A 142,866-nucleotide genomic window follows, 5' to 3' on the forward strand; every position below is an offset into this window, starting at 1 on the left:
GAGAGAGGAGAGCAAGGCAAGAGGGGGCAGCGACAGTGTCCAGAGACGGAAGCAGAGAAGAGTCCCCAAGAACCAGCAGTGAGTGCATCCTTGAGACGAGGACAGGGAGTGGTTTGGGTCAGGATGGTGGGGCCCTTGGAGGCCGCCAGAGTCCACTCCTGGGCTGGAAATGTGGGGAAGAAGGGGCCGGGGGCTGGGGCTGGAAGGGTGTGTTGGCGCTGGGCACCTTGGATGCCCGCGAGGAACTGGAGGACTCAGAGTAGATGCAGACACCCCCCCCCAGGCAGGCCCTGCCCCACCCAGGGACCCTGCCCAGCACCCGTGTTACATCATCCTTTTGAGGAAGTGTAACACATACAAAAAGACAAAAGCACAAATTGTAAATGTTGAGCCTGATGAATGTTCACAAACTGAAACACTTGTAAAACCAGCACCCAGATGAAGAAACAGAGCTGGCCCAGGAGTCCCCAGCCCCCTCATGCCCATCCGCGGACCCTCCCTCACCAAGCACAACCACTATCTTGACTTCTAACAGCATAGATGCATTTTACCTGCTCGAGACCTTCATATAAATGGAATCATCCAGAATGTTCTCGCTTCCCGCTTCAGGTGCTGAACGGTGTGTTTGTGAGCTTCACCCACGCTGTGGGGCTGGTGGGTCCCCATCTCCTTTGCAGTGCAGAACTCCAGGATGTGAAGGTGTTCCAACGTGTTTCTCCACTCTACCGTGGCTGGTTATCCCAGGGTGTGTCAACTCGCCTGCACCTCCGTTTACAAGTTCATGGTGTAAGGCTAGTCCTCCAACATCTCCTGACTCAAGGGCAACAGAGAATTCCCCGGGAATTAGGGAGGTGCTGCCTGGTGGTACTCTGAGTTGTAGAAAACTTAGAGGGCTCCAGAGCCAGGTGAGCCTGGAGGATCTGAGACAGTGCCTAAGACGTGTCTAAGATAAACAGAATGGAGATGCTGGGTCATAGAAATGCTGTTTGGTTTTAGAGATGCTGCCAAGTGGCGTTCTAAAGCGGTGGCACCAATGTATGCTCCCAGCAGCAGGGTGTCTCGCCATTCTGCTGGATGTGTGGTGGTACCTCGCTGTGGTTTTAATTTGCATTTCCCCGATGGTTAATAAGGTTGAATGCCTGTTCATGCGTTTACAAGCTATTTGGACATCCTCTCTTGTGAAGTGCCTGTTCAAATCCCTTTTCCTATTGCTTTGTAGTATGTCTTATATTTTTTAGACAAGAGTCCTTTGCCAGATGTATGTATTGGAATATCTTCTCCCATGTGTGCCTTACTTTTCCTCTCTATATAATGTCTTTTGAGTAATAGAAGTTTCTAACTTTAATGTAGCCCAGTGTTCTAGTTTGCTAATGCTGCCAGAATGCAACACACCAGAGATGGACTGGCGTTTATAAAAGGGGGTTTATTTGGTTACACAGTTACAGTCTTAAGGCCATAAAGTGTCCAAAGTAACATATCAGCAATAGGGTACCTTCACTGGAGGATGGCCAATGGCGTCCAGAAAACCTCTGTTAGCTGGGAAGGCACGTGGCTGGCATCTTCTCCAAAGTTCTGGTCTCAAAATAGCTCCCACCCAGAACGTTCCTCTCTAGGCTGCAGTTCCTCAAAAATGTCACTCGTAGTTGCACTTGAGGTATTTGTCCCCTCTTAGCGTCTCCAGAGCAAGGACTGCTTTCACTGGCAGTCTTCAAAATGTCTCTCATCTGCAGCTCCTGTGCTTTCTTCAAAGTGTCCCTCTTGGCTGTAGCTCCTCTGCAAAACACCACTCACAGCTGCACTGTGTTCCCTCTGCCTATCAGCTCATTTATATGTCTCCACTGATCAAGGCCCCCCCTGAATGGGTGGGGCCATGCCTCCATGGAATTATCTCATCAGAGTTATCACCTACAGTTGGGTGGGGTGCATTTCCATGCAAATCTAATCAGCACCAAAACATCTGCCCCACAAGACTGCATCAAAGAATAATGGCATTTGGAGGGACATAATACATTCAAACTGGCACACCAGTCTTTCACTTTTTAGTAGTTAGTGCTTTTCTTAAAGAGAAGTGGTGGGTTTATAGAATAATCAGGCATAAAATATAAGATTCCCACAGTTAGTGCTTTTTACATCCTGTTTAAGAAAATGGATCTATTCCCTCCTGAGTCTTCCAGCAGATTTGTTGTTTTACCGTCCCACGTTCATTCACCATCCATCTGGAACTGGCTTTGGGGTACAGTGTAAAGTGGAGATTGTGATAGATTGAATCAAGTCCCCCACAAAGACATGCTCAAGTCCTAACCCCAGACCTGGGGGGGTGAACTCATTTGCAAATCAGATTTTAAAGATATTAAGGACAAACTGAATCGAGGTGGGCCTTAATCCAATATGACTGGAGACATTAAAGGCAGAGGAAATTGGACACTGTGGTAGTAGAAGCCAGAGGAAGAGACGGAAGACAGATGGCCTTGAGAAGGAGGCAGAGAGTTGGTTATGGGTTGCCGGCAGCCAGCACCAACACTGCAGGCTTCCGAGAAAGCCTGAGCCTGCCAACACCTTGACTTGGGACTTCCAGCTTCTAAAACTGTGGGGCAATATATTCCTGCTATTTCAGCCATCCAGTTTGTAAGGTATTTGTCATTCCGGTCCTGGTAGACCAAGGCGGAGATGAACTGTTGTGTTTTTTGATGACAGATACTCAATTGTTCCAGCACCGTTTATGGGAAGATCTCCAAGTTTGTTCTTCTTCTTGTTCATTTCTGAAGTTTTAGAAGGGGATTAGAATGTACCGGAAATTCCAGGGTTGGAAAAGTGAGGTGGGGGAAGGGTAGCCAGGCACGTGCACATGTCTAGGAGTCTTCTTGAGCAGCAGCCAGGTTCCCGTCAGAGCCTATCAAGATTTACGAAAAAGGGGGGCAAAAATCCTCTGGGACTCTGGGATTGCATCAAATCTACAGATCAATACTATGGATCAATTTGGAGAAAATTATCATCTTATGTTCCAATTCATAGACATATTATATGCCTCCATTAATTTATGTCCTTAAAATTTTCTCCCAGTAATGTTTTGCAGTTTTCTGCATAGAAATTGTGTGCAACATTCATTAGATTTATTTTTAGGTATTTGATTTTTATACAACTATAAATTCCATTTTCTGATTGTTGCTGGTATATAGAAATATAATTAGTGTTTTATATTGCATTTGTATCCAGTGACTTTGCTAAAATCACTTTACAACTTTAAGCTTACCTGTAGTTTTTCGATTTTCTACATACCCAATAATCTCCTATGTTAATGACAGCTTTATTCCTTCCTTTCCTCTCTTCACACCTATTTATTTGTTTTTCTTGCTTTATTGCACTGGCTAGGACCTCCAGTTCAGCGTTGTGTAGACTGCCAAGTGTTGACAATCTTTCTTATTCCCAATCTCAGTGGAAAAATATTCAATATTTCACCATTTAGCATGATGGTAGTTGGAGGTGGTTTGTTTTGGGGGGATATTGATTGGTTGTGTTTGTTTGTTTTTTGGTACAGCACTATCAAATTAGAAAGTTCCATTCTGTTTCTAGTTTGCTAAGAGTTTTTTGTTTGTGTGAATCATGAAAGTGTTTTCTGCATCTACTGAGAAAATCCTATGGTTTTTCTGTCTTCTTTGTTAATGTAGGGATTTATTCTGATTGGTTTTTGGTTGGTTACCCAACCTTAGTAATCATTTGTTTCCACTGGAGTGTTCAAGTTCTGGTTCAATTCCACTAAAATGACCCCATGGGCCATGTGCTTGGACAACAGGAGGTAAACTCCCTCTGATGTGGAGCTGTAGTCACCCCCTCCCCTCATACACAGGAGAGACTCACCCCCCACCCCCACCCCACCCCCCAAAACCAGGGCTTCCTTTCCTGTGAGACCCACGTCAGACACAGAGTCCCACATCTTGGCAACCAGCCTCCCAGTGCGCGAGTGCGCGGGCCCCTGCGACCCCGGACGGACCCTCACCCAGCAGATCCCAATGTTGCGAGGGTAACAGGATGGGGAGAGTCAAACCAGCTGGTCGAGGCCCCGGACCCCGCCACCCGCGGTGCCCAGGACTCTGGGGGCCTGAATGCGGCCCCCGCCCCCAGCCGGTGAGCGGCTCCGTTAAGAGAACCGGCCGCCGGCAGCGTCTCTGGGGCGCCGAGAATGCGGGATCCGACGGGAGGGCAGGGGCTGGCGCTTCGTGGGCGGCCTCCCCCTCCGCCTCGCCACGGCGCGTCCACCAGGGTCGTCCCACTCCTGCCCCAGCTTCGGGAACCCCTCGCCCGCCCAGCCCGGCTCCCGCCTTGGTGCTCCGCCCCTAGCCCCCGCCCCACCCCGTCCGCCCCGCGGCCGTCGGAGCCTCTGGCGGGGGAAGGACCCGGCGCCCGGAGCGGCCTCATCCACATGCAGGGGACGGCGCGGCGCGGCGGCCGCCAGGAAGGGACAAAGGCTGTTCCGCCGCCGGTCGCACCGTGCCAGGCTCGCCCCGCCCGCCGCCCTGGTGGCCCCGACGCGGCCCCTGTGTCTACCCCGCCGGCCGGGGCTTCCAGGAGGGGGCAGCCTCCCCCGGGCCCCGCACGCCCGGCCCCCTCCGCGGCGTCGAGGGCCACCGCCTTCCTTTCGGGGTCTCCGGGGCAGTCGAAGGGGCTTGGCCTTGAGCCCGCGAACAGGAACCGCGCTCAGCCGTCTGCAGTGGAGACCTCGCTCCAGAGGCAGCCCGGAGCCCGGCAGCTGGGAGGTGGGCGCGGGCCAGGGGGCCGGGAAGAGGGGCTCGGCAGGACCCGGGTCAGGACTCCCACACGGCCCTGGGTCCCCTCCGGGGGCGGGGGGCGGGCCTCTGGCGACCTCTGACGGCGGGTCCCGGGCGCAGCCTCCACCCCTCCCAGAGCTGTGCTCGCTCCTGTCTCACCGCCAGGAGGTCAAGGAGGCATCGGAAAGGGTTAGCCCCCCGCCCGGCCACTTGCTCTGTGATCTGCCTTACTTATGTCTGGGCCTCAGCTTCCATTTGTAGAATGGACCCAACGGCCCCCCACACACACACGCGCGCACACACACACACACACACACACACACGCACACACACACTCCTTGAGGGCAGGGACCTTCCTGCCTGAGCGCAGCTGCCCGCCCCCACCTCCGCCCCTCCAATGGATGGAGCTCGGGCCGCGGAGCCCCTTCCTCCGCTCAGCTAGGAAGTCCTCCCCAGGTCTGCCCCGAGTCCTCTCCCCCCCTCCCCCGCGGGGGCCGGGCTGGGTGGGGTGGGGGCGTTCCCTTTAAGGGCGGTGGGGGAGGGGGCTGCCGGCCGGCCTTCCTTCCGCCCCTCCCGGGCCCCCGCCGCCCCGGGCCCGGGTCCCGGGCCGCGCGCCAGCGCATGCGCCCGCCTGTGGGCGCTGTCCGGGCTGCGAGGGCTGCGAGGGCCGCGGCGCGCACGGACAGACAGACGGCCCGACCGACTGGCGGCCAGTGGGGCAGAAGGGACAGCGCAGGGAGCGGGGACGCGGCGGGACAGAGACATGGCCGGCCACACGCAGCAGCCGAGCGGGCGCGGGAACCCTGGCCCTGCGCCCTCGCCCTCCACCGGTCCCGGTCCTGGCCCCGGCGCCTCGGAGCGGGTGGCGCTCAAGAAGGAGATCGGGCTGGTGAGCGCCTGCACCATCATCATCGGTGAGCGGCGCCTGAGGCGGGCGGTATTTGGGGCGTAGGGCCGAAGACTGGGGGCGCAAGTCGCTGGGGACAAGGGGTGCCCCCTCTCCGGGCTCTGCCTTCCCGGCTGCGACAGTGGCGGGCAGACGCAGGGTGCACCTCCGTGCAGCATCTCCTCTGGAGGTCCACACAGCGTCTCACAGCTTCCTGTTCCCACTTCCCCAGGCCTCCCCAATTTTTGCCCCTCAGGGAGGTTGGGGTTCCATTCACCACGGGAATCCTCACCTTGCCTTTACTTCTCTATGAGGCTTTGGTAAAACAATTGTCCTCAGTGTTCTCATCTATGAAATGGGGCAATGATCCGGGCCCTGCCTTGAGAGCAGGAGTCTTGCAAGGGTCTGGCTGGGCTGGGAGGTCCTAACTGAGGCCCCGAGGTTCTGGGCCGTGGCACAAGCTGAGCCCCTGTGTGCAGGGCCAGGTGACCTATTCTTCAAAAGCAAGAAGGACTGTGGGTGGACTGGACAGGTAGAGCCAGCCTAGAGGAAAATGGGTTCAGAGCAGGGTCTGGCCGCAGGACCCAGAGACAGGGTGCTGGTGGAAAGCAGTGACAGGCTGCCAGAAAGGGGGTGGCACACAAGCCTGCTGAGGGCCAGCAGCCACCTGGGCTGGGATCCCGGCACCGGCATCCTCTGACCCTCTGGCCCCAGCTTCCATCTGTGAATGGGTCTGTGTGTCACATCTCCACATGGGAGTTCTGGGCAGGCAGAGGGCTCTCTGGGCAGGGGACAGCAAAAGTGGTGCTTGGCTTTTTCCGCCTTGGTCCCAAGTCATGAACTCAGAACTGGGCTAACCCAGGCCTGTTCTGTCCCCTGTGTCCCAGGAGGCACAGAATGGGGGGATGAATGGCAGAGGCCTTGACTGCCTGCAACCTCCTGCCTGTCTAGTCTTCCCTGGCACCAGCTGGTGGGAGCTGTGCATCCACCACCCACCCACCCTCATGCCCCTGAAGATGGAGAAAACTGGGGGGCTCAGGACAGCAGAAACGGGTCTTGTCTTCCTCCTCTCTTCCCCCATTACTGGGAGGTCCTGGCGAGGGCTGGGTCTGACCACCCCTGTACTCACACCCTGCATTGCCCTTGAACTCAGACTCCGGGCGGGTAGCTCCACTGTCTCACCTACTTGCCCCGATATGGTATCTCCCAGGAGCTGGTCCTGAGCTGGCCCTGGGGGCCCCTGCCTGGCTGTCTTCCTGGGATTTGGCCAAGGTCGGGTTGGAGGTTTGCCCCGGCCCCCACCTTCCCAGGAAGGGAAACCCATACTGGCCATGGCTGGGCCAAGTGTGGGGCCACGCAGGTGCTCCCTCTCATATCCATCATCCTCAGGTCAGGGGAGGCTGCCAAGCCCGTCTGTCTCCCTGAATGAATGAATGAATGAATGATGGCGGCAGAAGGGGGTAGTCTAGCTCCACCACCATGCCCCTTCCCAGGGTGGGCCTTACAGCTCTCCCACCTTTCGGTCCAATGCTGAGCTGGGAGACCAAGGCATGGGGTGGGGACGACTTGGCCAAGGGTGGTGGATCCAGGCCCAGAACCCCAGTGATCTGAGCCCCAGCCCAGGGCACAGAGTGGAGGTCTAGCACCCCGGCTGGGGGAGCTTCAGAGGATTACAGCAGGGCAGGAGCAGGACTGGGCAAGAGACAAGGGGAGGCGCGGCCTGAGCTAGGAGATGGGGCCCAACCCCCTCTCCATCCACTGATGGTGGGGGGTGCGTTTTCTCCACCCTCCTGCCCTACGTGGGCCCAGCTCCTCTACCCCACCATCCTGGGGACCTGATCAAGGCCAAAGCATCATTTTAGCTTGAGAAGTCTTCAGAGCTTTACTTCCTGTGCCAATTCTTGCTTTGTTAACAATTAGTGACTGTGGTACCTCCAGAGTTGCCAAACAAACCCTCCCAGAAGATCCCCTCATGCCCTCACCTTCCATCCGTCCCCTGCTCCACCCAGGCTGAGGAGTGGGGCTTTCGGGGACGGTTTGCTATGGAAGGGCCATGGGCAGGAGTGAGACGCCACCTAAAACGTGTTCAGGGCAGCACCCTATGGCCACAGCAAGGAGGGGAGGAGTCCAGGCCGGAGGGAATGGAGCGAGCTGGGGCAGGAGCGGCCAGGACCACACTCACATCCAGTAGCTGCTCACAAAACACTTCTTACTGCACTTGGCAAACATGTTCTTTCTCTATCTCCTCCGAGTCTCGTGCCCACCTTGCTACAAGCGGTGGGCCCGGGATTTAGAACCAGTTTTGGACCCGGGTCTCAACGACCCCCCAGTTCAGGGCCCTCCTTCCCGCTGCCCTAGTGCTGGACGGAGCTGGCCAGATTCAGGGTCCTGGAGGGGCATGGGTGGGGGCTCAGCTGGGTTTCCCAAGTTTCCCACCCCTCTGCAGACGGGGAGCAGACCGGTGGGCAGGAAAGTGCCCCTCCCCCAGCCCCACCCACCCGGGGCTGTGCACCCAGGGGCTCTGGTCCTGCCTTGGGGTTCTCGGCCAGCTCCCTCACCCAGGCCACACCCAAGGAGACAACCTGCCAGGTCCCGGCCGAGCGGGCTCACAGCTGGGTCTGCTCTCCCTTCCTCCACTCTCTCCATGTGACTCAAGTCTCAGCCCATTCAGGTGTTTGTGGCTCAGTGCAAGGAGGTGTTGGGACCCGGGGGTCTCCCTAGATCCAACACCCCCTCCTCCCACCCCTGTCGGGTCCCTGTCTGTGTCCTCTGACGGAGGTGGCTGGGCGCACCGAGGACGGACCCTGTCGAATGCCAGCCCCTCCTCACTGCGATCCTGGGAGCCATAATCCCACATAGGGGTTCCTCTGGGCCTCAGCCCAGCCCCGAATGACAGAGGAGAACACTGATGCTCTGGGGCAGCCACAGCGACGAGGATGTTGGGTGGAGGGGAGCACGTCACTTATCCATGCAGTAAATATTTACCGAGCTTTTACAACGTTCCCGGCGCTCCTGTCGGCGCCGGAGACCCAACGGGGAACCAGACAGATGCAGTCCGTGTTCTGACAATCCAGGATGGGAGTCAAACAGCAAACAAGAAAAGCCAGCCAAGCATACGGAAAGCTGGGTAACGATAAGTGCAAACGAGAGAAAAGCAGGACTCAGATGAGGGGTGTTGGGTAGGAAGGGAGGCAGGGAGTGGGATGGGGTCCTGAGAAGGCGAGGCCTTACGGACCGCAGGGAGAACTTGGCCTTCCCCTTTTGTGAGCTGCGAGCCCTGGCGGGTTTTGCGCAGGGAGGGCTGGCATGTGGCTTTAATGGGCTCCCTCTGGAGAAGAGGCTGTGCGAGCAAGGGTGGAAGCAAGAAGCCCCATCAGGAGCGCGCTGCAGCCTCCTGGGCAAGAGACGATGGTGGCCTGGAGCCGGGTGCTGCTCGTGGAGGTGCTGAGGGGAGGCTCAACTCTGGAAGGTGGAGCCAAAGGATTTGCCGATGGACTAGACGTGGGGTGCGGCAGAAGGAGAGACGTCGGAGTGACACAAGGTTTGGGCCGGAGCATCTGGGAGGACCATTTGTTGATTAGGGGAAGACAGGGAGAGGAGCAGTTTTGGGGAAAGGAGAGTAGAAGTCAGGAAGTCAATTTCAAACCCAGTAAGTCTGAGGTGGCTATTTGTTGAGTTGTTAGTTGGAAACCCGGGTTTCATTTAGCCGAGAGGCCCGTGCTAGGGATGTGCATTTGGAAGTTGCCAGCAGATGGATTGTTTTTCCAGGCAGGGAACTGGACGAGGTCTCCAAGGGAGTGAGTGTAAAAAGAAAAGAGAAGCCACCGCAGGACTGAGCCCTGGGCACCCAATGTTAGGAAGTCAGGAGAGAGAAGGAACCAGCAAGGGAGTTAGAGAAGGGGCAGCCAGCGAGGTCAGAGGAAGATGGGGGTGGTGGCTCCAGGAGGGACAAGGAGGGGACAGCAGCTGCCATATGCTGCCGAGGGGTCGGGTGATTTGAGGGCTTTGGAGTCAGCAACGTGGAGCTCATCAGGGACCCTGACGAGACAGCCTGGAGACGGGGCACAGGCAGGGCAGGTGGACGGGCTCTTCTGGGGCAACCCAGGCTCCGCAGGCCGAGCGAGCCGGGCAGAGAGGCCACCACACGCGGCTCCTCCCTTCTCTCAAAGGAAAAGTGGATTAGGCCTGAGGTGCCAGACCTGGACATGTCCCCACTCACCTCCCTGGGGTCCTGCCAAGGCCTCGGCAGGCACATCTGTCCTCCCAGATGCTCGTGGCGAGGACACTCATGCATGGGGGACAGGCAGCTCACTGGGTCATCCAGGGTGCTGGGCAGGACCCTTCCGGGGCAGGGCTGCAGCTGCTGACCCCAGGGTGTCAGGTCCCACGGGGGTTAGGATGGCAGTGAGGGCAGGTGTCCTGCAGTCAGACAGGGCTGCCTCAGGTGTCCCCAAGGTGGATGATGATAGCAAGACCCCTGGGTCCTTCCTGGGGTCTCTGGAGTGCCATGGACAGAAGAACTGCAGCACTGGGGTCCTCCCTGGTCCCCAGGTAAGAAGGCTTGGAAAGGTGAAGCATCTTGTCCTAAGCTGCCCACACTGGCAGTTCTGGGATTTGAACCCATATCTGGGAGTTCTCAGCCAGGAAGCACCCCAGCCCAGGGCCCCAGGGTCCTTGGGGCCTGCCCATGGGAATTGGGGGCTCCTTCTCAGAGGCCTCATGGGTCATATCCTAAGAGGGAGGTGCAGGGACTCATTCCCCAGAGCAAGGGAAGGAGGCCTGACCCGTGGCCAGTCTCTGTTCTCATCAGGCCGGTGTGAGAGAAGGATGCCCCGTGGTGGCCCTGCTCACGGGAAGAGGCAGGGGTAGGTGAGGCTCACGAGGCCAGCCAGGCCCCATGGATCCTCTGTCCCTTTGGGGAGCTCAATCACAGACTCCTCCAAATCAAGGAATTGCCCCCTGGCCTCCTCCAGGCACCGTGGGAGTGGCGTGGGGTCCAGGTGATAGAGGCCAAGGCTGGAAGTCAAGGAGGGCCTCCTGGGGGAGGTGCTGCTTCCGGGAAGCCAGCGAGCTGGGGAGAGGCCTGCCAAGTGGGGGATTGGGGGCCCTGAGCAGACCACTTCTCCTCGGGCCACAAGCCAATGTCAGGGTTGGGCCAGGCCTCTGCTGCCCCTCAGCCCAGTGGCCCTACCTGGCAGATGGGGAAACTGAGGCCCGGAAGGGCAGCACTGGCCTGGGATCACACAGCCAGTTCCCGAATGGGTTTTTGGGGTGAGGGGTGGTACCTGGCAGCCTGGCCGGACAAGACCTCCTTGCCCCTGTCCAAATGTGACTGCCCACCCCCTCCCACACGCCGCGGGTGGGTGGCTCGTTCCGCCGACGCGACCTCCACAGTCCACCCCCACGACCTCCGTGGTCCACCGCCGCCTCCCAGAAGTAGGTCAGTGCGCACCGCAGCAGCCTCTGGGGAACAATGGCCCTTTCTTCGTTCCTCTGCGGAGCCGGGTAAGCCCCATCAGGCCAAACATCTTAATGTGATAAAAAACCACCCAGCGCGGGCCGCGGGAAGAGGGGCGGGCAGGAGGAGACTGCGGGGAAGCCTGCCGGTGAGGGGGGCTCACAACCTCAACACCTGCCCTGGGGCCACGGCCCCCTGAGCACCTGCGGGGACCCCGGAGCCACGGCCCCATTTGGCGGACAGGAATGCCGAGGCCTCAGGACCCGCATCTCTCCCGCCTGCGGTCAGACGCCCCCCTGGGCACTGAGCAGTGCCTCCCACCCATCCCACGTCCCCCTGAGATCCTGCCCCCCAAGTGCTGGGCGTGTCTCCTGCTGGCTCCATCTCAACATGTGGATCCGATTGAGCCTGGGCCTGACTCCAGCACCACTGCTGGGAGCAGCTGGGCAGGCACCCCGAGGGTCCCTCCCCCACGTTTCCTGTGAGCCTGCCAGCGCTGGAGGCCCCATCCCTGCCCGTCCCCTCCACGTTCTCGCGCTCTGCAGCCCACCCAAGCCCACTGCCCCCGTTGCTCCTTGCAGAGCCCCCCGTGCCCCACCCCACGCCAAGAGCAGCCAGCAGCCAGAGATGGGTTTTCTGCCACCGTCAAACACGACCCTGGGGCAGAGCTGGAGGCTGTCCAGGCCCAGAGGAAGAAGCACCCGAGGACCCGAGAGATGCCAGCACTGTCCCCAAACACGTGTTTCTTTGAGCCGTTTGGGGAGAAGCCCTGACTGTAGCCTGAGGCCACCTGCCCAAAGCAGTCCTGCCCCCCCAGCTCCAGAGCCCAGCGTCCGAGTCTCTAGCCAGTGGGTAGGGGGGTAGCCATGAGACCCTTTTAGACCCTGGGGCTGCTGGATGGGGCTTCCTAAGAGCGTTACCCTTGAGGCCAGGCCGGGCTGAGTCACATAGAGCAGTGGGGTCCCCGCAGGTGGTGACTCAGGGCTCTGGATGCCCCCTTCCTGAACGCACCCAGCTCCTTCCAAGGCCATGCCACCCAACCCCCCGCTGGCTTCCAAACTCACTGGCTTTTGGCAAATCCTGCTCCGCCAGGTCCTGAGAACAGAGGCTCTGCCTGCCGGATGGAGCAGACTCAAAGGCCCTTTAGAAAGCCAGCAGCCCACCCCGGGCCTGGGCACCCCCCACCCACCCCACGCAGATGAAAGAGGCAGCCCCTCTCCCCCTGGAAGCAGGCTGAGGGTGCAGCTTACCTCTGGGGGGTGGGGGCAGGAATCCTTTCCTCCTTATCTGAGCATATTTTGGGCTCCTGGGATGTGACCAGAAAGCCAAGCGGGCGTCGTGGCTGTCCGGACTGGAAATCTGTGTCGGCTGGGGGTGGGGTTGGGGGGTAGCACCGCGGGCAAAGAATGCATGCAGATTGGTGGACAGCTGTGTCCTCATCCAGCCTGCCTGGGGGTCTGGCAGGTGGAGCAGGCTGGGGGACGTACACCCACCCCCGCACGCACCCAGGACACTGGCAGGTGGGGGACTGAGCCCCCAGGTCTGGGCAAGTTGACTCTTCAGTTCGTGTGGCCTGCGGGGCTTGGGGTTGTTTCCTTTTGGGCAGGCCCTAGTACAACTCTCCGGGGATGTTGTCTGATTCATTCTCACGGGAGATGAGAACCATGTGTAACCCAGAGCATTGCACCCCATCCCCTTTGATCTATCGGCTGGGGAGCTCGGGCCAAAGGGACACCCAGAGTCTGGCTTGTCCGGGAATGTGCTCTGCTGTCCACGCTTGACTCTGAGCATGTCCTGCTGTTTCGGGGTGCACAGGAGGCACATCCCCTTTCCACTCCCAGTCACCTGAGTCTAGGGGAATCCCCTGCCACTTGCCCATCCTTCGATCCCACTTGGACCTGAGCCTTGGAGGCCTACCCCTCCTCTGCTTCTCACGGTCCCCTGTGGAAGGGCCGAGTGGGGACAGCTGCCCCCTTTCCCAGAAGAGGAGGTCAGTCCAAGCCAAGGCATTGATGCCTCTGGGCCTCAGGCCATTTTCTCACCCATTAGTTGATATCTATTGAGCACCTACTAGGTGCTGGGGGGCTGAGGGAAGTGAGAGGTGGGCTCCCCGCCTGGAGGCTGCAAACAGTGCACATAGAACCATTCAAATGGAGATGCAAGGTGCATCTCAGTTACAGCCAGGAATGAGCTGAAGGCTTCACGCTGTATCTCATTTAATCCACAATAACCCCATTTTACAGATGAAGGTGGAGAGGTGAGCTGGCAGGGCCTTGCAGGCCTGAGCAGGGGGTGGGCCCAGGCCTCCTGACCCCCAGCTGGGGATCTCCCTTGTGTCACTGGGATTGGGAGCAGTGACCCCTGTTTGTAAGCAGCAGGCTGCCCCAAAGCGGGGAGCGTCAGTCTGTGTCCAGGCACCAGGCCAGGCCAGAGTTTCTGCCAGCCTGCCGTGGCCCACCCCACTTCTGCCTTCATGGCTTCTGACCAACCCCCAGCCCTGAAAATCCACCAATTCCTCTCCCTCATCCCACTGGCCCTTGCCAAGGATCTGAAACATTTTAATGGTGTCGGGAAACAAGGTCTCTTCAGGGTCTATGTCTGCAGCCTGGGTTCTAGGTCAGGGAAGAGCCTAGGGGAAGGAGCTCCCTGGTGGGGAAGGGGAAGATAGAAATCCACATGAAAAAGTACAGAGTAGCGTCCAGGCAACCACAAGGCTATGAAGTGGGAGGAGAAGCCCAAACCCAGTGTGGTCTAGGAGGGCTTCAGGGAGGAGGTGCTATGCTCCGAACCATTCCATGAGTGTGGATTTTGGCCAATAGAAAAGGAGCAGGAGAGTGACAGGGTTAAAGTCTTGCTTTTAGGAGGCCAGCACTGCAGGGAGGACAGGTAGCTGGAGGTTGATGCGGCTGGAGTCCTGAGACAGGGGTAGGGGGCCTGAGCCAGGCCCGGTGGGGATGCCCCACTTGTGCTTGCTCCACCTCAAGGCAATAAGTGGGGCTGGAGGAACTGGGGGCAGGACCATCCCTGGAAGGGGAGCCTGGTCAGATGGACAAGGTGTCATTCCCCACACCAGGGACTGGGTGTGGGGACGGGTGGGAGATGAGGGCCCAGCAGTGTCTGCATTCCCCACTCCTCCAGGAAGCTTCTCAAGCACCTTTCCTTACTGCAGCATCCAAAGACCACAGAGAAGCTGGGGCTGCTCCAGGGGTCCCCCAGACCTGACCAAGGCCTGGCCTGATGCATCCCCCCCTCCCATCTCTCCACCCACAGGGAACATCATCGGCTCAGGCATCTTCATCTCGCCCAAGGGTGTCCTGGAACACTCAGGCTCCGTGGGCCTGGCCCTCTTCGTTTGGATCCTGGGTGGGGGTGTCACTGCCCTGGGCTCTCTCTGCTACGCGGAGCTGGGAGTCACCATCCCCAAGTCCGGCGGAGACTATGCCTACGTTACCGAGATCTTCGGGGGCCTGGCTGGGTGAGTGTGGGGCCCAGTGGGGCAGGGGGATAGCCTCTCTGGAACTGGATGGCTGCTTGGGCTCTGGGCCTCAGTTTCCCCTTCTGCTTCTCACAAGGCAGGGAGGTCATGGGGGTTGGTGAAGGGGGTGGTGTTGAGCAGCCTTCTCAGGCCAGCCTTCTCAGGGCCCACCCCACTCTACCGGAGTCTGCCGGACACTCCAGCCGAACCCTCAACCCGTCTGCACCCACTTTAAAGAGAACCCCACTAAACCCCATTGCCCATCCAGGTGCTTATGGGTGCAGAAGCTCTATCTGAAACCACTAGATGATGCTGGTACCCAGGCAGGGAGAGGCCCTGTGTTTAGTAAATCCACAGGCGGTGGTGGGGAGGCATGATGTTCCCATCACATGCCCTAAGCCCCTGCACCCCTTTATTCATTGGTGAACACCTACCAGGTGCCAAAGGCTAGGAATGCGGTGATAAAAGTCCCTGCCCTCAAGTTGCCCCCCATGCAGTGGGGAGACAGCCATTCAGACGTGACCGAGACTCAGAAGAGCCCGGCTCTGGTAGGCTATGCCCCAGAGGCAGCTGCCTAGCCACAAAGAGAACGGGGTGCACACCAGCTAGGGAGGCTCCCGGGACAAACCATGTGGGAATCAAGGCTCGGAAGAAGGCGCGAGTTTTTCTCAGTCAACAGTGAGGAAGGCACCCCAGGAGGCAGCAGCACGTGCAAAGGCCCGGGGGCCTGGGGGCCTGGCGTGCTTTGCTGTGGCCAGAAGACGCGGTCAGTTTCCTGAGCAGGCACCAAGCTGAGGGAGTGAGGGATAGAGGATGGGAGGCTGTTGTAGTCGTACAAATAAGTCATTCAGGAGCCTCCACCGGGAGGCCGTGAGCCCGTGTGGGATATAATAAAAGAGCAGGGTGCAGCAGGCTGACACTCACTTTCCCATTTCAGAGCCTCCATAGATGGACAATTCCCGAGATGGGGAGGCAGAGGCTTGCAGGTGGGGCTGGCCAGGAGGGGCATCTGTGGCTGGCGGGGGGAGTGTGCAGTCAGGTTGTGAGTGGGGGGTCTGGAGCCTGGAGGAAAGGTCTAGGCTGATGTGTGTAAAGTTGGGTTCTAAAGGACATGAGCCAGGAGTCAGTAGCCGGGCAGCTGTGCATGGAGCCCTGGGAGGGCATGTACACCCTGGGACGCTCACATTGAGCAGGGGGTCCTCGAGGGGCCTGGAGCTAGGAAAGAAGATTTATGCTGCAGGGTTGGAGAGAAAAGTGGGGAGAAGGTGAGAGGGAGGAGGGACCTGCAGTTGGCATCATGGGGGTGGGCAGCAGGTGAGGAAAGCTGTGGAGCTGAGTACCCCAAATCCAAGGGAGGGAGTGGAGCAGGGCTACAGAGCAAAGGTGAGGACCAAGAGGACCCCACCAGAGGTCGCTGGTGTCCCTAGCGAAGGCAGTCCCCACCCTCGAGGGACAGCTGAGCCTTAGACTGGACCCCCAAGACCCTCCCCTGGGTGCAGGGGAGCCCCTGGGACCAGCTCTGGCTTCACAGCCTTCAGCACAGAGCTCCCAGCCCACCTCCCACTCCAGGTGCCCTGCAGGGGCGACATGCAGGCAAAAGGGACACCGGTCCCCGCATGCCAATGGTCTCCCATGACTGGAGGGAAAGGACAGTCTGGTTTACCCCCGCACACCAAGAGGGCTCAGCAGTCACGAGAAAGCTCCAAGGGCAGCCCTGCAGATGGTGAAACGTGTTGAAAGCCTTCTCTGTCCAAACAGTCCATGCATAAAGAGTGAGACTGAGGCAAGGTGAGCCATGCCTTCCTGGGCACACCCTCGCCAGCCCGTGGGTGCCAGGGCCCAGGGTGCCACCTGGCTGCCCACACCTGGGCTGACTCGGGCAGGAGGGGCGCCGGATGCCGTGCCACTCGGCCCTGGCTCCTTCCAGCTTCCTGCTGCTCTGGAGCGCCGTCCTCATCATGTACCCCACCAGCCTGGCCGTCATCTCCATGACCTTCTCCAACTACGTGCTGCAGCCCCTGTTCCCCAGCTGCGTCCCTCCGGCCGCCGCCTCCCGCGTGCTGTCCATGGCCTGTCTGAGTGAGCGCCCACCCCGGGACCCCGTGGGGAAGGGCTGGGGGTGGGATTCCTCCAGAGTCAGCCTCGGGGTTCGGGGGCTGTTGCATTCTGGCCACCGCAGGGGTGTCAGCCTCGGTTGCCCTCCCGCCCCAGCACCCGCTTTCCCCCCAGTGCTCCTGACCTGGGTGAACAGCTCCAGCGTGCGCTGGGCCACGCGCATCCAGGACGTCTTCACGGGCGGGAAGCTGCTGGCCCTGTCGCTCATCATCGGCGTGGGCTTCATCCAGATCTTCCAAGGTAGGGCCGGGCTGGGGGTGTGCCCGGGGCCCGAAGGCGGCGTTCACCCCTGACCTCTGCCCCCCAGGGCACTTCGAGGAGCTGAGGCCCAGCGCTGCCTTTGCCTTCTGGATGACGCCCTCCGTGGGGCATCTGGCTCTGGCCTTCCTCCAGGGCTCCTTTGCCTTCAGCGGCTGGAACTTCCTCAACTACGTCACCGAGGAGCTGGTCGACCCGCGAAAGTGAGAGGGGGCCCCGGTGGTTGGAGGGGCGCCCCCCACCCCCCTCCCTCGCCCCCTTGTCCTCAGACCCGGCCGTGAATCCAGCCCACAGGCGAGGCAGCTCTGCGGGCTGGAGGAGGACCTGCTGGCCACCTGGGGCTCAGACGGGTCTACCTGACGCCCAGGTGGGATCCCTGCAGGTACACAAGGAAAGAAAAAACAGGACACTTGTGTTCGAGCCTAGCCACGGCTTCTCTCTGGGCCTCAGAAAGACTTTGTCTTCCTGTACTGCTGTAAATGGATTAACTATTTGCACTTGTCCAAAAAGTATTTAGAGACACACAACATGGTCCCTAAAAATAGAATTGGTGATTCCTTTTGATGCTCACCAAAGAAAGAGCAAACAGCTGGAGCTCCAGGAAAGGCCCTTGAACCTGTGGATGGGCCCTGGGGGAGCTTCGGGGCCTTTCCAGGCTGATTTTGGCAGTATGCACGTTTCTCTTTGTGTCCCAGCACTACACCCTGCCCTGGGGCACTGTGTGGCTTCTCCCCCAAGCTGTGCTTCCTCCCACCAGCCCAGGGCTACGCCTTTCCTGGCCCAGGACCCCCAGTGGACAGAGGAGACAGCGCCTCAAGGCTGCTCCTGTTGGTGGGCCCCCTGCTCACCCCCCCACCCCTGCCCCCGAGGGGCCGACACTGACATGCTCCAACCACTGCCCACAGGAACCTACCTCGGGCCATCTTCATCTCCATCCCACTGGTGACCTTCGTGTACACGTTCACCAACATCGCCTACTTCACTGCCATGTCCCCACAGGAGCTGCTGTCCTCTAACGCCGTGGCTGTGGTGAGTGGGGGGCCCCTCGCTTGGTCCTCGGCCCCTGCCCTGGCCCCCCCCCCCAGCCTCATGCTGGGCCTTTCTTCTGTGCCTGCGCAGACCTTCGGGGAGAAGCTGCTGGGCTACTTCTCTTGGGTCATGCCCGCCTCCGTGGCACTTTCCACTTTCGGAGGGATCAATGGCTACCTGTTCACCTCCTCCAGGTGACTGCACGGGGGAGAGGATGGCCGTGGGTAGGTAAGGCAGCTGCATTAGTGTGCAAGCACAGGGCAGGGGAGCAGAGAACGTAAAATACAGTCAAGGGGGGCCCACCTGAAGCTGGGACGAAAAAGTCTGGGGAGGTAAAGAAAGCAAGAGGAAGGCAGGCTAGATGAGATGAAGAACTGCCCGGCAGTGGGGCTGCTGGGTCCTGGAGCAGGAGGTCAGAGGTGACAGCTCAAGAGGGACAGTGATCCAGAGCCAGTGTCCAGGATCTGGCCAGTGGGGAGGCCCAAGGCCCGGCTCATGGCCCCTACCCACCTCTGTCCCGACTCCCCAGGCTCTGCTTCTCAGGAGCCCGAGAGGGGCACCTGCCCAGCCTGCTGGCCATGATCCATGTCAGACGCTGCACCCCTATCCCTGCCCTCCTGGTCTGCGTAAGTTGGGGGACCCGGGCTGGGAGCCATGGTGGGTCTCCTGGCCGTCTCAGGGTGTGGGGAGGGGTCCTGAGCCACCTGCGAGGATGACAGGAGGCCAGTGGCAGACCAGCCCTCAGCCCCGGGTCCTCTCCAGTGCGGGGCCACAGCCGTCATCATGCTTGTGGGAGACACGTACACACTCATCAACTACGTGTCCTTCATCAACTACCTCTGCTACGGCGTCACCATCCTGGGCCTGCTCGTGCTGCGCTGGAGGCGGCCGGCCCTCCACAGGCCCATCAAGGTGAGGCCCGGCCCGGGGAGGGCTGCCTGGCTCACCCGGAGCCCCCGGACCCACCCCAACACCCGCAAAGGCACCCGGGCACGGCCCTTCTGGCTTCTCCCATGTGCTGGGTTCCCTGGGTGCCGACATGGTTAATCCTCGTGGCAACTCCCCAAGGTGGGCGTTTGTGCACTCCCAGTTTCCAGAGGAGCTAAAGTGGGGGGAGGTTAGGGAACCCTCTAAAGGGCGCACGGGCAGCCAGGATTCCAAGAGCTCACACCGAAACAGAAGACCCTAAACTGAGCTAAGAGAAAAGCCCACCATTTGCATATCAATCCTTGAGCCTGAGAAATTCCCAGGGCCCAAAATGGGAAACATCAAAAGATAAAAATTGACCTTCAGCCAAGCCCAGCCCAGGCACCCGCACTCAGCCGCTGGGTGAAGCTGGGAGTGGCTGAAACGCTGACAAATCCCAGCAATGTGGGAGAGTGACCGACCCCTGGATTGCCTTGGGGCCCAGGGAAGGAAGGAGGTTCGTTGGTGGGGGGGGCTGCACCCTGGCGCTCATGCCCGCCCTCCCCAGGTGAACCTGCTCGTCCCCGTCACGTACTTGGTCTTCTGGGCGTTTCTGTTGGTCTTCAGCTTCATCTCGGAGCCCATGGTCTGTGGGGTCGGAGTCATCATCATCCTCACGGGGGTCCCCATTTTCTTCCTGGGGGTGTTCTGGAGAAGCAAACCAAAGTGTGTGCACAGACTAACCGGTGAGCCGGGCAGCCGGGGTCTGGGGGTGTCCCCCCCACCCCCACCCCACTGCCCATCCCTAGAGCTGGGCTCCCAGCAGCGGGGGTGGCCACCCAGGGCGCCCCCACCTCCACCGAACGTCTCCCCAAGATGTGACCAACCTGCAGAGGGAGCAGCTCCCTGGAAACCCCTGTGGGGGAGTCCAGTGGTGTGGTGGTCGCTGTCCCACGGAGGACTCTAGGCTCCAAGGTCCGTCTGTTTGTCTGTCTGTCTTCAGAGTCAATGACACGCTGGGGCCAGGAGCTGTGTTTCGTGGTCTACCCCCAGGGGTCTCCCGAAGAGGAGGAGAACGGCCCCTGCCAGCCCTCCCCACTGCCTGCCACTGACAAGCCCGTAAAGACACAATGAGACGCTTGCGGAGACTGAAGCAGCCATTTCTGTTTACATGTTTATTGAGGGGGTGTTTTTGAAATTCAAAAAAAAAAAGTGTTTTTTGTTTTTTGTTTTTTTTTTCTGGGAAAAAAAAAGCAGTAGAATTTTTAGAAGCCTGTCGCAAAGAAGCCCTGGACATGTGGACTGGGTGGGCTCCCTGTCTCAGCGCTGCCCTGCTAGTTTTTCCTGAAAAGGTCCATGAATAAATCGGGGCTGGTTGTTTGCTGGTGCCCAGGTGAGTCCCTGGTGAGCACAGACGGGCTGGCGGTGGCATAACTCGGGGGACAGGGGGCACCCTTGTTGCTGGCAGGGGAAGGAGCCTCTAGAGGAGGCTCTCGCATTTGGGGGCTTTGCTGCTTGACCCAAGCACTCCTTCTCCTGAGGTCACTTCAGGCCCAAAGGAGCAACGAGGATTGGGGGGGGGGGCTTAGTCTGCCCCTCACCTAGGCCCCTGGATGCCACCCTGAGGCTCAGCCGCCCCAGAGAGGCCAGAGGTTCACCTAAGTCATCAGAGTGAACATCAGGACCTCAAAGCCCACAGTCCCACCCACACCTTCCCAGCTTACAGGTGGGGAAACTGAGGCCTTGAAAAAGGGTGGGATGGATTTGGGCACTGTTGGTGGGTGTCTCCCCCTCTGTCCCCTAAGAAAGTACAGAGCGGGGTCTCCAGGGGATCCCTGGACTTGCAAATGACCATCCATGCCCAATTTCCCAGCCCTGCCCATGTGCCCAGGAGAATGACCCCTTGGTCAGAGGACAAAAGTACCAGCCCGGCCAGGCCCACGTTGAGACCACAGGCACTAGGATGGGGCAGCCCTGTCCCTGATCTGGCTCCTCGGGGGCTCTGCTGGAAAGGATGGCAGGAGGACTCAGGGCAGATGGAGGGCTCACCATGGACCAGGAATGAGGTCCTCGTTGCCCTGCTCCGTCCCCCCCACCCCCAGCTCCTGGCAGGGGGTTGGAGAGTGGCACAGCTCTGGGAGAGCAGCTGGAGCCACCAGAGGGTGAGAGGGGCTTGGAGCCTCAGGAAACACTCCAGAAAGCCCCGCCTGGCCCTGCCACCTCTCTGGAGTGGGGGTAGGGTGGGGAAGGGGTAGAAGTGAGACCCCGGGGGTGCCCGCACTGGGGAACCTGCAGAGGGGCTCATCACACTACCCCTCCTCCCTGCCCAGCTCCCCACAGCCCCCACCTACCGGACCCACCCAGTCAGCTGCTGGGGGCCCAGCCGTGCTACCAGGCCTGTGGGGTGGCCCCTCTGTAAGAAAGAAGGACACGGAGGCAGGGTAGAAACGACTGTGTATTCCCTGGTTACAAAGCGGGGCTACGGCGGTCACCAGCGTGTCCGGGGGTCAGCAGACCAGCAGGGCCTCGTCGTCACTGGCCTCCAACGTTGGGGAGCAGGGTGGCAGGGGGCTCCTGCAGACACCCAGTGGCTCTGATGGATGGGGGCCTAGGGTGTCGCTGGCAGTGGGAGCAGAGAGCTGGGGGTTCTGGGCGGAGCAGGCCTCCCGGGATGTGTCCGGCGGGGCCAGGTTGCCCACCAAAGGTCCCCCACGGCCCTTCCTGTCCTTGTTCCTCGGCCTGCGCTCCGGGACCCCCAGGCCCGGGGGCAGCGGCAATGAAGGTCCCCCTTCAGGCGCATGGCCGGGGGCGCCGGGGGGGCCCCCGCCAGCTGCCTCGGGGCCGCCTGTGTCCGTAGGGGGTGCCGGGGCGTCCGGCGCGGGCTGGAGGAGCCCGTCGCCCAGCACCGTCTGCGAGGTGCGCGCGGCGGTCAGCAGCGGGATCTGGCCGCGCGGCGCCCGCGGCCGGTGGAAGAGCCGGTTCCAGAGGCGGCCCAGGCGGCGGCGGGAGGGCCCGCGGCGGGAGGCGTGCCGGCGCATCTGTCGCCGCATGGCGGTGCGCAGGTTCTGTAGCACCGAGGCCTGGAGCGGGGGGACGGCGGCTGAGGGCGCACGGGGCGCTGGCGGGCCGAGTCAGCACCCCGCTTCCGCCGGCCGCGGCCCCCCGCGCCGCCCTGCCCAGGCCCTTGCCGACCCCCTCCTCCGCCCCCAGATCCAGGGGGCCTCACCTGGGACGCACTGTAGACGGGGAAGTCCTCCACGGGTGGGATGAGGCCCTGCGCGATGAGCTGGCCGTACGAGGGGGGCGCCTCCCGCCGCACGAACTCAGCCTCCAGGCGCGTCATCTGGGTCTCAAAGGCCCTGGAAGCGAGGGCGGAGGGGCATCACCGCAGGGCCGGCTGGGACCCCGCGCGACCCCCTCTCGCGAGGCCCCCCTGGGGGCTCAGCAGCAGCACACACCCCACCCTGCTCCGGACCTCGCCCAGACCCCTCTGTGCACGAGAGAAGTCGCTGGGTGGCCCGAGTCCCCCTTCACAAACCCACATCAGACAAACAAAAACTAAGGTACCCCGGCCATGTCAGAGCTCCACCTTAGAAACTAGGAAAACCCCACATATCAAACGCCGAGGCTCAAGGAAAATTCCTGCTAGTCTGGAACAGGGTCCTCCCTGATGTCAACCCCCGGAAAATATTTGTTCTAGTTAAAATCTCATTTAAAACTGTTTAGGCGGAACCTAAACAGGATCTACGTAATCCAACTACAAAATAATAACATTAATGACAATGACAACAATAAAGTTGGAAGAGAAGGGAGCGTTACCAGGAAGCAGACGAAAATCAAGAGAAAAGTAAAGAGACAGAAAGAGAGAGAGATGTGTGAGGAAAAAAAGGAAAAAAAGCTAAGGTCCGACGGCCAGGTGCTCCCCGCTCCCCATCGCTCGCCCCGAGCCCCGCCCACCAGGGCCCCGCCCCGCCCACAATGCCCCGCCCCCTGAGCACCGCCCACCAGGGCGCCATCAACCAGGGCCCCGCTCCCGCGCCCCGCCCACCAGGTCCCCGCCCACCATGTCCCGCCCCCCGGGCCCCGCCCACCAGGGCTCCACCAACCAGAGCCCCGCTCCCGCGCTCCGCCCACCAGGCCCCCCCCGCCCACCAGGCCCCCTCCCCGTCCCCGCGCTCCGCCCACCGGGCCCCAACCACCAGGCCACCAGGGCCCCACCCACTCGCTCCGCCCACCAGGCCCCGCTCCCTGAGCCCCGCCCACAGAGCCCAACCAACCAGAGCTCCGTCCCCGCGCCCCGCCCACCGGGCCCCGCCCACCTGTACTCCTGCGTGCGCAGCGAGTAGAGCTTGAAGGCGCAGCCCAGGGCGATGACGAGCAGCAGGCCGCACACCAGGCTGCCGATGAGCGCGGCGGTGATGACCTTGCGGGGCACGGCGGCCAGACAGCCGTGCTCGTCGCTGCCGTCCTGGCAGTCCTCCTGGCCGTCGCAGCGCCACGTCTCGAAGATGCACAGGTTGGTGCCGCAGTGGAAGGTGCCGGGCTGGCAGGAGAAGCAGTTCTTCTCGTCGGCGCCGTCGGGGCAGCTCTTCTGGTTGTTGCAGCGGTCGGCGGGCGCGTAGCACAGGCCGCCGCCGCCCTCGCAGGGGTACTGGTCGGGCGGGCAGGCGGGGCAGCCCTGCTCGTCCCGGCCGCTGGCGCAGTGCCACCAGCCGTCGCAGCGCTGGGGCTCCGAGAAGCAGCCCTGGTCCCCCGCGTCGCCCCCGCCGCACGGCCGCTCCCAGGGCAGGCAGTAGCCCTTCACCTGGTAGGTGGCGTTGAAGCCGTGGCCGGCGCTGCGGGCGCGGGCGTGGTAGGCCACGGTGAGGCGGCCCTGGGCGGCCTCGAGGCTCACGGGCCGGTGGTTGCTGCGGTAGGACAGCGTCTGCAGCAGGCGGTCGCCGCGCTCGCCCAGGCCCTCGTACACCTGCACGTAGTCGTCGTAGCCCAGCCGCAGCTCCAGCTGCAGCAGCACGCGGCGCGGGTCCTGCGTGTCCACCAGCCACGTGCAGTGAAGGTCCGAAGGCCCCCGGGCCGCGCCGAACAGGTCTGGGGAGGCGAAGGAGCCGTAGAAGCTGCCCAGCCGCCGGCCGCACGCCAGGTCCGGGCAGCCGGCCTCGTCGGAGCCGTCGCCGCAGTCCTGTGAGCCGTCACAGCGCCGCTCGGCCGGCAGGCAGCGCGTGGAGCGCGCCCCGCTGCAAGGGAAGGTGCCCCCGGGGCACAGGCTGCCCGGTGGCTCCCAGGCGGGCGTGGAGCAGTTCCCCTCGTCTGAGCCGTCCCCGCACTCGTCCAGGCTGTTGCACCGCCACGGGCCGGGCAGACACTTGCCGTTGTCGCAGAGGAACTCATCTGCCTGGCAAGACGCCTGGCCCAGCTTCCCTGGGGGGCGAGGAGCACAGAAGACGTGGTCAGCAGAGCCTCCCTCCGGGACAGGGCCAGAGGCAGGCAGGTGCCCTGGTCACAGCAGGGCCTCTGGCTCGGCCCCATGCAGTGAAAACAGCACCAAAAAGAGAAGCCCCTCGCTTCTGCACGGCCACTGAGGGTCAGAGACCCCTGGAAGACTGGGGTGGCAGAGTTCCTGACTTGAGCTAGAGCTAAAGGGCTAGTCCCCTGCTCTAGCCAAGTCTGTTGAGTGGGGTCTGTGACAAACCCCAGTGACCTTGAGAAGCTCTGTGGGGGCATCCAGAGATGGGGGTGGGACCCGTCCTGGCCCTGATGGGGCTGGCTGTCGGGGGAGGGGGTGGGGAGGACCTGCGGGGAGCCTGGGCAGTGGAGGGCGCTGCCTGGCCCTTGGAGCCCTCCTCATGGGTGCACTGTGCTCTGTGGAACGGGCCATCCTCCCCACCCCACCCGCTGCCGGGACCACCTCGGATGTAGGAGAGGCGGAAGCCCTGGGCCTGGCCGGAGCTGGAGGCGTCGGAGTGGAAGAAGATCCAGACGTGGTCCCGGGCAGACGTGAAGGCGGGCGGGATGGCAGAGCCGCAGAGCCGGAGGGCCTCCTGGCGGGGCGGGGCCGCCGGGCCCAGCATGACCCAGTCCAGGGAGCACTGGTGGGACTCCTCCACGTCAAAGCTGCGGAAGCTGCAGGGTGGAGAGGACAGCCAGGGAGTGGTCAGGGCTGGCCTGATGGCAAGGACAGCCCACCCACACCCACCTCATTGCCCTGGCCCCTCGTCTCCCATACTCGCCCGACTCCCCCACTCCCAGTCACTGGGTGGGACCCCCTCGCCCCCAACCACGGACAGCATTCGTCACATTCAGCATTCTTTCGCATGCTTTCTGCGCAAGAAAGCCTCAATCGTGTTCCTTCTGCCCTCCATCAGCACGGGCACAGCATCCCCAGCCCAAAGCCAAAGAGGAGAGGGGAGGCCCAAGGGCCCAGCTCCCTCCCACCGGCACAAATCCATAGGGTTTGGGGCAGGCCCACGGCTGGCCTGGACTGCAGTTGGGGGACACGGTGTCACCTGGGAGAAGGACCAGCCCTGGACTCCAGTGGCTGTCTGCTGCCCAGGCCATGGGTGGGGCAGGGGGGACATGCTGTGTGCCATGGAGAGCCACTCTCACACATTCCCACATTCAAGGCTCCACTTAGTTGCCCCACTGGTCCACTTCTAGAGAAGGGGAAACTGAGGCACAGCACCCAGTGCAGACTCTGCTCATGTCTGTCATGTCCCTGGGCTTTGACACTCTGGAGTAGCCAAGGGCCTTTGGGCTTTGGCATCTGGGAGAGCTCAGACAGATATCCCTCACCCAAGACCAGGGGTTCCGGCACCTCAGTTTCACTTCCTGGTCCCCGTGCCCCATTTTCTTCTAAATGTCCCAAGGTTCCCTAAGATTAGAGTATTTGGGCCCCTTCCTGGCTCCCTCCCCTGCCAAGAGCACCCCAGGGCCCCCTGGGGAAGCCTTGTTCTGGGCTCAGTGCCAGCCTGGCCTCAAGTCACTCCTGCAGGACAGGGAGGAGACCTCTGCCATCTCAGAGGCAGCTGAACCAGGCCCACCGGTCCCAGGGCACCCCCTCACTGGCAAGGCTGAGGAGACTGATAGTCCCTGCACCCCTTGAGCAAGGCTCAGGGCAGGAAGAGGCCCAGTGCCAGGCAACCAGCCACAGAGGCCCACGGGGAGCTGGGGACCTGGGCACACGCCCGTGCTCATCCATGTTCAGGCACTCACTCGTGCACACTCACATGCTTACCACTCACACATGCTCACATGTGCTTTCACGCTGCTCCACAGGTGTACTCATAGGCAAGAGTTCACACGTCTGCTCACGTATGCACACATACATGCATGCTCACATCTGCTCACACATGTACTCTCTGCACCTGTCCACACGTATGCACATGCACGTACAAAATCACACACATGTGCTCACACACATACATGTAGGCCCACCTAGATCCCCTCAGATCCCCTCGGTGTCCCCTTACCTGATGGTGATCATGTCCCCACGGTCGCCCTGGATGTACCAGCTGCAGTTGGTGCCCGGCGGGTAGTTGAGGGGCCAGGCCGGGCTGTAGATAACCCCACGCCGCTCTGTGTGTGGCTCTGGCTTCCCACTGCAGGTGGCTGTTGGGAGAGGAGGCTGGGAAATGCCAGCCCCGCCCCACCTCCAGGCACAGGCCTCCCCCAGGGGCAGCTCAAGGGCAGCCAAGGATGGCCATGACCGGGGGCAAGACCACCACTGCTCAAGACTCCACCCAAGTGGTGGGTGGGGGGCAAGAAGGACCCATCTGCACTTGGAGTAGCCAGAACTGCCCCTCTACTGGTGCACCAGAGCCTAGGTCCCTCCCCACACCCCCCGCAGCACTGGGAGTGAGCCCACCAACAACTCCCTTTGCAACCTGCACCTCCAAGGTGCATCCTCTTGGTCTTGGGAGCCCCAGCTCAGTGGAGAATTCTGCACACACTGGCCTGTCAGCCCTGCTCCAGAAATCCTGCTACCACCCCTGCCTGTCCTCCCTGGGGCTTGCCAAGGGGAGACCTCAGCCCCAGACAGGGAGGGGCAGGCAGGTCCTCCAAGTAAGACGCAAAAGCCCCACAGCATTGCGGGCTGCAGCTGGGAGCACCAACTAGGCAGGTGCTCGGTGGAATGAGGACCACCAGCCAGGCCCAAACAGAGGGGCATCCTCAAGAGCCAGGCCTGCACACTTCTTGTGTGGCATTTGGGTTTTATCTTGTGCATAAGTGGGAAGCCGCAGGAGGTAGATGTCATAACCAGTTGAGGACACTCAGCTGGAGCAGTGACTTGCCCAAGGCCACGAAGCCAGGCAGCAGCAGAGCCGGGATTGGCCCTTGTCCTCCAGTGAGCTCACCGTCCCCTGCTGCCAAGAGCATTTATGGCACAAAGCACCACCCCACCATCATCCACTTCACTATCCATGCCTCTGGGTCCCAGCTGAGCCCGCCCACCCGCAGGGCCCATGCACACCCCTTCAACCCTTCACCACACTGCTTCATCCGATCCTCACAGCAGCCTCCGGCAAAGGCAGGGCCCATTTCACAGATGGAGAAACTGAGGCTCAGGGAGGCAAGCGATGACCCTCCTCCTGAGCCCATGGACACCATCCACTCCCCTCCCACTGCCTGGCACCTTCTGCTGTCACCCTGGAAGCCACGTTCTCTCTGGCTCTCAACAAGAGTTTCTGGGCCACAGCTTCAGAAAGCAGAAGGAAAGCCCTGTGGCCACCTCCCATGGTTCCAGGATGGGGACAGAATTCCTTGAGGCAACCCCAGCCCCCCTCCCCACCTCAGCTCTCCCACCCCGGAATCCTCGCGCTCCCTCTCCCTTGTTGATCCCACTGCCCCCCCGGAGGGTGCTCTTCTAACCTCCCTTATCATGTTCACTCGGACCCAGCTTCCCGTCTCAGCTCAGCGGTCCCCTCCTCCAGGAAGCCCTCCCCCTGCTCCCTGACCAGGGCTCCGGTTCTCCCCACCCCCTCCTCAGCAGCCCCTGCCATAGCAGCAGCGCTGTCCCTTTTGTTCTGGGATTGTCCGAGTAAAGCCTCCCGCAGGAGGCAGGGGCTGGGCCACTTCTGGCTGGACACATGTCCCCAGGGCCTCGTGCAGGGCCTGACTAGCGGTCGGCATTCGATAAACACGGATCGATAAGTGGGTTGGCCAATCTAAGCCCTGGCTTGGAGTCACGGTTTGAACCCCCTTCCGAGGGGGCCTGCTGCGACCGCCGAGGCCCAGATGATCTAAAATTGGTACCCCTGCCGACGGCTCACAGGAGCTCCAAAAGTGCTAGAACAGAGATGCTCACCCTCGACCAGCTGCCTGGCTCAGCCCATCAGGTCACCGCCGGAGCCTCACCAGTGTCGGGCTGGCGAGGGGCAAGCCAGCCCTGCTCCACCTGGGACCACCTGAATCCCTGGGAGGACAGCCTCCCGGAGCCCCAGATTCCTCATGCAGAAAACATGAGCGACACGCTCTGCTCACAGCCCAGGAGGGTGAGGACTAAACAAACAGGGCAGCACCTGAGAGACTGGGCAAAGTGCCCCCAGCTGGGCCTGGTTCACTGGGTGCTGACTGGGGGGGTGCCCTGGGAGGCATGGGGTTCCCAAACTCAGGAGAGGCTTCTCCTCCTAGAAGGGGCTGGGTGGGGAGGGCTCACAGGCAGGAGGGCCTGGGGCAGCGTCCCCCCGCCACCTCGAGTCCCCAGAGCATGTTAGATGGAAGCGCCTGTGAGTCAGGAGGTCCGAGGCGAATGGGTGAGCTCAGCCCCGAGGACAGGACCCACCAGGGCCTGGGGCCTCCCCTGGGGAATGGACAGGGACTGCCTCTCTTATTGGAACATTCACAGTTTCTCACCCATGAGGCTGAGGGAGAGCAAAGCTCCTCTGTCTTCCATCAGGAGCCACCTGCCACCTTTTCTCTGTGCCCACATCTTGGCCAGGAAACTCCTTGCTCCTAAACCTGTGTGGCTCTTCTTTCATGCGTCAGGAGGCTGGTCTCTCCAGACCACGAGCCAAGCCAGGAGCAGATGCCTGGACAGCTCCTCCTAACAGACGCACCCCAGAGGGCTCCCAGGATGGCCCCGGAACCTCCCCTTCAGGGGCAGCGTTGTCACTCTGGCTAACTGTCTGCTGGTTTCCGCAACTGTCAACTCAGCCTCGGGCAGAGCGTTTGTGGAGCAGGAGGGAGGCTGGGGTCTCTGTGGGGAGCTGGGAGCTCTGGCCAGGGGCTTCTGACTGGGACCCGCTCGGCTGTGGGCCTGGAGGACGCCACCAGCTCAGACAACCAGCCCCAGCCCTCTCTGTGACAGCAGGCCTGGCCCCACCCCAGCACACCACCCCAGCCCCAGGCCCCCGGGCCCACCCTGTCAGACACCTGCTTCCACCCTGGGCCTCGGCTGGTCCCTCAGTAAAATGGAGTCAGTGGGTGTCACTCTTCTTGGGGGGTGGCTGGGAAACTTGAGGCAGGCAGCAGTTTCTAGCAGACATTCATGTGATGGGGTGGGTGGGGCAGGGTCCATTGGGAATGCAGCATGGAGGTGAGGGTCAAGGTGGGGTGGTGAGATGATGGGCAGGCAGTGAGGAGGGCCGTGTGTGTTGGGGAAGGTCGAGCCAGGAATGCTGACGCAGGGCAGAGTTTGGGGGGGCCTCTGTGAGCAGTCAAGGAGGTTTGCCTGCACTTCAACTGGGGTAACCTGTGTTCACCCTTGGCCCCTGGGCCAAAGTGGCCTGCTCAAGTGGGCAAGGGATGACTAGGCACTTTTAGGCCAGTGTCCTTGTTTCCTGGTCCAAAGTGTCATCCAATACTCCTGAGAAGACACGAGCAAAGCCTAATGAAGCATAGTTTGCAGATCTGATTTCCAGAGACAACTGATACTCCAGACAACCTACGAGGTACAAGCTGGTGATAGGGAACTGGGAGTCCCACCCTAGTTGGGCACTCTGGGGACTGTGTCAAATGAGTAGAGAACAGTCTGAAGACCCTGCCCAGGCCCCCCACCTGGGGTCAGTGAGTATGTGGCAGAGCCCAGAGACCGGGGTGTAGGAAGGCAGGTCCCCAACCCAGTCAGGGCCTGATGTACTGGGCCAGGACTCGGACTGAACCCAAGCGGTCCCGGGCAGCCCCACCAGGCCCTGAGGAGCGTTTGAACCCAGGGAGGGGTGGGAACGGGCCTGGGGATGGTTCCTGCTCCAGGCTCCTTCAAAAGGGATCACAGGGAAAGCCCTGACGGGGCAGAGTCAAGGAGCATCGGCCACCAGAGCTGGTCTCCACCGCCCTGACCAACGCCAGAGGGATCCGAGCTGGACTCTGGGAGAGCCAGGGCCCCAGACTACCACTTAGGATCATGCAGACTGTGCGTGCAGCTCACAGCTCTGAGGTCCAGGCACAGACACCCCGATGTGAATGGCGACCCCTGGAGTGGGGTGATGTGGACCCTGCTGGGGCCTGGGTTCTTGACAGCTAAGGACAGACAGATGCCCGACTTGGAGGTGTGTCTTCTTTCCCTGGTTCTATGAGCAGCTCTTGCCCCTGAAGGACCACTCTCCTAGCCCAAGGCCAAAGCCAGGGCCCCTGCACATGGCAGACATGTTCAGGGGGCCCACCCACCACATCTGCTGGACTGGCACCCCATGCACCATTCCCCCACCTCTCTACCTGGGCCAGGCACCTTACCCACGCTGGAAAGCAGGATGGGGAGACCGGGCAGTTAGCTGTGGGGACTGGGACACCAGGCAGGGTCAGGGTGGGGTCAGTGCTGGGCAAGGCCAGGCCCCAAGTAAGCCCGAGCTGGCAGAGTAGGCCAGGCTGCATAGAGAACAGAGCTGGAGGGAATGGGACAGTGACAGAGGAGCCCGTGCCTGCAACACGGGCTGGCGAGAGCAGCTTCTGGGCACACCGGGCTTCTGCTCCCAGGGGCCGAGGCCAACAGCTGTGGTGGTGGGTACGTCCCCCCAACACCTGAGCCAGCCCTTCTGCTCCAAGCTGGGCCCAGAGTAGAACTAGAATCCCGGTTACCTCTTGCCCCACCAGGCAGCACAACAGACAACAAACAAGTCAGAGGCCCCCAGTTGGGGACCCCATCTTCTCCTCCAGCCCTGAGACCTTTCTGGATCTCTCCTGGTGGCACTGAGGGCCACAGAGGGCTGCAAACAGCATACACCCCCGATGCCCCCACCCCCTCCACTCCTGACAGTCTTTGCTGTGCTTGGCTCTAGCTGACCAGCAGGAAGGAGCAGGCACCTCCTGGCCCTCAGGGAACCCCACTGCACAATCTCTCACTTGTGTGGGGCCCTTTACATGCGGCCTCACTCACTCTCTTGACCTTAAAAGCCAGGCCTGGAGGTAGGTCCTATAAATTCACCCCTTGTCCAGAAGAGGAAGCCGAGGCTCTGGAAGTTTAAGCTTGCCCGAGATCAGACAGCTCCTTTGTGGTGCAGGCAAGACGCACCAGACAAAACTGAGACTGAAAGGGGCCAGGTGACCTCAGGGGTGGAGCCAGGACGCTGAAGGAGAGAAGCATCGGACTTACCTAAGGCAGGGACCGCGCTGCTGAGCCTCCCAGTGAGAAAGAGATTCACTGTGGGAGACACAAAGAGGGGTCAGTGGGGTGGGCAGGGGCTCTTGGGGCAGCCCTGTCGGGGCATGGCACAGCACTGCCCCAAACCAGAGCTGACTTCCCTTCATCCCACAGGGCAAGGCCCAGAGTGCTACAACAGGGACTCCCACCACCATGCCTGGCCCTGCTGGGATGGGCAGAAGCTAGGACCCGGAGGGTCTCGGAACCCACCCTGCACAGCCACAGCCCAGGGGAGCAGTGCCCATGCCCTGGCTGCCTCAGAGCCACTCCTGCTGCTCCCTGAGGGGATGCCATGTTCCTGTCTGGCGTGGGACCCTGGGAACTGGACCACCCATCAGAGGGGGGCCCTGCGAGAGGCTGGGGCACAGCCAGCAGGGTAATGGTGCCCTGAGTCCCAGTTTCCTCTGATTCGCTGTGCCCTGCTGACCTTGGCATGTGTGCAAAGAATTCACCTCCACCCCTCAAAGACCCCCCTCCATGGGATTGGTCCTTTGTCCCCATCTACTGCTCTCCTTCATGGCTCACGGGACCAAGGCAAGGAGACGGGCAGGGGTGGGAAGGCACCTCCCCCGACAAGGATGCTGGTGCAAGCACAGAGCATCTCGGGGTGGGGGTGGGGTGGGGCTCAGCCCTCACCTGGCAGGTAGCAGGGTGAGCCACGCCCTTGTTCGAGACACCAGGTCCTGCTGGGCAGAGCCTGTGCCACAGCTCCTGCGCAGTGAGGCCCTTGGGTCCACTCGCAGAGGGAAAAAGGAAGCCAGTGTTCTGGTCCCCTACCCTGTTCACCAGGGACAGCCAGCACCCAGCAGCTCAGAATCCAGCACACACTACTGGTGGGGAGGGCTTGAGGCGGAGGGGAGCTGCAAGGTGCATGCTTGGGGTCACCCCTGATTTAGACCAGCTCACCCAGCTGCCCCATTTCAGAGCTCCCTGATTCTTGGAGAGGGGCTTGTGCAGGTTAAAGCAGACCGGTTTGTGTCTTAGTTTGCCATTTCAGTAGCTTCAGCAAACCTGTCCGGTTACAGGGCCCTCAGCAGCGACACCACAGAGTGAACCGTGTCCCCTGATGACCCCCGGCTCTGATAATGGCCTCTCTCCTTTTTCGCGGTAAATAAAGAAGCCATGTGGGTGGCGGATTTAACCCCTCTCTGCCCCCCACGGGGTGCTGGAAAGGCGACAGAAAACCCTCTGGGCAGCGCAGGAGCCCTCGGCCCCGGTGCCAGGCCTGACAGGTGCTGGCCCTTCCCAAACACACCACGCTGTGCTGAACCGGCTGCCCCCGCGTCCCGGAAGACACAAAAGGAACAGGGGTCTTTCTCGCGGCTGCCTCCTCCCTCCTGGCTTCCTGAGCGCCCCCTCTGCAGGCCGGCGTCCGTCCCCGACCCCGGCTCCTCGCAGGAAACCGTCTTAAGCGACAGCCGGCCCGGGACGCGCGGGCCTCGCCTTTGTCCGCACCTCCGGAGACCACCCGGGCCGCTCGCCCCAACCGGGCCGCCCGCGCGCCGCTCAGCCCGGGGCCGGGGACGCTGTTCCGAGCCGGGCGGGAGCCGGGGCTCCGCTGCCAGGGCCCGGCCTGCAGGACGAGACCCCAGGGTCCCAGGCCTCAGCCCGGGGCCGACCGGAGAGCTGGGGGCGCTCGGGAAGGGGAGGGCCCAGCGCCGGGAACCCGCCTCGCTGCGGCCTCCGCGCGGGAGCTCTCGCCCGGGCCGGCGCGGAGCCCGGAGCCCGCCCGCCCGCCGGCGCGACCCACTCACCCAGGCAGACGACTGCGAGCGGCGCCCGGGCACCCGGGCCCCACTCTGGCCCCGCGGCCGCCCGCTTCTCCATGCCGGGGCCGGCCGCCCGCGCGCCGCCTCCTGCGCCCCGGCTCGGCCTCGGGCTCCCGCGGCGGCTCCGTGCGGCGGTGGTGCAGGCCCGCAGCGCGCGCGGGGCCACATCGGCCGCGGCGTCACGGGCCTCTCGGGGGCTCCGCGGCGGCCGCCAGGGAGGACCCCCGCCCGCCGCTGCCCCCGCGCCCCGGGCGCCGCGCCGCCGCCGGCCTAAGCCCGGCGGCCCCCGGCGCGCCCATGCCCCGCGGCGCGCAGCCCGCCTGGCCGGGTGCCGCCCGTTAGCGCCTCGCTGGGTCCGTCCGGCTCCCGCCCGGCCCCCGCCCGCAGCCCCGCGCCCGGAGGCCGCGCCGCGCAGCCACGTGACGCGCCCGCCGAGCCGCAGAGGCACTGGCGCTGCGGGCGCAGGCGGCCGGGGCGGACCCGGGGGCGCGCGCCCCGCCTCGGGGTGCTGGACAGCTCCACGCCGGCCCCCTCTGCCCAGCCCCGCGCCCGGGACTCCAGGCGGGTCGCGCGCCCGGGGTGCGGGTCCGCTCAACCCCTCTCGGATCCCGGATCCCGGCTGTGCTGGGAGCTGGGGAGGGCGGGGATCGGTGGGAGGTGGCAGAGAAAGGGGCTACACGGGGCTGTTTAGAGGATCTGAGGGCAGGACTGCGTGTGGGGGCGCAGGACTTAAGTCTGTCCTAGGCGTGAGGCATCCCTGGTCTACCCGGCCCGGCTGGTCCCCCACGTTTGCCACATGTGTGAGATGAATCTACCACCAACCCCCTCCCCACTCCCGCCAAGCAGAGCAGGGCCTGTGAGGACACAGTGAGAGGCCCTGAAGACCTAACCCCTCCCAGGCACCCCGAGCCCTCTCAGTCATCCTCACAGGCCCTGAGGAATGGACAGGGGTAGGCCAACTTTTCAGGCTTGGGGTCACCCCTCTGTGAAAGCTGTCACCCAAGGTGCTGGGTCCAAAAGGTGAAGAAACCAGGAGCCACCCGAAAGGAGGGCTGAGGCTTGAGGAGGCCATTCAGAACCAGGTTGACAGGGAGAGAAGGGGCAGGCTGGGGTCAGGCGGTCCCTGCTCAAGTTCAGTCTCCATTAAGACTGATATGAAAGTAGAGGTCCCCATAAGATCTCCAGCAAGGCGGCTGTGGTGTGGCCTGCCCCACCCCAGCCTGAGCTGAGCTCAGGACCCCTTTGCAGCCCCTCACCATTTGCTGTCCTCCCAACAATTGTCCAGAGTTTACTGAGAGAAGCTGGAGAGGAGCTGATGTTCTAGTAATGAAAGCTGAGGACAGAAACAGAGAAACTCTAATTTGCTTTCACTGTGCAGGCCGACCACATTTTGATAGAAAGTTGGGGAAACCCCTTTTAGTTGTTCTGGTTTGTCTTGTTCTCTCTTTTCTGATTCTTTGGGTGCCTTTTCCAAAGCAGACATCCTGGGAGATGTAATAAAGCATTTGAAAATCACATAACAAGATAATCCACTGATTTATGCTAAAACAGCATACCCATAATTTGGTCTCAGAATTCCAGCAGACTGCTGGCTGCCCAGGCGGTGGGCTTTCAGGCATGGCAAGAATGCTCAACAGAGGATGAGAACAGCGCAGAGGGTCTGCAGTGTTGTTTCACTTGAGGATGCCGTCTACTTTCATGTATGCTGAGTTATATAAGGAACCAAGGATTTGAGATTAGAGTCATATTGAGGCCTGAGGCAAAAGGAAAAATGTGAGTCCCTATATACACTATCAACATACCTGCCCGTATTTTGAACCAAGTGGGAAAAAAAAGCTCTACAATCACAAAACATGGCTAGATGGAAAGCCCCGCATTGCCCCATGTGTTTTAACCTCCTTGTCAACCCTCATAAACCCATACAGTGGGGGACACGGCAGCCAAGCTGCCCTGGAAACCTGGAGCTAATTAGAAACAACAGTTCCTGTTGCAAAATAGTGCAGGGTCTTAAAACAAGGAAATACTTTTTTGATTTTCTGCATTAATTTGATTTTTTGAAAATATTGCATTAAAACATTATTCATCTTGGTTACTGAGTTATTTTGGCACCTCCTTAACTTTCGTGCCCGAAGTGGGTGCCTTGCTAACCTCACCCTAATCCCCTGGTTGAGACCTTAATTTTTTGACACCCCATGTCTGATGTAGACTCTCGGGGGTCTAGTGCCCTCTAGAGGTTGCTCTGGGGTCAGTGCTGTATCCCACCCTCCCTCACCATGTCTGGACTTGGTTCCTGGCTGCAGTCACCTTGTCCCACCCCATCCCCATCTCCTCCCTGCAACCTTTTAATAAACGTTCCATATCTGCTTGAGTTGCACTCAGGAGGTTTCTGTCCATCCCAACTCAAAAAACTTCCAACAAGTGGAGAAATAAGTACCGCTAAGGGCGTGATGCAAGTCATAGACCCCAAGAAAATGCCGACTGACTGGGGCAGGTGAGGGAGAACTGGGTTGGAGGCGCCTGGGCAGGGATCAGGGTTCCCTGGCAGAAAGCTGGCCTTCCTACTGAGGAGGAAGCAAAGCTGCTGTCAAACCCACAGTGTCTTGGGTGGACTGTGGGCCTTTAGCAATCAGCTAGCGGAGCGAGGAGCAAGGGGGGCACGCAGAGGGAAGAGGGAGGAGGCACACACGCCCCCCCTAAATCCCCACCCAAACAGCAGGGCCAGTGCCTTTGCCCACTCACCAGGCTGCATATCCCAAGACCCCCGCATGGCACAGAGCAAGCCGATGCTGCAGGAGTTTCCCAGATGCCCCTCCATCATCCTCCAGTGTGCAGGTGCAAAGCCAAGCCTTCTCTTATCCAACTGGCTGCCGGATACTACATTAAGTGAAGCCTGGGGTGTTTGATAATTATCTTTCTCAATTCCAAATAATTAGAATTTAAGGGTCAAAGATCAAGAGGAGATCTGGCAAGTAAAACCAAAGCAAGGTCCTGTGACCACCCGGTCCAGGATTATCCCAGGTGCCTTCCAGGAAGGCAAACCTTTCATTGTCCAAACTGAACTCTAGATCAGACACTTCTACATCCTGTGCTTTCCCTGTTGTGCCCAACTTGGTTAACGGCCACACCACTACTAAGTCAATAACTTTTACTCCCATCCTTCGATCCGTCTGATGGATCACATCTGATCCATCACAGTGAATCTCAAATCTGTCCATCCTTCACATCAGCATGGCCACCTCCCTGGTGCAGCGCCCCCTCCTCTCTCCTGGAGCACCACAGAGGCCTCCTGTGTGACCCTCTGCCTCCCCACCCATTGCCTACATGCTAATATGCAAACTGGATTTGCCCTGTGCAGAAATGCTCCAGAACAGAACTGGAGGGTTTTAGCCTGAGCTCCGTGCCCCTTTGGGACTGGCCCTGCTTACCTCTCCTCTCCAAGCCCCACTCTCCCTGAAGCTCATTCCAGCCTCATATTATTTTCACTCTTCCCACAGCTAATTTCTACTCTTCCTGTGGAGAGATGCCAGTTCTGTCGGGGAACAGCCAAAAGGCAGAGCCAGAGGGCATGTGGGGAGACAGTCTCAGCTCACAGAGCAGCTCCTCCAGCTTATGGGCGAACCAACTGACCTCTGGGTTCTCCAGGGCCCCAGGGTTTTGCAGAGAACTCCAGGCACCCACGGTCAGATGCTCACTCGAGTTCAAGGTCAGATGGTACATTAGCCTTGGGTAAACCTGCCTGGGCGCCCTGCAAAATCCCTTCCGGAACCCCAGCAGGGGTCACTCATGGGATGGTGTCTGCTACATGGCTATTTTGCTTTCCTACACGTTAAAATCCAAGTTTCTCCAGTGATGTTTTTAAAATCTCAGTCATCTTGGTTGAAATTAACATAAAACCCAATGACCTGGGATTTCTGAACGTGAGCTAATGTTGTACAATTTTGAAGTAAGATCATGGAAGGACAGGAAAGGGAGCTAAGAAGAGAAGAAAATGACTTTAGAGAAAGGGAGCTAATGTTCATTTGAATTAAAAATACCAAAAAGAAACTGGAAAAGAATTCATGATTGCAACACAATTCCCACCTGAGCTCAACATTTCTACCTGCGCTGCACCTCAGCCAGGGCTGCTGCTTGTGACTTCGTGTGGCTTCTGGTGTCTCTACCCTCCCGGGCTTTGGTCTGCCAGGGTGGCAATTGCCAGGCTGGGAGCGGGCACCTGCCCCACCACGGGAGACGCCCAGGCTGGCCAGCCCTCGCCCTGATCTGGCGCGTGGCTTCTACCAGGTACGTCTGTGTGATGGGCAGTGTGGCTGAGCACTTCCAGCCACGGACCCTCTCAAAGCCGCTGCTGGCTCTTACAACTTTAATAGACCAGCAGCGGTGCAATCCTTTTACCTCCGGTATTAAGCAGTAATTTTAAAATTATAGGCCTAGAACAGCGAGGATAAGTATGTCATAAAAGCACCATTCAGCCCCCAGAAAGGCTTTTATTGCAATAAAAATGGAAGCACCAGGTCACTCACTCCTTTAGTTTCTGTAACCCTCACCACAGCAATTCTGGGTGGCAGCGCAGTTCCAGTTTTCCATTAGGAAGCTCCCCTCCGCCTTGCCGCAGCACAGAAGGGCCCTGAAACAATAATCGTTAGTGCATTGATTTGGGGGAGAATCAGTCCAATTCAGGACAGCTCACTGAACTATTAATGGAGCGAAGCATATCAGAAAACCCAAGGTGGGCTGGCAGATAAGGTTTGTTCTTTAACCCAATTGCTGCCCCAGGAGTAACGGTCTCATGTTGAGAGAAACTGAGTCCAGAGGCACAAGTGCGGGCCGTGGAGTGGATCAGGAAAGCCACTGGGGGGCAAGCCCAGGCTTCCCAAGGAGAGTCCCTTTTGGGGATGGGGAGAGTGGGTAGTGGGAGGAAGAGTCGTCGTCTCTGGTCAGCGAGGGAAGAGCCTCCAGAAAGAGAGGGGAGGGCCAACTTCACGTCCGCATGTGTGGGAGGTGAAAGCAGCCTGCTGAGGGGCTGCAGGGGTCTTCTGTCAGGGCTGACTGTCCCCTGTGAGAACTCCTGGGACCCCCAGGGGTTGCAGTGTGGCCAGCACAGTGCTACACCCACCTGCCAGGGCTCTGAGGGCTGCCACCACTGTGGGCAACTGAACCTTTGTTAGGGGCTTAATATTTGTAATGAAAACAGCTCATTTTAGTTTACTTAAAAAGGAGATTTGTACATCATTCCCTTCAGTCAGCCCAATACCAGATCACCAGCCATAAAGACATGATCATAAATACAAACGAGACCCCAAAAAAACATTCTGGGCTTTGCTGCCTGTCTGTCTGTCTCTCTCAATCACCAGGCAGATTAGGAAGTGGGTGAGGGCATTCGAGGCACGCTAACACCAACCCTGAGCTGTGCCCGCCACAGAATGAGAAGCCCTGAAGGAGAAGAGAAGAAAGACATCCTCAGATGACACTCTGGGTCAGTGGTATTTACTGCAGGGTGTGACAAGCTCAGATCACCCCCATCTGATGAAAGTCACCCAAATATCCAGCATAATTAAGTGGAGGGGCCCTGGAGTCGACCTAATGAGGACTCATCCCACTAACACCCCATGTGAGCAGGTTTCCGAACTTTTATGAGCCTTGGTTTCCTCTTCTGTAAACGAGACATGATACTACCTACACCGCTAAGTCACAGTAAGAAATAAAAGAGTTTCCTGGTAAGGCAATTACAATCGTGCCTCACACAGAGTAAGCACTCAGGAAATACCAGCCACTGTTGGACTATCACCTCTGAGGAAACTCCTATTCGGTCTTCAGAACCCAGTTCAATTATCCCCTCCTTGTCCTCTCAGAGAGATAATCATTCTCTCCCTCCTCACTGCTGCTTCTGTACCCTGAACTCTGCACCCATCTCATTCTTGTCATTTGCACCTCCTTCCCACAGGGTGCTAACGTGCCTTTTATGTCTCCAACACCCAGGGCAGCTCTGCCTGCACATACCTAGTGTTTACTGACTTGAGTCGAAGCAGACAAAGGTGCATGGGAGAAAATAAAATAAAACAAGGGGCCTGGATGGAGGGAGCCCAGCTGGTCCAGCAGGGGGATAAACCAGGGTCGCTAAGGCCGCCAGAGGTGGCCTTCAAGCTGAGAGGAGCACGACAAGCAGCCAGTCAAGCAAACGTTTGGAGACAACGTTGTATGGAGAGGGAACAGCCTGTAAAAGGTCCCCAGGTCCAGGAGGTAACCTCTGTCCTTGGGGGGAAGTTAGGGGTTGGGTGGGGGTCAAGAACTAGACATTTGCTCCTAGGGGAAAACCTGACAGACAGAAATCTGGGGAGGGTGGGCTGGGGTGGGGTGGAAATGGGCAGGCTCCAAGGCTACATGATTACATTTTTGAATTTTAAACTGAAATATAAGTGTTTGATACATCCATAGAGCACCAGCTGGCCAAGATGGGCTGGCTGAATAAAAAATTAATGGCTGTTCATTGTCCAAAAAAAAAATATACCAATGAGTACAGAACATTCTTAAGAAATATAAAAAACAAAGACCATCCACCCAGAGATGTTATTTTGGCAAATATCCTTCCAGGCCACTTTTTAAAACTCACATAAACGTATATTTTGCAACAACAGAAACACACTAAGCACAGTTTTGTAACTTTTCTGGCATAACTGTGTATCAGCATTCACGCATGAGCCTCTGCACCACCCTTCTCGGTGCCTGCTGCATACTCCCTGGAAAGCTGTGCAAGTCGTTTGTCTCACTGCTGAGAAGCCCTCAGTAAATGGCCTCACGCATCATCCTCACCAAGGGGCCCTATTGGGGCTGTGAGATGAGGGTCTGGAGGAACAGTCTCCAGGTCTAAGGGTGGGCACGTTTAAATGTCGGTGCACCCCATCAGATCGCACCCTAGAAGGGGTGCCAGTTCCCACCCTCTCTGGTGGAACATGAAATGTGCTCGTTTTTGCAGCAACTCAGGGTATCATCATCAGTCTTCATGTAATTTTTTCCTATGCCGTAGGAGAAAAAAATCTTGCTGCTTCAAGTTGCACTTCTTTGAGTGAACATCTCTCCGTGTGTTTGCTGGTCATTTGTCTCTCTTCCATTGTGAATTGCCTTTTCCTTCTTTCCGTCATTTTTTTTCAAGGAAAAAAAAGATTATTCAGGAATAGGGAGGGTACTTGTACTGTCCTCAGGAAGAGGACTGAATAAAATTGTGCCTTTTAAAGCAATGCAGAAGGGCACATTTGTCAGCAGAACAAATGTGCTTCGAAATCCCTCCTTCAGCAGAGGATTTCCAGGATGTTTTATTTTTTTGATGTGAGTCATTAGCAGCACGGCAGCCGAAATCATCAGTGCCAAGAAGCTTATCCGTCTCTTTCCAGCTACTAAATCTAAAATAATAAAGGAAATAATAAAAAAAAAAAAGCAAGTCATCTGGCATTGGAAATACAAATTTACATTCCCACAGGCAACCAAAGCAAAGTTCAGCTTAAACATTCTCCCTGGCACCACGTGAACTGTGCACAGACAGGGGTCACGGAGGTCTGTGGGGTGGGCTTCCTTTCTCCACTGTTGCAGCCTTATATTGTTGACAGAGGAAATTGTGCAAGATCAAGAGAGTAATGGTTTTTCCCCCAGAGAATGAGCATCGGAAACATCCCTCCCGAAAGTTCACCTACTTATTTCAATGACATTTTATGCCACTTAGAAAACCAAGAGATAATGTTCTTCAAATTTTTTCTTTTAAAAATTTTTCTATAAATAAAAAGGGGAAAATAACTACAGTTGCATTGATTTTGTCAGCAAGAGCAAAGTCTAATTTGATTCAGCCATAGGTAGCCACTAAGTGATAAAGTTTGGGAGCCTGAGAGAAAACATATGCATCCAAAATCGTTGCGAACTCAGAGGGCTCAGTCGAGTTCAGTTATAAGGATAATAACAGCAATGATGATAATAACAGCTCTCAAGGGAATTGCAACACTTTCAATGTAACAAGTTCAATTTCTGGCCCTGAGAAGGCAAAACTTCCAAATCATAATGCACCATTGTCTTTGTCCCTTCTTGACACATCTCAGGCCAAAATTCTGATGATCTCAGCAAGTCTTGGTCTCCATCCTTACAACATCCTCATCCTGACTGATGCAAGTCCTTTGAGAGCACTCTCCAAGCAAGATTCATAAAAAAGTAAGTCAAGGAGAATTTCCCTCATTTTATGAAAAGAGAAACAGGGAACAGTGTCGTGTGACTTGGCCGCAGTGGACCAGCACTTAGGCTAAAGATGTAAAAGCTAGTTGAGAGGAAGTGACAGGTGTGATGGAAAACACTGTCTTCTCTAGAAGAAAATGTAAACAGTCCAAGGAAGGAGAGACACTTGAGCATTGGAACACTTTTGGGTGTAAGCAATGAAAACCAGACTCAACTTTCCTGAGGGAAAAGGGGCTGCAAGTGAAGAGTCCCTGGCCTTGGGGGTTTCATGGAGTTCAGGACAGGAATGCAAAGAGATACTTGGGAGCAAAGTGGCAGGATCTCGGTCTGTCATCTCAGTGCCTCTCCCTGCACCTGCTCTGTTCTTGCCTCCCCCCCACTGGCCAGCAACTTCCCTCCGAGCACATGGCAGAAAGCATGGCCCCTTCCACTACCACCATCACCATCACCTACAGCACCTGGGTCTGCGAGTAACAGGCCAGCCACCCAAATCCCAAATTCTGCAGAAAGGCTCTGATTGGCCCAGTCTGTCCAGATGGACTCCTCTGAGGGCTCATCCTGGGTCAAGCATCCAGTTGTCTTGGAGCCATGGGATTGTGGGGTAGGGGTAGGAGCATTTCCTAGATATTCCTCTAGTGTGCCCTACAAATTGCCCGGGAACCTCTGAATTGAAAGTGCCTCAAGAAGATACTCATTCATTCACTCAACAAACATTTGTTAGGTGCCTTCAATGCAAGAGGCCCTGTGCCAGGAGCTGTAAATATAAGGAAGAGTAGCTAAGCATCTTAGCTTCAAGGACTTTGCCATTTTTGTGAGAGAGGGCAAAGACAGGTAGAAGATACCTGCTGGATAGCATAATGATGGAAATGTGCTCAGAAAGTTGTGGGAATCCAGCAGGAAGAGCTTGTGGGGAGAGAAAGGTGTCCATACTGGAATGAGGAGCAGTCCCGTAGGTCTTCCACTTCTGTGTTTCAGCTCTTCAGAACCTGCTGATGGTTCTGAAGTTCTTTCTTTCACACAACTCTTACTGCCCTCTGCCTGGTGATCCTGCCCAAACATCCATTCTAGCCTCAAGGAGCCGATGAACTCTTGCCAAGCCCATGGGCATCTGTCCACACTCCCCATGGGGGCTTTTGTTCATATCCCTGAAATGCCTATTTTCATTCCAAGAGTCAGAAAACTTGGGTAAAACAAAAAGAATTTGGGATCCCATATTTGAAATACTCAGTTCAAGTGCAGCTGAATCTAGGGGCATGAAGAAATGCCACAGAATTCTCCTTGTGTGTGTGTGTGTGTGTCTGTTTCTCCCTCTGTCTCCATCACTCTGCCCCCTTCTGCCTGGTGGCATCATCTCCATGCTCCACTTGGGAACAAGATGGTATCCAGTTACCCCCAGATTCAAGTTCAACAGGGAAGAGCTCATACCATCCACAATGGTCTCAACACAAGTTTCAATTTGTCTTATGGGGTCTGAAGAGATCAACCCCAATCTCAACCCAATCAGGGTGGCCCAAGAAAGAGGGAAAGTGCTGATGGACTTGGGCCTGGGTCACCAAATCCACCACTGGGGGTACAGAGAGTGGGCATTGCCCAGAACACTGGGCCTGAGAGTGGGGTAGGGGCCAGCTTCTTTGCAGGAACCTGCTAAAAGGTGATGAACAGACAGGCAGCTAGGTGGGCAAAATGACAGCAGGTATCCACCTGCCCACCAATCCTGGGGCTCTTACCTCCCTTACCTGCCTGGGGCCTTGTGGCTTTTTATAGCTATTGCCTTTTCTGAGAGGGCAATGGGTTCCTGAAAGAAAAAAAAAAAATGCGGAGGAAACAGGAGAAAAATCATAAGTGAAAAAGAAATTTAACTACTATTTTTCCTTATAATTGATAATTCAATATTACACAATGACTACATAAATTCAGTCTTGTCTGAAAAATTAGTCCATTACAGACTTCCAGAGGTGGCCAAAATGGAGTAAGCTCACTACAGCCTATCTCTCCCACTTATTACAAATAAAAACTCTGCACAAAATACAAAATGCACTACCTGAGGACTCTAAAAGGTAAGCAAAAGAAGACAGATTGGTGAGAAGAGTCAAAAACTGAAGAAACAAGTAACATGAGAACGAGATTTTCCCCCAGTTTTCTCATTCAACATTGACTCCAAGGGGAATGCCCAGGGGAAGTGCACTGTATAAGGCAGGCAGCAGAAAATTCTGAGAAAAAACACATTTTTCTGGGCAGAGACTCAGGAAAAGGGACACCTGTGAACAAGAATATGTGGAGGGAACCCTCATATTTAAAAAAAAAAATTTTCCTCTTTTTTCATTCTGATGCTGTGCCAAGAGCCAACTCCAGCCATGGAGATGCAGCTGCTGCATCAATGCAACCAGCTAAAATTGCAGGTGATATCCAGTCTTCCTGGTTAGAGGACTGGGAAAAGGAACCCCACGCAAGCCAGAGAATATGAGAGAGTCCAAGAGAGGAAAAAGAGAGAACTGTACCTCCTGATTCTGTGTCTGAAATGGACAAGACCTGTGCTCACCCCTGAACTTCACATATATGGGACAGACCCAAAGCAACACAGAAGAAGCTTGGAGAACTAAAGTAAGATGTAAACCATCACCCAAATCTCACACTAACTCCTGACTGGTGTATACATTGGAAGAGACCCAAAGAAGCACAGCAAATTGTTTGAGAACTGAACTGATGTTGGAATCATCACCCACACAGAAGGTGAAACAGAACTTGTGATGTAAACCAAACCAGGTCAAGTGCATGCTAGGACAAGAACAAAAACCAATATTCTCCAGAATATTTTAACAGGACCCAGAGTCTCACAACATAGTATTTAAAAGGCTCAGGACATGATTCAAAATTACTCAATATGCAACAAACCAGGAAAATGTGACAATGAGACAAAGATAACCCAGACGTCAGAAGTATCAGAAAAAGACTATAAAGCAATTACTACTATGCTTCATTAGATAAAGGTAAATACTCTTGAAATGAGTGAAAAGACAAACGTTATCAGCAGAGAACCAGAATTATAAAATAGAAGTAAACAGTAATTACAGAAATGAAAAATAAAATATCTGAAATAAAAGATTAACTGTACGGGCTCAATAGCATAATGAAGATGACAGAGGAAGGAGTTAGTGAATTCGAAAATATGTTAATAGAAATTATGCATGATGAAGAGTGAACAGAGGCTCAGGAACCTGTGGAAAATATCAAAAGATCTAACGTTCATGTGATTGGAGTACCATAAAGAGAGGAAAAAGACTGGAGCAAAAGAATATTTAAAGAAATAATGGCCAAAAACTTCCCAATTTTTTACAGGTTTGAGAAACTCAGTGAACTCCAAACAAAATAAACCCAAAGAAAACCATAATCAGATGCATCATGATCAAACTTCTGAAAACCAAACATGAAGAAAAAAATCATGAAAGCAGCCTGCGGTCGCAGTTGATTTGTCTGGGGGGGGGGGGCGGCCGGTTGCTGAACCCTCGGCTCTTGGCGTTGCTCGGAGGGTACCGGCGGCGGGGGCTCTTTCCCGGAGGCGAGGGCGAGGCGGGGGACTGGGCCCGGTCCCCGGCGGAGGCGTGCAAGGTGTGGAGGGCGGCGAGAAGGGAAAGACAAGACACTCTTCCTCCAGTAGGGGTAGAACAAAAGGGGGGTTTATTCAGGGGGGTAAAGCCAAGAGCGTTTATTAGGGGTGAGCACAGGTTATATAGGCTGGCATAGAGGGCGGGGGTTGTTACAAGCCAATGCTGAGGGGATAAAGGCTAGGATTGGTTCTGAGAGGGTGCGGAGGTTAGGATTGGTTCTAAGAGAGCGCGGAGGTAGTTTGAAAAGGGGCGGGAGTTGCTCTGGCAACGGTGTCTGGCAACAGTGTATGCGCACTGGTGGTGATGGGAGTTGCACTGGCAACGGGGAGTGTCCGGGCAAGATAAGGGGGTGGGGAAAAGGCGGTTCCCTCCGGCAAGCCTCCCCTAACAGTGGTATTTTGGGTGAGGAAATGGGGCCTGCCTCCGGCCTCACTTTCTCAGGCCTGGGGGGCAGTGGAGGGCGCTGTCGCCCGTGCCCACCACCCTCCCCAGGGGCTGATCAGGTCCCCCAGCCCAGGCCCGCCAAGTCGAAGCACGTAATCAGTATCCCGCACAGCCACAGAAAAATGGCCATTACATACAAAGGAACAATGGTTTGAAAACTTGCAGATTTCTCATCAGAAACTATGGAGGTCAGAAGATAGTGGAAAAGCATTTTAAAGTGCTGAAAGATAATAACTGTCAACCTAGAATTCTATATCCAGTGAAAATATTCTTCAGGGATTAGGGCAAAATAAAGATATACTCAAGTATAGAAAAACTAAGAGAATTCATAGGCAGAGACTTTCTTTAAAGGAAGTGCTAAAGGGAGTTCTTTATGCTAAAGAGTAACGATAACCAAAGGGAAACTTAGAACTTCAAGAATGAAGAGTAACATTAATTGTAAATATTTATGAATAAATACAAAAGATTTCTTATCCTTCTTAAATTGATTAAAATGTATAGCTGTTGAAAGAAAAACTTTAACATAGTCTGATTTTATAATAAATTTAGATATGACACATTTGAAAAGTATAACACAAAGGGAAAGGGACCTATATGGCTGTAAGGATTCTGCATTTTACTTGAAAAGGGTAAAATGTTGACTCTAAATAGGATATGAAAGGTTAGCACATTGAATCCCTATAGAAAACACTAAAAAATTCAGAGAGACAAGCAAAATCACCAATAGATAAATTAGAATGGAAAACTAAAATAGTATTCAAATAATTCTAAAGTAGGCAAGAAAAGGGGAACAGAGGAACAAAAGACAGTGGAGACAAACAACAAAGCAAAATTAAAATGACAGAGTAAATATAAAAATATCAATAATTGCATTAAATGTAAATGATCGAACACATCAATTAAAAGAAAGAGATTTTCATATTGAATTAAAAGAAACCCACTTTAAATATAAAGATATAGAAAGGTTAACATTAAAAAGATAAAAAAGATACGCCATCTAAATTTGAATCGAAAGGAGACTGGAGTCATTATAGTGATATCAGATAAAGCAGACTTCAGAACACAGAATATTAACAGAGATGAAGAGGACATTATATAATGATAAAGGGCCCAATTCTCCAGGAAGTCATAACAATCCGAAATGTGTACATACTTAATAGCAGAGCTTCAAAATACATGAAGCAAACACTGACAGAAAAAAGAAATCAATACATTTCAAATTATAGTTGGAGATTTCAACACTCCTCTCTCAGTAATCAATGGAAAAAGTAGACATAAAATCAGCAAGGATATAGAAGAACTAAATGACACTATTAGCCAAACTGACCTAATTGACATTGATAGAGCACTCCACCCAAGAACAGCAGAATAAATACTCTTTTCGAGTGCGCATGAAACATTCACCAAGAGAGACCATATTCTGGGCATAAAATGAACCTTAACTGATTTAAAAGAATTGGAGTCATATAAAGTATGTTCTCTGACCATAACAGAAACAAAGTAGAAATCAATAACAGAAAGATACCTTGAAAACCTTGAAATATTTGTAAATTAAACCACACACTTTAAAATCTACAAATGCAGAGTCATGTATCTACCATCACAATAGGGATAGGAAACAGTCCCACCTCTCCCCAAAATCCTTCATGCTGTTCCTTTGTTGTCAATCACTCCCCCCTCTCCAATCCCTGGCAACAATTGATCTGTATTTTATCCTGACCATTTTGCCTTTTCCAGAATGCCATATAAATGGTATCACACAGTATGTAGGGCCTGAATTCTTTACATGTTGCTGTGTGAATCAATAATTTGTTCCTTTCTGTTTCTGAGTAGTATTCCATTTTATCATGTACCACAGTTTGGTAATCCATTCACCTGTTGAGGGACTTGTTGAAGGGTTGTTTCCAGTTTTTAGTGATTTTGAATAAAGCCACAATAAATATTCACATACAGGTTTTCGTGTGAACATAACTTTTCAGTTCACTTGGGTAAACTAGGAGTGGGATTACTGGATTTTATGGTAAGTGTATATTTAACTTTATAAGAAGTTATACAATCTTCAGTCAAGAAGTAATAGGTAACATGAATAGAGCTTTTATCCATTAAAGAAATTGAATTTGTAATTAAAAACCTCTTGATAAAGAAAGCTCCATTCCCAGAAGGTTTCTTTGTTGAATTCTACCAAACATTTAAGGAAGAAATAATACCAATTCTGTGCAATCTTATCAGGAAAATAAAACAGGAAGGGACACTTCCCAACTCATTTCATGAGGTCTGAATGATCCTGATACCACAATTGAACAAACACTTTGCAAGAAAAGAAAACTACAGACCAATATGCCACAGGAACATAGATGCAAAATTCTGTAAAGAACATTAGCAAACTTAATCCTGCAATACATTAAAAGGATAATATATCACAACCAAGTGGATTTTTTTCCAGGAACACAAGGCTAATTCAACACTGGAAAATCAGTCAGTGTAATTTGTCCAAACCCACAGATCTGTACACCACCAAGAGTGAATGTTACTGTATGCAAATTTTAGAAATCAAACAGAATGTCAGGAGAACTCAAGATGGAATGACCTCTGGGACAAAACTAACTGTATTTGGTTAAACCAAATGAATGCCTTAACCACAGTGCAACTGAGGAGGAAGAAAGGAGCTAAGGCAGTGTTTTGACTAGATACAGCAAAGCTAAAGAGGAAAATTGTACACCAAGTGTGCTCTAGGTGATAAATTTGTTTCTCAAAGGAACATAGGTTATGAATTCTGAAATTACTTTACATTTATAGTAGGGTTGAACAAAAAAGAAGTTATACTAAAGATAATAAGAAACAGGTTTTCCAATGTTGAGAAAGAAGTTACAAAAAGCAAGAGGGGAGAGCTAGAATGAAACCTTTGGTGCTGAATGGGAGTTGGAGATATCAGTATGAATTCATTTTTTAAAAGTATATTATGGTGGCTTGGAGTTATGTGTCCCAGAAAAAACATGTTCTTAACCTTAACCCATTCCTGTGGATACGAACCCATTGTAAATAGGACCTTTTGATGAGATTAGTTTAGTTAAGGTGTGGCCCAACTGAATCAGATTGGACTGTAATCTGGATTACTGGAGAACTTTATAAGCAGAGCGAAAGTCAGACAGAAAACAAGTCACAGGGAGCAGCCAGAAGCCGGAAGTCAACAGAATCTGGAAGAGAAAGGAGAAGATGCAACCATGTGCACTGCCATGGGACAGAAAAGCCAAGGACCAAGGATGTCTGGCAGCCAGTCCCAGAATGCCTCAGTCTTCAGGAGAAGGCACCACCTTGCTGATCTCTCTATTTTGTACTTCTCTTAGCCTCAAAACTGTGAGCCAATAAATTCCTATTGTTTAAGCCAAACCATTGTATGGAATTTGTTTTAGCGGCTAGAAACTAAATCATATATATATGTGTGTGTATACATACACACACACACACATACACATACAGATAGATACAGAAATAAATAGAGATGTGTGGGTATACATGGCTTAGACTACGTAAATAAATTCCAGAGCTCTGTCTGCCTTCAGAGGGCCAGTGCCAATGAGCACACCCAACACCAGCTCTTGATTCCTAAATACCACTCTCCAATATAAGGAATCAGAATTCCTTGGAGAAGAGGACTGGAGCATGGAATATACAAGGTGAGCCAGTGGAGCAGGAAAATAAGAAAGTGCTTAAAAATAAAACAACTCTATGGTATTCTTCTCCAAAATATATAACCTTGCTCTAATTTGGGAAAATATCAGATAATTCTAAATTGAGGGATATTCCACTGTATTAGTTAGAGTTCTCTAGGGAAACAGAATCAGTGAGAGGTGTCTCTGATTATCAAATTGTAAAAGTGACTCACGCAACTGTGGGTATGCACAAGTCCAAATTCTGTAGAGCCGTCAATAAACTGTCAACTCCAAGGAAGATCTCCGATGAACTCCTCAGGAAACGAACCAGCAACTTCGACGAACTCCTCAGGAAACGCTTCACTAGGCAGCCGAAGAAGAAGTGAAGGTCCTCTATCTGTCTTGCTTATAAGTCTTCAACTGATTAATTGGATTAAATCCAGCCAATTGCATTCTCTCATTGTGGAAGACACGCCCTTAGGTGAGTCATCAGTCACAGCTGCAGTCAATTGACTGATGATTTAATAAACCAGCCTGTTGGTTTATTAACCAGCCTCAAACGTCCTCACAGCAATTGTTAGGCCAGTGTTTGCTTGACCAGACAGCTGGGTACTATCACCTGACCAAGCTGACACATGAACCTAACCATCACATCCACAAAATACCTTACTATTATTCCTCAAAAGCATCAAAGGCATGGAAGACAAGGAAAGACTGAGGAACTGTCACAGATTGGAGGAGACTAAGGGGGGCATGACTATTAAATGAAATATGGGATCTTGATTGGATCCTGGAACCAAAAAAGGACATTAGTGAAAAACCATGAAAATCTGAATAAAGTCTGTGGTTTAACTGATACTGTGGCACCAATGTTCATTTCTTCATTTTGATAAACATGGTTATGTAATATGTAATGAAGGGAATGAGAACACGCCATACTATTTTTGCAACTCTTCTCTAAGTCCAAAATTATTCTAAAGTAAGATTTTAAAAATACTGTATAAACCAAATACACACTTATTAGAATAGCTTAAATAGAAAATATTGACAATATCATGTGCTGACAAGGTTGCAGAGCAACTAGAACACTCATCCATTGTTGGTGGGGTTGCAAAATGGAACGGTCGCTTTGGAAAGTACTTTGGCAGTTTCTAATAAGGACTTTCCCTAAGTCCCAGAAATTCTGCTCTTAGGTATTTACCTAGAAAAGTGAAAATTTATATTCAAACAAAAAGCTACATGTGAATGGTTATAGTGGTTTTATTCCTAATCACCCCAAACTGGAAATAACCCAAATAGCTTTCAACAGGATAAACAAACAGTAGAACATCCAAACAATGAAATATAACAGCAAAAAAGGAGGAATGGATACATATAACATCCTGCATAAATGTCAAATGCATTATGCTAAATGAAAGAGATCAGACACAAAAGACTATACTGTATGATCCCATTTACATGACATTCTCTAAGAGGCAAAATTCTAGGGACGGGAAAAGCTTGGTGGTTATCAGAAGTTGGGGTTTGTGGAAGGGTTGGCTCTAGAAGGGCTAACTCTGAGGGACTTTTCTGGGGGAACTGTTCTATATCTTGATTATGGTGATGGTTGGATGACTCTATGCATTTGTCAAAAACTCATAAAAATTCAAAAAGAGTGAATTTTCTTATATGTAAATTATTTTCAAATTAAATTGAAAACTCAGTCCACTATATACAAAGCCAAAGCCCTCTTGGCTCCCCATCTCAGTCTCCTCCCCTCCTTCCCAAGGGTAACTATGGAAATGAATTTAACACCTATCCTTCTGACCTTTAAACAAAACACTTTTCACATCCCTATATGTTTATTCCATGGAAAATTGACCATTTGGGTTCTGTGTGGTTGTTGTTTTTAAGCATGGAGCCTCCTGAACAGAGGGTGCTTTCAGGGTCTCTTCAAAAGGTACCTCGAGTCCTTCAGAAACAGATGCTGCGGGGTCTGTCACCAGGGACTCAGGAGGTCTCGGCTGGCTTCACCCACCCAGCCTTCTGTTCGTTTGCTAAAGCTGCTGGAATGCAATATACCAGAAATGGGTTGGCTTTTTCAATGGGGATTTATTAGGTTGCAAATTCAGAGTTCTAAGTCCATGAAAGTGTCCAAATTAAGGCATCAAGAGGTAGATACCTTCTCTGAGGAAAGGCTGATGGCATCTGGGATTCCTCTGTCACATGGGAAGGTAAATGGCGACGTCTGCTGGTCCTTCTTCTCCTGGGTTCTGGCTTCAAAATGGCTCTCTCTCTCCAAAATGTCTCTGGGCATTTCTCTAAGTGTCTCTGAGTTCCTTCAGCTTCATCTGTCTTTAATCCTCTCATAGAGGACTCCAGCAAGGGGATTAAAACCCACCTTGAATGGACTGGGTTCCATCTCCATGGAAACAACCTGATCAAAAGGTCCCACCTACAATAGATCTGCCCCCACAAGATTGGATGAAAAGGACATGGCTTTTCTGGGGCACATGAAAGATTCAAACCAGCACACACTCCCTCCCTTCCTCCTGGTAACAGCATCTCTAATTTTCTTTGGGCCCTCACTGCCCCTTACACTCAGCCTGTGGGTAACACCCAGTTTCAGGGACCAGCTTGTGACCCAGACCTGAGCCAACGTCAGCGCATTTTATGTGCCACCCCCTGGTCTCAAAGATGGCCTGAGACCCAATTCTGGTTAATGAAGATCAGGCCAAGATTGTGGAGCAGCCAGAAACTCTTTATATCCCTGGCCCGGTGGGGCAGAGGGATGTCAGTCTGGGACCATCGGCAGCCCCAGAGGAAGCAGAGCCATGGGAGGGAGCATGAGTGGGTCCTGAGACATTGTCAGAGGCCCTGGAGCCACCCCAACCGGAGGCCAGTGCCACCCTTGGGCGGCTGAGTGTCACTAGCCAGCAGACACTGTTTTCTGCAGGAAGACCCAGGCCTTTGACAGCTGCAGATCCAGGCAGTCACTGCAGGTCAGTCCTTCCCACCCGAGTCGCCACCGTCCTCCCCATCAGGGCTTAGGTCCTGCGAACTGGCCCAGGCACTGCCCTCCTGGCCTCTGTGACCCCCCTCCAAAAGGCACCTGTGAAAGTTCCGTGAAACACAGGCAGATTCCAAGGCCCAGGCAGCAGAATCCACATTGTTTGCATCCACTTTGTACAAATTTTGGGCCTCTTGTCAAAGAACAAACTACTAACACACAAAACAACATGGACAGATGTCAAATGCATTATGGTGAGTGAGAGAAATAAGATTCAAAAGGCTACATACTGCATGATTCCAGTTACATGACAGTCTCTAAAGGCAAAACTCCAAAGATGGAGAACAGATCAGTGGCATTTGCATTGCAATCAACACCATTAGTTTCCCAGTTAGCATTTTGGTGGCAGCTATATTTTTTAAGAAGTATGCTACTATTCAAAAATATTAATAAAAATTGTAGATGAAAAGATACAATAAGTATGTCTACGTTATATGGCTTTGGTTGTTTGTACAGTATAAAATCCCACATAACTTTTAAATGATCTGGAGAAAATGTGCATGTTTATGAAGCTAATAGATTACTACGTACTAACTACAATATGTTACTCTTAGAATGTAAAAATAAAGATTAAAATAATAATTGCAAATGTCTTCATTAGTTTTTCTCTAATCTCACTTTGAAATATTGTGCTCTAGAATAAATTCTTAGCTAAGTATTAAGGACATAATGTAAGCTGAGAAAATGTGGTCTAGGGAAATACTTGTTTGATGAGAAGTGTTTATATACCATTAATTATGGTGATTAAAATGAAATTCTTTTAATATCTTGCATTAAAAAGAATTCTGGGACCCACTGAAAGAGCAAATGCAGAGGTATGTGTTCCTGCAACGGAGGGATGTGAACAGCCTGGACATCTCCAGGGCTTGATTCTCACAGGTGTGGGTTTACTGAGTCACCTGCTTGGCAGCCTTCCCAGGTGCCTGCCTCCACCACTGCAGCCACCGTTTGCTCTGGGCCCTTGGGGCTGAGCTGTGGAAGCACTGGGGAGGCATTCCAGAGCAGACTTGTTCCCTGGAGCATCAGCGGCCTCTAGATCCCCCATTAAAGCAAGATTCCCAAGCTCCTTCATGCATCCTGCTCCCAAAGACACACAGGTACACCAGGCAGTCCGCCACACATGGCAGAGTGAGCACGGCTAGTGGATGGCTTGGTAACATTTTAGTTTTAACAATAACCAATTGCAACAGCCTTCTAAAGAGCCAGTCTCTGATCAGAGGGAAGTGAAGTGGTATCTCGGGGGCCAGAGCAGTGAGGAATCAAAACATGAAGGCTGGGGGGAGGATTGTGGGAAGATGATAGAGTAGAAAGCTCCAGGAATCAGTCCCTCCACCAAAACAGGAACTATATGAATCAATCAACTATTTTGAAACTCTGGAACTTAGTGGGACACTATGCAGCATCCAGGGAAAATCTGGAGAAAGAAATTGGTAAATTGCAGGAAATGTCACTGAATTTCACCTTCCCTGAAGATGCTACCATCTCCCATCCCCCAGTCACATGTCAGGCAGCAGCAGGGACTGCAGCTTTTTGGTGCAGGGTAGACTATAAGGACCTAGTCCATCAAGATCCAGGGTGGGGGTGGGGAAGGTTATTATCTGATTACTGATCACTGCTTTTGGTCAGCTACTTCAGATTGCCAGGGGGCCGGTTCTGAGGTCAGCCATCGTTCCAAGCCCCCTGGGGCAAAAGTGGCAGAGGAGTCTTAAAGAGGCAGTATCTACTCCCCCCCACCCTTTTCTCTTTCCATTCCCTGATTGGGAGAAAAAAATAGTTTTGAAAATTCACAAATTGGCAGCGCCAACCCTCAACAACAGCAACAAACCTAGCAATCTCAGAGATGTGAGGAAACAGATTTCCAGAGTTATAACAACATAATACTCAGAATGTCCAGTTCTCAACAAAAAATTACAAAACACTGAGAAAACAGGAAACCATGGCCAATTCACAGGGAAAAAAGAAGGATGTTTGGAGATGCTAAGCTAAGAGATGCTAGCCCAGAGTTTGCTTTGCTAAGAGACACAAGCCCAGAGACATTTTGGAGAAAACCATTTTAAAAAAAAGAATTCTCCAGAAATCTTCCCTGAAGAAGCTCATACATTGAAACTATTAGTCAAAGACTTTAAATCAACCATCTCAAATATGTTCAATAAGCTAAAGGGATCCATATACAAAGGACTAAAGGAAATTAGGAAAATATTGTCTGGAACAAAATAAAGAAATGAAAATTATAAAATGGAACCAAACAGAAAATTTGGAGCTTTAAAATTCAGTAATTGAAATGAAAAACTCGTTAGACAGATTCAACAGCAGATTTGAACAGGCAGAGGAAGGAATCAGTGCTCTTGAAGATATGACCATTGAAATACAATGTGAGGCATAAAATTTAAAAATAATGAAAAAATTAACAGAGCCTGAGGGACCTGTGGGACACCATCAAGCATACCAACATATACATCACTGGAGTTTCAGAAGGACAAGAGAGAAAGAAAGGGGCAGAAAAAGTATTTGAAGAAATAATGGCTGAAAAATTCCCCAATCTGAAAGAGCAGGAAGCTCAACGAACTTCAAGCAGGATAGACTCTAAGAGACTTACACCAAGACATATTATAGCAAAACTGTCAAAATCCAAAGGAAAAGAGAGGATGTTTAAAGTAGCAAGAAAGAAGTGACTTGTCACATACAAGGGAACCCCAATAAGATTAACAGCGGATTTCTCATCAGAATCTCAGAGGCCAGAAGACAGTGGGTTGATATATTTAAAAGTCCTTAAAGAAAAAAAAACTGTCAACCAAGAATTCTATACCCAGCAAAATTATCTTTCAAAATTAAAGGAGAAATTAAGACAGATAAAAAATGAAAGAGTTCATTACTAGAAGATCTGCTCTACAAGAAATGCTAAAGGGAGTGAATGAAATAAAAGGATCCTAGACAGTAACTCAAAGCCATAAGGAGAAATAAAGAACATTCATTGGTAAAGTTAACTTCATAGATAAATATAAAATCCTATATTATTGTACTTATGATTTATAACTGCTTCCCACCACCCCCTACATGAAATAACAGACAAACGTGAAAATAACATTTTAAATCTATGTTAAAGGGCACACAATGTATAAAGATGTAATCTGACACAATAATAATATAAAAGAGGAGGAAAGAAGATATATAGGAGTAGAATGTGTATACTACTGAAACTAGGTTGTTACTAGTTTAGGATGTTAATTGTAATTACAAAGGTAGCCATTAAGAAAATGACTAAAAAATATAGAGAGTAGGAAAGAAGAAGGGAATCAAAACGGCATATGCAAAAAAAGCAATTAAATTTTAAAAATGCAGTAATGAACTAATTGCCACGGATTTTTAGACTTTATACCAAAAGCACAAGCAGCAAAAGAAAAAATAGTAAAATACACTTCACTAAAATAAAAAAATTTTTTTGTTCAAAGGACATTATCAAGTAAGTGAATAGACAACCTACCAAATGGGAGAAAATATTTGGAAACCATATATTTGATAAGGGTTTAATATCCAGGCTATATAAAGAACTCATAGCTACAACTCAACAACAAAAAGACAACCCAATTTTTAAAAGGGTCAAAGATCTGAACAGATATTTCCCCAAAGAAGATATTCAAATGGCCAATAAACATATGAAAAGATGCTCAACATCATTAGCCATTAAAAAATGCAAATTAAAACTACAAGATACCATTTCACACCCACCAGGATGGTTATTATGAAAAAAATCTGGAAATAACAAGTGTTGGCAAGGATGCAGAGAAACAGGAACCCTCGTACATTATTACTGAGAAAGTAAAATGGTGCAGCCACTGTGGAAAACAGTGTGGTGTTTCCTCAGAAAGTTAACATAGAATTACCACAAGACCCAGAAATTCTACTCCTAGGAATACACCCCAAAGAACTGGAAGCGGGACTCAGATATTTGTACACTAATGTTCATCACAGCATTAGTCACAATGTAACCCACATTGCAACTGTGAACTAACAAATATAATACAAATATATATACTGAATTGTAATGCACTTGTGTCTTTCAACCTCTTGACATACTCATGTAGCTAAGAGCTAATACCTGTAACTGTTGTAACTCACTTAACCGTAACCCAGATGCTTTGATGCTTTGCTTTGTATACCTGTAACTACATAGCTTTATAATAATCTCCAAACCCTGTACTTATCCCCTTATCTTGTTTTGTAACCTGCAAATCTTGTGACCTTGCTAACAGCCCCCTTAATGTTTATTAATGAAGAAACCTGAGTTCACCCACCCTAATTCCTGGTCTATCTTGCTAGATAAAGCCAATTCTAACCAGAATTGGCCCACCTGACATGCACAGTAGCCTAAACCTACAACCTATAGTAACCCATGCTGTATTATAATACTAAATATCATGCCCGGCATCATGTTAAGGCCACTGTTTTCTTACATGTGTCCTCTGATGCATGTGCATGCTCAACAAATCAGACTATCTCTAACCCCGTCATCTCGAGCCACTGTATTTACTTTCATAAGCCCACCTTTGTCAAAATGCTATAAAACTCAGAGCTTTTCCAGTTTGGGGAGACAGATCTGAGGCTCTCAAGCCTCCTGTTTTCCTTATATTGCAGTTTGCAATAAAGCGCTTTCTCTCTTTGGAACGCTGGTGCTGCAGATAGGCTGTTATGAGCATCGGACAGTGTGTCCACATTTTGTACGGCAACAACAGCCAAAAGGTGGAAGCAACCCAAGCAACCATCAACCATGAATGCATAAAAAAATGCGGTCTGTCCATACAACGGAATACTATTCAGTCGTAAAAAGAAGTGAAGTGCTGGCACATGCTACAACATGGACCTTGAAGACGTCATGTTGAGTGAAGTAAGCCAGGCACAAAAGGACAAATATTGTATGGTTTCTTTTATATGAAATACTTAGAATACGCAAATGCATAGAGCTAGAAAGCAGAATAGTGGTTACCTAGGTGGGGGGAAGGAGGAATGGGGAGTTATTGCTAAACCAGTATGAGTTTTGGTTTGAGATGATGAAAACAGTCTGTAAATGGAGAGTGGTGCAAGTTACTCAGCATTGTCAACATACTGAATGTCAAAGAATTGCCCACTTAAAATGTTTTAAATGATTTTTATGTTATGTATATTTTACCACAATGAAAACTAAATACATTATTTTTTCAAAACATAAACATGGAGGCTAGAAACCAGTGCATACTCATTCTGCACCTGCCCTCACTCTGCATCTTCGTGCCCCTTCTCCACCTTCTCCACAGGCCTTCCAGCCCCAGAGCCTGCAGTGAATTGTTCTACACCCAGTGGACACTCCATGTTTGCTGAATTTATATTTTGATGAACTTTTGGTATTAAAGTATATTTCAATTAATTATAAGAAATAAAGGCAGATATGAATGTCAGTATTAGTGCATACAGCCACTGTCAAAAAAAAAAAAAAAAAAAAAGCTGAAAAAGAGCCCAGACTTCAATTAGTGATATGAATGAAGCAGGGCTGGTTAAGACCAGGGCAACCCAGGCCAAAGGGTAAAGGTTGAAACTGATTGTGTTTTAAAACTTCAACTTCCATATGAGACCAAGGGAACAGATACCTATTTGGTACAGGATCTAAATTTTCTAAATGGTACAACTCTACAGTCGATTTGTTCAAACACCACAATTGCATGGAACTTTGAATAGGAAGTGAGATACAGTAGGTTAGTATAGGCTGGAGTGAAATACTGACACATCCCAGAGCAATTTGGGCAGATAATAAAAAATATATTTACAGCCTCCCCCTCCCCAGCCCCGAGGATCTGGGGGAAGGTGCGGATGTGTTGGACATCCTCACCTGGACTGGTGTTGATGTCACAAACATTGGGACTGGTGGTTTGATGTGCTGAGCCCTCAAGCATGGGACTTGCCCTTATGAAGCTCATTACCACAAAGGAGAGTCTAAACTTGCATGTAATTGTGCCTAAGAGTCTCCCCGAGTACCTCTTTGTTGCTCAGATGTGGCCCTCTCTCTAACTGAGCCATCTCGACAGGTGAACTCGCTGCCCTCCCCACTACGTGGGACCCGACTCCCAGGGGTGTAAATCTCCCTGGCAATGCAGAGTATGACTCCCGGGGATGAATGTGGACCCGGCATCGTGGGACTGAGAGTATCTTCTTGACCAAAAGGGGGATGCAAAATGAGACGAAATAGTTTCAGTGGCTGAGAGATTCCAAATGGAGTCGAGAGGTCACTCTGGTGGACATTCTTATGCACTATATAGATAACACCTCTTAGGTTTTAATGTATTGGAATAGCTAGAAGTAAATACCTGAAACTACCAAACTCCAACCCAGCAGTCTGGACTCCTGAAGACAATTATATAATAATGTAGATTACAAGGGGTGACAGTGTGATTGTGAAGACCTTGTGGATCACACCCCCTTTATCTAGTGTATGGATGAGTGGAAAAATGGGGATAAAAACTAAAGGACAAATGGGGTGGGATGGGGGGATGATTTGGGTGTTCTTTTTTTCATTTTTATTTTTTATTCTTGTTCTCGTTCTTTCTGATGTAAGGAAAATGTTCAGAGATAGATTGTGGTGATGAACGCATAACTATGTTATCATACTGTGGACAGTGGATTGTATACCATGGATGATTGTATGGTGTGTGAATGTATTTCAATAAAACTGAATTTAATAATAAAAAAAAAAAGAACCAATGGTCTGGAATAGCTAGCAGTAAATACCTGAAACTATCAAACTACAACCCAGAATCCTTGAATCTGGAAGACGATTGTATAAAAATGTAGCTTATGAGGGGTGACAATGTGATTGGGAAAGCCATGTGGACCACACTCACCTTTGTCCAGTGTATGGATGGATGAGTTGAAAAATGGGGGCAAAAGAAAAAAAAAAAAAAGGCATCCAGTGTTCTTTTTTACTTTAATTGTTCTTTTTCACTTTAATTTTTATTATTGTTTTTGTATGTGTGGTAATTAAAATGTTCAAAAATTAATCTGGTGATGAATGCACAATTATATAATGGTGCTGTGAACTGAATGTACGCTTTGTATGACTGAATGCTATGTGAAAATATATCAATAAAATTGAAAAAAAAAAAAATCCCAAAAATTGATGTAAATAACAATGTCATTTTCCAGATGAAACTGCATTTTCCAAAATAAAATGTTTAGTGAGAAGAAAGGCATTTTTTGCAAATCTCTTTTATGTCAGGTTTGATAGAAGGCAGCTGGGTTGTCTTATCTGCTTTTGCATTCAAACTGTTGTGATATGTTATTTTGGCTGAAGTATATGAAGAAAATTTGGTCTCACACAGATATGTGTTGGAAAAGGGAGGCGCGTTTTAATAGCCTTTTCAGATATTTTTGAATATTCTTCTTTGATACTACACCAAAATTGAATAATGGGAGCTTCTTTAAGATTAACTGCAATATGGACACTGAAACCATATCAATGAACTTTTCATACTCTGTTACATTAAAATATATCACTATAACGTGCTCTTCACATGGATCATGCACCGGTCATTTAGAAAATATGGTTCACTGAGTTATGCAGATCTTCCAAATGTTGAAATATCATTATCCAATGTAAAAAAATTACATTCCTTATTATCACCACCGATCTCATCAAAAAAAGTTTTTTGTTTCTTTTTATCATCAAAAAAGTTCTTGAATCCTGGAAAGCTGTCAAGCCTTTGGTGGCATATACAAATGTTCCAAACTCTAGCTTTTGCTTGAAAATTCAAATTTTATCCTTGGCAACAAATAATGTCAGCTGTTTTCCTTGAAGTGACAAGCTCACTTTATTCATTTTCAAGAAATGAAATCTAAATAAGCAACTAAATAAGCATAGATTCCTTGTCAGTTATTTTATCTTGTAAAAATTATGCTCCATGAAAAGCACGGCCAGGTCAGCTGGCAACTTAACAATCACACAAGTACCTTTTCTCGAAACAACTGTTGTCTTCTTTGTACGTGTCAGAAATGCTTTATGAATACTTTCCATTTTGTTGCACAAAATATTAAAAATGTGTGTACACAAGGGTCAAGATCCAATAAAATTAATTTTATTTCTGCTTCATTAAGGAATTTAAGTGAAATAAGCTTTTTCTTTTTTTTTAACTGCAAAAATGTGGCGGTGAAGGATAAACACGACAACTTGTGCCCTTTTGTGCCACTGTCTTGAATCCTACCAAGGTGCCCACAGCTTTACCCACCGTTACTTTTGCATACTGATGCAAATGTCAACAGAGTGAAAAAGGGACCATAATTCTTAGTATTACCATGAAAACAGTTTTGACCTTGCAGACCTGCTGAAAGGATCTTGGGGACTCCCAAGGGTCCATGAACCACATTTTGAGAACTGCTGCCTCACAGCATTTAAAAATGGACTAGTTGTCCAAAACTCTCAACTTGCATAATCTAACCAAAATAATCTGAGCAATTTTTAAAAAGTCATGTGTCCACAAATGCCTCTAGGTTCTGAGGACACAGTGTATATAAACACATATCAATTCATTTGGAGAAACAGAAAATAGACACGATAATTAAGTAAAGGAAATGAGCATGGACTGGAAGCTGGCCTGGGAGGGGTGGGCTCTCCTGTACAGAGTGGGGTGGAGGGGAAGCCTCCCGAATGGCAGCCAGGAGATGGGAAGGACCCAGTCATGCAAAGAGCCAGGGCAACAAAATTCTAGGCAGAGAGCCCAGCAAATGCAAAGACCCTGAGGCAGGAATAGCTCCGCATTGTTAAGGGACAGGAGAGTGGACTCTTTTCTGGCTTTGCTCACTGCCTGGGGGACCTCAAAAGGTGCATGGCTGATGGCTCCCAAATGCTTTTCCTTCAGCTGAACCTCCCTGAACCCTAGATTCTCACCCCCAACCAATACTTGGCCATCTAAGAGGCATATGCCCCAAACTGACCAGGAATTTCTCAGGCTAGGAATAAAGATGAACCAGAAGCAAACCAGCCCCCACGGACTCGACCCAGTTTTCAGTATGCTCCTCCCTGCTGGAATTTGGGCAAATGCTCCTATTAGAACCACCTGCTCCAGTCCAAAGCAAATCCTCTTTGGAAGAAGGTATCACCCAGAACCTCAAAGTACCACTATAAGTTTTCATTCTCAATGGAAATAAAAAATAACCAAGCTTGCAAAGGGTCAGGAGTGACCACAAAGCAAAAGACAAAGCAGACAGCAGACTCAGCGCCATAGGGGAGGTCACGAGAGCTTGGACCACAGGGCGCTGACTGCATTTCTGCAGTTCACTGAGACTTTCCTGGTGGGGTCGACGTGAGTTTTTTTTTAGTCTGACGTGAGAATCCCTAAGAAACTTTTTTAAAACTTCTAATGCATCAGTCCACCCCCAGAGACTCGCAGGCCACTGCTCTGAGGTTAGGGCTCCGCATCCGCATATTTTCACAGCCGGGGAGGTTAGCCATCCCAGCCCGGGGCCGCGCTCACCCCTGGCCCTCTGCAGAAGCGGACCCCCACCCCGGCCTGGAGCGGACCCCCACCCCGGCCTGGAGCGGACCCCCACCCAGCGGGACTCGAAGCCCCGCCCCTCCCCGCCCCCAGCCCCGGCCTCCCGCCCCCTTGGCCCCGCCCCGCCGCGGTCCTCACTGCAGAATGGCGATGCCGGTGGCACCTGCTCGGCCGCGCGGTGGAGGGCGGAGCGCGGAAACAGGCGCTCGGCGCGCAGGGAGGCGCGGGGCCGCACGGCGTGTGGGTGTCCAGCCACGGCCGCTGGGAGCCGGGGTCTCGGGTGCGGGCGCCCCCCACCCAGCCAGCCAAGGCGGTGGGCGCCGGAAAGGCGGGCGGGCGCAAGGCACCGAGGCCAAAAAAATAAATGAATAAAAGTAAGACCAACCGAGGAAACGACTGTCCCTTGGCGAGGTCCCCCTTCTGCTCCGGAGCTCCGGGACGCCTCCCAGCTCCCTCTCCCCGCCGGGCCGTGACCCTCCGGCGGCTTGAGCACACGCCTTCTAGGCCGGAAGGGCAAACCAGGGGAGGCGGGCGATCTGGGACCACGCCCAGTCCCAGGCAAGGGGTCGGCCCAAAAAGCCTCGGTCTTTCAACCTCACCCCCGAAAGGGGAGGGAAACTGGGTGGGCGCGTAGGGCAAAAAAAAAAAAAAGAAAACACGAAGTCAGCAAAGGCACCGCTGGGATTCGAACCCAGGATCTCCTGTTTACTAGACAGGCGCTTTAACCAACTAAGCCACGGCGCCGCCCGCATGGATACCGCGGGAGTCCGTTCCCCATTACTAATTTACGCATCTCCCTACGCATGCGCATTCACCTCGCCGGCAGCGCGCACGCGCCGTATATATTCTGGTACCGGCGACTGGGGCGTCCCGGAGCTCTGGTGGCGCCTGGTAGCTGGGGCCTACTCGGGCGGGCGAGTTTAGGGCCGAGACGGTGTCTGCTCCCGTGTGGAGTCAGGACGGCTTGAGTTTGGGGTCTTCGCTGGCGAGGTCAGGGTCTTCTGCCGGCCAGAACTGGGGGGCAGGGAATCCCTCCAGCCCGTGCCCCGACGAGACCGAGCCCCTACCCGTTCCCGGAGGTCCCCGCCCGGTCATCGCAGCCCCGCTGCTGGCTCCCCGGGCGCTCGGCCAGAGCGCACATCCACCGTGCCCGGCGGTGACCACCAGCGCGCATCGACCCCGTCCGCGCCAGCGCCTTCGGCCGCACACTCGGCTATGGGGTCCCGGCCCTGCCCGCACCCGCCCACCCGCCCTCCGGGTGAGACCCGGCCGGTGTCATGGGCCGCCACTTCCTCAGACCGTGAGCCGGGGAAGGAGCTGAGGGTACCCAGGGGGCCCTGAGCAGGCACGAAGGGCTAGGAGAGATCCTGGCCACGGAGGGGCCCGAACCCTTGGAGCCCCAGCATCGGGTATGGGGCGGTTTCTGCAGCAAGAGCAAGGCGAGGCCCTCCCTACCCTGGGTCCCCTCATCCAGACGCATTCGGGTATCAACAAAACCAAGCACTGCTCATCCGGTCACCCAGAAGATCCTCAGGTGGGGTTCTTACCCACAGAAGTGTGAAAACATAGGCACAAGATTCACACTCCAGTTATTAATTGTAATAGCAAAACAAAACAGAAACAAAGTAAGTGCATGCCCATCAATGGGGGAAGCTGCGAGTATATGCAGTCCAAGCATCCTGCACAGCCATGGAGAAGAATGCATCTATGCTTGTCTTCATATGTCTGAAGGCCTCAAAACCATCTGAGAGGACAGGGAAGGGGAGCCCATCCTGGGAAGGGCATGAAGTAGATTTCTGAGGACCACATGTTCACACATCATTCATCTAAATAAATGTATAAATACTAGGGTGGTGTCAAGCGTGGGACCTGCCCAAATAATGACTACCAGGTTATGGTGCTCACGTGCAAAACTATTGGATGCCAGACAGTTGACACTAGATAAATCAATTCTGCAGTTAACTTTTGCAGTTAATACTTCCTAGGGGCAGACAAAAGACATTTAGTGAAAGTCACGTGAGCCATGCCAAATGGAAAAGTAGGTCCTTCATGTTCCTTAAAAACCTTGGCTCTCTCTGAAGTGTTGGTTTCTATTGTATGGTATGCTGTGGAATCAGAAAGAGGGCTGCTTGTATGCGTGGGTGTTCTGGAAATTCATGAATCTTGGGGCAAAAGCATGAAACATCCTGTGATGGAAATGCCCCCCCATCACAACTTCCCAACTCCCACCTAACCAGACCTTTCTCTGCTCTGGGGACTCGGCCGACCCAAGGCCTGAGCCAGGGAGGCACCCACATTGCCTGGCCCCAGTCCAGCCTCACCCACAGAGGGTGCCCACATATTCGTGTATTCATTCAACAAACACTTCCTCCGGCTACTGGTGCCAGGCCCTCTAAGGCTGCCTAATAAGGCAACTCCAGACATGGAAAGGAATGGAAATCCATAATAGGTGCTTAAAATCAGACAGGGGGAACACCAGGAGATAAAGCTTAGAAATGGTAAAGATGCTTCTAGAAATCACGTGCACGTTTGTTTTCCAAAGGCATCTAGATTTATTCTGCAGAAAAAATACAAAAGAAAATGTTTGCTCCCCAAGGCTGCTGTGGGCTGAGGGGGCAGCACTGTGGTGAGAGCCCGGCCAGGGCTTGGCCCCTGCTCCAGCCTCACCTGCCCACCCAGCCAGGCAGTGGCCCCAGAGAAAGAGCCCTGCAGAGTCCCACAGCCTAGGTGACAGGTGGCTCGTCGCTCAAAATGTCAGAGGCCGAGTCATCCTTGCATGGGCTGGGCTCCCTTGCCAGCGAGTCTTCCCTTCCCCATGATGACGAGGCCTCTGCTGACAAGTCCCTTTCATCTATCCGGCAAAACACACATTTGGTGAATACTTCGGAGGAGTTGTCACTTTCGTACATGGAGAAAGGCCTGTCGCATCCTTTGCACTGACATGAAATATTTTAAAAGAAAAGAAAGAAGGTGCTGGTCAGAAGGGAACAAGGCATGTGGTCAGAATTCTCCCGGCTGATCCCATCACCTGGGGCTGTACCAAGGCTATAGGGTGACCTCTACTCTGGGCGCTCAAACCCCACAAGCGTGGAAATTGCAGGCCCCTGGGAGACAATGGTCACAGGCTTCCCCTCCCTTTCTTCCCCCTCAAAAGCTGTACAGGTACCGCCAAGTATTATGTGAATGCCCTCACATCCCCTGCTGTGGGGACCTGGGCACAGGAGTGGTGACCCAGTTGGTGATGGGGAGGACAGGAGCATCAAAGATCTGAAGGGATGTCCTGACTCCCTGACATCCTGGGGACACCCAACTTTGACAGAATCAGGAGAAGCAAGCCGGCCAGATTTCCAAACAGAGCAGGGGTGCTGAACACCCAGCACAGGTGTGACCACCCTCCTCTCCTCTGTCCCTGTTTCCGTTTGGCCTGTTTCTGTTTCTGGCTGAAGCACATGGAGAACAGGGCAGAGAGACGGCACATCTGCTTCCCACAAGCAAGAAGGCAACACCACGGGGTGGGGACGCTCAGTCTGGGAACAGAGGCCTCTTAAGCGTTCCCACCACTGCCTGGTCACTGTAAGAAGAGCCCACAAAGAGGCACGCCCCTGCTGCAGCCCTTCAAACCTCAGGGCTTTGCCCTGCTGGTCCTTTCCAAGGCATACAGACCTTGCTTTGATACCTCTCCTCTGGGGCAGAGAGCAGGGCAGGCCCTCAGGCCTGGGAGTTTTCCCACACAGCATCCTGCTGTCCAGGGCGCCTTGGGCCTGTGGGGGCAGGTGGGGCCAACCCAGCTTGGGACAGGCCCTCTGGCAAATCTGGCCTCTGAGGTTTCTCATATTGATTCAGAGCAAGTCAAAGGCAGTGGGTCCATCTTTGCTACAGCTTCAGATAGGTCTCCTTTTTAAATCAGATCCCGTAACTACCTTGTTCTACAGCAAAACTTCCTCTGGTCCAAAACCAGAACTGCAGGGCACACAGAGGAGGCAATTCCTGGTCCCTGCCCCACTGGTGGGGGTAGGACTGGGGCAAACTCTGTTCTGTAGCTCATCAGCTTCCGGGGTCTGAGGACGCACATGGCCACAAAGGCCCTGAGGTCTGGCTGGCCAGAAAGATGCGGTCCACATGGTCCCACCCCTCTCCCCTCTGTCCCACAGCAACTGGGAAGGGGCTCCTTGCCCACCCCCCAATTCACTGTTCCCCAAGAAGCAATGGCTCTTAGCCTGGTCCTGTGAGCAGAGGCAAGTCTAGGTGGCTCCAGGATTCTGAGGGAAGGACTCAAGCAAACCCACATGGGTCCCTCGGTTTCTACAAGGTGCCCTCACGTGTCGGCACAGGGAGGCCCCGGCAGGGACTGGCTCCACCACCCAGGGGAGGGATGTTGGAATCGCCTCTGTGCCAGCCCTGGCTGGGCCTGGTGAAGCAGATGTGTCCACCCTGCCTCCAAGCTCCTCCGCTAGAGAAACGCAGGCACCTGAGCCCATTCTGTGGGAAACGCAGGCACCTGAGCCCATTCTGGGGCCTGGCCAGAGTGTCTGCTGCAGGAGCTGAAGAGGACACGTGAAGACTGAATCATGGACCCCACAAAAGACATGCCCCAGTCTGTATCTGCTTTGCTGTGTGTGCCAGTTTGGATGTTTTATGTCCCCCCAAAATGCCATGTTCTTTGATGCAACCTTATGGGGCCAGACCTATTAGTGTTGATTAGACTGGAATTCTTTGACTGAGTGTTTCCATGGAGATAAGACTCAATCAATTGTAAGTGAAACATTTGATTGGATAATTTCCATGGAGGCGTTACCCCACCCATTCAGGATGGGTGTTGATTGGATCACTGGAGTCCTATAAAGGAATTCACAGACAGAGGGACCTCAGAGCAACTGAGAGTGACATTTTGAAGAGCAGCTGCAGCTAAGAGAGGACAAAACCCCCCAAGAGCAACATTTTGGAGAATGCCATTTTGAAACACCACCTGGGAGCAAGCAGATGCCAGCTATGTGCCTACCCAGCTGACAGAAGTATTCTGGACACCAATGGCCATTCTTCTGTGAAGGTACCCGATTGTTGATGCCTTACCTTGGACAGTTTATGGCTTTAAGACTGTAACTTTGCAACCAAATGAACCCCCTTTATAAAAGCCAATCCATTTCTGGTGTTTTGCAGAACAGCAGCATTAGGAAACCAGAACACTATGATTATGAACCCATTTGTAAATAGGGCCTTTTAATTTATTATTCGTTAACATGGGGACTCATTTGTGAATAGGATCTTTGAAAATCCTATTGAGATGAGGCCAAATTGAATCAGAGCAGCCCTTAATCTGTACTGACTGGAATCCTTATAAGCAAACGAAATTTGGTTGTGAGGGGTCAGAAGAGACAGTTGGAGAAAGCCCCAGGAGGAGACCAAGGATGGGAAACACCAAGCGATGAGATGCAAGCCAGGGAACCCCAAGGATAGCGGCAAACCAGCAGAGAACTCTACAGACTCCGGGAGAAAGCATGGCCTGGCACTACCTCAAGGAGAACTTCTAGCTGCCAAACCCATGAGCCAATAAATCCCAGTTTAAGCCAACCTGCTGTGTGGTATTTGTCAAAGCAGCCCTGGCAAACGAAGACAAGGGCTGTCCCTGCCTGGCTTAGGTGGTGTCAGCCGTTCCTGCTGTGTCCAGTGCTCTCGCAGACCTCTCCTCCCTCCACCCCAGCCAGTCCAGCCTCCTCTTCACTGCTCCTCAGACACACCAGGCTCACTCCTGCCTCAGGGCCTCGCACCGGCTATCCCCTCTGCTGGGAAGTTCTTTCCCTAAAAATCTGCACAGGTCCCTCCCTCACTTCCTTCAAGACTTTGCACAAATGTCACCTTCTTGATGCACCTATCCTGACTACTCTTTAAAATATTGCAACATCCAGCACTCCCATTCCCCTTCCCTATTTTATTTTTCTCCAAATTACTTATCACCATGTAACTTACTATATATTTTTCTTGTTTCTTTATTCATTTTTTCGCTCCCCTTTTAGAATTTAAGCTCCCTCAGGGCGAGAATTTTAGTCTCTTTGCTGACAGTTGTATCCTCAGTTGCTCGATAAATGTTTGTTCAAAGAATGAATGAATTTGTAGAGAGAACTAATGAAAGCTTAATTTTACCCAATACCAACCTGCGTAAACTTGTAGCCCTTGGCCTTTTTGTATTCCATCACCAAAGGGATTTCGTCAATTTCTTCAATGTGCCAGAGTCTCATGGTTTTGTCCTAAAACAGTGAAACAGCAAAAGAGGCTGTCACGAAAGAGGCTCCTGAGGTTGGGCGCAACCAGGGAGGTGCATCACGCTCAGGCCATGTGTGGGGAACCCCGACTGCAGAGGAGGTGAGTGACGGGAACAGCTGGCTGGGGTTCTCTGGGACCATCCCAGCAAATCCCTTCTGGAGCAAAAAGTCCCACTTCTCAGCGATGGGTGTAGAAGTGTGGGGGAGGGTAAGTACAAAACCCATATAGGGGCCTCCAAAATAGGAGCTAAAGGCAAAACTGATTTTAGTGTCGAATGGATAGATATAGTTCATCCGCCTTCCATAGCTGCTGTCACTTTTCCCCCCGTGGCTGATGTTGGCAACCAGGATTTGCAGTACACAAGAATGGACCCACTCAAGTGTGCAACTTGAATGCGCTGTGATTGTTGTAATTGAGAGTGTTTACAGTCTGCCTTTGACTTTGTGGATTAATTGTTGTGCTTTGTATCCAGATAGTGCTTGCATAATTTTAAACATCGTGAATATTGTGATCATGTTTCCTTAGAGTTCAAATAATGAAAATGAGAAAAATTACAGACCAATGCCAGCATGACCCAGACATTACTGAAAAAGGAGGATCTAACTGTATTATTTTAATGACAGATGGAAGGACATGGAAAACAAGATTAGGGAGGCATATGACCAGAACAAAGTACACTGCACAATATGCAGAGAATATTTGGGATTGGGTATGGTGAAAGGGACGTGAAAGCACGTATGAGACAGAATCTCACAAGTCTGGGATGAAACAGCCAAGCAACTCTAAATCAATCAAAAGTTTTTTTCATCTCCCCAAAAGACACAAATGTGCAATAAAAGGAAGTAAAAGTTACCCAGGTTGGAAAGAAAGAAGTAAAACTATCTTTAGTTGCAGATGACATGAAATTGTAGGTAGGAAATCCTAAAGAATCCACTAAAATAATATTAGAACTAACAAAAGAGTTCCGCAAGATTATAGGATATGAGATCGATACACAAAAATCAATTACATTTCTATGCATTTGCAACAAACTATCTGAAAATGAAATTAAGCTATTTACAATAGCTTCAAAAAGAACAAAATACTTAGGAATAATTTTTTTGCATTAGTGTGATACTTTTGTTACAATTGATGAAACAATTTTATTATAATTCTATTATTAGCTATAGCCTTAATTTACATTAGGGTTCACTCTTTGTGTTGTATAGTTCTAGGGAGTTTTTGTTGTTGTTGTTGTTAACTCATATAGAACGTAAAATTTCCCATTTTATCCACTTTCAAATATACAATTAAGTGGTGTTGATTACATTCCCAAAGTTGTGCCTCCATCACTATCATCCATTGTCCACATTTTTCCATCACCCCAAACAGGGGTACCAATTAAACATTAACTCCACATTCCCCTCCCTGGTTACCTACATCTAGCTTCTGACTGTATGAATTTTCATGTTCTGTTTTTTTCATGTGCGACCATACGTGTCCTTTTGTATCTGGCTTATTGCACTCAACATGATGTGTTCAAGGTTCATCCACGTTTGTAGCACAAATCAGAACTTCACTCCTTTTTACAGTTGAAAAATATCCCATTGTGTGTATAAACCACATTTTGTCTATCCATTCATTGGTTGATGGACACTTGGGTAGTTTCCACCTTTTGGCAATTGTGAATAATGCTCCTATGAACATTAGTGTGCAAATATCTGTTCGAATCCCTGCTTTCAATTCTTTTGCCAGGTCATATGGTAATTCTATACTTAACTTTCTGAGAAATATTAATTTTTGAGTTGAATTTGAAAATAATTACGCATTAAGTTAATTCAAAGAATGTTTTTGAGCCCCTTCCATATGTGGTGCACTGTTAAATTCTGAGAAAGATGTATTGTTGACTCTTTAGGTGACTTACAATTTATAGCTCTCCTCCCAACATATCTGCAAACAAGTAAATCTTATAATTTTCATTGAGTGGAAGGAAAACTTAATCCAGACATTTTAGGCCAAATTTATAGATTATTGCTATTGGAGATAAAAATGATTATTTAACTAATTTCCCAAAGAACACAGTCAAATTCTAATCATACAGTTCTCTTCTTGAAAATTCATAATAAGGAGAGGCGGGGCAAGATGGCAGACTGGTGAGCTGTATGTTTTAGTTACTCCTCCAGGAAAGTAGGTAAAAAGCCAGGAACTGCGTGGACTGGACACCACAGAGCAATCTGTCTTTGGGCGTACTTCATACAACACTCATGAAAACGTGGAACTGCTGAGATCAGCGAAATCTGTAAGTTTTTGCGGCCAGGGGACCCGCGCCCCTCCCTGCCAGGCTCAGTCCCGGGGGAGGAGGGGCTGTCAGCTCCAGGAAGGAGAAGGGAGAATTGCAGTGGCTGCTCTCATCGGAAACTCATTCTACTGATTCAAACTCCAACCATAGATAGACTGAGGCCAGACACCAGAGACTCTGAGAGCAGCCAGCCCAGCAGAGAGGAGACGGGCATAGAAGGAAAACAACACCAGAAGCTCCAAAGTAAAAGCAGAGGATTTTTGGAGTTCTGCTGAACACAGAAAGGGGAAGGGCGGAGATCAGGCCTTGAGGCGCATATGCAAATCCCGAAGCAAGGCTGATCTCTCTGCCCAGGGCACCTTTCCTTAATGGCCCTGGTTGCTTTGTCTATTAGCATTTCAATAACCCATTAGATCTCTGAGGAGGGCCGTTTTTTTTTTTTTTTTTTTTTTTTTTTTTTTTTTTTTAAATCCTTTTTGCTTTTTCTAAAACAATTACTCTAAGAAGCTCAATACAGAAAGCTTCAAAGAATTGAAATTTGGGCACGTCAAGTCAAGAGCAGAACTAAGAGAGCTCTGAGACAAAAGGCAATAATCCAGTGGCTGAGAAAATTCACTAAACAACACAACTTCCCAAGAAAAGGGGGGTGTCCGCTCACAGCCACCATCCTGGTGGACAGGAAACACTCCTGCCCATCGCCAGCCCCATAGCCCAGAGCTGCCCCAGACAACCCAGTGTGACGGAAGTGCTTCAAATAACAGGCACACACCACAAAACTGGGCGTGGACATTAGCCTTCCCTGCAACCTCAGCTGAATGTCCCAGAGCTGGGAAGGGGGAGCAGTGTGAATTAACAGAGCCCCATTCAGCCATCATTTGAGCAGACTGGGAGCCTCCCAACACAGCCCAGCAGCCCAGAACTGCCCTGGGGGGACGGCACTCACCTGTGACATAGCACAGTCATCCCTCAACAGAGGACCCGGGGTGCACAGCCTGGAAGAGGGGCCCACTTGCAAGTCTCAGGAGCCATACGCCAATACCAAAGACTTGTGGGTCAGTGGCAGAGACAAACTGTGGCAGGACTGAACTGAAGGATTAGACTATTGCAGTAGCTTTAAAACTCTAGGATCATCAGGGAGATTTGATTGTTAGGGCCACCCCCCCTCCCCGACTGCCCAGAAACACGCCCCACATACAGGGCAGGCAACACCAACTACACACGCAAGCTTGGGACACCAATTGGGCCCCACAAGACTCACTCCCCCACTCACCAAAAAGGCTAAGCAGGGGAGATCTGGCTTGTGGAGAACAGGTGGCTCGTGGACGCCACCTGCTGGTTAGTTAGAGAAAATGTACTCCACGAAGCTGTAGATCTGATAAATTAGAGATAAGGACTTCAACTGGTCTACAAACCCTAAAAGACCCCTATCAAGGACAGCAAATGCCACGAGGCCAAAAACAACAGAAAATTATAAAGCATATGAAAAAACCAGACGATATGGATAACCCAAGCCCAAGCACCCAAATCAAAAGACCAGAAGAGACACACCTAGAACAGCTACTCAAAGAACTAAAGATGAACAATGAGACCCTAGTACGGGATATGAAGGAAATCAAGAAGACCCTAGAAGAGCATAAAGAAGACATTGCAAGACTAAATAAAAAAATGGATGATCTTATGGAAATTAAAGAAACTGTTGACCAAATTAAAAATATTCTGGACACTCATAGTACAAGACTAGAGGAAGTTGAACAACGAATCAGTGACCTGGAAGATGACAGAATGGAAAATGAAAGCATAAAAGAAAGAATGGGGAAAAAAATTGAAAAACTCGAAATGGACCTCAGGGATATGATAGATAATATGAAACGTCCGAATATAAGACTCATTGGTGTCCCAGAAGGGGAAGAAAAGGGTAAAGGTTTAGGAAGAGTATTCAAAGAAATTGTTGGGGAAAACTTCCCAAATCTTCTAAACAACATAAATACACAAATCATAAATGCTCAGCGAACTCCAAATAGAATAAATCCAAAAAAAACCCACTCCGAGACATATACTGATCACACTGTCAAACATAGAAGAGAAGGAGCAAGTTCTGAAAGCAGCAAGAGAAAAGCAATTCACCACATACAAAGGAAACAGCATAAGACTAAGTAGTGACTACTCAGCAGCCACCATGGAGGCGAGAAGGCAATGGCACGATATATTTAAAATTCTGAGAGAGAGGAATTTCCAGCCAAGAATACTTTATCCAGCAAAGCTCTCCTTCAAATTTGAGGGAGAGCTTAAATTTTTCACAGACAAAGAAATGCTGAGAGAATTTGCTAATAAGAGACCTGCCCTACTGGAGATACTAAAGGGAGCCCTACAGACAGAGAAACAAAGACAGGACAGAGAGACTTGGAGAAAGGTTCAGTACTAAAGAGATTCGGTATGGGTACAATAAAGGATATTAATAGAGAGAGGGAAAAATATGGCAAACATAATCCAAAGGATAAGATGGCCGATTCAAGAAATGCCTTCACGGTTTTAACGTTGAATGTAAATGGATTAAACTCCCCAATTAAAAGATATAGATTCGCAGAATGGATCAAAAAAAATGAACCATCAATATGTTGCATACAAGAGACTCATCTTAGACACAGGGACACAAAGAAATTGAAAGTGAAAGGATGGAAAAAAATATTTCATGCAAGCTACAGCCAAAAGAAAGCAGGTGTAGCAATATTAATCTCAGATAAAATAGACTTCAAATGCAGGGATGTTTTGAGAGACAAAGAAGGCCACTACATACTAATAAAAGGGGCAATTCAGCTAGAAGAAATAACAATCGTAAATGTCTATGCACCCAATCAAGGTGCCACAATATACATGAGAGAAACATTGGCAAAACTAAAGGAAGCAATTGATGTTTCCACAATAATTGTGGGAGACTTCAACACATCACTCTCTCCTATAGATAGATCAACCAGACAGAAGACCAATAAGGAAATTGAAAACCTAAACAATCTGATAAATGAATTAGATTTAACAGACATCTACAGGACATTACATCCCAAATCACCAGGATACACATACTTTTCTAGTGCTCACGGAACTTTCTCCAGAATAGATCATATGCTGGGACATAAAACAAGCCTCAATAAATTTAAAAAGACTGAAATTATTCAAAGCACATTCTCTGACCACAATGGAATACAATTAGAAGTCAATAACCATCAGAGACTTAGAAAATTCACAAATACCTGGAGGTTAAACAACACACTCCTAAACAATCAGTGGGTTAAAGAAGAAATAGCAAGAGAAATTGCTAAATATATAGAGACGAATGAAAATGAGAACACAACATACCAAAACCTATGGGATGCAGCAAAAGCAGTGCTAAGGGGGAAATTTATAGCACTAAATGCATATATTAAAAAGGAAGAAAGAGCCAAAATCAAAGAACTAATGGATCAACTGAAGAAGCTAGAAAATGAACAGCAAACCAATCCTAAACCAAGTAGAAGAAAAGAAATAACAAGGATTAAAGCAGAAATAAATGACATAGAGAACAAAAAAACAATAGAAATGATAAATATCACCAAAAGTTGGTTCTTTGAGAAGATCAACAAGATTGACAAGCCCCTAGCTAGACTGACAAAATCAAAAAGAGAGAAGACCCATATAAACAAAATAATGAATGAAAAAGGTGACATAACTGCAGATCCTGAAGAAATTAAAAAAATTATAAGAGGATATTATGAACAACTGTATGGCAACAAACTGGATAATGTAGAAGAAATGGAAAATTTCCTGGAAACATATGAACAACCTAGACTGACCAGAGAAGAAATAGAAGACCTCAACCAACCCATCACAAGCAAAGAGATCCAATCAGTCATCAAAAATCTTCCCACAAATAAATGCCCAGGGCCAGATGGCTTCACAGGGGAATTCTACCAAACTTTCCAGAAAGAACTGACACCAATCTTACTCAAACTCTTTCAAACCATTGAAGAAAATGGAACACTACCTAACTCATTTTATGAAGCTAACATCAATCTAATACCAAAACCAGGCAAAGATGCTACAAAAAAGGAAAACTACCGGCCAATCTCCCTAATGAATATAGATGCAAAAATCCTCAGCAAAATACTTGCAAATCGAATCCAAAGACACATTAAAAAAATCATACACCATGACCAAGTGGGGTTCATTCCAGGCATGCAAGGATGGTTCAACATCAGAAAAACAATCAATGTATTACAACACATTAAAAACTCGAAAGGGAAAAATCAATTGATCATCTCAATAGATGCTGAAAAAGCATTTGACAAAATCCAACATCCCTTTTTGATAAAAACACTTCAAAAGGTAGGAATTGAAGGAAACTTCCTCAACATGATAAAGAGCATATATGAAAAACCCACAGCCAGCATAGTACTCAATGGTGAGAGACTGAAAGCCTTCCCTCTAAGATCAGGAACAAGACAAGGATGCCCGCTGTCACCACTGTTATTCAACATTGTGCTGGAAGTGCTAGCCAGGGCAATCCGGCAAGACAAAGAAATAAAAGGCATCCAAATTGGAAAAGAAGAAGTAAAACTGTCATTGTTTGCAGATGATATGATCTTATATCTAGAAAACCCTGAGAAATCGACGATACACCTACTAGAGCTAATAAACAAATTTAGCAAAGTAGCGGGATACAAGATTAATGCACATAAGTCAGTAATGTTTCTATATGCTAGAAATGAACAAACTGAAGAGACACTCAAGAAAAAGATACCATTTTCAATAGCAACTAAAAAAATCAAGTACCTAGGAATCAACTTAACCAAAGATGTAAAAGACCTATACAAAGAAAACTACATAACTCTACTAAAAGAAATAGAAGGGGACCTTAAAAGATGGAAAAATATTCCATGTTCATGGATAGGAAGGCTAAATGTCATTAAGATGTCAATTCTACCCAAACTCATCTACAGATTCAATGCAATCCCAATCAAAATTCCAACAACCTACTTTGCAGACTTGGAAAAGCTAGTTATCAAATTTATTTGGAAAGGGAAGATGCCTCGAATTGCTAAAGACACTCTAAAAAAGAAAAACGAAGTGGGAGGACTTACACTCCCTGACTTTGAAGCTTATTATAAAGCCACAGTTGCCAAGACAGCATGGTACTGGCACAAAGATAGACATATAGATCAATGGAATCGAATTGAGAATTCAGAGATAGACCCTCAGATCTATGGCCGACTGATCTTTGATAAGGCCCCCAAAGTCACCGAACTGAGCCATAATGGTCTTTTCAACAAATGGGGCTGGGAGAGTTGGATATCCATATCCAAAAGAATGAAAGAGGACCCCTACCTCACCCCCTACACAAAAATTAACTCAAAATGGACCAAAGATCTCAATATAAAAGAAAGTACCATAAAACTCCTAGAAGATAATGTAGGAAAACATCTTCAAGACCTTGTATTAGGAGGCCACTTCCTAGACTTTACACCCAAAGCACAAGCAACAAAAGAGAAAATAGATAAATGGGAACTCCTCAAGCTTAGAAGTTTCTGCACCTCAAAGGAATTTCTCAAAAAGGTAAAGAGGCAGCCAACTCAATGGGAAAAAATTTTTGGAAACCATGTATCTGACAAAAGACTGATATCTTGCATATACAAAGAAATCCTACAACTCAATGACAATAGTACAGACAGCCCAATTATAAAATGGGCAAAAGATATGAAAAGACAGTTCTCTGAAGAGGAAATACAAATGACCAAGAAACACATGAAAAAATGTTCAGCTTCACTAGCTATTAGAGAGATGCAAATTAAGACCACAATGAGATACCATCTAACACCGGTTAGAATGGCTGCCATTAAACAAACAGGAAACTACAAATGCTGGAGGGGATGTGGAGAAATTGGAACTCTTATTCATTGTTGGTGGGACTGTATAATGGTTCAGCCACTCTGGAAGTCAGTCTGGCAGTTCCTTAGAAAACTAGATATAGAGCTACCATTCGATCCAGCGATTGCACTCCTCGGTATATACCCGGAAGATCGGAAAGCAGTGACACGAACAGATATCTGCACGCCAATGTTCATAGCAGCATTATTCACAATTGCCAAGAGATGGAAACAACCCAAATGTCCTTCAACAGATGAGTGGATAAATAAAATGTGGTATATACACACGATGGAATACTACGCGGCAGTAAGAAGGAACGATCTGGTGAAACATATGACAACATGGATGAACCTTGAAGACATAATGCTGAGCGAAATAAGCCAGGCACAAAAAGAGAAATATTATATGCTACCACTAATGTGAACTTTGAAAAATGTAAAACAAATGGTTTATAATGTAGAATGTAGGGGAACTAGCAGTAGAGAGCAATTAAGGAAGGGGGAACAATAATCCAGGAAGAACAGATAGGCTATTTAACGTTCTGGGGATGCCCAGAAATGACTATGGTCTGTTAATTTCTGATGGTTGTAGTAGGAACAAGTTCACTGAAATGTTGCTATATTATGTAACTTTCTTGGGGTAAAGTAGGAACATGTTGGAAGTTAAGCAGTTATCTTAGGTTAGTTGTCTTTTTCTTACTCCCTTGCTATGGTCTCTTTGAAAGGCTCTTTTATTGTATGTTTGTTTTCTTTTTAACTTTTTTTTTCATACAGGTGATTTGAAAAAAGAAGGGAAAGTTAAAAAAAAAAAAAGATGTAGTGCCCCCTTGAGGAGCCTGTGGAGAATGCAGGGGTGTTCGCCTACCCCACCTCCATGGTTGCTAACATGACCACAGACATGGGGGACTGGTGGTTTGGTGGGTTGAGCCCTCTACCATAAGTTTTACCCTTGGGAAGACGGTTGCTGCAAAGGAGAGGCTAGGCCTCCCTATATTTGTGCCTAAGAGTCTCCTCCTGAATGCCTCTTTGTTGCTCAGATGTGGCCCTCTCTCTCTGGCTAAGCCAACTTGAAAGGTGAAATCACTGCCCTCCCCCCTACGTGGGATCAGACACCCAGGGAAGTGAATCTCCCTGGCAACGTGGAATATGACTCCCAGGGAGGAATGTAGACCTGGCACCGTGGGACGGAGAACATCTTCTTGACCAAAAGGGGGATGTGAAAGGAAATGAAATAAGCTTCAGTGGCAGAGAGATTCCAAAAGGAGCCGAGAGGTCACTCTGGTGGGCACTCTTATGCACACTTTAGACAACCCTTTTTAGGTTCTAAAGAATTGGGGTAGCTGGTGGTGGATACCTGAAACTATCAAACTACAACCCAGAACCCATGAATCTCGAAGACAGTTGTATAAAAATGTAGCTTATGAGGGGTGACAATGGGATTGGGAAAGCCATAAGGACCAAACACCACTTTGTCTAGTTTATGGATGGATGTGTAGAAAAGTAGGGGAAGGAAACAAACAGACAAAGGTACCCAGTGTTCTTTTTTACTTCAATTGCTCTTTTTCACTCTAATTATTATTCTTGTTATTTTTGTGTGTGTGCTAATGAAGGTGTCAGGGATTGATTTAGGTGATGAATGTACAACTATGTAATGGTACTGTAAACAATCGAAAGTACAATTTGTTTTGTATGACTGCGTGGTATGTGAATATATCTCAATAAAATGATGATTAAAAAAAAAAAAAAAAAAAAAAAGAAAATTCATAATAAGGATTTTTTTCTAGCTCATACTCATTTCATAGTTTAGTACTATTTTAGCATTCATTCTTCCTTTACATCTTCAAAACTGAGCTTGGTAAATTTATAAACTGAATAATCAGGGAATTCAGCAATAATTTTAACACAAGAAGTGCAAGACTTAAAGAAGGCCTAAATAAATGGAAAGACACTGCACGTTCATAGATTGGAAGACTTAATATTGTGAAGGTGGCAACACTCCCCACAATGACATATAGATTCAAAGCAAATCCCTACCAAAACCCCAGCGACTTCCTTCCAAACATTGAAAAACTGATGCTAAACTTCACAGGGAAAGTCAAGGGACCCAGAATGGCCAAAACTCTCTTGAAAAAAATATGATTGGAGGATTCACGTTTCCTGATGCTAAAACATACTACAAAGCTACAGTTATCAAAACAGCATGGTACTGGCATAAGGACTGACAAATAGACCAGTGGAATAGATCTGAGAGTTCAGAAATAAACTCTCACATTTACAGTCAGTAAATTGATTTTTGGCCAGGTGCCAAGACAATTAAATGGGAGAAAGTCTTTTCAACAAATGGTGTTGGGACAACTTGATACCCACATGCAAAAGAATGCAGTTGGACTCTTATACCATGTACAAAAATTAACTCAAAGTGACCAAAGACCTAAATGTAAGAGGCAAAACTATAAAACTCTTAGAAGAAAACATAGGTATAAATCTTCGTGACCTTGAGTTTGGCAATAGTTTCTTAGATATGACACCAAAAGCACAAGCAGCAAAAGAAATAGATATGTTGGACTTCGTCAAGGTGGATGGACAATTTTGGGGAGCTGGAAACTAATTCCTAGAAGGCTAAAATTTTGTTGGGGCTAGTAAGTAAAATCTTACATATTCGTATGGAAACACTTTTCTTGATGTTTGATGTCATCACACTAGGCTGCACCGGGAACCAATATAACACAGGTTTAATGAGAGCAGAGCTGCAAGTCAAAGTGAATTTTATGTTTGACACTGTGCACTTTTACCACTACACAAAAGAAAAGAAGGACGTCCTAAAGGTCAGTTCAGAGAAGTATTTTTGGAAAAGTAAACAGAGAGAGTAAAAACATCCTGCTGTATTATGGGACAGAAAGAAACATGTCGTTTTTTATTAAATGCGAGTAATATCTGCTTAATCAGTCCTGTTATACATATGTTCTCTTTTTCAAAATTCTACCTTTTTGTTTCTTAAGAATACACAATACTATAGCCTATAAAATGTAAATTTCTAACAAAGAGTTTTTCAAAGAGACAAAATAAATTGCCGTATCAGAGGACAGAAAGAAACACTATAAAATATCTTGATTTTTTTCTCACATATTATTTAATTAGTCTCTGCTGCTTGTCCATGAACCGATGCTTCCCCTCCGAGACGCCTGATGGGCTCCATTCCTTCCCAGCCTGGCGAGGTTCCGGTTACCACCGAGCTCAAGCATCAGTGGTGCAGACACCGACACCCCCGGCAGCCCCCCATCTGCGCAGAGCCCAGCACCTGCCTCCCCCGTTCCCACGGAGCTTCCTGAATGAAGATGACCCGCCTGCCAGGTGTGGCCTGGACTGAGGCCTGCCCGGGAATGTTACTGGGCAATAACACTCCTGTTTTCACCGATTCTGAATTTCAGTCCCTCAAAGCCTGCCCATGTTTACCTTCGAAGCAGACAGGATCCATTTCTTATTGCTGCTAATAGCTACATCCATCACCCAGTCGTCATGGCCCTGAAGAAAAATAAAATTGTAACGAGGACCCGGAGACAGTGCCTTTACAACAACAACATAAACATAAAAAGTCAGGAGTCCAGTGCTGCTATTTAAGTAGGAGCAACTAATCACACCTCCCCGGTTTCCTCCACAGCATCTAAGCTAGAACACAAAGCGTAAAGGCGCGCGGTATCTGTGCACATCAGGGCACTGTTCTGTGTTTTAAGAAATAGTAGTGTGGGATTTAGCAGGAGGAGAAAAGTGAATTATTTCCTCAGCTGATCCCAGAGCGCCTCCTGCAGAGGAAACTTGGTTCGGGAAATAACAGTCAGAGGCCCCGGCATGACTGCAAATAACTGCAAACCAACTGCAAGTAACTGCTTAAGCCAATAGGGGGTTATGAGAAGAAGCTCAGAGGAGACAGATGTCCCTGCTGCTTAAGATGCTCAATGACACCAGGGCTCCGCATTAGCATCTTTACTATTCTTTTGGAAAGAGGTGGAAGGGGAGGCAACGTGGTATGGCAGGAGGGAAGGTGAGGTTCTCTGCAAAGGAGAGGGAAGGAACTTGAGCATGGAAGACAGAGAGGCAGAACCACCTGACAGGCGGACAAAGGACATTCGGACGCGGGGTGGTTCACCATCTGGTTCAAGCTGCTGCCTTTGCTGTGATGTAAACTCCCTCTGCCTCCCCCAAACCCTAGGGGAAGGCAACTCAGAGAAGTCTGTGGGCTGGGGGTGGGGTGGGGTCTGAACTTTGTGGTGCTCAAGGCATCACAGTCTACATGGAGTCAAGAGGGACAGAGAGACCAAAATCTTGGATGCAAGAATTCAGAGCCAGAGGTGCCGTGAGATTGCAGGACTGGAAGTTTGCAGAAATCTTGGGGTGGGGGTCATGTAGAACAGGAGGCACTGAATTAGCCCATCCTGGGACAGCCCAACCTCTGGCTTCTTGCTGTGTCTTTATGATAGAACCACTTTGAGTGGGGTCTCCTCTAACTTTCAGCCAAAAGCACTCTGATGAGCCCCACCCCCTGCCATTTTGGAACCCCCCCCGCCCCCCAGCTTTCTGTGCAGGGCTCATGATGGCATCTGTCCCTCTGGCACTCTCCCCCACCCCCCACCCCCACCGCCAGGACTTTGCATTTGCCATTCCAACTGCCTGGATTGCCCTTTCCCAGGATCCTTGCTCCTCCAGTGCCACCTTGCCATCCCGTTCTCGGCTCAAAGGCCACCTTCTCTGGGAAGCCCTCCCTGCCCGCCCACTGTGGATTAGTCGCAGAGTCTGTCTTTATCATGTTACCCTGTTGTAGTTTCTCCGTTTCACTCATCATTGTCAGTGATTTGTTTGTTGGCTGCTTGTCTGTCCTTCCTCGCAAGCATCTAGCTCCATTAGGGAGCATCTAGGTCTGTCTCACCCACGCCTGACTCCCCAACACCCAGCACCCGGCACCCAGAGTGGGATGACTAAGCGATGGTGCCCAGCACCACACCCAGCCTCTACCTGATGCTGGCACTCGTACCTTCAGCGAGAGCTTCCGGTAGCCTTCTCCGACATCCCAAACAGCCACAGTCTTGTCGAGCCCTCCAGACACAAGGAAAGAGGCTGCAACAAAAAGTGAAAGAGTTTTGGGGGAGCCGTGTTCCCCATCCAAGTGCCCCTGGTGAAGCCAAAGCTGGCTGAGGATGAGTTTGTAAGGTACTGCCATGGCTCAGTCTGAGGGCAGTGAAATCCCTTCCTGCCGTGGCTCTACAACCCCCAGCCTATTATGTGACTCTGAACCCAATAAAGCTGAGGACGGAAGCTAGTAGGGCACCCCACAGTGGGAGTGTGAGGTTGACTTAGACATAGGGTGCTTCTGAAGATGGAAAACTCTTCAGAAACACTCTAGCATTTCTCAAGGTTGGCCCCAATTATATGTGTACTGGCCAGGCTCCCCCATGAGCGCCATTCCTCTTGAGGATGGAGTATTAGAACATTTGGCACCTGGGTATGAGGAGCAATCCCTCCATTACGGGAGCTAGCTACTCCTGGCAGCTGCCTGTCATTGCCCCTTTGCACATCCATGTCCCTTCAGTTGGCAACAGCTCCCCAATTTTCCTGTGGGGAACCACCCTTGCTGACTCTCAGTCTCTCTGATTCACAGAAGACTGACTCCCACCCCTGGCTTTAGGGATGGACCAGTCACCAAGGCCTGGCCAATCAGAGCCTTTCATGCTCTGCTAACGTGATTGGTTCAGAGATAGGCATGTGAGTCTAGCTGAGCCAATGGGAATCTTCCCTGGGTCTTGTGAGGGCACCATCAGAAAGTGGGTCTCCAGGATTGCCAGCAGTTAGGACCATGTTAACTGGACCCCCAGAGGCCATCTTTGCCTATTTGAGGGGAGAGGCCAATGCAAGAGGGAAGCTGATCTGAGAGACAGAGTGTGGGAGGGTGTCATGCCTGAAGTCTTTACAGGAGCAATACATTCCTTTTGTTGCTTAAGCCATGCTGAACTGGGTTTCTGTCACTCGTAAACTTATGCCTGTGACTCTCCCTCTTGGCCATCTTATTGGCGGCATTATGGGAAACCACCCCTCTGTCTTGTGCTGAGTCCACATGAATGAAACATGAGGGTCTTCCACAACACTCCCACAGCTTCCATAGATGGAAACCTGCCAAGTGTTAACTACTCACAATCTCTGGAAAACTGGCAGGAGCTCACGGAACCTTCATGGCCCTGCATGAGAGTCACACAGGCTCCGTGGTTTCGAAACTCCCCTGTGTGGACGTTCCAGACTTTCAGGGTTTTATCCCAGGAGCTTGTACACAGGAAATGGCCGCTGAAGGTAAAGCAGCAGTTTGAGATTAAATTGTCATGCGCCCTGAAACACAGATGGAGGGGAGCATGTTAGTGCTTTAGCTCCTGGAGGATCTGAGGGCTCTCTCCTCAGCTGTCATCAGTGTTATTATTTTAATGTTGTTTATTTAATTAATAAAGCTCTGGTTTACTTGGTCTCAATTTTAATTGACTTCTCTTTTTTTTTTCTGGAAAAAAAAATCAGAATTTCCTTGCTTTTTGTTTTGTTTGTGAATCTCCAAGTATTTCCCCCCATGATTATCATCTTCTGTTATTATAAATAATTTTTCAGTGAACCTATAAATATAAATGAGCATTTATGAGTAGCCTGGATCATTAAATCAGGCTACTTTTACCTGAAGAAAGGGTTGAAAAAAGTTGTTTTCTACAGTTCAGGTCAGAGTGTTAGACCCCATTTCAGTTCTTGGAAAAGCACAAACTGAGCAAGTTCAATGGAGAAGAAATGTCAAATTCCCAGGGTGTTTATATTGGTAAAATGTACCAAATACCAGAGCTTGGTGTCTGTGACCAATCTGGCATATACTGGAGGCAGACAACAAGCCCTCCCTGGAATACAGACACTGTAACTGGGTTTTAAGACCATGAATCTCCCTATTCTCTGGGATGGGGCTCTTGTTTCAGATAAACTCCAGTTCTCCATTTTATTTAGTATGAAAGTTTGAGAATAGTGCTTATGTTGGGTTTATAGTTCCAGCAGATGGAGTCAATGCACCTCTCTCTAATCATCCTGCTGAGAACAGCTAAAAACCCTGGGCATTATCTATAAAACAAATGTAAGAAGACTCTGAAAGTAGGAGAAAAGACAGCCCAGCTAGGTAACTCAAACAAAATGCAGTTAGTTTCCTGGGTTTTCTTTTTGACTCTATGTCTGAGACTAGTTGCTGGAAAAGCCTAGAACCCAGAAAACCAATGAGTGTAGATGAAAAAAAAATTCCCACAAAATACCTAGAAAGCCAGAAAACTTTTAGACAATAACAGCCCTACACCAGCCAAACACCATTGGGAAAACTACAGCCCCACCCCCCACCCCCCGTCAGCAAAGGGAGCCTAGATTTCCTCCCTTGCAGGGTGGAAGGTAGCCTGCTTAAATTAGAAAATTTAAATAATCTCATAACACCAAAAATGTACAGGATATAATTAAAGGTCACTTGTCATACTAAGAACACCAATGAGAAAAGACAGCCAATGCCAAGATGACATAGATGTTAGAATTATCTGACAAGGATTTTAAAGCAGCTGTTATAAAAATGTTTCAATGGACAATTGTCACCTTGCTTCAAACAAATTAAAAAAAATAGAAAGTTTAAGCAGAGAAACAGAAGATATAAACAACCAAATGAAAATTTTAGAGCTGAAAAATACAATAACAAAAATAAAACAATTTAATGGGTTAGGGTTAGGCTTGACAGCAAAATGATTGGGATAGAGGAAAGAATCAGTGAACTTGAAGACAAAACAATACAAAAAACCCAATTTGAACAACAGAGAGAAAATAGACTGAAAAAATTGAGTCTCAGGCACCTGTAAGACTATAATGAAAGACCTAACATTTGTGCTATCAGAGTCCCAGAAGGAGAGGAGAAAGATGGTAGGGCTGAAAAAGTATTTGAAGACATGATGGCTGAAATCTTCCCAAATTTTATAAAAGACATAAACCCATAGATTCAAGAATCTGGGTAAACCCCAAACAGGGTAAACCCAAAGAAATCCACACCAAGACATACCATAATTAGACTTCTGAAAACTAAAGACAAAAAAAAAAAGTCTTGAAGGTGATAAGAGAGAAATGGCACCTTACCCGTAGGGCAGAGGATTTCTTAACAGAAACCACGGAGGCCAGAAGGAAGTAAGGAAGTGATATGACATATTTCAAGTGCTGAAAGAAAAGAACAGGCAACCCAGATTTCTATATCCACCAAAAAAAAAAAAAAAAAAAAAAAAAAAAAGCTTTGAGGAATGAAGGGGAAATCAAGACATTTTTCACAGGAAGGAAAACTAAGAGAATTTGTTGCTGACAGACCTACCCTATAAGAATGGCTAAAGGAAGTTCTCTAAACAGAAAGGAAACTATAAAACAAAGAACCACAGAACATCAGAAAGTAAGGAAGAACTTGAAACATCAAGAAATAAGGAACACAGTAAGCAAAATATGAATAAATATGATAGACTTCCCTTCTCCTCTTGAATTTTCTAAATAATGCTTGAGAATTGAAGCAAAAAAAATTTATAACAAAGTTCTTATGTTTACTCCTTGCAAGATTCAAAATAGTTGGGATTATGACATTTTGAAATCCTCTAGCAGGAACAGCTATGTAATTTGCTGGTTGGGCCCAGTGCAAAATTAAAATGCAAGGTGCCTTGTTGATTAATAATTTCAAGGCATCAACAGCAGAGCATTAAATGAAGCACAGGGCCCTTCTGAGTGTGTTGGGGGGCGGGGGTCCTCTGTGACTCCCCAAGTGCACACCCATGAATCCAGCCCTGTCCTGCAGCACTGAGACTCCTTGTCTCTATATTTTCTTGCTAAAAGGTGCATTTTCCAGAAAAATCACAAATTCAGGTAAATCAAAAATGCCAGTCGACATTTCTCTTGTTTACCTTTAAGCCACTGTTGGGGAAACAGAAGGGAGTGGATTGCAATGCTTGCCCCATGGTTGGAGCTGGGTCATCCTCTCCCGCACCCGCTCCCCGCACCACCACCACAGAGTGGTCCTTAGAAGCAGTGCAGGGCGGGAGAGGGGGGAGTGCCCTATGGCCCCTCCCGATCCAGGTTTCCATGGAAATAACTCAGTTACAGGGAGTGCATACTGAGTGCCCACCGAGTGTCCGGCCCTCAGCTAAGGACTCTCATGTGTTATCTCCAGACTTCATATCAGCCCCGTGTGATAGCCACTGCCATTGTGCTCAGCTTTCAGGTGGGGAAACTGAGGCCTAAGTACACACAGGATGGGAACCTAAACACTCTGAACGCCTGGCCAGATCACCATGGGAAAGGCTGGCCCTGGCCGGCAGGACACACCATTGAGCAGGACCAGCAGGGTGACAGGGTGCAGACAGGTTCTGGGATCCTGGCTGGAGGGGCCTGTGGTCTCACCCCATCTGGGGGCATACACCTGCAAGGCAGCCCTGGATCATCGGATCTCCCGTTTTTAAGGAGCTGCTGGAAAATCACATTTGGAGTGGGATGGGAGGAGGAACTCCATGCAATATTTTCCATTGCTGGCTCACATTAAGACAGATGCATCTGACACCAGTCTGGCACCCAGGCCACAGCTAGTGGCTTCCCCCCTGGCTCACCTGCTTCCTTCCCTTTCCCTGACTCTGGCTTCCTCATAATGTCCCCACTCTATGTGCACGTTGGCTGGCAGCTGGACGTGTGAGGTGAAGCGTGCACACTGAGTCCAGGAGGCACGAGTGGAGCCTCCCGCCCACTCCCTGCTGCAGGTGCTGCCCAGCCTCCCGGGGCCCCGGCTCACTTGGCAATGGTGAGCAGCGTGGCCTGGGAGGTCACGTCCCAGATCTTGATGCTCCTGTCTGAGGAGACGGAAGCCACCTTCTGGCTGTCAGGGTCAAAGCAGCACGCAGTGATGGGCCTTTTGTGATGATCTGAGGCACAAGGAAAGCCACTAGTCACCACATGGCCCGGAAGTCTCACCCTCGTCCCCCACCCAGCAAGGATGTGATGGAAATGCAATGGCGGTTTCTGTAAGGGACTCTTCACTCACACAAGCATTTCCTGAAGGCCTGCTAGGTGCCAGGCTTTGAACAGGGAGCACGGCCTGAGGGGAAAGACAGCCCGGAGCAGACAGCATCCCATGGGGTGCTGAGGGTGGTGGCACGGTGTGACGTCACCCAGCCAGCAGGACCCAGCCCAGCCTGCAGGGGTCAGGAAGGGACCAAAGAGTTAGCAAGAGAAGCAGGGAAGGAAGCGTGTTCCCGGCACAATGAACAGCATCTGCAAGGGCCTGGAGGTGGGACAGAGCATGGAGAAGCCTGGTGTGCAGCGAGCACTCGGAGCGTGAGGAAGAGAGACATGCCAGCTGTGGGGCACTGCCCATAGCACGGTTCCAGGTTGATAAAAATAAACACAAAATATGGGAAGTAGTGTGTGTGTGCGAGTGTGTGCACATGCATGCAAACACACACCACACACACGCAAAGTTTAGGAAGGTCATCCAGCAACATATTGTCAATAATAAGCACCTCTGGGGAGAGACGAGGCATATTAGCCAAAGTTTTTATAGTGATTATGCATTTTTTTTAATTTTATTTTGAGATAATTGTAGATTCCTGTGCAGTGCAGTTGTAAGGGACAATTCAGAGACGTCCCACATGCCCGTCACCCAGGTTCCCCCAGTGGTGACATCTGACATAACCATTAGTACAGTATCACAGCTGGGAAACTGACATTCAATGATTATGTATTATTTTATATTTTCAAAATACAGGTACACAATATGCAAAGAAGGCTGAGTCTCCACTCATTAAAAGATTAGACTTTAAATGTCCACATAAAGTTGGAGCAGAACAATGTTCCATTTAGTGCAAGAACAAGATTGAACGGAAAAGCTGTAATGGATAAGAATCAGCCTTGGACTTAACTGTCTGTGCTTTTACCAATCAGTGCCCAGATTCAGTGATGAGGCTCATGCCATTACGGTTTCATCACACAAAGCAATCAAAAGTCACAATTGGAATGAACAATGGGGATGCTTTGGATGTTCGTTTTTATTTTAATTTTTATTTTATTTTTTGGAGTAATGAAAATGTTCAAAGATTGATTGTGGTGATGAAAGCACAATTATGTGATGATACTGTGAACAACTGATTGTACACTTTGAATGACTGTATATTACATGATTATACCTCAAAAAAATTGCATTTAAAAAAGTCACAATTGGTCAGATGCCCAGCGGCTGTTACCGTGGTAGATAGACCAGCGGCTGGACCCTGTGCAACTCACCTTTAAGGTGTGCCACCGTGGCGGTGTTTTCTGCATCCATGACATAGATTCCGCAATCCAAATCCAAGCCAGAGACCACGTATTTACCATCAGGAGAAAACTTACAGGAGACTATGAAGTTATTATGCTTGACCTTCCACTGAAATGGGACAACAATTGAAAGGTGGTTTTTTGTCTGTTTCCTCAGAGTGTTAAGTATAGGATTACCATATGACCCAGCAATCCCACTTCTAGTATACACCCAAAAGAATTGAACGCAGTCACTCAAACAGATATTTGCACACCGATGTTCATAGCAGCCTTATTAACAAAAGTGAAAAGGTGGAAGCAACCCAAGTGTCTGTCAACAGATGAATGGGATAAACAAAACGTGGTATATCCATACAACGGAATATTACTCAGCCATAAAAAAGAATGAAGTTCTGGTTCATGCTACAACATGGATGAATCTTGAAGACACTAAGTTGAATGAAACAAGTCAGACACAACAAGACAAATATCATATAATCTGACTTGCGTGAAATAATTAGAATATGCAAATTCATAGGGTCAGAAATTCAAGTGAAGGTTACCAGGGTGGGGGTGCGGTGGGGAATGGGGAGTCAATGCTTAAGGGGTAAAGAGTTCCTGCTTGGAGAGATGGAAAAGTTTTGATAATGGAAGGTGGTGATGGAAGCACAATATTGTGACTGTAATTAACAGCACTGAATTGTATATTTGGAAGTGGTTAAAATAGGAAATGATTCTGTATATGCTACCAGGATTAAAAAAAAGGTTTTTTAAAAATATAGAACTGTACAACACCAAGAGTGAACCCTAACGTAAACTAGGACTATAGTTAATAATATAATTTTAATAACATAGCTTTATCACTTGTAACAAAGGTTACCACACTAATACAAACGGAAAACTGGCTGTGTAAGGGGGTATCTGGGGATATCTGTAGTTTCTGCATGATTTTTCTGTAAACCTACAACCACTCTAATAAAAAAAAAAAATTAAAGGCTGTTTTCTCTCTATACCAGCTGTCCAGTGGGACTTTCTGTGATGATGGAAATGTTCTGTAGGGCTGCCACCAGCTGCATGAGGTCATTGAGCATTTGAAATGAAGCCAGTGCAAATCAGAAATTAAGTTTTTAGATTTGTTTGAATTTAATTAATTACCTTAGTGAAAAATTTTAAAGTTTTCTCTTTTCTCTTTTGACTCTGGGCGTGAGAGAGACCACGCCAAGTATAGATGAAGGCAGATAGAGCACATGGCAGAACTGGTGGCAAGGTTCAAGTAAGGGGCACGTCTATTCCTGCCTGGTTGGGGTACACGAGTGTTTATTGAACATCTACTCTGTGCCTGGCACCATGGTCAAGGCGCTACAGCCACAGCTCCTCAGGCAGCTCACAGTCCCCAGGGGGAGGCTGGCACCAAATCACAAGATGAGAACCATGAGTGACTCACCAATGTAGGAAAGGAGGATCTTTCTGATATTTTAGGTTATGGTGTTGCCACTGTGACAGTTTTAAAATACGCCCACAAATCCTTTGACGGTCCTCCCTCCAAAAGCTGGGGCCAGCCTCCCTTCCTTTTTTTTTTTTTTTTTTTTTTTTACATTGAGAGATATTTATTACACTCCTGTGTGAATTCTTTTATTTTAAATGTTAGGCTGTGGCTAAAGACTCTTACATAAGCAAAACATGTTTAATGAGTTCTCTGATGTCCAATAGCAGAATAATGTCTAAAGGTTTTCATACCTTGATGGGAGAAAAGTTTTCTCCCCAGTATTAATTACCTTGTGTCATCTGAGTCTATCAGTGAAGCATTTCCCACATACATAGCCGGTATATAGTTTCTTCTGACTGTGAGTTCTTGCATTTAACCTAAGTTTACCACATAAATGGAAGGATTTCCCACATAGATGGCAGACATATATTTTTTGACCAGTGTGAGTTCTCTCATGTTGCCCAAGTTTTCCACATAGATGGAAGGATTTCCCACATGGATGGCTGACTTATGGTTTCTCCCCAGTGTGAGTTTTCTCATGTTGCCTAAGTTTATTATGTATGTAGAATGATTTCCCGCATAGATAGCAGACATGTGGTTGCTCTGCAGTGTGAATTCTTTCATGTTGCCTAAGGGTACCACAACGACTGAAGGATTTCCCACATACACTGCAAATATTGGGTTTCTCTCCAGTGTGAATTCTTTCATGTCGCCTAAGGGTACCACATTGACTGAAGGATTTCCCACATATATTGCAGACATATGGTTTCTCCCCAGTGTGAATTCTTTCATGTTGCCTAAGGTTACCACAATGACTGAAGCATTTCCCACATATGTTGCAGATATTGGGTTTCTCTCCAGTGTGAATTCTTTCATGTTCCCTAAGGGTACCACAATGACTGAAGGATTTCCCACATATACAGCAGACATATGGTTTCTCCCCAGTGTGAATTCTTTCATGTTGCCTAAGGGTACCACAACGACTGAAGGATTTCCCACATATATTGCAGATATTGGGTTTCTCTCCAGTGTGAATTCTTTCATGTTGCCTAAGGATACCACATCGAATGAAGGATTTCCCACACATATTGCAGACATATGGTTTCTCCCCAGTGTGAGTTCTCTCATGCTCTCTGAGAGTAGAACTATGAATGAAGTCTTTCCCACATACATGGCAGACATATGCTTTCACTTTAGTATAAGTTCTCTCACACTGTGTGAGGGTGGTACTATCTGCAAAATCTTTCCCACATCTGTGGCAGGCATATAGTTTCTCCACATTGTGAATTCTTTCATGTTGCCTAAGGTTAAAACTTTGACTGAAGGAATTCCCACATAGATGGCAGACATATGGATCCACCACAGTGTGACTTCCTTCATGTTGTCTGAGGGTAGAACTACCAGTGAAGTCTTTCCCACATAGATGGTAGCCATATGGCTCTTCTCCAGTGTGCATTTTCTCAAGTTGTCTAAGGCCAGAACTACTTCTGAAGACTTTTCCACATAGATGACAGTTATATGACTTACAGCCAGTTTGAATTTTCTTATTTTGACCAATGAATGAATGATAATTGAGAACTCTTTGAAACTGTTTGTTTACATTGGGTTTCTTTCCCATGTTAGTCATTGTGGAGTGAGTGAAATATTCTCCCAAATCATTACTTTCAAGGGGATCCTCTTCAGTGTGAGAAATCAGCTTTGTCTGGTTGGTAGATGTGTTCTTCTTAGAGATATGTTGCATGGTTATCATTTCTTCTTTTTTATGATCATTTTGCCTGCATGGACTCTGTACTTGGAGAAATGTTAATCCTTCTCTCCACAGTTCTCCTTGTTCTGACTGTGAAAGCACTTCTGATATGCCAACCTGATACCCCATGAACACCAGATGACTGATATTCTCCAGCATAACATCTCTGAACATCTTTCTCTGGTTTGTGTCCAGCATGGCCCACTCTTCCTTGGTAAAGTGGATAGCTACATCATTGAAGGTCACTGATCCCAATGGTTTCATTGTCAGTAGTTCTGCCATCAACTATCTTCCTCTGGGTTTTCACTCTCAGACAGTCCAAGCATTAAACACCCAAGCAGGGTCTCCAGCGCCTGGCTACTCCCCACCGCCATTTCCGCAGTCTAGGGAACTTTGCTGCCATCGGTGGAGGCCTGGGCGCCAACGTAGTGGCAGGGCCAGCCTCCCTTCCTTTTGAGCATGGGTTGGACTTAGTGAAACGCTTCTCATGAACAGAACATGGGGGAAGTGATGGTGTGGCAGCCGGTCATAAAAGGCATCATGGCCCCCTCCTTGCTCTCTCTTGGGTCCCTCACTCTGAGGAAGTTAACTGCCATGTCCCGAGGACACTCAGGCAGCCTGGTGGAGCAGCCACATAGACAGGCACTGAGGCCTCCTGCCCACAGCCAGGGAAGGAGCCATCTTGGAAGGGAACCTCCAGCCCCAGCAAAGTCTCAGGAACTGGTAGCCCCGGCTGCCATCTGACTGTGACCTCCTGTGAGACCTGAGCCAGAACCACCAGACCAAGTTACTCCCTGATTTCTGACTGTCCGAAACTGCATGAAATAATAAATGTTTACTGTTTTAAGCTGCTAAGTTCTGGAACAATCTGTCAAGCAGCAGCAGATGACTAGAAACCTAATTCAGCCACATAGTTGGCAAATGGCATGGATTACTTGTGTAGCAAATAAAAGTACTTTTAAAGAAGGAAAAGACAAGCACCCCATATATAAAAACTAGAGACAAGAACAGGAAATTTATCTTCACCTACCAAGTTGGATAAAATTTTTTTAAATCCTGATACCCAACATGCAGGGGTGGGGTGACGGGGAGTTGGTGTGCCCTCATTGAGTGTGTAGGATACGATTTGGCACAGCTTTCTGAAGGGAAGCTGGGCAATTTTTTTTTTTATAAATAACAACATATACAAGACTCTTTATTGTAAACTTCTTATAGCCTTTGATTCTGACCATATGCTTTCATTGATTTTTTTTCAGATTTTATTGAGATATATTCATTTATTATATATTCCATCCAAATTATACAATCAACATTTCACAATAGCATCACTTAGTTGTGCAATCATCATCACACTCATTTTATACTAGTTTCATTACTCCAAAAAGAAAATTATCAGATAGACACATGAAAAGAAAACCCAAAACACCCCATATCCCTTATCTCCCCCTATTATTGACCCTTAGTATAGGTGTGATATACCAGTTACTGTTGATGAAAGAATTTTAAGGCATTACTGTTAATTACAGTCTGTAGCTTGCAATAGGTATTTTTCTCCCACAAAGCACTCTATTATTAACTCTCTGTACCAGTGTCGTACTTTTGTACCAGTTCATGCAAGTACTTACTTAAACTTTAGTGTGAATCAGTGACGTATGACTCTAAACAAGCCCTTTCAACCAAAATCACCTACAATACAGCATTATTCCTTATATTCACACTAACAAGCTACCTTCACCCCATATCTATTTCCAAACATTTTAAGTTCAACCTCATTATACATTCTGAACATACCAGGTTACCACTCCCCCTTCTCTAACTTCTGTCTATGTCTAGGGATTCTATATTCTACATTTTAAGACTCTGAGTTTACATATTCTAGTTAATTCATATTAGTGAGATCATACAATATCTGTCCTTTTGTGTCTGACTTATTTCTCTCAGCATTATGTCCTCACAGTTCATCTATGTTGTCAGATGCTTCAGGACTTCATTTCTTCTTACCGCTGCATAATATTCCATCGTATGTATATACCACATTTTGTTTATCCATTCATCTATTGATGGGCATTTGGATTGTTTCCATCTCTTGGCAATTGTAAATAATGCCGCTATGAACACTGGTGTGCAAATGTCTGTTTGCATCCCTGCTTTCAGATCTTCTGGGTATATACCGAGTAGTGGAATTACTGGGTCACAGGACAAATTAATATTTAGTTTTCTGAGAAACTGCCAAACTGTATTCCACAGTCTGTACCATTTTACATTCCAACTGGGCAATTTTTTAAGATTCATGTTTTCATTGCCTTTAAATTAGCAATGAAGTTTAGCTATATATTTAGCTCAAGAAATACTGGATCATGTGTATAAAAAATACACACAAACTTTCCTCATCATAGTATTAGTAACAGAGACAAGTGAAAACAGCCTTAATGCCCTATCACAGGGAACCAGGCAAACCCAGGGGTCTCTCTGTGCCGTGGAATCCCACTGATCCACTACCAAGGATGACGCAGATGTACCCTCAGTCACAATTTACTGTTTGGTGGGGATAAAATCGGCATCCAAACAACTGTCTTTGTTAGCAAAACATATGCAAAAAAAAAATAATAATAAAAATAAATAAAAATAAAAAAACATATGCACATATCTTCATATGTAGACGTGTGTATAGGAAAAAAGAAACTAAGATGTTAATGAAAATCTCTGTGTGGTGGTTTTAAGGGTGTTATTTAAATTATTTTTTTCAACTTGGCTTATTGTCTTTCTAAAATTTTTTTGGAATAAATAATAGTAATAGAATATTAAAATAATAATAGAATAAATTCGTGTTGAAATGAATACATATTGACAAAGGTCAACATAAGAAGAAAGGTTGTGCTGTTTTTTAAGGAGAGAAAACAGGAGAAAGGGAGAGGAGGGGCTGAGGGAGGGAGGTGGGGCAGGAGACGGAGATCCTGAGGCAGCTCCCGACAGGGCTGGGGCCCTTGGGCACAAGAGGGAGAGAGGGAGGGGATTCCTGGATCTCCAACCCATCTGGATGGATGGATGGTGATCCCCTCCAAGATGGAGAGAGAACAGGTAAGGAAGGTCCTGGAAACCCCGGGCTTTGGCCATGTGGCCTTTTCCTGTGGCCTCTGCCCCCACATCCTGCCCCATCCAATCCAAACATCCCAAGGAGCAGGATGCTTGGATTCTCCTCCAATCGCCCCCGCCTGGAAGGCTATGCCCCACCCCCGACCCCTTCTGCATATCCAAATCTCTCCCATCCTTCAAGATCCAACCCGCATTCTGCCAACTCAGAGAGGCTTTGCTTGCCCAATCCCCGCCCTCCATCATCTGCAGTGGCTCCCAGAAGCTGCTGTTCACACCCACGTCTTGGATCCCTGAGAAAACGTTCCTTTCCTCGAAGACTGACGCTTTTGTCATCTCCCCCACCACACGCCCAGCCTGAGGCTCTCGAGACCCAGTTCAGATTACTGGCAGGGCACCCCCTGGCCCCCAAGTTCCGCATCAGAGCAGGATGAACGTACCAGAGATTTTCCTGTCTCCAGGTCCCAGGCCCTGATTGTTTTGTCGTAGGATGCTGCGATAACTCTGGAAATAAAATGCACAAACACAGGGTCTCAGCAACAGAGACAAGTATGCCTGGGGTTTCTACGAGGATGTTTTCTTCCTAGAACATTTTTATAATTTAGGACTGAGATTGCAAACAATACCCTAGACTTCCAAAAGAGGCTCCCAGGACATATGCTAGCAGATAGAGTTAATAAAAATAATTTTCAATGGCCTCATCTCGCCTGTAGTGTGGATGTGGTCTTCATTCCTGAGTGACAGCCTCATGCTGCCCGCACCCGCCTGCCCTCCTACCATGTGGCACCTCCTGCCAGGAAAAACCCCTCCCTCGTAGGCTCCTGGGCCCCAGAGCTACGCGGTGCCCTGAGTCCCACTGGCACTGCTGGGTCTGGCTTGGAGGCATCGCATGGGTAGCTTCCACTCTCCAGAGACATCCCCAAACCCGTGCTGTTCTGTGAAGACCCTTGGACCCTGGATGGACACCCCACTTGGGGTGAACGTGATGCTTGCCTGGAGGGATGGGTGGGACAGAGCCAGGGTCCCCACCCATGTGTTTGTTAGATCTTTCCTCTTAGAACTCACTGGACACCGAGAGAAGCTAACACAAATGGTACTCTGGCGCTGTCATCTTCCTTCATCCTTCCGCTACCCAAATACGTTCTTACATTTAGAGAGTTTGAGGTTATTTCTTCTGTCCTCCATCTACTGAATCCTAAGGGAATATCGTTCTCTGTTCTGCTCACGTGTCCTATCTTTTTATCAGAAAACGGTTTAACAGACAACTGTTTCATTCTGAAATGTTTCCTGTGCTTTTAGTAAAATGATATAAATACGCTTCTTATATTGCATGCTGCCAATTATACATTTTATCGTTGATTTATAAAATAAGTTCCCATGAAACTTAAATTTCTACACTGGTCTTCAAAGAAATTTCTTTTGCAGCTGCTGCACAGGGTAAAAGTAAATCCACTTTCAATCAAAACCCCTTGTCTTTTAAAGGCTCACCTCACATCTGTGGGAGAGGATTTTAGCAAATCCACCCCAGAGGCCCTTCTCTGTGTGGGGCCACCTGGCAGCACTGACCCTTCCCAGATGAGACACTGTGGTGGGCCCCTGCTTCCCTGAGCCTCCATTTCCCCGGTGAAATGAGGGCCTGGACTAAATCGCTAGGACCCCTTGCAGCTGCGACAGCCCACACGTGTAACTATGGAAAGAAACTTCATGAGAAAAATTCAGACTGTCTGGGTATTAGCCACAATAGTGTGCTGTCGTGTCTACTTGGTTCTCACAGGGGGGAAAAGAAAAAGGAATCTATTTGCATTAAAAAAAACAAAAACAAAAAACAAACTGTCAGTGCTCTGCCTGTACCAGGGCTGCCTCCTTGCTCTCACTTTTCCTGACCTGGGTAAGACAAAGGAAAGGTCACCTTGTGCTGTCAGCCGTGATGCTGCACTCTAAAACAGGAGCAATGGGCCCAGGCTCAAAGTTCCGAATAATAATTCCACTGACAGCATCCTCAAACAAATAAGAGAGAGAGAGAGAGAGAGTGGTCACTGTGGTCTTGCCGAAGGTGTGGACTATGTTAAACAGTGGCTCTTAGCTTGTTGCAGAGGCAAAGTACGAGAACCCCATTTCCCTATGACTCTTGCTCAGCTCAAAAGAGCAAATGGACTTTCCAACATCTCGCCCAACACCCTGGTTTGTAAGGTCCCTAATAAACTGTTCTTATTTTGCTATATGGAGCGGCCTGCTTTGTTTTTTCAGTCTTGATGCCCACCGAACTTGGGCAGAACCTAGTCTATATTTTATTAGCCAGAAAATTGGCGAGCCAGCCAGGAGACTGGAAACAAAACAAGCCAAGGAACGTAGGAATCCGTGGGGACAATCCCAGCGTGGTCCACTTCCCGGATGTGGGGGTAGGTAGCCCATTTTTTGGAACAGTTCAGCCCAGTGTTCAGCCCCGAAAATGCCAGACGGAGCATTATTCATCCTGAAGGGAAACCTGGGGGCAAACAGAAATCACAAGGGAAAGAAGCAATTGCTGCCACAGGTAGCTGTTGTTAGGGGCAGTTAGATTTGCTACCAAAGCCCAATTAAAAGCAGAAACTAAGGGAAGGAGATTAGAAGAGGCTTTAACTCTAGAAAAGACATTAAGTTAGCATGTTCCAACAATGCTGATGTATTAGCAAAAAAGGGGCAAACCCAAGAGAGACAATTAGAAGTAGTGTCATGTAAAGTGAAAATGCATGGAAGGAAGATGAGTGGTTATCCACAGGGAAGGCTGGAATACGAAATTGCGGGATCCCTGGAAGAGTACAGAAGAGGGATAATGGGAGGAGGAAATTGAAATTGAAGAAAAGTTTAAACGAGCAAGGCTGTTAATAACTATAATAAATGAACACAACAAGGGAACTCAATGACCCTCAGGAAGAGATCCCTGCTCAGAAGCAAACAGTAATGAGATAGTATACTCCCTCAGAATTAGTAGAATTAACAGAAAAGTTTAAACAGAAGGACTGAGAGAGCATAACTCCTTGATTACTGAGATTACGGGATGTAGGGGTAGATGGTATTATGACCCCAAGAGAGGAAATGGCAAAAATGGCTAGCATAACTACACATCCCTCTCTTCATCAGTGTCTTTACCAGGCATGGCAAAGACGTAATGGCATTCAAAATTTATTAGTATGGTGCATTTTAGCTGCAAAAGTGGCCTAATGAGGGGCATATGCCATCCACAATAGGTGATGGTCATCTATGGGAGAATTACAGGGTGTGTCAGTTTGGCTATATTATGTCCCCAAGAAAATGCCATGTTCTTTGGTGCAATCTTGTGAGGCCAGACCTATTAGAGTTGATTAGATTGGAACTCTTTGATTGAGTGTTTCCATGGAGAGTGACTCAATCAACTGTGAGTGAAACGTTTGATTGGATAATTTCCATTGAGGTGTTACCCCACCCATTCAGGGTGGGTGTTAATTGGATCACTGGAGTCCTATAAAGGAGTTCACAGACAGAAGGACCCCAGAGCAACTAAGAGTGACATTTTGGAGACAGCTGCAGCTAAGAGAGGACAAAACGCCCCCAAAAGCAACATTTTGGAGAACACCATTTTGAAACGCAGCCTGAGAGCAAGCAGACGCCAGCCACATGCCTTCCCAGCTAACAGAGGTTTTCCGGATGCCAATGGCCATCCTTCAGTGGAGGTACCTGTCATTGACACTTTATGGCCTTCAGACTGTAACTTTGTAACCAAGTAAACCCCCTTTATAAAAACCAATCCATTTCTGGTGTTTTGCAAAATGGCAGCATCAGCAAATCGGAACACAGGATACAGGCAGAGAATTGGGAATGAAGCATGCAGCATTTGTGAACACTTTGTGGACCTGATGGATGACAAGCTGTTCACAGCTGGTATGAAGGATAAAATCCTACAAATTGCACCTCCAGCCTGGTGTGGGACATGAGTATCTATTCTAAGCCTCCTAGTTGGTCAGGCCATCCACCGGCTGGCACAGGCAACAGCAGACTTGGGTGAGATGGAAAGAATTTGGTCGAAGAGGGTACGGAAAGTAACCAAAGAAACCTTGCAAGGAAAGGGGCAGAGGGGGCCTGTACATGTGACCCATAAATAATTATGGGCTGATTCAATTGCCATAGGCACCCCAATAGAAAAAAATGAACAACCTAACGCTATGTTAGTAGGACTCCAGCAAAAGCTGCCTAAGAAGAAAAAATATCAGCCTCTGCCTACGTCTAAATCTCTGCCACCAGTTATCACTCCTGCAGCACTCCCCCACCCCAAGGAAAGTAAGTCCGGTGTCAGGGAATGGGTATATGCCCTACCCCTGAAGACTACGGGTGGGGCCACAGTTGCTTGGAAATACGGGCAAAAGCAGGTGCTCAGAGGTCCTGCTAGTTATCCACTGGTCCCCCAAAAAAACGTTTGCATGTTGAAGCTCTTAATGATATTGGAGAAGGGTACACACTCATCTTTGGGAATTCCTGGAGATTTAAGGGATCCCTAAGGATGACAGAAGAGTTTGGAGGAAAAGCCATACGAGTAGTGCAGACTAGCCTACGATTGCAAATTGGGGGGTCTCATCCCCCAAGAGTACATTGTATGTATTTCTCCCATTCCCCAACATATATTAGGAGTTGGTGTGTTACAACACCCTGACCTTACCACCACCATTGGTGAACTCCATCTTCACATCTGCACAGTGAAATCAATTATAAGGGCTGCTGCTCGTTGGTCCCCAGCGCACCTGCCTCCAGCCGGTAGGGTCACGCATACCAAACAACATCGCCTCCCAGGTGGACATGCTCAAATCAGTGAAACATCAAAGGAACTGGCCAGAGAGGGGATCATATGACCAGCACAGAGATCATTTAATAGTCCTCATGGCAAGTGGAGAAAGACAGTTGATTACTGAGAATTAAATAAGGTGGTTCCTCTCATTCACGCAACTGTGCCCAATATTGCAATGCTTCTCAACAGCTTATCAGCCCAGTTAGGAGAGTTCCATTATGTATTAGACTGGGTTCGCACCTTTTTCAGTATCCCGGTAGCTGAGGATAGCCAAGATCAATTTGCATCTCTGTGGAGAAGGCGGCAGTGAACTTTCCAGGTTTTGCAACAAGGTACTCACATGGCCCCACTGTCTGTCACGGGATGGTGGCAACTGATCTGGCAAGACGGGAAAAGCCACCCAATGTTGCTGTGTTTCACCAGATTGACGATATTAGGCTTACTTCTGATGGGATTACAGTTCTAGAAATGGCAGTCCCACCATTACAGGGTCTCTTAAAGGGTCGAGGATGGGCCATCAATGGTGCCAAGGTCCAGGGGCCCAGGCGGTCCATAAAATCCCTAGGGGTGGTTTGGTCACACATAAGACAAAAGTCGTTCTGGCAGCGGTCACAGATAAAGTACAAATGTGTCCAACTCCCTGCAGCGTAAGGAATTGTGAGCCTTTACAGGCTTATTAAATTACTGGAGACCCTATATACCGCACCTGGCTCAGATAATTTGACCATTATATAAATTAATAAAACTGGGGGCTCATTGGTATGGGGACACTGAAGCCGAGCAAGCATTGCAACAAGGAAAAATAGCTGTAAAACAGATTCAGTCTCGAGGTACTTTAACAGCAGGGCAAGCCTGTGAATTGGATGCTGTCAGCCTCCCAGAAGGGTTTGGGTGGGGCCTGTGGCAAAAAACAAAACAAAACGGGAAGCGAGTACCACTCAGATTCTGGTCCCAACTACGGAAAGGAACAGAACAAGGACATAGTCCTATTGAAAAATAACTGTGAGCAGTATATCCTGCTCTTAGGCAAACGGAGCCTGTAACAATGACTTTGCCAATAACTGTGCAAACGTCTTTGCCAACAAGTGGATGGAGCAAAGACATTTGCATCTGGTCTAAAAGTGCCTGTGCAGTGGCTAGCACACTGTACAAATGGATTGCTTATTGACAACAATGGAGTTCTTTCAAGCCCACTATCTGAGGAGTTGCATAAATTATTGGGGCCAGCTATGTATGTAGAGAATCCGGGCTCCCCTACTCCACCCATGCCAGTGAGAGAGAAGGCAGCATCAATAAGAGAGGGTGTGGGAGCCCTGTCTTATACTGCCTGGTATACTGATGGTTCCTGCAGCGGACAACCCCTCCTGAGGGTGCACAATAGCAGTTCCAATAACTACGGACTCCATATGGATGGATGAATGAGAACGTCAGAGTAGGCACTGGGCTGAGCTATGAACAGTCTGGATGGGCTGGGGACTGGACAGCTGGACTGTGTATCATGGTCTGACTCTCCGGATGGGTCAGTGGCAATAGGAGGAGTGGATCATAGCTGGTAAGGACATCTGGGGTAAAGCCCTGTGGGAAAATATCTGGGTTAGGGCATAAACCCCTGATGCCAAAGTAACAATCTGGCACGTTCCAGCCCATACTTCATGCAAACCCCTGGGAAATGTGGAAGCCGACACCTTAGCTAAAGTTAGATGGGTTGCCAAGCAGACTGGCTACACTGTAAATCAGGACACAAGACTCCTAAGACCACCGGAATTATCTAAAAGTTTGTATCTCCCTTTGAAACATGGTGATGTGCTTACGGGCAGGCTGAGCAACGCCAGCAAATAGACTCTAGAGGACCGTTTCCTCTCCTTCAGGTGAACAAAAGTACCTAGTAACCTGCGTAGACACTGCTTCAGGTGTTCTGCAGCCTTTCGGATGTCAAAGAGCAAATCAAGCTTCAACACTACAAGGACTCGAGAAACTTTCCTCTATGTGTGGGTACCCAAACACACTGACAGCAAACAAGGCACCCATTTTACAGGTCACCACCTCCAGGACTGGGCGCAAGAAGGAGAAATTATCTGGCACTTTCATCTGCCTACAAGCCCCAGGCCACTGCCCTAACAGAGAGGAAAAATGGTATTTTGAAGCAACAGCTCCAGCAGTTACCTCCCTCCACTCATTGCATGGGTGGGCACCTCATTTACAGGAAGCAATTAGGCTGATAAACAGAGCACCGAGGAGTGGACAAACCTCAGCACACGAACGTTTCAGGACCCCAATGCCCACTCCATCAGCAATAAGGATAGAAGTAATATCGGAAAAAGCGGAAGGAAATGAATTCCTGAAATGGGCAATTGAAGCAGCTGCAACTCATAACCAGACGGCCTGCTGGGTGTGTGGACAACTGCCAACTTCCACCAGAGACGGACTGTGTTGGACAGTGTTGCCCTTTAACCCAACAGAGTGGGGCGTGGGATCTGTTTTACCAATTTTCCTCTTGACATTAGCAGGTAGAGGTATTAGCATATGTGTTTTATATTGTGGAGTTTGCCTCCAGACGTGCCCCTCAATTACCTCTCAGGGATCTTCGCGGAAGAGGGGTGGGTAGAATGCAAGAGCGGGTTTTTTGAGGGTTGGAGTGTGAGGCCACGAACCAGAGAAGCCATAAATTCTAAATGAGGCAACCCCTGCCCCCTGCAGGTGCATGTTAAGGCACGCGTGCACACTCCTAAGCACAACAATCTGTACTAGAACTGCTCCTGCTGCGTATCAGTAACTTCAAAGAAACATGTTTACGATCTTGCAAATTCCAACTTGGCTCTGTGCCTTCCTTGTTCTTACCCCAGTATTTTCCCCTGTAACCTGCAGGTGGCACCAAGCGCTACTCTGAACGTCCTGCAGCCAGCCAGGACCAGCTTCCCGGCTGTAGGTTCCCTGAGAAGCTGTGACTATTTTGCCATATGGAGCAACCGGCTTCGTTTTCCGGTCTTAAGTTCCCATTGAATTTGGCGGAACCTATTCTGTAGGTTCACAGCCAGACAGGAGGAGACCAGGAGCGAGCTCCCAAGAGTCCTCTCCCCGTGGAGCCACACAGGACATGCTCAAGTCCTCCAGCAACAAGTTCTAACAACACAGGAGAAGTGTTGTCTACCAGGAGAGAGAGCGTGCCTCAGCCTAAGAGTTCAGGACTTTTATGTGGACTCTCACGTGGGCACCCCCCGCCTGGCACGCACAGGAAGGAATGTGGGTGTCCAGCGTACGCCACACAGTTTGCACACAGTCTAGGCACGGTGCGCCAACTGCATCATTAGGGAACGTCTCACATCAGATTAGGAACCATTTACCCGTCGAGTTCCTAGATGCCAGCCAAGGGCCAACCCTGAGAACAGGCCTTTGTAAAGCCGGCTGCCTCGGGCCAGCCAGGTGGACTCTTCTCTGCACACACAGAGACCCCCGACTCCTGCTCCGAGACCTGAAGCAATGGAGTCGTCTCTGGGTACACCCAGCAGGCCCTAATCAAAGCCCCCCAGCAGGAAGGAGCATCGGGGATCCCCAAGAGGAACTCGGCAGGGCCAGGGGACGGCTAGGCCGGTGGCCTGAGCTCAAGAGCCTAATGGCTTGGGAAGAAAGAGCAGGTTCTAAGAACCTAGGGCTGTAGCCCCCTTGGTGGGTGTGTTGCTCCACGGAGCAAATGTGATTGTGAACTGAGCAAAGGGTCATCCTGGGACCTAGTGTGAACCAATGTTTGTGGGGCTGTGCAGGTTCAGTATTCAGGGGTGACAGCAGATGGCCGAGGGAAGGGGCAGTGACCACGGGCAGGTACCACAGCTCCTTCACCTGACCTTTGATAGCGGGACCCCACCCCTGTGGGCTCACAATTTAAGTGGGGGTTACTGGCCAGAGTTTCAATGAATGGGGAGGAAGGGGCTTTAAACAGTTGAAAAAATAAAGATATGACAATATTTGTACCCCAAGTTCATTATGGTTACACAAACTATGTCTGTATGCTTCCAATTTTGTAAATGTGTGCGTATACCAGCATACAAGAAAAAAAAATTTTTTCATAGCAGTTAACTCTGGGGTGGAGGAATGACAGTGTTTTCCCTTCTTTGTGATTTTGTGTATTTTCTGTAATAAAATCATATTACCTTTGTAATAGGAGAAAAACTACCAACATTATATTTTTTAATGAGTGGAAAGAAATGAGCCAATATATTAGAAGGAGATTGGGTGGTGGGATTAAGAATGATTTTTTTTCAACTTCTTTATTCTTTTACAGATTTTGCAAATTATTCACAATGCCCTGTAATGAGGCAAAGAGGGCCTTTTAAAAGATGAAATCGGATGTTTTGGTTTGGGGTGGGGTTGGGAGGAGGGACAGGAGGAGCACAGAAATGGGGGAGGAAGTTTGCAGGGGAGGGAGGGGGAGAAGGTGCCATCTATATAGGGTAATGTCTTAATCATCAACAAGGGGGAGAGGGAAAGAGGCTGGGACAGGGAAAGCCACAGCTGGGGATCCAGGAAGAGCTGGCAGAAGGGGAAGGAGACGGGGTGGAGAGCGGGCTCCTCGGAGGGGCAATCAAGGGGACCAGCCAGGGCGGGGAGCCCAGAGGAGACGGGTAATTAGGGAGCTGGGTTGAAGGAGGGAGCAGCAGGGACACAAGGCCTGGAGAATGTGGCTGAAGGGAGTCATGCTGTGGGTCAGGGGTGGAGGGAGGGAGCCCTTGGAGGGGTTTCCTGGGGTGGGGGGAAGGATTTGAGGCTCATGGAAGGAAGGTGTAGGAGGTGGCAGAGGCCCAAGGGACTTTTATGGAGCACGGTGGAGAGCCAAGGATGTCACCATGGACGGTTCGCAATCTGGGGATAACGACCAAATCTTGGGATAACAACTTCAAGAACGTAGAAACAGGCGGATTTTCCAGATAGAGACAAGAGCCCTTTAGCTGACACAGAAGAAACCTTGTGAGTCCTTCCATGGACTCAAAACATGAGAAGGAAGTGGGAGGAATCTGAAGTTGGTGAAACAGAATGCACACTCGGAAAGCTACCATCCCTCAGTCCCTGGGTGATGGCAGCCAACAGAGGGTTTTCCCAACCAGAAGGTCATGGAGCCGAAGGAGAGGTGGAATTTGTTAAGGGCGGCAGCAGAGGGAGGTGGGGGGGGTGTCTGCAGGGGTTTGTTATGGACCAGGAGGTCCTGGGCTAGCCCCAGGCACACGGCTGGTCCTGTGAGGTACAGAGAAGCTCAGGGAGACCTAGGAACTAGTGCGTCCCAAACGTGGGGCCTGAACCCACTTTGACAGTCCCCACAGCCCTCCTGCCTGGGCTGCCTGGAGGAGCATGCCGGAGGGTGAGGGGCTATCCTCTACTCAGCTACCTGAACTGGAACCTGGGAACCAGCCTTGACTTGCTCTACCCTGTTCTCCTCCTGCCCATGAAGACAAAGAAGATGGCAGAACTCAGAACCAGCCACCCTACCCACGGGCCGCAGCCCCAGCCACACAGCCATCTGTGGCCTCGCCACTGCTGTCCCTTAGCCCTGCTCCCTCCGCAGCCCCTTGTGACTGACCAGCAATGCCCCAGCATGGGCCTACCAGAGTCTGCCAGGTAAGCTTAGAAGGGTTCTTTCTGCAACCTCGTCTATCTGTAACCTCGTCTATCACCTCCCTGTCCCTGTATTCCTGCCTCTTGTCCCTTGTGGGGGCAGATCAGTGCTCAGACCTGCCTCTACCAACCACCCCTCGGGGCAGGTCCCACACCAGCCACCTTACTGCTACCCAGCCTGGACATACAGTCTCTATGGATGGAACTGAGTTTTCCAGACATGGAGAAGAAGACTGTGAGAGATGACACAGCTCAGAGACCCCAGGTAGGCACTAAGCACAGCTGGGACTCCCCCCCCAAAAAAAAAAAAACACAAAAGGTGGGGACCTAAGAGTCTCCTCCCGAATGCCTCTTTGTTGCTCAGATGTGGCCCTCTCTCTCTGGCTAAGCCAACTTGAAAGGTGAAATCACTGCCCTCCCCCCTACGTGGGATCAGACACCCAGGGGAGTGAATCTCCCTGGCAACGTGGAATATGACTCCCGGGGAGGAATGTAGACCCGGCATCGTGGGATGGAGAACATCTTCTTGACCAAAAGGGGGATGTGAAAGGAAATGAAATAAGCTTCAGTGGCAGAGAGATTCCAAAACGAGCCGAGAGGTCACTCTGGTGGGCACTCTTACGCACACTTTAGACAACCCTTTTTAGGTTCTAAAGAATTGGGGTAGCTGGTGGTGGATACCTGAAACTATCAAACTACAACCCAGAACCCATGAATCTCGAAGACAGTTGTATAAAAATGTAGCTTATGAGGGGTGACAATGGGATTGGGAAAGCCATAAGGACCACACTCCACTTTGTCTAGTTTATGGATGGATGAGTAGAAAAATAGGGGAAGGAAACAAACAGACAAAGGTACCCAGTGTTCTTTTTTACTTCAATTGCTCTTTTTCACTCTAATTATTATTCTTGTTATTTTTGTGTGTGTGCTAATGAAGGTGTCAGGGATTGATTTAGGTGATGAATGTACAACTATGTAATGGTACTGTAAACAATCGAAAGTACAATTTGTTTTGTATGACTGCGTGATATGTGAATATATCTCAATAAAATGATGATTAAAAAAAAAAAGTAAAAAAAAAAAAAAAAAAAAAAAAGGTGGGGAGGCTGCCAGGCCGGTGGTCTTTATCCTGTGTCTCATTGTTTCCAAATCACCAGGCTGGCAGCAGCTACACTAACTTCATCTCCCTCCAGCCACTGGGCACCAGAGCAGGGAGTGGGGGTGGGGGGGACTGCCCTCACTTTACTCCTTGCACTTTGCTCAAAGCTTTGGGATCTTGGTGTGTTCAGGAACTCAATACTGGAAACTGTCCACTGGAGGTGACATAAGCTTGTGGGTTGTTTTAGTTCCAGATCCTGACATGGGGCCACCTACCCACAGCTTCACCGTGTGGTCATAGGAGCCAGTGAGGAGCCTTGTTTCATCCACACAGAAGTGGCAGGAGCTCACCGCCTCCTCGTGCCCTTTCAGAATTTTAAATGGGATCTGCAAAAAGGACAGACTGAATGAGTACAACAAGGTTGCAGGATACAAGATTAGTATACAAAAATCTGTCATATTTCTACACATTTGCAATAAGCAATCCAAAAATAAACTAAGAAAACAATTCCATTTACAATAGCATCAAAAAAATACTTAGGAATATATTTCACCAAAAAAAAGAAGGAAGTTAAGAGGGCTCACACCTCCCTATTTCAGGATGGTGTGTACTAGCATAAGAGAAGACCTAAAGATCAATGGATTAGAATTTAGAATCCAGAAATAAACCCTCACATTTACAGTCAGTTGATTTTTGACAAAGGTGCCAAGAAAATTAAATGGGAGGGAATAGCCTTTTCAACAAATTGTGCTGGGACAACTGGATATTCATCAGCAAAAGAATGAAGTTGAACCCCTACCTCATACCACAGACAAAACTTAACCACAAAATGGACCAAAGACCTAAATGTTAGACCAAAACCCATAAAATCTTAGAAGAAAACATAGATGTAAATCTTTGTGACCTTGGATTAGGCAGTGGCTTCTTAGCTATGGCACCAGAAGCACAAGCAACAAAGGAAAAAAATATGCTTATAGCAGTATTATTCACAAAAGCCAAAAAGTGAAAACAATCCAAATGTCCATCAACTGTTAAGTGGATAAAATAAAATGTAGTATATCCATACAATAGAATATTATTTGACCACACACACACAAAAAAAAGAATTAAGTAGTGAACATGGGTGAGCCCTGAAAACATTATGCTAAGTGAAAGGAATCAATCAGAAAACACCACACATTGTATGATTCCTTTGATATCAATGGTCCAGAACAGACAAATCTACAGAGGCCGACAGTGGGTTAGCGGTTGCCTGGGGGGGGGTTGAGGTGGGGGGTGTTGAGGGGAGATGGGGAGTGAGTGCTAACGAGCACAGCCTTCTTTAGGGGGTTATGAAATGTTCTAATACTGATTGTAGCAATGGTTGCACACTCTGCGAATACACTACAAGCCATTGAACTATACTCTTTAAATAGGTAAATTATGGTATATGGATTATATCTCACTAAAGCTGTTTAAAAAAAGAAAAAGGATAGATGGAGCAAGCCTGAAAGTTCTCTGTTCCAGGACGAGCGCAGGGAGAGGAAAGCTGCTGGGATGCGGGCTGCCGGGGCATGAGGGGGCGCGAGGGGATGTGGGGACACGGAGACCAGGGGGTTTGGGCTCTGCGACCAGGGAGGGTTGGGGTACGGTCCTCGGGATGCGGGGCGAGGCGGACTCGCTCGGAGGTGCAGGGATGAGGGGACGCGGGGTTCAGGGCGGGGTGAAGACGCGCAGGAGTGTGGGGCTGCAGGGGGGAAGGGGCTCTCCCTGGCCAGGGAGCGGGGAGACGCGGGGCTGCGGGGACACGGGCCGAGGACTGCCCGCCAGGGGGCGAGGGCGGTGGGTGCTGCGGGGCGCAGGCGGCCGGGAGCCCCCGAACCGGCCCCGACCCCAGGGACGTGACCCCTCCCCGCAGTCTCCGGCTCCCGCCCCCCGGTCCTCGCCCTCCGCGCCCCGCTTCTCCAGCAGACTTCGTCTCTCGGCGAAACCAGAGATTTGAGTTCTCTTATTGCAAAAACATGACTTCATCCTGGACATACAGCTCCCCAAGAGGAAGAAGACAGAAAAATCCGTCTAATTCCACCAGCCGGGGATTAGCCCAGCCCTTCCTGGGGCCCTCCTGTATCAGAGCTTTCCCTGTGCGTTGCACGTTTCTGTCTGTTAAGGAAAGGGATCCGGGGAGCTGCAGAGACCGGTTCCAAAGCCAGGCACTGACATATACAGCACGACAAAAGAGGATGGTCCCATATGTGTAAAGACACAAAGTTGGTTGTTTTTTTTATATATGGGGTCTTCATTTCTTCAACAAATGTCTCTTGAGTGCCCCACCCCTCCCCGTCAGGCCTTGATCTAGATGCTGCAGCTAGGGCAGAAACCCAAGAGTGAAGACCCCAACCTCTAGGAAGGCACTGGGGACCCAGAAGGCACAGCGTGGGGGATGAACTGGTTCCTGCTATGAGGGGGTTGGGAGTGGGCACAGAGCCACCAAACAAGTCCAGGACATCACATCAGGTCATGGCCGGCACTATGAAGAAGAAACAGGTGATCCGAGCTACCTTAGATGGGTGGTTGGGGGGATCCCCTCCTGAGGAGGTGATGGCCTTGGGGAGGGAGGATCTGAGCAGAGCCCAGGCAAGGGGACAAGGGGGCACCGAGGACACCAAGGGCAAAGGCCCTGAGGCTTGAAGACAGTGTGGCCCCAGGGGAAGAGAGGAAAGTGTGGCCCCAAGGCAGAGAGGAAAGTGATGAGAACAGGGAGTTGAACCAGATTCAAAATGGCCTGGAAGGTCATGGCCAGTTCTCCAGACCTCACCTGATATGTGCCAGGAGGCTAGGGGAGGCTTTGAGCCAATTAATAAAAAATATTGGGAACTGTCTGTGTGTGTGTGCATTAAATCAAGGCCAAGATACACTATCTATTGAGAATGTTCTTCAGCAAAACTTCTCAGAGATTTTGATAAAAAAATCATTTGAAATACTAGTTTTGAAACATTATTTTTTGCAATATGCATCTTCACTTCAAGAGTCATTTGTTAATATTCTTATTAAGGTACACAACCATGTTAACTTCAAACTACTGTTTTCATTCATTGCTCTCCTGTTTATTCTAGACCACTCTTCTTGAGTTCTTAATTCTGATATCTGTTGTGTGTCTGTTTGCTGGAGTGTGTCCTTGAGTAATTTTTTTCCTCAAAGAGAGAGGTATCCTTTTTGAGTCTTTGCAGCTCTGAAAAAATGTCTTTCTGTTACCTTTTTCAGAGATCAGCAGTTACATCACAAACCTCAGTGCTTTACAGAACTTCTCAACCCGTCAGCCTGGCTCATCATAAAATCCTCAGGTTCCCCCAAATCAAAAACCATATAAACATGCATCTCTAGGAGACTGGTTAAATAAAATCAGGGAATATCCACCCAAAGGAATACTATAGATCCATAAAAAAAGAACAAGGAATACGTCTATGTACTGCTATGGAAGGATCTCTAAAATACACTAAGTGAACAAAAACAGGAACAAAGTGTAGAAGGGTTGTAAGTTATGCTACAATTTTTTTTTTTTTTTTACCATTGTGTAAAAAGGAGGGGAACTTGAGGAGCCTGTGGAGAATGCAGGGGTATTTGCCTACCCCACCTCCATGGTTGCTAACATGACCACAGACATAGGGGACTGGTGGTTTGATGGGTTGAGCCCTCTACCATAAGTTTTACCCTTGGGAAGATGGTTGCTGCAAAGGAGAGGCTAGGCCTCCCTATATTTGTGCCTAAGAGTCTCCTCCTGAATGCCTCTTTGTTGCTCAGATGTGGCCCTCTCTCTCTGGCTAAGCCAACTTGAAAGGTGAAATCACTGCCCTCCCCCCTACGTGGGATCAGACACCCAGGGGAGTGAGTCTCCCTGGCAACGTGGAATATGACTCCCGGGGAGGAATGTAGACCTGGCATCGTGGGACGGAGAACATCTTCTTGACCAAAAGGGGGATGTGAAAGGAAATGAAATAAGCTTCAGTGGCAGAGAGATTCCAAAACGAGCCGAGAGATCACTCTGGTGGGCACTCTTACGCACACTTTAGACAACCCTTTTTAGGTTCTAAAGAATTGGGGTAGCTGGTGGTGGATACCTGAAACTATCAAACTACAACTCAGAACCCATGAATCTTGAAGACAGTTGTATAAAAATGTAGCTTATGAGGGGTGACAATGGGATTGGGAAAGCCATAAGGACCACACTCCACTTTGTCTAGTTTATGGATGGATGAGTAGAAAAATAGGGGAAGGAAACAAACAGACAAAGGTACCCAGTGTTCTTTTTTACTTCAATTGCTCTTTTTCACTCTATTATTCTTGTTATTTTTGTGTGTGTGCTAATGAAGGTGTCAGGGATTGATTTAGGTGATGAATGTACAACTATGTAATGGTACTGTAAACAATCGAAAGTACGATTTGTTTTGTATGACTGCGTGGTATGTGAATATATCTCAATAAAATGATGATTAAAAAAAAAAAAGGAGGGGAAAAGAAAACACACAAGTATGTGCTGCTACATATCTAAAATATCACTCTAAAGATCCAGAAAAAACTAGAATATTTATTGCCTCTTATGTTGGTTTGAATCTGTTATGTACCCCATAAAAGACTATGTTTTTTTAATTTGTGGGGGCAGGCCTATTGTGGGATCTTTTGATGGGGTTGTTTTCCATGGAGATATGCCCCACCCACTTGTGGGTGGGAACTTTTGATTAGATTATTTCCATGGAGATGGGGCCTTGCCCATTGAAGGTAGGTCTTAGTTTACTGAAGAGAGCTCAGGAAAAGAGAGAGAGCTCAGAGTTAAACAGACCAAGCTGCTTGGAGATGTAGACAGAAAGACATTTGGAGATGCTAAATAAGAGAAGAAGCCCAGAGTTTGCCCCAGAGAAGCTAAGCGAGAACCCAGAGATGCTTATAGAGAAGCCACTGGAATCAGAAACCGAAAGCAATGCAATCCGGGAGCAAAGGACTAGCAGATGCCAGCCACATGCCTTCCCAGCTGACAGAGGTGTTCCCGACGCCATCGGCCTTTCTTCAGTGAAATTATCCTCTTGTTGATGCCTTAGTTTGGACAGTTTTATGGCCCTAGAACTGTAAATTTGTGAACAAATAAATCCCCATTGTAAAAGCCAATCCATTTCTGTCATACTGCAATCTGGTATAAAGCATTTGCTTTAGCAAACTGGAATACCTCTATACATGGAAATGAGGTAGTTGGTGTGCAAGGGTGCTGGGGAGACTTTTCATTGTAAACAGCCTTTATATCTTTTGAACTTGAATGTTCAATTGTGAATATAAAGAAATGAAATACAATTTCTGTGTTCTCCTTTAATTTCACAAAAAAATTAAAATAAATATCATGACTAAAAGCACAGCAAAGCACTAGGACAGAGCTTTGCTTTCTTTTCAGCCTCCCCTTTGGGGACTCAAAATAGCCCTTCCTGGTGAAGGGTAGAGGGGAGCAGATCTGCCAGGCCCTGTGACAATCCTGCCGTGGGCTAGAAGGCTGCATCTCAGACTGACCCCCGGCTTTTCTGCCTGGGAAAGGGGAAGACCATCCTAGCAAAGACCCTATCCTAGCAATTCAGGCATTCACCAGGTAGTGGTTATAGTTCCCAATAGCGTAGCACTGAACTTGATCGCTTCAAATTATCTTCATCGCTTCTTTGCGTATTACTTTTCCTCCTCCTGCTCCTTCTCTCCAACACTCTTACATGTATATCAGTTCTTCTGGATCTCTCTTGCATTTTAAAAAAAATCTTTTTTCTCATAATTATTGTGCTTTAATATTTTTTCTCAGCATTCTAAGAGGATCCCATGAGCTTGTTTTCTAATTTTCTGTTTCAGTTCTTTGCTCTAATTTTAAAGTCTCCATGGAGGATTTTGGTTTGGAAATCTTGTTTTTCATCCCTAAGAATTCTCTGCAGATTCTTTGCTTTTCCCAGTTGCCAGCTTTTGTTTCATGGATGCCATGACCTCTCAAATATCTGAGAGTACAAATAGTGTTGTTGAGAATTGATCTTTTATTTTCTTCTCTCTCCCCCCTCCTCCCCCTCCTCCTCCTCGCCCCCCTCCTTCTTCTTCTAAGTTTTCTGCTGCTTCCAGATTGAACGGATTCATAGACTTGGGAGGGGTCCTTCACTGACTCTCAGGCCTGCTTTTGTGTCACTGTGGGGTGACACCCAAAGGCCACTAGGTCCACGCACAGGGCTTTGGAACCCAGGCCCCCTCCCCACAGCAGAGTCCTTGCCTCCCCCTGGGGCAGCAGCGGGAAGCCCCAGGCCAGCCCGCTTCTCCATCAGGCCCTACCAGGGCCACCTCCAAGTCCCACCTCCCAGCCTTTGCCCACTAGGTGTATGCAGGTGGGTGCTGGGGAAACTTTCCATCGTAAACCTTTTCATCTTTTTAACTTGAACCTTGGGAATGTTTTATTGTGAGTATAAATAAAATACAATTCCTGTGCTCTCCTTTCATTTTAATTAAAAATCAAAACAATATCATGACTAAAGGCACAGCAAAGCACTGGGCACACGACCAGGGCTCTATCCGGGGGTCCTGGCGGAGCCGGGTGGATTCCCCACAGGCCCCCTCCCTGGCCTGCACGCTTTCCCCACACGGGGGTAACAGCCCACCGCCCCTTCCCCGAAGGCAGATCTGACCTTGGAGAGGGGCTCTTGGTCACCCCAGAACTCCTTCTCCGGCATCGGGAGCCGCTCGGGCGGCGGCACGTACTTGCCCACGGACAGAGGGTCAAGGCTGGCCAGCAGCCGGGCCTGGCGCGCCTTCGAGATCGGCAGCTTGAAGTGGCCATAGGCTCTGGCCACGGTGGCCCAGGGCAGCCCGCGGCGCGGCTGCGCACCGAGCCGTAGCGGCGGCCCAGACTTCTCGCCCCTGTTCGGGGCTTTCGGGGAGCCGGGGTCGTGCGGCGGCAGGGACGCCATCTCGGAGTGGGCCTGCGGGCTCGGCCGCGAACGAACCGTCCCCGCGCCCGTCCCCGCGCGCCGCCCACCGCCGCCCGCCCGCCTCCGGCCTCCTCGCCTGCCGAGCCCCAAACTGCGTTTCCCAGGAAAAACGGGCTTGGAGTTCTGGGCACCGGAGGAACGAGGCCGCGCGCGTCACACTGGCGGCCCATGCTCTCAGGAGATTGTCCTCTGCCTGGGTCAGAGGACACTGGCAGGCCCACTCCACGGACAGAACCAGAGAAACGGCAGTAGCTACGGAACCGCCCGGGAGGAAACGGGGGGCGGCGACTGCAGGCGGGTACCTACGATTTATAAGGGCTTGAGGGGAATATCTGTCACATGCCAACGATAATAATAGAACAAAATGTTACCTTTGGTGGGAAAACAGCCCCGCTAGAAAAAGATTGGAAGGAATGATGCCAAAATATTAAGTGTCATTTCGGGTTCGGGGGGAATAGAAGTGATTTTTCACCTTCTTTTTTCCTTTGCAATTGTTCTCATCTTTCTGGTGCTTTCATAACGTAAAAAAACCTCTGGACTTGAAAAAAAAGTCTCATCGATGCAGAGGAGAGGAGCCTCACTCAGATCAGGGACCCAGGGCTGCAGGGCAGAGCCCCAGAGCCGGTGAGACCCAGAGGATGGGCATGAATTCTCCCACTGTCAGGCTCTGAAGATGTGCCCGTCTCCAAGGACACTGCAGTGACATGTCCCCTGGAGACGGAGGTCACCACTCATGGGGGCCCATGAGAGTGAGGAGCCTTACTGCAAGGATGACAGGGAGGCGGGGAAGGCACTGCCGCCCCCGTGCACCTGCCCTTAAATCCAAGCTGTCCTTATCTGGATTCAGCTTTCTTTATAACGGAACCTGAGCAAAACTTTCACTTTTGATTTCTTTTTTAAAGTTTCAGGAAATAAAAAAAATCAAGAAAATAGAAAAATTCCACTTTAATTAAACTGTACATTTGAATTTTTTCCTCAGTCACTAACTGAAGTCAAAAATAGGAATCAATTCCTGCAACCTTCCAAAGCAGCCTTTGAAATGCCAAGGTTTTAAAAGTTATTTTACAACATGAATTTACACGTAAATACAGTCAATCAGTGATCTTCCATCATGGAGGAGATCTGGTATTGGGACAGCCAGGGCAGAATCCAATTACTGCCTCATTACTGGAACACGTTTCAGCCTGGAAAAGAACAAAGAACAGAAAGAGATGGAAAGTTAGATACGGGATGAGAACCCAAACAGCTCCAGGAGGGTCCAGAATAGCAGACCACCCTCTTGAGGCCCAATGGCAGGAGTCCACCCGTAAAACTTGGATGCACACACACTACAAAAGCGCCTTTTAATCTATATTAAAACACCACCACCACCACCACACTTTTTATTTCAAATACTTTCAAACTTACAAGACAGTTAGAAAAATAATATAAACCTCATACAGAAAACTTCAACATTTGCTTATCCCCCCAGATACTCAGATCCACTGATTTTATCATTTTGCCACATTTGACATTTTTCCTTCCTTCCTTCCTCCCTTCTTCCCTCTCTCCCTCCCCTTCTCCCACCTAGCTATCAATTCATCTATTTGTCAATCCATCTCGCAACCCATTTTCTGAACACTTGAGTACAGGTTGCATAAATCATGCTCCTTCAACACTTAATACTGCCATGAACATTTCCTAAGAACAAGGATATTCATTTATCTACCTGAAGTGCAGTTATCAAGTTCAATAAATTTAACACTGATATAAAGCTTACATGTGTCTACTTTTTTCAGATATCTCAATATCCTTTTGGGCATTTTCTCCTTCCTTAATAGATCCTATCCAGGATCATGTATTGCATTTAATTGCCACTGTCTTTTTAGGTACTCATTGTTTTTTTAAGTTGAGGGAACATTATTTATAAAACATAAACTTTCCCATCTCAACCACCCCCAAGCATACAATGGGTGGGGGTGGATATCACCCATATTTACAACACGGTAGTACCTTCACCACATTCTGTTACTAAAATATTCCCATCTCCCCAAACAGAAACCCTATACCCATTATGCATTAACTCCCCATTCCCCCCAGCCCCATGATCCTAGCAACCTGTGTTCTATTTTCTTCCCTATGAACTTGTATACTCCAACATTTTCTTTGTAGTAACCATGGGCTTAAATTTAATACCCTTAAAAGTAACACTCTTGTTTGCTTAGATACCAACTTAAGTTCAATGTTATATACAAACTATGTTCTATTCCCCTCCATTCTATCTTTATGTAGTTCTTGTCACAAAGTACATGTTTCTACATTATGAGTCCCAAACCACTGATTTATCACTACATTTTATGCATTTGCCTTTTAGATTCTGAAGGAAGTAAAAAGTGGAGTTACAACCAAAGTACAATAATACTGGCATTTATATTTATCCCTGTCATCACCCTTACCGGAGATTCATATTTCTTCAAGCAGCTTTGATCAACTGTCTTTTGTCTTTTCCTTTCAATTTGGAGAACTCTCTTTAGCATCTCTTGTAGGGCTGATATGGTGGTGACAAATTCTCTGGTGACAAATGTCTTAATCTCTCCCTCATTTTTGAAAGACAGTTTTGATGTACATAGAATTCTTGGTTGGCAAGTTTTTGTTTTCAGCACTTTAAATACGTCATCCCATGGCCTTCTTGTCTTTATGGTTTCCAGTAAGAAATCAGCACCTTGATCTTACTGAGGTTCCCTTGTACATGATACACTGCTTCTCTCTTGCAGCTTTCAGAATTCTCTCTTTATCTTTGGCATTTGACAGTTTAATAATAATATGCCATGGTTTGGGGTCTATTTGGATTTATCCTGTTTGGAATTTATTGAGTGTGTTGGATGTGTATATTCATGTTTTTCTTTATATTTGGGAAGTTTTCCACCATTATTTCTTTGAATATTCTCTCTGCTCCTTTCTCTTTTTTCTTCTGGGATTCCCACAATGTGTGTATTAGTATATTTGATGGTGTCCTACAGGTTCCTCAAATTCTGTTCACTTTTCTTTATTCTTTCATCTTTCTGCTCCTGAAACTGAATGATATCAATGGTCTTATCTTCAAATTCACTGATTCTTTCTCCTGCTAGCTCCAATCTACTGTTGAACCTCTCTAGGGAATTTTAAATTTCTGCTACTGTGGTCTTCAGCTGTTTGGTTCCTTGGAGACATGACCCACCCAACTGTAGGTGATAACTCTGATTAGGTAATTTCCCCACCCATTCAACGTGGGCCTTGATTAGTTTACTAGAGCCCTATATAAGAGTTCATACAGAAGGAGCTTGCTGCTGCAGCTTAGAGATACATTTTGAAGACAGCCATTGAGAGCTGACATTTTGGAGAGCGCCATTTTGAAACACAACCTGGGAGCAAAGGAAAAAGACACCAGCCACGTGCCTTCCCAACTAACAGGTTTTTCGGACGCCAATGACCATCCTTCAGCAAAGGTACCCTATTGTTGATGCCTTACCTTGGACACTCTATGGCCTTAAGACTGAAACTGTGTAACCAAACAAAAGCCAACCCATTTCTGTATTTTGCATAATGGCAGCATTAGCAAACTGGAACAACTTCTTTCCCAGTGTTTGCTGTTTGACCTTTGCAAGGGCTCTCCTTCAGAACTTATCCATACAGTGAGTTTAGAGAAGAGCTCCAAGCCAAAGTCTAGAGGCTGTCCTAATCCTTTCTGTGCATGTGTGCTGTCTTGGGCATGTGTGTGTGGCCCTGGAAATTCTCTCATTTACACAGATACAAATGTCCCCTCTCCTCTAGAAAATAGTTTCCTCACAGTCCCGGGCACTACACTGTACGTCCTACATCCAGCAATCCCTTGTCCCAGCCAGCCACTTGACTACTGTCCCACAGCATTCTGTAGGAGAACTCTGTGAGCTGCCTTCTACCGCAGGGATAGTTTTGAAAAAGCAAGTACATGACTACCATTTTGGTTCAGTTTCTCAGGCCACTACCAGACAGACTGGGTCAGACATTCATGCTCAGTATGTACATGAGGGTCACTCTGCTCCTTCCAGAACTGAGACAAGGGATCTATACTGGAAGCACAGGCCAATTCCATGTCGAGTTAGTGAGGGGTAGAGGAGAGGCTAGCCAGGGCACCATGAAAACCTACGACTTTTAAGTAGCCTTTTCCTTGTTCTGCATTCGCCCTATTTACTAGTCCTTTAACCGTTTTCTGGAGCTTTGAGAAAGTTGTTTCTGCCAGTTCTTGCTGGTTGTTCAAAGCTTCTGTGATGGGACCGAGCCCTGAAATGTCTCATTCTGTCATTGTGATCGCAGTGAAGACCCACACCCTAATCTGTATTCTTAAAACGCTTTTTCTTTTACCCTCCAAACACACATAGAGACTCAGTTACAAGACTCTCATATTAGGATCCTTTGATAAGGCCAAGCTCTGATCCTGGCTTCACTCATTTACCTCATTCATTGCATGACCACAGGAAGGAACCAAAAACATGTTCACTTCAGGGCCAAAAGCCCTCAGGTTACCAGTTTTAAATCTCAGTTTTGCACTGAAAGAATGTCCACAGCAGCTCTGTTCATTAAACAGCCCCAAACGGAAGAACCAAATATCCACAGCAGTAGAACAGATAAATACGATGTGGTGTCTTTACTCAAACAGGGACTCAACGGCAATGAGCGCGAACCTGCGACTGCTACCTACGATGAAACAAAGGACTCTCACAAGCCACACACAAAAGAGTTAACGTTACCTGATTCCTTTAGATAAAGTTCAAGAACTGACAAGAGTAATCAACAGTGATAGCTGTCAGGAGAGTGGTTACCTTTGGGGATGGTGCGAGTAAGGGGACCAAGGTGACTCCTGGGGTGCTGGTCCATTCCTTGACCCACGTGCTTTTTCCAAGGGTGTATTCAGGTAGTAGAAATGTATGGTGCTGTGAGTGTAGGATCTGTGCACATTTATGCATGTTTATTATGCTTCAATAAAAAGTTTACTTCACTGTATGATTCCATTTAAATGAAATTCTATAATGGGCAAAACTAATTTATAGCAACAGGAAGCAGATCAGTGGTCTCCTGGGACAAGGAGTTGGGGATTGGGGTAGACTCAATTCCAACCAGAAGCAGGTTGTGCTGCCATGGAAGAAAAGTATTAGGAGACCTTGCCAAGTGTGAGACTCCACACCAGGTGCCAGGGATAAGACCCACAGAGTCATGACCCTCAAAACACTACTTCCAGTAGAGAGCCATAGGTGGGCAATACACAGAGTGAATTGATGTACAAAAGATGCAGGAGAGCCTCCAGGTTCCTTGAGAAGGAGCCTAGGTGGTTTGGGGGTGAGGAGCTGTGGGAACTGTACCTACATCAACCACAAGAGTAATATTCAGACTCACTTCATACCTCTGACTCTCCTTCCCCCATCCAGTTCCTCGCTCAGAGGTAAATGCCCTCATGAGTGTGATCAGAAACCCTCCAGCCCTCTTCCTATGCAAGAATGGGCACATATATGTGTGCAGGGAAATGTGCAGGCCGAAGAACCACTTTTTTTTTTTAATTGAGATTGTTCACATACCATACAATTATTCAAAGATCCAAACTGCATACTCAATTGTCCCCATCATACAGCTGTGCATCTATCACAATTAATTTTTTTTCAATTTTTAGAGCATTTTCATTACTCCAGAAAAGAAATAAAGACAAAAAAGGAAACTTAAATCCTCCCATACCCCTAATCACCCCCCCTCCATTACTGACTCATAGTATTGGTATAGTACATTTGTTACTATTGATGAAAGAACGTTAAAATACTAGTAACTGTAGTATACAGTTTGTAACAGGTATATTTTTTCCCTACATGACCCTCTATTACTAACTTCCAGTTACAGTGTCATACATTTGTTCTGGTTCATGAAAGAGATTTCTAATATTTGTGTAGTTAATCACTGACATTGCCCACCAGAAGGTTCATTGTTTTATACATTCTCATTTTTTTAACCTCCAACTGTCCTTCTGGTTACATACGTGACTCTGAGCTTCCCCTTTCTACCACATTCATGCACCATTCAGCACTGTTATTTATTCTCACAATGTGCTACTGTCACCTCTGTTAATTTCCAAACTTGTAAGTTCAACCTAGTTGAATATTCTGCTCCTAAAAAGCAACCACAGAGAACCTAAGATGGCGGCTAGGTGAGACAAGGCAAAATAACACCTCCATGAAAAATACTAGATAAAAACCAGAAGGTGACCCAGAATACCAGTTTCAGCGATGCACCAGCTAGACAAGGTCTGCTAGAACCACAGGGGCCGTACACTTGGTGAAAATGGGAGTCTGCATTCTGAAATGAGTGAGTAAGCCAGCTGAAAGACCTGCAGCCATGCTGCAGTATGGGGAAGCCAGGGGTTGGCATTTGGAGACAGACTGGTTCTTTATAAAAAAATAAATAAATAAAAAGGGAAAAACCCCGGGAGCAGCTGCATTTGCGACAGTGAAAACTGCGCAGTGAAGCACGGCAGAAGCAGTCTGAGCCAGCCTCTCGGTGTCTGGCAGGGAGGATAGCCTGCTGCAGATTCCCTCAAGGCCAGGGGAGCAGAGGGGAGAGCCAGAAGGAGAAAGAAACCCTGCTGCTTGCAGCTCCTCCCCGGCAGGCTGGAGACACGCCTGCCCGGGGCCGTGCCCACAGCCCAGAGCAGCGCCAGTTGTCCCGGAGCTGGAAAGGAGGAACTGTACGAGGAGAGGGGAGGAGTGGAGATGCACCATTCAGCCATCTTTGCATCAGGCTGAGAGTGTCCCTGCATGGCCCGGCGGCCCGGGGCTTGCCTTGAGGGACAGTGCGCACTTGTGACGTAGCATAGCCTTCCCTCAGCAGAGGTCCTGGAAGATCACAGCTGAGAAGGGGGGCCCGCTCGGAAAACCCAGGGACACTACGTCAATGCCAGTGGTTTGTGGGTCAGCGTCAGAGAGGACTGGGGGCAGAACTGAAATGAAGGCTTAGACTCTTGCAACAGCCTTGAATCTCCGGGAACACCTGGGAAGTTTGAACATTAAAGCCGCCCTGCCTCCCTAGCCACCCAGACACACGCCCCATATTCAGGGCAGACGGCTCCAGCAACACACCCAAATTGAGTTCACCAGTTGAACCTCACAAGAATCATTTCCCCACACACCACAAGAACAAAGTTGATAGCTGACTTGAGGGATATAGGTGACTCGCAGACGCCATCTGCTGGTTAGTTAGAGAAAGTGTACGCCACCAACTTGTATTTCTGAAAAATTAGATTTTTTTTTTTTTTAACAACTTGAAAGAACCCTATCAAGCAAAGCAAATGCCAAGAGGCCAAAAACAACAGAAAATCTTAATGCATATGATAAAACCAGATGATATGGAGAACACAATCCCAAAGACCCAAATCAAAATATCAGAGGAGACACAGTACTTGGCACAATTAATCAAAGAACTACAATCAAGAAATGAAAAATGACAAAGGATATAAAGGACATGAAGAAGACCATGGAACAGGATATAAGGGACATAAAGAAGACCCTAGAAGAGCATAAAGAAGACATTACAAGAGTAAATAAAAAAAATAGGAGATCTTATGGAAATAAAAGAAACTGTTGGCCAAATTAAAAAGATTCTGGATACTCATAATACAAGATTAGAGGAAGTTGAACAATGACTCAGTGTCCTAGAAGTCCATAGAACAGAAAATGAAAGAACAAAAGAAAGAACGGAGAAAAAAATGGAAAAAATTGAAACAGATCTCAGGGATACAATAGATAAAATAAAACATCCAAACTTAAGACTCATTGGTGTCCCAGAAGGGGAAGAGAAGGGTAAAGGTCTATGTTCTAGTTTGCTAATGCGGCAGAATGCAAAACACCAGAGATGGATAGGCTTTTATAAAACGGCGGTTTATTTCACTACACAGTTACAGTCTTAAGGCCACAAAGCGTCCAAGGTAACACCTCAGCAATCGGGTACCTTCACCGGAGGATGGCCAATGACGTCCGGAAAACCTGTTAGCTGGGAAGGCAGCTGGCGTATGCTCCAAAGCTCCGGCTTCAAAACGGCTTTCTCCCAGGACGTTCCTCTCCAGCAAGCTTGCTCCTCTTCAAAACATCACTCCCAGCTGCACTCAGTGAGTTCCCTCTCTCTGAGTCAGCTCATTTATATGGCTCCACTGATCAAGTCCCACCCCGAATGGGCGGGGCCACACCTCCATGGGAACATCTCATCAGAATCATCTCCCACAGCTGGGTGGGGCACATTCCAAGCAACGTCTGCCCCACAAGATTACAAAGATAATGGCATTTGGGGGACACAATACATTCAAACCGGCAAAGTCTAGAAAGGGTATTCAAAGAAATTGTTGGGGAAAACTTCCCAAACCTTCTACACAATATAAATACACAAAGCATAAATGTCCAGCGAACTCCAAATAGAACAAATCCAAATAAACCCACTCCGAGACATATTCTGATCAGACTCTCAAATACTGAAGAGAAGGAGCAAGTTCTGAAAGCAGCAAGAGAAAAGCAATTCACCACATACAAAGGAAACAACATAAGACGAAGTTGTGACTACTCAGCGGCCACCATGGACGCAAGGAGACAGTGGCATGACATATTTCAAATTCTGAGAGAGAAAAATTTCTAACCAAGAATACTTTATCCAGCAAAACTCTCCTTCAAATTTGAAGGAGAGCTTAAATTTTTCACAGACAAACAAATCCTGAGAGATTTTGCTAATAAAAGACCTGCCCTACTTCAGAAAGGGAGCCCTACCGACAGAGAAATAAAGAAAGGAGAGAGAGATATAGAGAATTTTAACAGACATATATAGAACCTTACATCCCAGATTACCAAGACACTCATTTTTCTCTAGTGATCATGGATCTTTCTCCAGAATGGACTAATATGCTGGGACATAAAACAAGCCTCAATAAATTAAAAAAAAAAAAAAAAGATTGGCTATACTGAAAGCACATTCTCTGACCACAGTGGAATACAAATAGAAGTCAATAATTTGTGAATTGTAACTCCACTATTTACTTCCTATGTGACATAAAATACACAAACTCTAATGACAAATCAGTGGTTTTGAACTCAGTGTAAAATATGTAAGTTTTGACAAGAACTATATAAAGGTGGGGGAATGGAGGAGTATAGGAGCATAGTTTGTGTCCTATTGAAGTTAAGTTGGTATCAAAGAAAAACAAGATTGTTACGGATTTAAGAGTTTAATTTTAAGCCCCACAGTAAACACAAAGAAATTATCAGAGAATATGACCATAGAGATGAAAAGTAGAGTATGGGTTAAGAGAAATGGGGGAAGGGGCAATGGGGAGTTAAGAAATGAGTGTAGGGTTGCTGTTGGAGGTGAAGGGAAATTTCTAGTAATCGATGGTGGGAAAGAGATAGCATTACAACATGCTAAATGTGATTAATCCCACTAATGGAATGCTAGGAAGGGGGTAGAATGGGAAGATTTAGGCTGTATATATGTTTCCACAATTGAGGAAAAAAAAAAAAAAAAAGGACAGTCTAAATAGACAACAATTGAATGCCAAGGATGACCCTGGATGGGTTCTGAGGATGGAGGAGAGGAGGCTCAAAGGGACACAGTTGAGACATAGGGGGGAAAAAAGGAAATATAGAATGTATGCTTCGTATCAATGTTGAATCTCTTGTACTTCTTAGCTGCATTTAATGGGATTGCATAAAAGAATGTTTTTGTTCATGGGAATTGTGTATGTGAATTATAGTGTTTGTTCAAGGATGGGTGCAGCTAGCTCTCATATGTTCAGAAGACAGAGCAATAGATGATGGATGATAGATAGGGAGGGAGGGAAAGAAATACCGGTGTGACAGCATGTTAAAGTTGGTGGACTGGGGTATCAGGGGAGGGGGGTCAGGGTATGCTGGAGTTCTGTGTATGGGGTTTGTATTGTTTTTGCAACTGTTCCTATAACTTTGAACTTATTTCAAAATAAAATAAAATTAAAAAGAAAAAAAAAAAAGCAATCACTCCCCATTCTTTAGCCTCGTTCTAAATCCCAGTAACTTATATTTCATGTCTATGAGTTTACAGATTATAATTAGTTCCTATCAGTGAGACCCTGCACTATTTGTCCTTACGAGTCTGGCTTATTTCACTCAATATAGTGCCCTCAAAGTTTCTTCATCGATCCATTTTTTTAAGACAATTTTGTTCACACACTGTTGGGGACGATTAAGGTAGATGTATAAAATCCACCCTCAGCGATGCCGGAGATGTGCAACATGGCCGCTGGGGCTGATGCGATAGCGGCTTAAGTTGCCCTCAGCCTTCTACGGAAGTGATAGCCGTTCGCGCCTAAGATTCGCACCTAGAGTGCTAGCTTTACTACCTGCCTTCTACCCCAGCAACAGTAGCCACCAATCCTGTGCTAGCCTTACATCTGCCATCCGCCCTAGCAACAGCAGCAGCCAATCCTAGACCGCCACCCGCCTTTGCAGCCACCAATCCTAGGCCGCCACCCGTTCGTACTAGCCACTCCCTCTACCTTAGAGTATATATACCCTGCCTCTTCAATAAAGTTTTGCAGCTTGATCAGAAACCTGTCTTGCTGTCGTCTTTCGTGTCTCTTGTCCCATACCATTCTTCCCTCGCAGGAGCTGGAGCCTCGGTTGATCGTCCCGCGGGCCGGGACAACACACCATACATTCTATCCTAAGTAAACAGTCAGTGGTTCCCTGTATAGTCACATATTTATGTATTCACCATCATCACCACTATCTATATAAGGACATCTCCATTTCTTCCACAAAGCAGGAAGAAGAGTCAAAGAAGGCAGAGAGACAAAAGAAAGAAAAAACAAAACAAAACATGACAACTGGGAAAGGAAAAAGGAAAGACAGCATTAAACTAAAGTAGGATAAAGAATCAGACAACATTACCAATGCAAAGAGTCCCATACTCCTCCCTTATGTCCCCTCTTATATTCATTTAGCCTTGGTACACTGCCCTTGTTACATTAAAGGAAGCATAATACAATGTTTCTGTTAATTATAGTCTCTAGCTTGCATTGATTGTATTTTTCCCCCAATACCTCCCTATTTTTAACACCTTGCAAGGTTGAGTTCATTTGTTCTTCCTCATGAAAAAACATATTTGTACATTTTATCACAATTTTTGAGCACTCTAGGATTCACTGAGTTATACAGTCCCGGTCTTTATCTTTCCTCTTTCCTTCTGGTGTCCCACATGCTCCTAACCTTCCTCTTTCAACCATATTCACAGTCGTCTTTGTTCAGTGTACTTACATTGCTTTGCTACCATCACCCAAAACTGAATTTCAAACATCTCACTCCTGTCTTTTCCTATCTGTCTGTAGTACTCCCTTTAGTATTTCCTATAGAGCAGGCATCTTGTTCACAAACTCTCTCATTTTCTGTTTGTCAGAGAATATTTTAAACTCTCCCTCATATTTGAAGGACAGTTTTGCCAGATATAGGATTCTTGGTGGGCCATTTTCCTCTTTCAGTATCCTAAATATATCACACCACTTCCTTCTTGCCTCCATGGTTTCTACTGAGAAATCCACACAGTCTTATCAAGCTTCCTTTGTATGTAATGGATCGCTTTTCTCTTGCTGCTTTCAGGATTCTCTCTTTGTCTTTGACGTTTGATAATCTGAGTATTAAGTGTCTTGGCATAGGCCTATTCAGATCTATTCTGTTTGCAGTACGCTTCTTGGATCTGTAATTTTATGTCCTTCATAAGAGATGGGAAATTTTCATTGATTATTTCCTCTATTACTGCTTCTGCCCCTTTTCCCTTCTCTTTTCCTTCTGGGAAACCCATGACGTGAACATTCATGCATTTCATGTTGTCATTCAATTCCCTGAGACATTGCTCATATTTTTCCATTCTTTTCCCTCTCTGTTCTTTTTTGTGTAGGCTTTCAGGTGTCTTATTCTCCATTCCTGAGTGTTTTCTTCTGCCTCTTGAGATCTGCTGTTGTATGTTTCCATTGTGCCTTTCATCTCTTGTGTTGTACCTTTCATTTCCATAGATTCTGCCAGTTGTTTTTTTGAACTTTTGATTTCTACCTTATGTATGCCCAGTGTTTTCTTTACAGCCTTCATCTCTTTTGCCATATCTTCCCTAAACTTTTTGAATTGATTTAGCATTAGTTGTTTCAATTCCTCAGTTGAAGTATAAGTTTGTTTCTTTGACTGGGCCATAACTTCGTTTTTCTTAGTGTAGGTTGCAGTTTTCTGTTGTCTAGGCATGGTTTCCTTGGTTACCCCAATCAGGTTTTCCCAGACCAGAATGGGCTCAGGTCCCAGAAGGAGGAAATATTCAGTATCCGGTTTCCCTGAGGGTGTGTCTTAGAAGACTGACACACCCTGTGAGGCTCAAGCTGCTGTGCTTTTCCTAACCTGCCCAGCAGGTGGCATCTGTCAGCCTGTAGCTCCTGACTGTTGTAAGGAGGTGTGGCCTCCTTAGTTTCTGTTTTGGCTGTTTCCTCCAGGCTCTGGGGTCTGGTTCTGAATGGAAGGTGGGTAGTAGAGCTGGGCACCACCTATTTCCTCATCGGGAAGGTACAACCCCTAGGGAGTTTTCATTTGCATTTAAATAGGTTCTTTGTCTCTGTCTCTGCTATCTCCACCTTTGTCTGGGTCAGAGTGCTGGGAGATGAAAATGGCTGAGGCTTTCTCCACTGAGCTACTCAGGTTGAGAGAGAGAAAAAGGGACAGAAAGCCCCCTTTCAGGGTTAGTCCACAGCCCCCAGTTCCACCTGTTGGCCAGAGACAGCACCCAGGTCTCTGGGCTCCCCTCCTGGAATAGAGATGTTCCCTGGCTCTTCAAGGTCAGTCATCACTAAAAGCCTCTGTCTGCTTGTTGGAGAATTGCAGCTTACATTGAGCAGTCCACGTTTGCCAATTAAAACCCCAGTTGAAGCTGGACTGAGGTATATTCACTTGTTCAGACAGTGCTGCTCTCTATCACAGTGAGGCTTTGCAGTTCAGGGTGCCATCGCAGGAAGGGGCTCCCAGCTCGGGTCTGCGGTTTCTACTCACAGAATTCACGCTGCAATCTCAGGCATTCCTCCCAATCCAGGTTGGTGCAGGATGTGTGGACAGTCATGGTTGTTCCCCAGGAGCTATTTCAGATCATTTACTAGTTGTTCCTGGATGTTTATTAGTTGCTTCGGAGGGACTAACTGACTTCCACTCCTCTCTATGCTGCCATCTTCTTCTGTCTCCCCAAGGACCACTCTTAACATCAACAGTACCGAATGTACACACTGCTCTGCAGCTTCTGGTCCCTCTTAATGAGTACATGAGTACACATCTAATTGTCCATGCTTTCTGACTGCTGCCCACTGCTCTGCAGAATGTCTATGCTCTTGCTGATAGGCATTAAGGGGCTCCCGATGTGGCACCCCATATGTGCATAGTTCCCTGCAAGAATGACCCATCAGGTGGCCAAAAATGTTCCTGATCAATAATGTCAGGTGTTGGTAAAGTGACTCTTATATTCACGAGCTGGGGGTGTTGGATAAGTGACTTACTCTCTCTGTGCCCTGCTTTCCCACTCTGTAAGATGGGATGACACTAGTATCCACAGTACAAAGTTGTGTGAGTATTAAATGAGTTGATACACATGATGGGCTCCCACAGTACCTGGCTCATCCCTATCTTTTCTCTCATACACTACAAGGAAACAAAAACAAGCTGGCACAGTCACTGCAGGGAGCCCATTCCAAGGAAAACAGTTAAGAAGAACAAGGAAGTAGTACTTGTCTTTCCTGATAGCAAAATATACTATAAGGCCACAGTAATTAAAACAGGAGAGCAAAAAACATACAAAAAGGCCAAGAAACCAGAATAGAGAGTCCTGGAACAGAACCACATGGGCATGGGGCCTTAGAACAAGGTGCAGCTACACTTCCCTTAACGAGACAGAACACTGGGTGGGACTGGGACCGCCAGGACTCAACCGGGTTTCCCGCTTCACTCAGGGCCACAGCTGGACTTCCTCTTCCCAGCCCTGTGGCAGCCAGGTGGGACCATCTGGCCCATGGACAGTGGTGGAAGTAATGACTGTGACTTCCAGGCAGAACCACAGCAACCTCCAGCGTACTGCCCCCCTGTGAAGGCCATGTGCAGAAGTGGAAACAAACTGGGATCCTGAGTGACTTCCCTTGTCTATGACACTGATGCTTCCATTGCTGACCCCAGTGTCAGGCCACTGGAATTTGGGGGTTGTTTCTAATCACAGCCAGCTTACTCACTAATACAACTGGCTATCCACTGTAGAAAAATAAGCTGGATCCTGCCTTACTCTGTAACCTGCCCCCACTCCCCAATATAACAGATTAAAGAGCTAAACAAAACACAAAACTATAGAAGCTTTAGAATAGTGTATGTATAGTCTGGGGTAGGGAAGGCCTCCTAAAGACAAAAAAGTAAAACATGCCAATAAAAGAAGTGGATAAAATTGAGTACACCAAAAAATGAAAACTTTTCTCTAACAAAGACAGTTAAAAACCATGCAACAGACAGGAAGAAAATATTTGTGACACCCTAAAAGACAAAAAATTATTATCCAGATTTTTAAAAATTCCTAGACATCAGTAAAACAGTCAACCAATCAACAAAAAATGGAAAAATGAGCAAAGGATATGAGCAGACTATTCACAAAAGAGCATTTAGCAAAGGCTGAGAAATGTATGAAAAGAGGTTCAACCTCATCAATAATCAGGGAGAGGCAAATTAAAAGAAAATATAATGTTTGTACCCATCAAACTAGCAAACCTAACAGGTGATATAATAACAAGATGCTTTCATAAGTAAAAGGTACACAGCCTCTTTTGGAAAGGAATTGGGCAGGATTTATTCATCATAAATGCACATAACCTACCAATTTATACTATATTATATTATGTTACTTATATTTTAAAATCACATAGAAAAATGTGTGTATATACATACGTATGGGTATGTGTTTGTGGCTGCACAAAAAAGTTCTCAAGGTTACATATGAAACTGATAGCAGAGGTTATTCTGGAGAGAAGGAAAGTTTGGGGAAGTTGTCAAGGGGCACTTTAAGCTTAACTACCTGTAAGGTATGAATTTTCACAATGAGAATCTATTCATATATTACTTATGTAATTCAAAATAACAGCTTTTTCAAAAGGCCTAATTAAAATACAATTTTATCATTGCTGACAATTGCCTTTAAACAAATACATGATAATTTTGATGTGTCTCTGGAAGGTTTCTGAAAAGCCCCTGGTCTCCCATGGCTTACCGTCTCAGCAGCTCCTCAGGTGACATGTTTCCGGGCCCTTCTCCATCACTTTGGCTGTCACTGCTGTCAGTACTCTCTGAACTACTACTTTTTTCTGATTTTTTATTCTTTTGTTTGCCTTTGTGTTTGTGCTTCTTGTGTTTCTTCTTCTGTAAAGAGGAAAAAAAAAAAGGGAATTTTATCCAACGAAAGGCTAATGAGATATTTGGCTGCTGGAGTCATTCAAAATGGAAACCAAAACCCCCCATTGGGGTGAGCCTTAGCCTAACATAGAAACAGGACAGCGGTGCCTGCTCTGCACTGTGCACCTGCTGGCAGGGCTGGTCCTCTAGCAGCAGACATGGCTGGAACGCAGGTATAGCCCTGCAACCTTCCAGAAGCCTGCCTGGCCTTCTTTTTTTGGACAACTGAAAACTACAAGCACCCTGGAAAAGCACACAGAAGAAATGGGCAGAACGTTACAAAACAGCAGATACACTGGAAGAAACAAGTGGAGACTGCTTCTCAAATCTGTCAGCACTAATATTTTTCCTTTGACTAGAAGAGTACTTTATTTATTCTCCATGTTCAGGAATCCTTTTTTTTCTGGTAGCCAATAATGAAACTGTTGCTACTCTATTTTACTAAAAGCCCATCACTTTGGATACCCAACAATGACATTAACCAAATTGAAAGCCTATGTCATAAGCCAAAAGACGACATGGATGACATCAAGTTAACTTTCTAAGAAAACTCAACATTGTAGTAAGAAATAAGAGTTACAACTAAAGTCTTCCTACTGTCCTCTAACAATCAACAAGTCAGTCTTCACCTGTCATTTCTGTTCACAATGAAACTCCAGATGGCTCATGGCACAGCCCTTGCCAGTGGGGTGGAGGTCACAGAATGAAAGCGGTTTGGTGGGAAGGAGTTTCTTGCCTGCCCTGGGTGTCCTGTGAAGCAAGGGCTGATGCCTCCACCTGTGGGGTCCCTGCAATTGTACATCACATGCTCAGAAGTCAGAGGCCACAACTCACAGTGTTTAACAGACTTGCAAAGGGTCCTTGATGTGTCCCTGATACCTAAGGGGCTAGATGCCAGTCTGCCTGGCATGGGAAGGGCCTTCCTGCTCTCCTATAACTGTACGTTTCCTACCTAGCAAATTCACTTACATTTAAGAATCTATTATAAAGAAATAATCTAAAGAAATAATCAGAATGCAGACAAAAGATTTACAAAGGCAGGAAACTGGGAACAACCTAACAATCCATGAAGGGGGAATAGTTAAATTATGACACTATGGTAATGGAGCCCCTTACAACAGGATTTCCTAGATATTGCAGATGACATGCAAAAATGCCCATAAAGGCAAAAACCCGGATTCCAAACTTTCTATACAGTGCGCTCCAAATAAGGTAGAAAACGTGGATGCAGAAATAAAAGACTGAAAGGAGATAAATATGCCAAAATGTTACACTTGTATTCTCTGGGTCACTGGGTCATAGGACTATGGGTGCTTTTTGTTTGTGTGTTTTTAATTAACATTTTTATTGTGATATAATTGTAGATTAACACGCAGTTGTAGGAAATAATAGAGATTTTGGGTGTGCTTTATCCAATTCCCTTCAATAGTAACATATTGCAAACCCATGGTAAAATGGGTAAAATATCACCACGAGGAAACCGATGTTGATACAGTGAAGTTGATACAGTCAAGATGAAGAACATTTCCATCACCACAAGGACTCTCATGTTCGCTTTTTTTTTTTAGGAGAGGATGCTTTGTTTTATTTTGTTCTTTAATCAACATGATAGTAGGAAGTACACTAATAGAAGGACTTCAGAGAGAACCTGCCAGCTGTATTGTGCCTTCAGAACCAGAAAACAAAAGCAATATTAAATACAGATTCAATGCAATCCCAATCAAAATTCCAACAGCCTTCTTTGCAGAAATGGAAAAACCAATCATCAAACTTATATTGAAGGGTAAGGGAACTCAAATAGCCAAAAACATCTTGAAAAAGAAGGAGATTGTATGATACATGAATATATCTCAATAAAACTGCTGGAAACAAAAAGAAGAAAGTTGGAGGACTCACACATCCCATCATGTTCGCCTTTTATAGCCACACCCACTAAACTTTTGCCCCCACCCACTCCTTAACCTCTGTTATCCATTTCCATAATTCTGTCATTTCAAGTATGCTCCATAAATGGAATTATGTAACATGCAACCTTTTCAAATTGGCTTTTTTCGCTCAGCATGATTCTTTGGCGATCTACCAGGAGGGCGTATGCATTAATAGTTTGTTCCTTTTTAACACTGAGTGGCACTCCACGGTATGGCTGTACCACAGTTTTTAACCGTTTACCCACTGAAAGACATGTGGGTTATTTGGGCTATCAACAAATAAAGCTGCTACAAACATACATGTATAGGCTCTTTTTTTCCCCCTCAATTCAATTTTATTGAGATATATTCACATACCATACAATCATCCACAGTGTACAATCAATTGTTCACAGTACCATCATATAGTTGTGCATCCATCACCAAAATCAATTTTTGAACATTTTCATTACTCCGAAGAAAATTAAAATAAGAATAAAAATACAAGTAAAGAAGAACACCCAAAACATCCCAGCCTCCACATCCCTCCCTATTATTCATTTAATTTTTGTTCCCATTTTTATACTCATCTTTCCATACACTGGATAAAGGGAGTGTGAGCCATAAGATTTTCACAATCACACAGTCACACCATGTAAGCTACATAGTTACACAATCGTCTTCAAGAATCAACGCTACTGGGTTACAGTTTGACAGTTTCAGGTATTTCCTTCTAGCTATTCCAATATCGTGTACAGGCTTTAGTGTAAACGTTAAGTTTTCACTCCTCTGGGATAAATGCCCAGGATTGCAATTCCTGGGTTGTATGGTAGCATATTTAGTTTTTTAAAAGTCTGCCAAACTGTCTTCCACAGCAGATGTACCATTTTACATTCCCACCAGGAACGTTTGAGTGATCTAGCATCTCCCCATCCTCACCAGAATTTGATGTTATCACTATTTTTCACTCTAGTCATTCTGATAGGTGTGTAGAGACATCTCATTGTGGTCTTAATCTGCAGTTCCCTAATGCACTGTATGTCCTACAGCCAGCAATTCCTTGCTCCAGACAGCCACCTGACTACTCTCCCCCAGCATTCTGTGGGGACACTTGGTGTGCCACCTTCTATGTGCAAGGCAAGTTCTAGGACAGCGAGTCCCTCAGACCACCACCAGACACATTCGGCCAGACATACATGCTCCAGAGTGCCTGAGGGCCACGTCGCTCCTTCTGGAACTGTGCTGGGAGCACAGGCCAGCTCCACACTGAACCAGGGAGGGGTGGGAGGGGGCCAGTCAGAACATCAGGACATCCTCCTGTTTTTATGGGGCTTCTGCCTTGATTTGGTGCTCACCCTATTACTGCAATCCTTTCATGGTTTTCTGAAGCTTTGAGGAATATGCCTCTGCCAGTTCTTGCTGGCTGTTCATAGCTTCTGAGGGGGGATGGAGCCCTGAAGTTCCTCACTCTGCCATCTTGATTGGGGCAGGGTTGAAAATCTATGTACTATTTTTTTTAAATAATCTTTTCTGTTTGGTAAGAACTTACTTTTTAATAAGCAATAAAATAAATGGTATAGCTTGAACCTGGCAAAACTACAAATCATGCTTCTTTAATCTCTGGGATTAGCCCTGGGATAATTAGTTAACACTCCTTTTGGTTTGTCACAGTGTCTTGTGAGAAGATTCAAATAAACCAATGCTTCTGAAAAGTGATCAATATAAAAGACTCTACAGTCTGGTTGGTTTATTAGAAACAGAATTAGCCTCTTGACAGATTTTGCCATGACATAAACAAAATCATTTTTAAAAGCACATGTAAGAATAGAGATAAGCGATATCAACAGTGAAAGCACACCCTGCTCTTTCTATTCAAGTTTCCTTTACTTCAGAGGGCAAGCCACTGGACTAAAATCTCTTTTTGCAATGAAGATAAAGTAGTTAAGAAATGTTCAAAATAACACCACCCTTTAATATTGAAAGAATAATCAGTAAATACAAGTTTATTATTTAATACACAAACACCACCCTAAGATACTTAAATGCCCTTTTCCCTGCTTTTCAATGTTCACAAATAAACCAAAATTAAAAAAAAAAAACACAAAAACCCAGAACTGAACAAATTACAATATTCTGCTTTGAAAGAAAAATAAAATTTCTGAAAAGCTGAGGGCTGACACTGAATGTCAACATTTGTTAAGGTGCAGAGACCTGGCCACAGGATACTTTCTCTTATTGGTTTTGTGTTATTACCAGAAGAAGCAGGCAGGGCAGACCACAAACACCAACTGTGCGACCCCCAAAAGTTACTCACCTTCTCTTTCTTTCGTTTATGATCTTTCTTGGCCTTGTGTTTTTCTTTGTTCTTTTTATGCTTCTCCTTTTGAGGTGCCTCAGGTTTCTGACGAGCATCTGAAACAGAAATGTAATGAACTCATAAACTACAGAGGAAAAATAAAGGCTAAATTTTAAAAAAAGGAAGTTACTTAATTACTGAATTAGGACTCTGATCTAGATGAAACAGAACTTCTGCCCTATGATCTGCTTTGGCCTCAGTGGGAAATGAATGGATTATAGTGCACACTGCATTGTAGCTCTATATTTAAAAAGCTGCCAGAAAGCAAGATGGCAAAGTGAGAAGTTCAAGGGTTCCATCCCACCACAGCAACACTGAAAAACCAGCAGAAACTGGCAGATCCAATTTTCTCAGCGCTCTGGAAAATACTTATGGGATTGCAGTAACTGGGTGAGAACCTAATCAAGAGAAAGGCAACTTAAAAGAGGAAGGAAAATCTTGTGACACCCTTGCTGGCCTTTCCCCCACCCCATCCCCAGCTTGGGTAGTACCAACTCTCCCTCCCAGCGTGAGTCCCTGGTCCTGGATTCCAGAGTGAGCACAGTAACCCCAGTGCTATTTGTACTGGGGTGCAGGTGTGTCTATGCCAATACATCAGGTAGCAGCATGAAGGACTGATCCAGGATGCTCATCTCAGTCTCACCAGTCCCAGAACTTGCTCTGGATATAGAAGCGGCTGATAGCGCCACTAAAACACTTTAAGAAAGCATCAAACCACAGCTACCTGGGCAAAGGATTACTAGATGAAACATACAATTGTGCCTGGGACCAGGAGGAAAGACCGAAAATTTCCTGGGGAAAATTGGGAGCATTCAGAGTATCTATGTATATGAGGGAACTGATAAAACTGTGTGTGCATGCCTAGGACAAGATGCATGCTCAGAAAAGATTCGAGAGGACCCTATGCTTTCACCTCAGGCTGTCCTTTAGGCTCAATGAAAGGCTGGCTAAGCGCTTAAGGAAAGCATTGGCACAGAGCCAATTTGCAAAGACTGGGAAAGGAGTTTTCTTTTTGTTGTTGTTTTTGTTTTGTTATTGTTAGCTCCAGGCATTCAAGGAAATCTCTCTTATAACACTAGCTGACTACAGGCTTAAGGAACAGAGACTTCTGTAACTACATACATCAAGGTATATGGTTTTTGCATAAATAGTTTGGGAAAATAACTAAACAAATAGACTATGGCAGTTTCAACAATAAGAAGGGGGAGGGGGGGCCACAAACCATGGGATTGGAAAATCAGTAAATAAATAGACTATGGAAACCTTCAACAAAAAGAATGGGGAGGGCAGCAAACCATGGGGAAGGGCAAGAATTTGATTTCCAGGGTTAACACATTAAATATCAGATTTCCACAAAAAATCATAAGACATACAAAGAAACAGGAAGAGAAAGCCCATTCAAAGGAACAAAATAAAGTGGCAGGCACCATCAATGAGGAATATCACACCTTGGGCATATCAGTGAAAGACTTGAAAAGCTGCCAGAAACCTCAACATAAGACCATCGTGACTTAACCAATATCATACTACAACTTTATGTCTGATGAAGTCAGAGGAAGATAAGGTCGGACCATAACATGCACGAGCCTTTCTTAATTTAACATCTTCAGGTATGCTCAGAGATAGACCGCAGTCTGAATCTCAGTTCTGCTTTTGGCCACATTGTTTAACCTTTTCAAGTCTCAGTAAAATGGGGATAATAAGAATCCCTATGCCTCTTCAGGATACAGGAAGAATTAGATGGGATCATGCACATGAATCCTATAGTCTGGAATAATGGCATGCAGTTTTTCCAAATATCACACCTTTTACTCTTCTTTGCTTTTTGTCATCTCCTTGAAAGCTGTTTAACAAACCTTTGATAAGGTGGCCCAGATAGTCTAATGCTCTATTTATAGCATCCTCTAGTGTCCACATATAAATGTTGGTATGGTTCTCAACTCACTGAGGCAGAAGACAGGAGGCAGCCGTGGGCCGAACTCTTCTCTTTCATCCATCTGCATCTTCTGTATTGGGAAGGAAGGTGCAGGCTCCTGGGGTGTTGGCTCAATAGCTGAAAACACCAGGGTATTAACTTCATTTATTTGCCAAATGTTAATGTGTTTGAGTCTTTAATTAATGAGTGCTGCCACCAGATAACGCATGCTTTTGTTTACTGCTATGCTTAACTAGCTTGTGCCAGGTGGTGAGGACTCAGCAGGGAACACAGCAGACCCCATCTCTGCCCTCTGGAGAGACTCGGGCACACACAGGCCCTTGTGACCAAGTGCACTCAGGGCCATAATAAGGGGTAGCAAGTGTGCCTGTGGGCACACACTTCAGATCACCAGGAGACCTGAAGAGTAAAACACATCCTCGAGGAAGGGCCATCTGAGAAGAAATAAAATCTTACAAATAGGAATATAGGACTATGACCTACTTTAGAAAACTGAGACTAATTTCATTCAAAATAAATTATCATGTTCATTATTAATAACCTCATTTTTTTAACAGATGACTGTATTTTCAGAGTAGAAAAGAAAATAAAAATGGGAAAAGTCTGGAAAACTATGCATCAAAATGTTAACGGTGGTTATCTTTGGGAAGCGAGATTATAAGGGACTTAAGCTTTCTACATTTCAATATATTTTAACTTTCTAAATACAAGTATACATGACTTTTGTAATAAGAAAGTAAGTTTCTCTTTTTCTTACCAAAGAAAGAAAAAGAAAAGGGCTGACATTTGCAATCACTTAAGAACAAACAAAATTTTATATGTCTATGCAACTTCTTGGTTAAAGGTCCTTAAAAATTATACTCAAATCTACCATAGACTGTCAGGAGCAGACCATGCTAAGAGATGGGAAATTTTATCCAACCACCCAAACATCTGAAGAGTCTCCCACAACCACAAGCCCTGGACAGCCTCCCTTCCTGTGTCCAAAACTACTGGCTGGGGCATTGAGAACAGGCAGGAGCAGCTATGCCTTGGAAACAAGTGTCAGCCTTCACCGAGGGCTACGGCCATTCACCGAGGGCTACTGCGTACCAGGCAACTCCTATCTGATGGCTGATCCAGAATACACAACTTGCCCTGCAGAGAGGAAAGCAGGAAGAAGCCCTGTATACTTTCATCACCAACTGTTTTCCAATAATCCTGGCACCTTATTATCAAACAGGTTAAAAAAAAATGGTTTTGCTGTTATTTTTTTTTAAAGAAACTCTTATTCTTTTTGAAGCCTTCTCAACTAGGGTAAGCAGAAAATCAGTACCACAGATATCCTAAAAATATACCTGAGATTTATACCAGATTGAAAAAGAAAGAACTCTGATCTACCCCAATGAAATCTATAAAAAGATTAAACACCAGCAACTGTTAATTGTCCTGTTTAACATTACAGGCTGAGGAAAGAGGCAGCTTCTCTAGAGACATCATCTTTAGATCCAGAAGTCTGAAATACTGACATACTGTGTGCCACTGCTGGTGTTTCCGCCAGCTCAGTCTCTTGGGAACTTTTGCAGTTGGTCTCCCTGTCGCCCGCCTGATCATCCTCACTGTCGCCTTGCTCATCATCGGAGGACGAGGACTTTTCATCTGAGGAGCTGGCAAAGATGGCCTTGAATAAGTCCATGGATGGGCGGCTAAGACCTTCTTCTCCCTCAGTCTGTGAATCCGCACCTTTGTTTACCATCTACATTGAGAAGGAAATAAGAGTCAGGAATGATGAAGCAAGGGTGAAAGGAGCTAAATATTCTAGAATAACACACAAGTTTATGCTCACATACATGGGATCACACTCACAAACTGCAGGACTTAGCAGTGATGACTCACACGCTTTTTTTCTGTGGTGTTTCTGAGTCAACAACTGCGGAATGTGCCAATAGGTAGAAGCAGCCGAAATCTCCACTAGAAAGGGCTCTCCTGGAGATTAGTCATTGATCAGAATTGCAAAGGGCCCAGAAAAATGTAGTCAGGACTGGTGCAGTACCTATGTCCTACTTTAAAGAGTGAAATGAGACTCCTAAAACACAAATTTCATTTTTGATGACTGCCAGCATTATTTATGTACTTTGCTAACAATCCTTCCTTGTAACTGCAAACAAAGTCTACCCAAGCCTTCAGAGACTTCACGTCAAAGATAATGACGCCAGTCTGCTATGGAAAAACACTGAAAGGAAATTGGGTTCTCCTCAGAATGGGAGGGAGGCAGGACCACACTGATAAAATGATCATGGAACTTCTGCAATCATCCATCGCCTTCCTAAAATAAGCACTAGCTTATTTTAGATTAACAGCTTATTTTCAGATTAACAGAATAAAACGGCAGTAACTTTGTATGAACTCAATGCAATAAACACAGAGCCAAGGTAAAGTGCTTACCACCACACAGGACGCTGAGGGGAATCTACTGGGTTAAGTGCAAACAGGAGCAATGGGAGACGCTGCAGGACCAGCCCCCACCCCTTCCTGCCCAGAACCCCTTCAGCCTGCCCCTTGTCCTCTGAAGAACCCACGTTAGAGAGGGCAGGAGACTCTGTGAACGCTGCACTCCTGCAGTGTGCCAGCGGGTGGCGCTGGACTCTACAACCCAACTTCCCTCACTCTTGGTCAGTAGTTTGTCCACCGTACCACGCCACCTCTAATTTGTGGAGCAGAATTACAATATCCACATGAGGAAAACTGGTACAAGATAGTAGAGTTTGTAGTTTAAAATAAGCACTTTTCATAGAAAAAAATTAAAGAGGAAAAAAAATGTCAGGACAGTACTCAGATCTTGTTTTCTAAATACCATTTTTCACTAAAAGAAACCAGGGCTGACTCCAGAGCTGGGGTTGAGAAAGAAAAAGATGAGCCTAAAACATCTTAGTGTACCCAGAGAAAGGACAAAAAAGCCAACTTGAAAGTGCTCCAACTAGCCAAACCTAGGACAATTTGAGAATTAAAGAATAAAGTAATGAATTACCTTCTTTTGAATGAAATAGGACACCATGAGTCCACATTGATATAAATAAATACACAGTTTGATGAGGGACAGAACAATTTACATATCCATGGCTCCTAAATACTAGAATAATTAAGTCAGAATTAATAAAAAAAATAATAAATAAAAGTACTTATTACAAAGGGAAAAGAGTAACGTCACAATGGAGAAGCCTGGCAGATGCTGCCTTAATCAAGGATCAAAGTGAATTTCATGAGTAATGGCACAGCCGACATCACGCGCCGCAGGAGAGACTGCAGTGGGAACACAGCATCCCTGCCGAGGTAATCCTGCCAAAGACACGTGAGCCAACTCTAATCGAAAGGAAACGTCAGACAAGTCCAAAGTGAGGGACGTTCTACAAAATGACTGGCCTGTAATCTTCAAAATTATCACTCATGGAAGTCAAGAAAAGATTGAGGGAACTGTTCTAGACTGAAGGAGAGAAACTAAAGAGATGTGGCAGCTAAACGCAATAAGTGATGTTAAACTGCATCCTTCTTGCTATAAAAGACGTTGTGAGCGCAACCGGTGGAATCTGAATGGGATCTGAAGATTAGACAGTAGAAATGTATTGATGTATCAGTGATTTTGATGGTCATTTTGATTATATAGAAGAATGTCCTTCTATGAAAGAAATCCATACCACATATGAGTATTAGTGGGCAATAGGGCATCTGACTGGCAACTTACTCTCAAGTAGTTCAGGAAAAAATTCTCTGTTTTATTTATATTTTTCAGATTGTTTCAAAATTCTAAATTTTTTTTTACAGAAGTCAGAAGAGAGGGCCTGACAGTGAAGCACAGGAAATCATGGCAACAACTCCCAAGAAAAGCCAGGACCCTGAAGTCTTTATAGCAAGCCACAGACACCATTGCTACATGCATGAACCGTACACTGAATGATGGCTGACTAATATCTGTTTTCACAGACATTTCTGGACTTTAATGGGGTCTATAATACTAATTGTATAGGCAGAATTGCTGTAACCATGTCTGCTATTCAACTCTTAGATGGCTACAGAAGTTGAACTATTTTTTATTTTTCCCAGATTATGAAAGGAGTTGTACTGTAATTAAATAGCAACAACTCAAACTAAATATACAAGGACTATATTTCCAAAGCTCCCTCACCCATTGTCCTCCACCTTAATTCTGCCAAAAAGTATGTACATTAATATTTGCAGTGATTCAAAAGTTTTCAAAGAAAAAAATTACATAATCCAGATAGGGAAAGAAACTCCCAAGGTCACATGGCTGTTAAGTGAAAAAGCAAGTACCAAGACTTTTTCCAGACAAAAATATCCAAATACAATAGCAGTATAATTTTTGAAAAAATCTAGAAGGCTTTCTAATCTAATGGCTACAGAATTCCTGAATGGGGATTTTATACTATTAAAAAAACAACAGTAAAATCCAATGGAGAGGTTTCAAGCCTGCGGTGACAGGGGTGGTGGCAGCAACCGCCAGGCAGGCACCTGAAACTCTGAGGGAGGGGAACCCTTCTCTCTGCACACAGGAGCTGTGGTCCCAAGAGTTTGGAGTCAATCTCATTGCTCTTCTTTCCTTCTACCCTCCTGCCACTTGACCCAGACACAGTAACAGAAGTACAAGGCAGAGCAAGGAAATCAAAGCCCCAGCTTCTGACCCTGAGGGCCATGAAAGGGGAGCCAAGAAAACTAGAAAGTGTCAGGAAGATCATGAAGAGCTAAGAGAGTGATCCCATAGAGTGGTATATGAACTTCTGGCTCACCTCTGAACTGTGCACGCATGGATCTGACCCTAAAGAGCAAACCAAAGGCTCTTCTAATAGAACTATGGGATTACCTACCACCCAGGTCCCAGATGGCCCACTGGGTGGTGCACATACAGAAACAATTCAAACAGCATTACAAAGACTTTGAAAACTGAAATGACATTAAAATCACAGCATACGGAAGATAGGTCAGAATTTGAAACCTAATTCTAACAAGGTTGAAAATCTGCTAAAATGAAACAAAATCAACATTCTCTTTAGAATTAAACAAGACCCTGACTCTCATAACATTCAAAATGTCCAGGATGCAATTCAGTATTAATTGGTGTATAAACAACCAGGAAAATCTCAAATTGTAAGAGAAAAGATGTTCAACAGATGCCAACCTGAAATGACAAAAATGTTGATTTACCAAAGACTTTAAAGCAGCTATTATACATGCTGGAGGAATAAGGGCAAACAAATGGAAAAAATTTTTTTAAAAAAAGACTCAGCAGAGAAATAAAAGAGATAAAAAAAGACAAAGTGGAAATTTTAGAAATGAAAAGTACAGCCACCAAATTAAAAAATTCATTGGATGGGCTCAATAGTAGAATGGAGATGACAAAAGAAAGAGTCAATGAATTTGAAGACAGATCAATAGAAATTAGCTGATTTGAATAACAGAAAAAAAATTGGAAAAAAATAAACAAAGGCTTACGAAAGTGGGGCAATATCAAAAGTTCTACCATTTGTGCCACTGAGAGTGTAGTGAAGAAATAATGGCTGAAAATGCCCCAAATTTGAAGAAAGACAACATATAGATTTGAGAAGCTCAGCAAACCCCAAACAAAATAAATGCAAAGAAATCTACACCCAGACACATCATAATTGAATAGCTGAAAACCAAAGACAAAGGGAAAATCTTGAAAGCAGCCAGAGGAAAAATCGCCTCATTTTAAATTTGGGAATAACAATTTGAATGACTGCAGATTAGAAACCATGGAGGCCAAAAAAAGTGGCATAACATTCTTAAAGTGCTGAAGGAAAAGCACCCAGAATTCTATATCCAGCAAAAATATCCTTTGGGAATGAAGATTAAACACAGGACATTGTCAGATGAAGGAAAATTAAGAGAATTAGGTGATGACACTAAAAAAACAAACAAACAAAAAAAAAACAAAAAATGCTAAAGGAAGTTCCTTAGAAGGAAATGACAGAAGAGGGAAAACTTGGAACTTCAGGAATGAAAAAAGAGGAACAGAAATGGTAAACATCTGGATGAATGTAATAGACTATTGTTCTTCCCATCTGTTCTTTAAAATATGTATATTGATTGAAAGCAAAAATTTTAACATAACCTGATGGGATTTTTAGTGCATATATATTTAAGACAACATAAAGGGGGGAGAGAGAATAAAGGGAACTATATGGTGGTAAGGTTTCTATATTCTGCTTGAAGTGAAAAATATTAATTCTAAGTAGACTGTGAAAAGACAAGTATGTCCTATGTAATTGCTAGAGCAATCACCAAGAAAATATACAAAAGATAGAGTAAAAAAAACTAACAATAGCTAAATTAAAATGGAATGATGGAAAAAATATTCAAATAATTCAAAATAAGGCAGAAAAGGGGAGACGGACTGTGCCAGTTTGGATGCATTATGTCCACCAAAACGCCATGTTCTTTAATGCAATCTTTGCGGGGGCAGATGTATTAGCGTTGATTAGGTTGGAATCCTTTGATTGTTTCCATGGAGATGTGACTCAATCAACTGTGAGTGAATGTGTGATTGGATTATTTTCATGGAGATATGGATGCCACCTGTTTAGGTTGGGTCTTGATTTAATCACTGGAGTCCTATAAAAGAGTTCATGGACAGAAGGAACTCAGAACAGCAGACAGTGACATTCTGGGGAGCAGCTGAGAGAGACACTTTGGAGATGGCTGCTGAAAGCAGACTTTCACTGAAACTTTGGAGATGCTAGCCCAGAGTTTGCTCCAGAGAAGCTAAGAGAGGACAAAACACCCCAAGAGCAACATTTTGAAGAATGCACAGGAGATAGCAGAGGAGCTGGAACACAACCTGGGATCAGCAGATGCCAGACATGTGCCTTCCCAGCTAACAGAGGTTTTCCAGACGCCATTGGCCTTCCTTTGGTGAAGGTATACTAGTGTCGATGCCTTAACTTGGATATTTTCATAGGCTTCAGACTGTAAATTTGTAACCAAATAAAGCCCCTTTATAAAAGCTAATCCATTTCTGGTATTTTGCAAGATGGCAGCATTAGCAAACCAGAACACAGAGGAATATATATGCGAGAGAAAAAATAAAAAACAAATAATAAAATTATAGACCTAAATCTAATAATTTCAACATTTACATTAAATGTAAATGGTCAAATAAAAACACAAATTAAAAGATAAAGATTATCAGAATACATTAAAGAAAAAGTCCTAACAACATGCTATAAGAAACCTACTGTAAATATAATGAAATAGATAGGTTAAAAGTAAAAAGATGGAAAAAGATATACTATGCAAACATTAGCCAAAAAAAATGCTGGCTTGGGGCTATGTTAACATCAGAGACAAATGACTTTGGAGAAAGGAAAATTACCAGGGATAAAGAAAGATATTACAAAATGATAAAAGGGTCAGTTCACCAAAAAGACATAAAAATCCTAAATGTATATGCCCTGACAAGAGAGCTACACAAAATATATGAAGCAAAAACCACTTAGGAATACAGTATGGCAACTTCTTGTAGGTTAAATATATACTTATATATGACCCAGCAATCTCACTGCTAGTTATTTACCCTTGAGAAATGAAAACTTAAGTTCACACAAAAACCTGCAAAGAAATGTTCATATCAGCTTTATTTGTGATAGCCAAAAGCTGGGAACAACCCAAATGTCCTTAAAAAGGTGAATGCATAAAACAGACAAACAAGCAAACAAAGAAAAAAACACACCAATACAATGAAATACTGTTCAGAGAAAAAAAAAATGAATTATTGATAAATGTAATACTACTGATAAAACTCAAAAGCATTATGATGAATGAAAAGAAGCCAGTCTCAAAAGGCTACATATTGTATGATTCTATTTATATGATATTCTGGAAAAAGCAGAGGGACAGAGGACAGATCACTGGTTGCTAGGAGTTCACAGTGGGAACAGAGGATGACTATAAAGTGACACAATGAGGGGGTTTTTTGGGGTGATGAAACTATTTTGCAAATTAATTCTGGTAGTGGTTACACAAATCTATACAGGTATTAAAAATAATTGAAATATATATCAAAAAATTACTAATTAAAAGAAAAACAAGCAACAGATATTTCCTCTATATCCTCTATGAAAGAGAATACTTATTATTTGGAGACTATTTTTCAATATATGAATACACTGAATTTTGTTTCAATGGTTGATGCTAAGTGAAAGTCATTTGAGGGAAGGAGTTTATGACTTCTTCTCACATGATTAAAGCTGTGATTGAAATTCTTGGACTACAGAACAGGAGTTGGTAAACTACAGCCTACAGGTTAGATCTGACCTGCCTGTTACTGCAAATAAAGTTTTATTGGAATACAGCTATGCCCAATCTTGACATATTACCTATGGTTGCTGTTACACTCAACAGCAGAGATGAGTAATTGCAATAGAGACTATATAGCCCACAAAGCCTAAAATATTTATAATCTGGACCTTTGCAGGAAGGGTTTGTTGACCTCTGCTATCAAGAAATGAGGGAAGACATCACCACAGAGAAAGGCAAAGGCCATAGTCAGCCCGGCAAAGAGAGCCTGGAAGCACCAAATACCTTATTTGAGGGTGATTCTGTTACATGCTCCTCCTGTTTGTTAATCAAAGGACTGGACTCTCGTTTAGGTGCACCAACTTTTGATCTAGCCAAACTTAAAAATTCACTAATGGAATCTTCTTTCTTTTCTTGTTTAGATGTGTCCCACCTGGAAGGTTTTCTTGATTCTGAAAGACAGGACAAAGACATAACATCAGAATTAGCAAGAAAAACTGTATAGCCAAAAAGGCAGGTTCTTCATTACCTCAAGAACCTACTGTGGGCCAGACATTGTGCAAGGGGTTGGGGATCTGGCAGATGCTGAGACAGAGCCTCAACCCCAAATAGCATATATCTGGAACATTA

The 142,866-nt window shown here is 48.0% G+C and overlaps 4 protein-coding genes and 1 non-coding gene across 12 annotated transcripts in view; 1 reads left to right on the forward strand and 4 right to left on the reverse strand.

The window, feature by feature from the left end:
* Window positions 1-5,424: 5,424 nt before the first annotated feature.
* Window positions 5,425-20,094, forward strand: SLC7A10 (solute carrier family 7 member 10). The gene is made up of 11 exons (XM_037819804.1): window positions 5,425-5,677; window positions 14,378-14,582; window positions 16,510-16,661; window positions 16,812-16,937; window positions 17,005-17,158; window positions 17,861-17,984; window positions 18,075-18,178; window positions 18,514-18,610; window positions 18,747-18,896; window positions 19,459-19,636; window positions 19,894-20,094. The coding sequence occupies exons 1-11, from the start codon at window positions 5,527-5,529 to the stop codon at window positions 20,022-20,024; spliced, it is 1,572 nt and encodes a 523-aa protein (XP_037675732.1). The 5' UTR covers window positions 5,425-5,526; the 3' UTR covers window positions 20,025-20,094.
* Window positions 20,095-21,332: 1,238 nt separating this feature from the next.
* LRP3 (LDL receptor related protein 3) lies at window positions 21,333-62,315 on the reverse strand. Of its 6 annotated transcripts, XM_037820390.1 has the most exons (8): window positions 62,084-62,315; window positions 37,751-37,854; window positions 31,414-31,461; window positions 26,357-26,495; window positions 24,796-25,010; window positions 23,210-24,308; window positions 22,117-22,249; window positions 21,333-21,970 (listed from the first exon to the last, which is right to left on the reverse strand). In XM_037820390.1, coding segments are annotated over exons 2-8 (2,208 nt in total). In that variant the 5' UTR covers window positions 37,752-37,854; window positions 62,084-62,315; the 3' UTR covers window positions 21,333-21,397. The 6 variants fall into 6 exon arrangements, with proteins under 6 accessions (XP_037676318.1, XP_037676321.1, XP_037676317.1 ...); XM_037820393.1 differs by lacking the exon at window positions 37,751-37,854 and having other exon boundaries at window positions 62,084-62,187; XM_037820389.1 differs by lacking the exon at window positions 62,084-62,315 and having other exon boundaries at window positions 37,751-39,296.
* A 53-nt stretch (window positions 62,316-62,368) lies between these two features.
* On the reverse strand, window positions 62,369-62,442 carry TRNAT-AGU. The gene has a single exon. It is a non-coding gene; the product is annotated as a tRNA-Thr (tRNA).
* Window positions 62,443-64,225: 1,783 nt separating this feature from the next.
* WDR88 (WD repeat domain 88) lies at window positions 64,226-112,227 on the reverse strand. Its single transcript, XM_037819240.1, has 11 exons — window positions 111,946-112,227; window positions 105,559-105,669; window positions 95,698-95,786; window positions 94,229-94,292; window positions 87,457-87,595; window positions 85,970-86,099; window positions 82,310-82,497; window positions 81,155-81,237; window positions 79,582-79,650; window positions 67,848-67,940; window positions 64,226-64,634 (listed from the first exon to the last, which is right to left on the reverse strand). The coding sequence occupies exons 1-11, from the start codon at window positions 112,225-112,227 to the stop codon at window positions 64,422-64,424; spliced, it is 1,461 nt and encodes a 486-aa protein (XP_037675168.1). The 3' UTR covers window positions 64,226-64,421.
* A 951-nt stretch (window positions 112,228-113,178) lies between these two features.
* GPATCH1 (G-patch domain containing 1) overlaps window positions 113,179-142,866 on the reverse strand; it is a 56,395-nt gene continuing 26,707 nt past the window's right edge. For 2 of the 3 annotated variants that reach the window (XM_037820016.1, XM_037820017.1), the window contains 6 exons: window positions 142,522-142,688; window positions 135,445-135,667; window positions 133,942-134,049; window positions 131,955-132,052; window positions 127,552-127,700; window positions 113,179-113,432 (listed from right to left, as the gene is read on the reverse strand). In XM_037820016.1, the coding sequence (XP_037675944.1) occupies window positions 113,402-113,432; window positions 127,552-127,700; window positions 131,955-132,052; window positions 133,942-134,049; window positions 135,445-135,667; window positions 142,522-142,688 (776 nt within the window). In that variant the 3' untranslated portion in view covers window positions 113,179-113,401. Of the gene's footprint in view, window positions 113,433-127,551; window positions 127,701-131,954; window positions 132,053-133,941; window positions 134,050-135,440; window positions 135,668-142,521; window positions 142,689-142,866 lie in introns of those variants that run through there. The other variant, XR_005214382.1, reaches the window with a different exon arrangement.

This window comes from Choloepus didactylus, chromosome 27, assembly GCF_015220235.1.
Source record: "Choloepus didactylus isolate mChoDid1 chromosome 27, mChoDid1.pri, whole genome shotgun sequence".
NCBI lineage: Eukaryota > Metazoa > Chordata > Mammalia > Pilosa > Megalonychidae > Choloepus > Choloepus didactylus.

Coding starts and splice junctions, on each gene's coding strand:
- WDR88 (XM_037819240.1), bottom strand. CDS start 112,227: ATGGCGTCCCTGCCGCCGCACGACCCCGGCTCCCCGAAAGCCCCGAAC. Junction 81,238..82,309: donor CTGCCAGTTTTCCAGAGATT/GTGAGTAGTTAA, acceptor TTTTTGTTGCAG/CCTCTTTCCTTGTGTCTGGA. Junction 79,651..81,154: donor ACCGGAAGCTCTCGCTGAAG/GTACGAGTGCCA, acceptor ATTTTTCTTCAG/GGCCATGACGACTGGGTGAT.
- SLC7A10 (XM_037819804.1), top strand. CDS start 5,527: ATGGCCGGCCACACGCAGCAGCCGAGCGGGCGCGGGAACCCTGGCCCT. Junction 5,678..14,377: donor CGCCTGCACCATCATCATCG/GTGAGCGGCGCC, acceptor CTCCACCCACAG/GGAACATCATCGGCTCAGGC. Junction 14,583..16,509: donor ATCTTCGGGGGCCTGGCTGG/GTGAGTGTGGGG, acceptor GGCTCCTTCCAG/CTTCCTGCTGCTCTGGAGCG.
- LRP3 (XM_037820388.1), bottom strand. CDS start 33,288: ATGGAGAAGCGGGCGGCCGCGGGGCCAGAGTGGGGCCCGGGTGCCCGG. Junction 31,462..33,215: donor GCTCGCAGTCGTCTGCCTGG/GTGAGTGGGTCG, acceptor TGTCTCCCACAG/TGAATCTCTTTCTCACTGGG. Junction 25,011..26,356: donor GGGGACATGATCACCATCAG/GTAAGGGGACAC, acceptor TCCACCCTGCAG/CTTCCGCAGCTTTGACGTGG.